Source organism: Scophthalmus maximus, chromosome 8 (assembly GCF_022379125.1).
Source record: "Scophthalmus maximus strain ysfricsl-2021 chromosome 8, ASM2237912v1, whole genome shotgun sequence".
Lineage (NCBI taxonomy): Eukaryota > Metazoa > Chordata > Actinopteri > Pleuronectiformes > Scophthalmidae > Scophthalmus > Scophthalmus maximus.
This window is the reverse complement of record NC_061522.1, coordinates 15,978,920-16,119,429: the sequence shown is the minus strand read 5'-3', so window position 1 is coordinate 16,119,429 and position 140,510 is coordinate 15,978,920. Positions and strand designations below refer to the sequence as shown.

Below are 140,510 nucleotides of genomic sequence, written 5' to 3'. Positions count from 1 at the left end.
GAATCCAGGCCCGTCCGGCCCAGCTGGTGAGCTGAGTCTGGACATGCCAGGACAAGCAACTGTCGTTTGCTTTTAACGCTGAAGAAGAAGAAAAAAAACGAAAAAAAACACACGCATATACACGGGCGCAGATGCACATTGACAAGTGAGGTTTGTAAAAGTAGCTAATATGAATGTAAATTGCCATTTACTGTGTGTTTAGAGGAGTATATGTGTCCCTTTACTGATGTCTGAAGTCAGGTGGACTGGCACATCTAGGGTCCCCCTTTGAAGGTTCACACACACACACACACACACACACACACACACACACACACACACACACACACACACACACACACACACACACACACACACACACACACACACACACACACACACACACACACACACACACACACACACACACCAGCTGTTTCTCTCCTCCACTGCTCTTTGATGTCAATACTCTTTCCATCCTACCTGTTGTAGTTGCATCTCTCAGTCTCAAATACAGTCTGTGAATCATTCCTTACTGTATCTCTATACGCTATCATCTCTTTTCATATCATGTCATCACAATGATCTATAATGATTGGTGAACAATAAAGTTCTTTAAAAGATAAATGAAATGCGTTTTTGTGGTGTAATGTCTTAAAACTATAAACTTAGTTAGATATGCGATTTGTGTGAATCACACACACACACACACACACACACACACACACACACACACACACACACACACACACACACACACACACACACTCTTGTCTCTTGCTATCAGCAAGAGACAAGAAAGGGCAAGCTGGTTGGCATGCTAGGTTTAGTAGAAGCAAACAACCAGGAATAGTAATAGAAAAGTGAGGAAAGTTAAGTGGAATATTTGGAAGAATCTTCCAACCATGCTGCAAATGTCACAGACTCAATCAATGCAAAGAAGAAATTGGAAAAATTAAATTTTCTTCCAGAGTTTAGGGGTCACGGCGTGATCAATGTATCAGTAACACAATATAACAATACCAATACTGGTAAATTGATTGATTCTTTATGATTTCCACTCTGTTTGTGAGTGGAATTAAAAAATATAAAGACTCATTCAAAAGTGCAGCATGGGAAAAAGGTGACCGTCTCAGAGGATCAGAAAGATCCGTTTTTAAACCCGACATTTTCCCATGTTGTAATCTTCTTCTCACCATCTTCCCTTCATCTTGAGCCCATTAAGACCTTCTAGTGTTACCTGGCCTGTCTGTGGCCCAGCGGAGCCCCAGCGCCCCCAGAGCCCCAGCCTTTGTCCAGGTCCAGGCAGCAGTTGAATAGGATGCCCATGTGAGGGGCCTCTCAGCCTAGATACACCTGATACCTGGCCCATACCCCCACAGCGGCACCCACCCACCACTCCTCACTCCAAAGTCCCCACTGGACCCCCAAAGCCCCCAACTCCTCCTCCTCTTGTCTGCCTGCCAGCTGGCTCCTTTTTTTTCTTTTTTTTTTAACTCACTGACATACAACAAGCATGAAGGATGTTATTGTTGACAGTATTGGCAGCTTTGTACCCCCCCTCCGCCCCCCCCACCCTGACCACCCCACCCAAAGTGTGTGTATGTTATGTGCCCATTTTCAGTACTGGCCTCTGTCTGTGAGGGCTCTGCTCTGTTGTCTGAGCCTCATATCTGTGTGAACTCTGCGTTCACCTTTGAAGTTCTCTCCTGTGCGTCCCTGCACCCCCTTGCGCCCCTCCCCATCTCTACTCCGCTGCTTTGATTCCCTTTCTTGTTACGGAGAGTTGGCTGATCCACAGATAATACCACTCAGTCTCTTCTCGGCTGCATATTGAAAACAAAAAAACAGCGAACATGGCTCAGGTGCAGAGCAAATATAGAAGTACTTAATCTTGTTTAATCTGTTCTTTGTTCCATTTGTTAATTTGTACATTTGGATGCATTGTAGTGTATGGCTAACGGGTGGGACACAAACGGATGGACGGTTTAAAATAACTGCTTAACTTTGTTTGCCCTGGTTCATTGGAGTGCTTTCTCCACAAACTGTCTATTGCTTTCACTTTTACTGCATGTCACCAATGTGCTGAAATGGCACAGTTGCTTTGAAGGCACACAGGTGGATTATAGCAAGTCACACATTTGCATGCTGATGATAGCTTCTGGGCTGGCTTCGGGACAATACACTGAAATCCTTTCATTGCCCTTTTACTGCCTTCACAAACAGTAATAACCTTCACAGAGTTTCTGTCTTGTGTCAGTGTCTCCAGCATGTTAACTTGAAAGGAATGCTCTGATTTCTGGTGCAGTGGAAGATAATGATTTAAAGTGAAATAATTGCAGCATGACCTTGTACAGCAATATCATAGACCATGGGATTATTTGATTTTAAATCACTGTATTAACTGTATTTTTATATTTGACAAAACAATCTTATCATAGAGTACCTGTTCTGGAGGATTTGATCATATCATTATCTTTTTTAGCAGATGCAGTTTGCCCAGTTGTCATGGATTTGTAGGTGTTTTGAGGACTCCTCATCCATGTTGGTTTAAAAGTTATAGTTGCATCATGCATTTCTTGCATCAAAAAAATGCCACAAATGTTAGTCCTCCTGCATGGTGTGCTTCATTTTAGGCACAAATTAGAGAGAGTGGGCGAAAAAAAATACTTTTTCTCCAGCTATTTAAGGAACCAGTGAGGTCCAGAGCTTTATGGGCTATGGTTTAATATGTGTAACTAATATTACATTTTGTTTAGGCTTTGCTCTTGAGGCTATAGCTGGATTGATCCCTTATGTGACCCTGCAGCATTGAATTTTATACCATTGGAGTGAAGACATTTTGTCTGGTCCTCACTTTCTGATATACCTTCAACGGGCTGATCGATGGCTAAGACTTCAGGATCATTGTGGTTATTATAGGTTAGGGGCAGGGTTTGGGTTGTGATGGTTGAGGTTAGGGTGATGAGCTAGATAACGCATTATGTCAACGAGTGTCCTTGCAAAGAAAGAAGTACAAGTATGTGCGTGTGTGTAACAGTGTGAATGTGTTCCTACAGGAAATGATAAATGGCTTATTTCGATCTCTCAGCTGTTGAGTCCTCTGCCCGTTTATACAAGCCAATGACAAGGGCTTTGTCAGCAGAAACAAATGATCTATCAACACACACAATTTTTCAACCTGGTCAGAGGTGAGCATGATGGATTGGACCTGAGGTGTGTCCTGTCTGGATTATTGATAGGCCAGTATTGGAGTGGCAGCATGAAATATTAATAGAGCGGAGCTAAACGCCAATCTGACCAAGAATGAGAAGAACAAAGAGAAGGGCAAAGAGAGAGAGCTATGTTTGCAATGCCAAAATCCAATGACAGCAGCCACACTGAGGCACTACAATATGAAGAAGTGATGAGTAGCATTCAAAAAGCATAGCATTCAAAAGCATGCGTCTGAGAATTTCAAATATGTTTGATATCAGTATCATTTTTTTTCTTATCTCAATGGAAATTCCCTCCATCCTTGATACATTTCACAAATACACACTCGCGCTCAAATCTTTCTGTCAGTCTCTCGAACCCACATCCTTTTGTGGTTCTTTTCCTCTCCTCCGCTTTGATATCTGAGAACCGCTGACTTATGTGGACAGACAAAGCACACCTTTGTCTTTGCCACACCGCCTGTGTGATTGTCATCATTTTTTTTGCGTGTATAGCGTCAATGTGTATTTGACTGTACTCAGGTCCTTTCTACAATAATGATAGCAACACACACACACACACAAAAACAATACCTTGCCAAGAATGTATCCCCAGTATCACACTTAAAATGGCAAAGAGGGTTTTAACATCCCTCTGCTCTGTGTGTGTGCGTGTGTGTGTGTGTGTGTGTGTGTGTGTGTGTGTGTGTGTGTATGTGTGTGTGTGTGTGTGTGTGTGTGTGTGTGTGTGTGTGTGTGTGTGTGTGTTGACGCAGCACTGCAGCACAATCTATACTAATGATTTCCCATAGACACCTCAAGTTGATCTGGGAAACAGGGAGGACTCGGAGGGAGAGAAGTCAAAAGAGAAGAATGAAGAGGAAGATGGAAGGAAGAGAAAACCTAAAGGGAGGAAGGAGGAGGCAGCACAGAGGAATGTAAGATGGAGGGATAATGTGAATCCAAATTACAGTGTACTAATTATTAGGCTACAGTTTGGACCAATTTTCACACAGCTACTTATAATCAGTAAATAATTACTTTAGTAATGATTAATACATTACTTATTAATACGGACTAATTAGTTATAGGTTATATAGTATGTGTGTATGTGTGTGTGGGCGTGTGTGTGGGTGTGTGGGTGTGTGGGTGTGTGTGTGTGTGTGTGTGTGTGTGTGAAGCCTTGAACCTGCACGGTGGAATTTCCTCCAATCGCCTGACATTGTTCAGAATAATACAGAGTCAGAGACGACAGGGCAGGACAGTAACACTCACACCCTACAGTGTGTCTCTGAGGAACCATAAGCACTTCCAGGTCAAAAGGCCAGCAGGATGATCTCATGGGCAATGAGAGGAACGCTCACACACACACTGCATACACTCAACTTCAACAGGTCATTATGCCAGATAATGTCTTGAAACTACACATTTCTTAAATGTTACCATCGAATTAATCAGAACTGCCACTCAACAATACCTCTGGTAAAGGCTCACAGTGGCCTGGTCCTCTGAAGGACATTCTGACCTTTACAGTAATGATAATAAAATTGCAGCTAGAGAGCATGAGAACAAATTATGTTCATCCTCTCCGGTTTCTCACGCCCAAGAGGAGGAAGTCACTAATAGTGATGCAGGAATAGGAAACTACAATAAGAATAGAGGTAGAGAAACTGCCAGGGGCAGCGGTGAGAAGATATCATTTTCTATCCATTTTTTTAGTGATTTCGATGTTGCCCTGTGAGGTTTTTCTTATAGTTTTATGATCAACAACCTGCTAACAAAGTCTGATGTATAAACTATAGCATTCTCTTGCCAGGAAAATAAATGGGTCAATAGAAAATTACAAGCACGTACCTTTCAGCAAATATTGCTACTAAACAAATACAATATATGTTGATTCTTCTTCAACCAGTTTTTAAGCTATCAGATATTCTTTATTATATTAACATTCATAGTTCTCTGTGAAAACCACAAAACAGGGGATCAAAAAGACCACAGCACTCTGGCTTCTTAAAGCTTCTTGAATGTAATTGTGACCACTAGGGGTCAGACAAACAAATACAGTAAACAGGATGGTATTCATCCATCCATTTGATTTGTGCCCAGAGCCTTGTAGTGAGATGAATGTGCTGAAAACTGCACTACCATGCCACAACTATCACGATAACACTGTTTGGTAATGTTCAACACATCATTTTTTTAAGCCCTCTTTTCCTTGTCGTCCTTGTTTCAAAAAGCTCATCTTTAGAGATAGTAATGTGTTTTATGTGTCTACATTAGTGTGGAGAGAGACAGAAAGAGAGAGAGTTTTTCAGTGCAAGGTGTGAGGAGGAAGGTCAAAGGGTCCATGTTGGAGGAAACCATGAAACCTGTGACCTACACTTGGTGGTGGTGAGGCTCAGGCCGAGGGACACACGACTCTGAGAACTCACAGTTACATGACCCTCTTTAGTACAGCGTGCGTGTGTGTGTGTGTGTGCGTGTGTGTGTGTGTGTGTGTGTGTGTGTGTGTGTGTGTGTGTGTGTGTGTGCACATATGTTATCGAGAGGAAGTGATTATAACTCGGTCAGGGGGAAACCGCCACTTCAGTTGCCATTGTTCATCCCTTCCTGGTTGTTACAGAGGAAGAAGAGACTCCATCACTGTCGTCACACTTTTTTTCTGCCTAGCTTTTTCTCTCACAATCTTTCTTCTATTACACGTGTGAGATCTGACTTTTTATCATCTTTTCCTCTTTTTTGACATCATCCAGCTGCCACGATTTACATCTAAAAAAAATAAATCAACCTGGACTGCACTTAGAAGAATAGTAATTCCCCTTTCGGGCAATTATGAGATACACTGTGAATTTACAAGATCCCTGCAATTTAGGATTACATCTGATTTCATCACAACTACCTCCAAACACAGTTACACACAGTTACAAACACACATGCGCGCACACACACACACACACACGCACAATTGTAGGTGTCAGTTATGTTATGCTGCCATCTACTGTCTAAGGCAAGCAATTAAAGAGAAAGCAGTCCGTATCCATAATTATTTACACTATGGAATTTCATAGTGCAAATGTAAGTAAAATGAAAAATACATGAAACGTGATTTTAAAGGGGTCTGGGGTTGTTAGAATCTAGATCATTTTGTTCACAGACAGGAAACCTTGCTCATGAACCCCGGGCCTTCGACAAATGGAACCGGCCGTTGTGGAACCTGCGGAGGTTCCGGGTTACCTGATTGAGATTTGCACACGTGCGTGTGAAGGAACCAATGGGACTGTGACATCAATCAGGGGTCATTGGATTCACCCGAGGCGACTCCGCTACTTAAAGCATGCGTGGGAGAAAGTTTCACCAACTTTTCGTCGGTGCGAGTCAAGCTGTTCGGACGCGTGCACCGTGCGTAAAAGTCCACCATGCCTACCAAGAACGTCACCGACGAGCGCATCACGAAATTCAAAAACAAGGGGAAGGATCCGGCAGTAAGTTGGGTGTTTATTTCGTTTTTTAAAGATCATGAGTGGTTACTATACTGCCACATTGCGCCTCGTGTACTTGCAGAAACTTCGCGAGAAACGGATCTCGGAGTGCGTGGAACTGCGCAAAGCTCACAAGAATGAGAGCTTCCTGAAGAGACGCAACCTCACGCTGTCGTCTCTCCCGGACGAGGAGGCTCTTTCTCCCGACTACATCTCCAACGACAGGGTGGGAAAGCCTTTAACAACTCAACAACAAACCCTTTAACAACTCAATGCAAACTAGGGTCGCCTCCTGATTGGTTACCTGTGTTGTAGGTCTCACTTGTATCCTTTGAGGAAATAGTTAAGGACGTGACTTGCGACTGCAGGGAATCCCAAACCCGAGGCTGTCAGGTAGCCAGGTGAGCTTTTTCAAGTCTGTTCTTTATCTAATAAAAATGTTTCCATTTGAACCTAATGAAATTTCAATGTTGCTTCGATGCTCCACTGACTGTAACCCAAGAACCAGTTGAAAATATCTCCAATATTCCATCTGTTGAAAGCAAAGCAAAGCAGAGCGGGGGGGGGCTAGAGTGACATGTACAGTTTTAAAGTAAATTCACTGAACCCATTTCACAGGAAGCTGCTTTCTCAAGAGCGTAACCCTCCTCTGAAGGAGATCATAGACGCTGGTCTGCTGACCCACTTTGTGTCCTTCCTGTCTATGGACGACGAGCCGACTCTGCAGTTTGAAGCGGCTTGGGCTCTGACAAACATCGCCTCTGGAACATCTTGGCATACACAACAGGTGTCGACTCTACGGAGACTTTTGTGTGATGGAACCGTTCTGTTTCACAGTAACGTTTGGTCGTCACGGTGCTCGATTGGCTTATGAAGTTTATTCTTTCAGAATAAATTGAGGTGAATTTCTGTTCTCAGGTGGTGGAACATGGTGCTGTACCAGCCTTCATCTCTCTGCTGGCCTCACCGCTGTTGCACATCAGTGAACAGGCTGTGTGGGCTCTTGGAAACATTGCAGGTAAAATGCCAAGTTAACTAAATGTTTTATGTTTCCATTGTATCCAGATAAGACATTTCATTAAAACTGAGATCTACTACAAAAATCGGTTATTTTGCTTACCCCATATAATCAAGCTATGAAGTGACGAAGTCTGTGCTAAAACGTAATGTTTCCATATGTAACTGACAGGCGACGGTGCAGCTTATCGAGACATCCTGATTGAATGCAATGTCGTTCCAGCGCTGCTGGCCCGCATTTCCCCGGACACACCAGTAAGTCTCAATTTTACAAGACCAGGTCCAGGCCTTCACTGATGTGCAGGAATCTACATGGACAAGTTTACTCAATCTCAAGCATTCCCAGGTGGCCAACACAACATGGCTCCATTTTGTCTGGACACTTACAAATGTCCAGACGGATGCAGGTGTTATCCAAGTTGTGAATAGTGTAGCGCTAATGTGGACTCTAAAATCACTTTGTCTCCAGATCCCAGATTTTATAATCTCAAGCTCCTCAGCCCCAGCTGGTGCTGACTTGTGACCCCACTTTAGTCCATTTCATCATATTTCACTTGGCTCCCTCTGAGGCCACTAAAGAGTGAAACCTTTCCACATGCAGTACTTCCTTACACCTTAACAAGTGAAAGGTCTCTACGTGGCACATGTGTAATCTTTCCGCTGTGTAGTCCCGTTGCTGACTATTTATCACTCCAGGTTGGCTACCTACGTAACCTAACGTGGACGTTGTCCAACCTCTGCCGAAACAAGAACCCATTTCCACCCCTGTCTGCAGTCCTGCAGGTAAGTGAGTGACCCCAGCTTGGTCCAGACACTTTCTCACTCCAGGAAGGTCCCCACAATACCAATAAGACGTCTAATTTGCCCCAATTGTCATTCAGGTGCTTCCCTCTCTGATCCAGTTACTCCATCTCAGTGATAAGGACATCTTGTCTGACGCATGCTGGGCAATCTCCTACCTCTCAGATGGCGACAATGACCGCATTGATGTCGTAGTAAAAACTGGCATTGTCTCCCGGCTGGTGGGGCTCATGAGCCACGAGGAGCTCAGTGTCATGGTAGTGTTTTTGACTCATTCAAACTTCCCAATTATTCTCACTGTCCCGTAAAAACTACTAAATGAGGTTATCCTTGTCACTGACCTGTTTGCATTACGTCCAGACCCCGGCTCTTCGCTCCATCGGCAACATAGTGAGCGGCTCCGACGTGCATACCCAGACGGCAATAGATGCTGGAGTTCTGACCATCCTTCCTCAACTGATGAGGCACTCAAAGGCCAGTGTGCAGAAAGAGGCAGCGTGGGCATTGTCCAACATCGCTGCAGGGCCCTGTAAGCAAATCCAACAGCTCATCACCTGCGGACTTCTCCCTCCTCTGGTAGAGCAGCTCAGAAATGTGAGTAGCTCATAAACAATGCTTGTTGTTGTTGTTTGAACTGACTAGTATAAATGTTATTTGACATGTCACGTTGTTTGACATGCTCCAGGTGTTGTACAGGCTGTTCATTGACATGTTCACTATTAGTAGTAACGAATGCTTATCCTACTACGACAACTCAAAATACTTTAACTGTACATTGACCTACATTTTGAAACTGAAATTGCCACGTGTACTCGATGGCTTTTATAGTAGAAATATTAAAAAGCCATTGTACCTTTCTGTGAGAAATTAAAAAATACTTGTTTGACAACATGCGGCACTTCAGAAATTTAATTCCCTTCAGCAACTTTCAAAATGACTATCGAACAACTTACTTAAAATATCTGAAATGGATTTAATGTTGGTAGAGATTTGAGTGACAGTAGATGAATGACTGCCTGGAGACAAACATGGAATCGACAACTTGTCACTTGAGGGCTGGAACCTGATGACCTTGTGGAGTCTTTAAGTCTGATTCTTTCTATTCTACGTGGTAACTTCACAAATTGCAACACATGTATCTCACATCAACTTTTCAAAAGCCAAGAATAACCAGTTTCAGTTTTGAGATTCAATTTGTAATCCTTAAATTTACTGTAATTGAGAATCCTCAACATTTGGAGATTTCTGGTTTTCACCACACCGTAACGAATGTTAAGTTTGCAGAACAACGGCTTTTATCAATTTTTTCACAGGGAGACTTCAAAACTCAAAGGGAGGCAGTGTGGGCAGTGACAAACTTCACCAGCGGGGGCACTGTGGAGCAGGTGGTCAATCTTGTGCAGAGTGGCGCCCTGGAGGCAATAATCAACCTGTTGCAGGTCAAAGACGCTAAAGTAATTCTGGTCATACTGGATGCCATCAATAACATGTTCATGGTAAGGAGGTATGGTTATCTGTCTAAAACTTGCAACAATTTGCTCCCAAGGACAATCGAATGACTTCCGTCTGACTTTACAGGCGGCAGAGAAGCTCGGTGAGATGGAAAAACTCAGCCTGTTGGTTGAAGAGCTGGGAGGGCTGGACCGCATAGAGTTGCTGCAGAACCATGACAATGAGATGGTGTACCAGGCTGCACACAACCTCATAGAAAAGTACTTTGGTGACGTAAGTCGGCATATTGTATTTTTAACACTAGACATCTTACATTTGGTAACTTGAAGCATGAGCTGACTTTAGTTTTACCTTTAAAATATCTGGTTTATTGTGGTATCTGAAAATGGGTTAATCTCAGTAATGCTTAAAGTAATGTTTGTATTTACAATTTTTGAAATGTGACTTTCTGGTTCTTACAGGATGAGATTGGGGGCATCAAGGTTGACACTACTGATGATGCGTTTGTATTTCAGTGCTCTGATGTTCAGAAAACCTTTGAATTTTAATGTGATATGCTATTGTATGTGTTTTAATTTATGTTCAAAATAAAATATATTGCATTAAAGTCTGTATCTTGAGTCTCAAACTGGACAAATCAGCAGTATTGGGTACAAGACAAAGTGCCATATTCAGAGAGACCGGTATTATATTCTAAATCAGTTCATATTAAGTTGAACTATTTGGGGATCTGATTTTCGGATTATAAAATATCTGGATTTCACTTCACTTGGACTCTGTCCAACAGCTGTAGCCATTCGTCTTGTCTCTAGTTTAGCTATAAATGTCTAAACCATGAAGGTCTGTGGCCAATGTTGACTTTTTGGGGCTGTTAAAGACAAACAATGCAATATTTTATAGAAATTGCAATCCACATTGAAAGTGTATCAAACATGAATTTGGTTTATGAAAAATGTAATTCTTAAGTAGAACAAAAACATGGACTCTGGCAATTCCACGGCAATGCTGTATTGTCCCTGTGATTCAGAGCTACTTCCTCACTCACTGTAGTGCTGCAATTGGCGGTTGGACACTCCATTGTGAGAAAATAAAGCCGTATGAAATCTCTTTATCCTACACTTTTTGGCCATGAGTCAGAATTCCACAATATACAGAGCGGCATACACATTTTAAATAGTTTTAACTGAGTTAATAACTCAACTATTTACAAATGGACAATATATTTGGTGTTTAGAAACTCTCCTCGTCACTGGGCAGGTAGTACTCGGTTTCAGCTGCCTGCTTTGCCTTCAAACAGGATGGTGTGGCATAGAATTAGACATGGTATTGTCATAGTTGTCAGTTTATTGGTAACGCCTGGCTGAAATATAGGCTAATACAATATATATATTTTTTAAACTGCCTTCATTATAATTGTAAAGCTTTTTTTAAAAACTGTCTTAGGTGCTGATTCCACTTACTGTTATAGAGGATGTAGAATGTGGAGCTGATCTGCATTTTAGCTGTAAATGGATTGGACAAAATTATGGAAACAAGTCCGTATAATGCAATAACAGTTAAACAGCAGTTGAAGTACACCCTAAAATGACAGTTGAATCTACACCAATAAAACATTGCATTAGTTTTAGCTTGGTTCAACCTATAAACTGGCAAGTGAGAGGATTCTAAAGTGACTTATGGATTAGCCAAGAGCGAAACAAGATTTCCAGCACCAGTGAACAGTCTACTGTTGAACTGGTTGACATTAGACTTAGCTGTGTAGTTGAAAAAAGCTGGATGTCTACCGCCATGACGTGATGACGGTAAAACGAACAAATTATTTGGATTTCTTCTGCTATGACGTAAGATAAATTATGGGACAGCTGAACAAGAAGTTAAAGGGACTTCCCAAAACAATGGAATTGACATGTATTTCACCAGAGTGGTGACTCAAGTGTGACAAAATCTTCCGTTTTCTTCATGTTGGGCATTGAAGTTAGGCCTTAATTCCTGTTTGTGGTTGGCTTTGGTTTTTGCTAATCCTAGAATGTTTGTACTGTGCACAACATTTGAAACTTAACTAATATAAAATGCCAAAAGGATCTAAAGGAGCAACACGAGTGAAAGTCATTCTTTTAGTTTGAATAAATTGTGATAAACCTGGGAACTGTTGCCTGACCTGTGGAAAGGAGGTAGAATGAGAGACATTTTCTCACTTGTTTCAAGCCATATGGTTGTTTGTTTTTTATCCATCATCTGATTTCTGCCACAACTTCATCTGTTAATGAAACTTTTTACAGTTATCGTCACCATTACACACTGTCAGCAGTTACCATACTTTTCAGCAGATCTCAGCTTGGGCAACTGAAAGCTGACTCATCCTGCACTGATCGATCCTGAAATAGACCTTATATTTCCCCAGATATTTTTTTGAAATTTTGGGGTACTGACCCTTCAACCTTGCAACTTTCATCTTTTGGAGCTGATGAAATCAAGTGAAAAAAATACATTGCTGGTTGCCAAAAATAAAAGCAAAAAATTCTGGGGAAACCCAGAAACCCTAGGTTACTACATGAGTGGAGGTTGTGATTGACAGGGTGGAAGGTTCGACGCCCTGATGCTACCCCTCTCTCATACACACCCACATCAGCTCTGATATAAGAGAAGACAACTGGGATCAGACCAAACACCTCACTGGCTTTGACCATCACAACACCTGCTGCTGCACCATTATCTGGTAAGATCATATGCAATGGTCAGTTCTTACGATCTTATTTCTAAGCTGAAATGTTAAATTGTTTTAAACATGTTTGTGGAAAAATACAAAAATAAGCTGTATATTACTGTTGACTTGAGGAAGACTGACTTGTTCTTTTCTTTCCAGGCGTTACCAGTAATGTTGAAGGATGACGTGTTGTTCATTGTCCTCTGCTGCATCTGTATAAAGATAAAGCTCCTGGATGCAAAGATTGTAAGATACACACTATTCACTGATGCTTCCCCGGCTCATAAAAACTTGTGTATTTTGACGACTGGTAAATATAATTGAAGTGACTCGACTGATGACTCCCTCCATCCTGGTTGAAATACATAAAACAGCTGCACGATTAACATTTACTGTGCAGATTTAAGTTACGAATTCTTACATAAAAAAAAACACTTGAGCATATGTGCCAGCTTTGTTCTTGCTGAATGCATTAGACAATTAGACTGCACCTAAAGTACTTAATGTTTTTTCTCCTACAGTTGCTTGTTAAGACATCATCCGAGGCCACAAAGGACCCATCTTTGGCCCCTGAAGGTCCTGTAAAGGTTCACAATATCTCCATCCATGCTGTCCAAAATTCCCCACTGAATTCCTCAAGCGCCTCAGTGCAGGTCTCTTCGGGCCTGTCCAGCCTCTTCAGAATCCCCCTGAGCTTGTCCCAGGACTCTGTTGATGACATGTATTACGGTTGCTCCCAGAAGATGCTCATCCAGGTGAAACTTCGCTACCTACCAAGGCGCACCGGGGAAGGTCTGCACACCACGTACACAAAGCTTTGTGCCCTTAAAGCCATGAAGACCAAGGACATCTACGACCCTCTGTCCTGGAATCACTTCAGGGCTCTGTGTGCCTACACAGCCGGGTCCTACGACGACTTGAATCGAGCAGTCCGCAGGGGGAAGGCTTCCTACAAGACCTCATTTGAATTCCACGCTCTCCACTTCTTGCTGTCAGACTCCATCCGGCTCCTGAAACTCAACCAAAGGAGCTGCTACACTACCTACCGCAGGAGCAAGCTGCTCTTCAGCGGGGAAGCTGGACAAACCATCCGCTTTGGCTCCTTTTCCTCCAGCTCCCTCAACAAAGATCTGCGTCAGTTTGGACGAAGGACCTGCTTTCAGATAGTCACGTGTTTCGGCGCCTACCTCAAATCATATTCAGAGTTTGACTCTGACGAGGATGAAGTACTGATTCCTCCGTATGAGATGTTCAATATTGTCTCTGTGGACACGTCGGGAGAGAACGATTTACACTGTGATGTTTTCTACAAGCTTGAGACGGCGGGGGTTTACAGCAGCCTCAACTGTCAGGCTGTGGACCTTTAAAAAGTACAAGGTCTTCCATTTTAACACTATAGTTTTGATGCGTCAGTGTGATTACTGTGACCATGAGCCACAGTGATTCATTTTGATGATAAAGATAATCAAGCTCAAACTGTTATATTTAATTTCACGGTGAAAAATATTGTGGTAAAAGAAATACAGAAATTCTGCAAAAGTCATCATTTTGGCTTATTTTCTCTTTTGCTGTTTTTTAAAACAAGTTGTGAATTTTACAGGAAGAAGCAAATATGATATATATATGTATATATACATATACATACATATATACATATGATATACATAAATATGATATATATGTATATATACATATACATACATATACATATATATATATATATATATATATATATATATATATGGTTTTTAATTGCAGAAACAATCAACCAAAAGAAAAAAAGCCCCTTCTTAGCTTTGACTGAAAGAGTTTGAAAATAAAAACATAAACAGGGTACTTGAAAATGGAAATTCTCTAAAAACGCCTGAACTCACAAGAGGTCGACTCCACAAATATAAAACCGAGAAATTCAAGAGCAAATCCCTGAATTGATTTATTCAACAAAATCTGTTTGAAGATAAGAATTCAAATGCAAACCTCACCAGGATTAGGAATACATTTTTACATCAATACGTTACTATAAAAAACGGAGCACCAACGCGTTGTCTGGCTGACCACAGGTCAAAACAGCACATTTCTAACTTTAACTAGTGGTTCTAAGGCAAAACTTCATGGTTTCCCCTTTTTCAAAAACATTGGTACAAACATACCAATAAACACTAACCTGTTGTTTTTTTGCATTTCATAAATTTTAGATTTTAACTCGAATTAGCTTTCAGGTGATAACTTTTACATTATGTAAAAACAAAGATATAAACAGAAAACCGTCTGAAATAGTGTAATATCACATAACCATTTCCCAGCAACTTCAGACCAGACAAATGTCTATGAACTAGAGCCAGACCGATATGGATTTCTGGGAGCCGATGCCGATATCGATATTTGGGAGTACCATATAATTTAATTTAATTTTTAAGATGTTATCAAACCTTTATGACAAAGACATGTAATTGAGGCTTGATATTTTAGTTTAACCATAAATTTTATCATGAACAACTATGAATGGAGAATACAAATACATCCAAATACATAGAACTTATAACAAACATCTATTTTACATAAAATGGAAAACATAAATGCACATTTAAAGGCTCAAATCAGTTGGCCGATAATATCGGACGGGCTCTTAAAATATCGTCCGATACCGATATGTCTGTAAGGCTAATATCGGCCGATATTAGCGGCCAATCGATATATCGGTCGGGCTCTACTATGAATCACTACATCTTTATCCAATGATGGATGATGGCAGAATGTCTGTATTGCATGATGAGAGGCAAGATGGCACATTTTATTAATGAGCAAGGAAAATAAATAACCAAGAATAATACTGGAGGTAGAAATGGTTTGTGAGAGGCATGGTTCCCCACAGAAGCACCAAATATATTCTCAGTGTGTGTGTGTGTGTGTGTGTGTGTGTGTGTGTGTGCGTGCCTTCTACATCTTCTCGTAGGTGAGTTCATGTCCGCAGGTGGTGCAGGTTTTCTTGTAGAGGTCCTCCTCTGGATCCACCACCTCCTCCGGTCCGTACTGATGTTGGTGAACGCTGGTGTCTTTTGTCCACATGCTGCTCCTGACTGCCCTCCGCAGCTCTGACACACACACACACACACGTTAATATTCAAACAACAAACAGTGTAACCAAGTTATCATTTGGGAGTTCTGTCTCGAACAGGAAACCGACCTTTGACCTTCTTGTTGAAGCGTTTTTGTTTCTGCGTCTCTTTGTTCTCTTCCCTCGTCTCCCTGGCCTCCTCCAGAGCCTCCTCCGAACCCCACACCTCCATACATCTTTTCTCCACCTGGTGTGTACACAAACGTGTATAAATACATACAGACACATTAAGGCACAGTTGGGACAAGAAAACCTCAGAGAACAATGAGAGAATCGATTTTTGACTATTTAGTCAAACAGTCTAAAAAAAAAGAGGGGAAGAGGAAAAAAACAGTCAGACAGACAGACAGAGAGATTTAGGCACCTGTAGTTTGAGGTAGAGCTTCATATCTCCCCAGCGTGGGTTGTGAGGGTTTTTCTTCAGCGTAAACCTGAGTGGAGGCTCTCGCTTGTCCAGGTCACAGTCCTTCAGCAGGTAGTGCTGCTTGGCTTCAGTTCTGGAGATGAGCTTGTGCTTCTCCTCGTTGTCTCTGAAGAGAGAAGGATGTTAACACTCTAAGTGACTGTGTACATTCAGTCTTGTATTATACCAAAAAATACTGATTCAAGACAGTTGCAATCCTCCTTTAAAGTGAGTGTGTGTGTGTGTGTGTGTGTGTGTGTACCTGCACGTGTCACACACAGACAGGTCAAAGCTGTTGCTGAGGTATGAGTCCATAAAGGGTTTTTGACAGTCATCGCACACCAGGTAGTCCAGCTCGATCACTGGAGCTGGAAACAACAAAATACACATACACACACACACACACACACACACACACACACACACACAGTGTGAAACAGTAATGTTTCAGTCAGCACACATGAAAATATTGTGTGTATACACACACACACACACACACACACACACAATAAGGTTTCAGTCAGCACACGTAAAAATATTGTACACACACACACAAAAACACACACAGTAAGTTTTCAGTCAGCACACATAAAAATATTGTGTACACACACACACAGACACACACACACACACACACACTCTCTCTCTCTCTCTCTCTCTCTCTCTCTCTCTCTCTCTCTCTCTCTCTCTCTCTCTCTCTCTCTCTATCTCTCTCTCTCTCTCACACACTCTCACACACAAACACAAACACACACAGTAATGTTTCAGTCAGTACACATGCAAATATTGTGTGCGCGCGCACACACACACACACACACACACACACACACACACCTGGCTGGTGCACCACCTTCCTGGCCCTTTGCTCTTCCTCTCCGTCCTCCTCCTCCTCGATGAAGAAGCCGGCGCCGGAGTCGATGGTCCTGGAGACTTTGGCCGAGGTCGCCCCCTCCGCGGCGGACGAAGGGCGGCTCGCTAACCGGGCTTGCCGCAGCATCAACGCTCGCTGCCGGTTCCTCTCGATTTTAGCGCGCATAGCTGCAGAGAGCTCGGGTTTAGGACTCCGCTCCGGGTCCAGACCAGCCGCGTCCACGACCTCTGACTCCGAGGGATCCATGTTGTGTCCTCAGACAGCGATCACCGCATGGTAATGGATGAAATGACTACAGACAACCGAGTCCCATCGTTGTTACAAGTGTGGCTCCAAAACAAAGTGGCAGCGACATTGTTTCCGGTTGCTTCTCTTTCTTCTGTTTTATTTTTAAATTTTAGGCGCATTACCGCCCCCTAGGCTCATTACCGCCCCCTAGGCTCATTACCGCCCCTTACCGCCCCCTAGGCTCATTACCGCCCCCTAGGCTCATTACCGCCCCTTAGCGCCCCCTAGGCTCATTACCGCCCCCTAGGCGCATTACCACCACTGTGGCGCTACATTTGTGTTGTGGTTTACAACATAATAAGTCTGCTGCGTCTGCCACTTGTAAAGTTCATCATAGTTTTTGGTCGCTGCACTAGTCCACTCCAACCACAAAGATCGAAAGGAATTTTATTATAAGTGATAAGGTGATCAAGCCATAGCTCTAGTGTTTTGCTTGCATTCCTGAAAAGTTATAGCCTACTCTTGTGTGTTGTTTTTACTCAATGTCTCTGAATGACTATAAGTGGTTGGACACTAAGGGTGTGACTCTGAGTTCTAGTGACATCATTTTTTAGAGCTGGAGTCAAGTTCATCATACCTCCAGGTTTGTAGTTGTGCCCCCTCATGTTCTCCATATCATATTACTGTTCAGTTTGTTTTCAACTGACTCTCAACTGACTACTTAGACATGATCTGACTTCCACATCACCAAAAATGAATACATTGTCTGCAACAACTAAAACTGAAATGTTCATCTCCCACCAACATGACCTCATTTGAAGGCAGCAATCGTCTCTTTGGCTTGTTGGCTGGCAGACACTCACGGTGTAGAAGGCGAATATATTAAGTTGGCAGTGAACAGAAACGCGGAAGGAAAGAAGGAAAGGTGAGCGTGTCATTAGTTGTCCTCGAGCGTCCAGTGAGTCCCTTGTTGCATCATGTTGATCATGGCAATAGTTACATAACAATAATGCCTTAGTGGCCCAAGATCCGCAGCCATACAGCAAATGTGTGACTCGCAATCTTTCAATCAACCCTTGGCTGTGATTTGCAAACATTCTGTAATTCAATGAATTTGATCACATCATTCATTTACATGTGGCCTGTTTCTGACCATCAACTCAAAACACCAGATATAAAAATTTGACTTTGGATTTATTTGATCGTATAACACTTTATACACAGTGGAATGATAAATGGGTTTTTTTTACAGTATAATACATGATTCAAGTAGTACATAGTAGTGATTCCATGCTTGCATAACATATATGGGAAATACAAAAGCATTTGACCATTTGTCAAGGTATTCTAAACTGGTCTACTTATAGATATTTCTAAATGCATTCTCTCATACTCACATTTCTCACATTCAGAAGATGCATCGAACCAAGAAAGATTTAGAAATGTTACTGCATAAACAAACTAAATAAGATGCTGGATTCTGAGATTGTGAAATTGTGTTGAGCTTTGTAAACTATGTGCTGACTATCATTACATACAGGAGCTTATGTACGGTTTTGCATTACAGTTTACAAATCGTTTATACACAAAACACACATGTTTAATATTGTGAAATTGGGAATAGGTGGGGTCAATCTTATGGACAAACGTATATAAATATATTAATTTGGACAAAATATGTTGCAGTTTATTAAAACATGAAAATAGAAACCAGTATTACCAAAAGAAATCAAACAAAGAGTGATGTTGCTCGGACAGTATACACATAATTTATTGGGCAATTCTTCGGGACTGATATGGAGCACGTTCAATATTGCTGGGATATTAAATTGTCACCTTAATTTGACTCCAATTTATGTAGTTGGCAAAGAACGCATTGACGTAAGGAAAATGAAAAATACATTTCTAGTTATTCACTAGAGGATCACATCTACGGATGCAAGGACAAAGTATGTTAGGAGCTCTGAAAGTTATCAGATTATTCATGCTGTTTGAGATAGTTCCAGATGGTTAAATAAATGTTTTAGGACTGTTGTAGTGTGTATGTGGGCAGTCAGGCAGTTCGACTTGAAACAGGTGGTTCAAATTTGTTGTTGGGTCACTAATATGTCTTTCTTCCACCTTTTTTACAGGCAGTTTGACTTTTCTCATCAATGATCAATGTTCCCCCCAAAAGAAAACAACCTAAATGCGAACACTGCTTAAGAAAATATTAAAATGCAGTAACAGTAAGTGTCATAATCTCCTCAACAGTGCTTTTATTTTTGGAATGGATATATTGGCCTACTTGATGTTGGGTGAAACAATTAAGTCTAAGATTTCCCACTGTACATCATAAACTGAACACAGGAATGTAGTGTGAGAACATCACAATGATGGCCCCACATGGCCTTTTTTACTTTGTCAAATCAAAAAGGCCAACGGCAGTGGAAAAACATGCCAGACCAAAAATATTGCTATCGTTTTCATATATATGTGAGCGTGTGTTATACAGTACATGGCATGAGGAGTGTTACATCCAAACATCATAGTAACCCGGTGATACCTGTTGATACTGAACACTCCTTTTCATAAATATATACATTTAAACAGAAAAAGTATAATACAGCACAGAACACTAATCCTTAGTCCACCCCTTGTTGTCCCGACTGCACCCCGTCACCTAGCGGATGCAAATGTGGCGCTGACATCTCCCCCCCCCCCCCCCACTATAGGGGCATTTCCATGCACCAAAATTGTCCAGTTTTAGTCGGGATAATCAAGTAATCTCTCACTCTAAAGCGGTGCATGTAAAGGCAGACAGCAAAAAGAGGGGAAGAGGAAAAAATTACATTTGCATGCTTATTATATGAAAACTCAAACAAGATTGTTGGGATAAAGCAGAAATACTGAGCATGATAAAAAACCCTGGCCAGTTTAGTTTTGGTCCACGTAATTTCTGTTCACTCTATTGTAACTAGAACTTAATGTGTTCTATTATGCATATTCATGCATTGGAAATAAAGTAAAAATAACCACCAAATATGACCTGAAATGCAATTCACTGTATTTGAAAACATACACAAAGCAGTGACACTGGATATTTCTCTTGTGCCGTACATGTGGTGGGAGGGACACGATGACAAAATATAGGTCTGTTAAGCAGCTTTCACAAAAAAGAGTCTCTTGTAACCCCCCAAATTCACTTTAGATGCAAGGCTAATTAACAAGGCTGCTAGCATGAGTAGTGGAGGTACGTCTTACACTGCCACACGGTTTCAAAGAAAGAAAAAAGAAGAAAATATCTGATGCTCTTAGATTAAAATTTCCATCCTGAGTGGTGTCCCAATCACTTATCCGTCAGTTGCTGGATGTAGTCACATGGTTCAAGGTGAGGGGAGTCTCGCCTATTGGGCGGCATCAGTCCATAAACCAAGGACTGGCTTGTCTTCTGCCACTTCAGGAAGGCAGTGATGCACCAGTCGTGAAAGACACCTGAAACAACCCCTGTACATTTATGTGTTTGCTGCTTCATTTGTGTGTGTGCAGGAACAGCTTGACACTCCTGTGTCTGTGGATGTGTGTGCGAGTGTGTGTGTGTGTGTGTGTGTGTGTGTGTGCGTGTGCGTGTGCGTGTGGGTGTGTCTGAGTATGCAGTCTTCTACTGTGTGTATATGTGAGACAGATAGGAGGTTGTGTCGATCCCATAGTAAATTATGGTGCACATGAGCACATTCATATTTCATTTCAGCGTTCTGAGAATCAGTTGCTCTCTCTCAGATGGAGACAGGACAGGTAATGACTTTGTCCTCCAGCATGACACTGACGATGAGGAACACGAAGTAGAGCAGGAACATGAGAAAGCCCAGAAACTTGCTCATCCTCCACTTGCAAGCGGCAATGGACATGATGACGAAGAGGAGCATGAGGAAGAGGAGGACGATCGCGCAGAACAAGCCGTTGCTGCTCACCTCTACTGGCTTGAAGTCGTTGATGATGTTGTAGATGAGCCAGGGGAGCGGCAGACTGGAGGGAGGATGAAGCACAAGTGGAGAAGGGTTATCATTTATGAATGGATGTTGAACTGTCCCTAATACACAGCAGTTAAAGTCGATGTATTCCTTTGCTGGCCTCACCCCACAGTGATATCAAAGATGTTGGAGCCCACAGAGCTGGACACGGCCATGTCGCCGAGGCCTTTTCTCGCTACTATTACACTGGTGATCAGGTCCGGGATCGAGGTGCCCGCTGCTAATATGGTCAGACCCATGATCTCCTCTGTGATCCAGAATGTTTCTCCAACCTGAGGGGAGGAGCACATTCTTCATACATTGCTTCTCGTTGCAACTGCAGAGTTTGGCTTTGAAAAGTTTTGCTCAGGAATTCTTTTAAAAAATGGGCTTTATATGTTGAGGAATAACTTGGGATGGAGAGATGTATGGTATATGGTGTGATGAATCTACTTGTGACCAACACCCGTGATGAGTGCTATGGTGTTATTATGATAATGCCAGGCATAATCAAAGCTGCACAGCTTGTGGGGAAATTATATTGTCATCACAAATTGCTGATAGAAACAGGTTTATTAGCCTTTGTGTAGTTATTTTGTATTGGTATTGTTTTACTGCATTTATCATTATGTGGACTGGAAATGACCAAAAAAAAAAGGCGCTTCCTCAGTGACCTTGTGCACACACAAGCCCCTGCTTCAGGCCTGCACTGTTAAAATAGAGCACTACAGGTTGACCTGGCTGTGGATCAAGGCAGATTAGTCGGGATTAGCTGTCGTAACACGTTTAACACCTCGACTTCTGCACTTTGATACAAAGATGCTTCAGAAACAGAAGGAAATCAAACTAAACAGAACAGTAAAGACAGCTGGGTTGGTGTAAGAAGCAAAATATGACATAATTTGTCCCCAAAAATTGTGGGACAAATAAAGAAATATCTTATCTTTTTAAAAGGCAAATACATTTTCAAGTTCAACTGTCACAGGCATCTTTGGATATGTGTTGCATGTGTGTGTGTGTGTGTGTGCGTGCGTGTGTGTGTGTGTGTGTGTGTGTGTGTGTGTATGTGTGCTTTGTACCTGGTGAGCCCACCACACCATCAAGTAGGAGAAGAAAGCAATCCAACTAATGGCGCCAAGGAAAGTGACGGGGAAGAACCTTGCTGAGCTCTGGAAATAAATAAACACTCATTAAATGAACAGCTGCCTCGCCAAAAACATGATATTCCGGATTTATTGCTTATGGGATGCTAAATATTGTTCACATATAATGGAGTATTTGTGTGTGTGTGTGTGTGTGTGTTGTCACCTCTCTCCTGACATCGGGCAGTGTGAGCCACAGTGGAAAGACAATCGGCAGGATGATAAGGTAGATGAGCCTTTTCCTGGCGGTGTCGGGCCAGGCCAGGCTCAGAGGCTGGTCTTCATCCTCCTCTTCTTCACCACCCTGAGGAAGAGTTCATAAATGATACTGTGCATATCAACTCTTATACATTTTTAGTGTTGGTAAACCTATTACTGAGTTGAAGCAACCGATTCTGTATTTTTTTATTGTACAATGAACTTAGGGTGTATATATTTGTGGTGCTTTTATATTCGATTGGGCCATATAAGAATAAATAGTTCAAAAGGACCTGGAACATAAACTTGGAGCCATACCTCGTCTCCTCCTATAACACCATTCATGGGAGGCGTGACTTCCACTGCAACGTTTGAACTGTTGGGGATGTTTTTATCAGCTAGAGGAAAGAAAAAGATGGAAGCGTTTCAGTGACTCTCATGAGAACAGTATTAAATTGTAAATTAAAAATGGTTCTCTAACGACATTGAGAGAAAAGATGAAACTCATTACAATTCCTTGAAGGTTGTGCCTGGGACAGGGGTCCTATGTTGAGAAACACAAAAATGCTTGTTCATTTTCCCAGCTCGTCCTCAAAAGTGCAACATCATATCGAAGCTCCTTCATGCCTCGTGAAAACTGATCAAATGACACGTCTGCTGCCAGATCAGTCAGTCAGCAGATAAACAAATTGACAAATGTCCAATGACAGAATGCTGGATACAGATGGGAAGACGAATTTCTGTGAGCAAATAATAAGAAATAAAATAACTCTGACTCCCAAAAGACTGATCCTTTTGCAATTGTGCTCACTTTTGATTGTAAAAAAAACGTCTTATTAAAAATATCACAGATGTGTATTTATGCAATCATGACCTAGGGAGGTAAGTGATAACTTCACTCAGCTTCGACAACATCTGGAAAATAATAGTTTTTAAATAACAAGGGGCAAATCTACAAATACATACAAAAGTGTAACTTGAGATTTATTTCACAGTTGTATTAATTAATGATCTTGTTATTCTAAAAACTTCCCATTGTTCATCGATTCAAATGTGATGCACACGCTGTTGACTGATTTGTGTGCCATTAAACCACAGTTAATAAAGATTTGATAATTGATTTGTCACTTGATTTGTCAGTCGATTATTTAGTGAGACAATGGGGGTTCCGTATATCATTACTGTTACCCACCTACACCGTTGGCATTGGCAGAGTCTTCTTTACACTTCTGCTTGGCCATTTTGTGAAGGATCGATGCCTTCTCTTTGAAACGCCCTGAAACAGAGGGAGAAGACGTATTGATTACCGAATGTCTGGTCTGTGCGATGGGGACAGCAGATATTGAGACAGAGCAGTGGAACATGGTTTGATGAAGGATTATACTCACCTCGTTCTGTAGTAATTCAACGTTACAAAAATCTTCCAAAATCCACTATCAAAACGATATAAGAACTTTACATTTATCACATCTTAAATATAATACATTTTTGTGCTTATTTTGCCAGACATCTTGCATTAGTGATCGTGTTTCATTTAAGTGTGTTTGTATGTTATGTGTGTGTGTGTTTTGCTTTTTTTTCCTTACCCATACCTTCATCACTCAGGGGGTCGAGCGTGTGTATCATGAGTTGGAAGATGCTGTTTCTCATCAGCGAGTTGTGCAGAGAAGCACAGCTGCCCTCTCTCTGCAGCCTGGGCTTTGCCTGGGAAAATATCAAAAGGGTTTTTTGAAAGCGAATATGAAAATGTAGATTCATACCCATTCCACATCCTAGTATTATTACCTTTCATGAAAGTCCGCAAAAAGGGAAGGAGAAAAGAATTGACAGAGGTTGTTTGAATTCTAACCTCTACCCAGTCAGGAACTTAAATCGCTCTGTAAACTGGTTCATGCAGTACAACTACTTTTCTATAAAATGTGTGCTACACACTGGATGATAAGTTAACACACTCAAAACAAACTTACCATCAGCTTGTTCTCGTCATCTCCGGGTGCATTTACCTTCAGGGAAAAACACAGAAGAAAAAAATCAATTACTGTAAAAACAAAAACAAATTAAGGTATTTAAAGACAGTCGGTGGACAAAGTAACAGAAGAATATGTGCTATAATCAATCCCCGGCATTAGGACTGCACAAAGTGCAAATCTTTTCAATACTAGCTTTGCAGATTGTATGTTGCTGTTTGATTTCAGTTGCAGTACTACGACATAAGGATGAGAAATAAGTGAAATAATCAGTCAATGCAGCTCAAGAGGGACTCACGACATACAGCCACAAAGCAATGATTCATATTTTAGTAGATTAGCTCACTACCACACAATAAAACCAAACGTTTAAGCATCTGAGTGATTTAAAGTGGGGGGAAATAAGGTAAAATGAAAAGGATGTGAGACTGTCCGGATAAATATTAGCAACAGAAACTGCAAACCAGGAGGAGCACAGAAGGTAGAGTTGAATATAACGTGTAACAATGTCTTTTTTTTCTTTCACGTATATGGTTTTTCGACCTGATCAGTATGTTGACGGCACAAAGAGGTGAGGACAGGTACGAAAGAGGACATGAGCCTTGTTCAACCAACAATGTGACAATAAAAAGTGTAGGAAACAACTTTAACAACTGATCCAAGACAGATCCAATATTCTCTTTTTGTGAGATACACAAACACAAACACAAACACACACACACACACACACACACACACACACACACACACACACTGGCCACTGGCCGAGTCAGACAGAGACTGTGGTGTGGGTGGGTGAAAAACACGGGGGTGGTGATGTCAGCAGTGGGGAGGTTTCGGTGTGGGAATCAGGGATGTGGAAATATTCGAGACAATAGATGGGGCAGCAGAGTTTTGTGAGTAGATGCCGTGTTGTGTTACTGTAATGTAATGTACCCCTCCTACACCATATCATAGGAGAGCGAGTATCCAGCCACGGTTTCGTCGCTGACACATTTTTCTTGATTGAGTTGGAGGAGATAATCCCTTTAGCTTGATTCTGACGAGACACCTGCTGCTGTTATGGCACAGCTAAAGCCAGTGTTCTCTCTTTGTATTCATAGGGATAACACTCCTATAGCACGGGTTCTTCTTGCTGCAAGTTGATCACTCTATAGACTCATCAAACTGAGCTGAAACAATCTGCACTGAGAGCTGATTTTCTCTGGTTCTGTTTTTTTTATGCAATATCTAACATTTTAATTGAATAAAACGAACAGAAATATGTTGATAAGAAGGAAAAAGAAGCAGTGGACACTTGTTTGTGTCGCCCATGTGATTGCTGAGCAGCAGCACGGCCCCTGCTGTTATAAAAGAGGGCAGCTTGGCATTAGCTCATGTTGTCTGGGGGGAATCTGCTGCGACTCCGACTCGCATTTAGTAAGCATTTGGCATTGAGGGCATTTTCATGTCATCAGCCTTCTTCTCACTATACGTACAGAATCAAGTGGGATATATTTGGCACACGGAAATCATACTCAATTTACTTCTTTTTTCGTATGCCACGCTCATTTCCACTCCAATACATCTGTGAGTGGAGCTGTGGCCTATGCTCGGGTTTCACTGATCTCCAAAAACTCTGTCTCAGCACCCATAAACATCCTCCAACACCATTTTGTTTTTGTCCGTCATTCCGGCAGGTTGCAACAACAGATTCAAAAGTACGTAAAACTAATCTGTCACTGCTGGAGCAGCAGAAACGTAATGAGAGCTGTTACCGAATGAGATAATCCACAGTGACGTGGACTCGTACAAAACATCTGACATTGATCTAAATTCACTTGTTAAAAATGTCAATTTAAAAAAGATAGATAGATAAATAGATAGATAGATAGATAGATAGATAGATAGATAGATAGATGGATAGATAGATAGATGGATAGATAGATAGATAGATAGATAGATAGATGGATAGATAGATAGATAGATAGATAGATAGATAGAATAGTCAAAAATATTCTCTTGTACATGTGGGACATGGTTTTTATTTCAAAATCTAGAAATCTAGAATTTGTGTTAACTCCCAGAAGTCTGGCCCCTCGGTCCAGACGAAAAGCTACAGACACTGAAGTCCTGAGGTGAATTCAAACACATCCACATTTCTTTTCCTTCCTCCTTTGTTCTCTCTCTCTCTCTCTCTCTCTCTCTCTCTCTCTCTCTCTCTCTCTCTCTCTCCCTCTCCCCAGTGTCCACCTGACCGTCCGTGCTGTGGGACTTAAGTCAGGATTAATCGGCAGAGATCATCACTTTTAGACCGGCTATTTTCAAGTCTGCGTGTGAAGTCCTGGAGCAACTTTCCCAGGTCACGGGCTGTCAAACAAATGCTGCCACACTCATCTGGCATCTCATCTCCGCCCAAACACCTGTTTATCATGACTCACATTTCCTCGAGTTACAGACTTTGAGGTCAGCAGATTTGTGATAAAGATCACAGTAAAGCAAACAGCAAGTGTGAATCAACAAGTTAACCTCTGTGCTGACCCCAGAACAGAATCAAGTGTACAATTCTGAATGAAATATGCTTTTGTCACTTCAGCTGCAATATGTTGAAAGACTGCTTCAAAAAGAACTCATGAATATCATGTCAACGACAATGCCAAGACTTCTTCTGTTTAGCCAACTCTGCTGGCTTTGTGATTCATGCAGGGGAGACATTTATGATTGCAACAAGAATATACATAGAATATACAATATAGCAGAGAAGCAGAGTGACAGTGTGCTGGGCTGTGTGCTTGCTGTCGTCACTGCAGGTAAGCACTTGATAAGGGGATCAGAGTGGATTGGCATCTTTAGTGCCATCAGCAAACAAACCAGACGATTTTCTCTCTCTCTTTCTCTCCCTCCTTCGAAATATTCACTGTATGCTTCATATATAATACACGAAACCTCCTGAAACCTCCTAAATGATGCACAAAAATAAAAACCACACCATGTTATGAGCATGACAGCGGCTGACAAAGGAGCAATCAACTATTCCGCTCGGTGATCTGCTGATTCCTGCTCCCCCAAGGAGCATCTGACTATTATTAGCGACTCTAATGGGATTGGAGAGCATTAACCCTGGGGATTATTTAGCAGCTATACCGACACATGAGGGCAAAGCGGGTGGACATCAAGTGCTGGACGACCAAAAGGGAAAAGCTGTTCTTGTGCTGAGGGGAGGCGGCGCGAAGAACAGCTGATTCCCAGAAGGGCACAAGTGTCAAACAGAGCTTCTGCAACAGCTCTGACACTTATAGAGGTTGATGACCGAATAAATGTATGTAACTTGGCTCAAAGTGAAGAGACACCACACAGTTCAGATGTAAAGTTGATCTGAATAAAGTAAACAGAATGAAATCATCTTCAAATTAATCTACCTGCAGATAGAGGATGAAACTGGGACCAACTAAACTAGCTGTTACCAATCTGAAATTAGTAAACAATGGAAAAAGGGAGGCGAGACAGAGGCAAAACAATTCAATAGATTTAATCTAATATTTAATATTGATTCATTTTAAGTGATGGTGATGCAGAAGCAAAGTAACTCATACTGTAAATCTAAATCTCTACATAAAATCGAGGCATGCCCCCCCCCCCTCTTGTTTACAATTACCTAATCAGATAAAGGGAGGAGCTTTAATGCAGATGATCATACTGGAGGCTGGTGACCATGAGCTCATCCTTTGCCTAAATCATCATTCTACTGGCCTTCACTATACTCTACGTTTTATAGCCCTATAATGATATAAATGTCCATAATCTGTAATTACTATTACAGGGAAAACGCAAGCATCACGTTACTGTATATGGTGATATCTGGTGATGCTTGTCTATACTAAACTATGGGCAAACTGCTCTAAGATCAGCCTACAGTTAATATTTGTCACCTGAGCGCTGTATGAGATTACAACATCAGAGAGCAACAGATCTGTCTCCAACTGCACACACAGATAGAACATACAACAGACAGAGAGACAAACCTTAAAAAAAAAGATGTGTCTTTTGCATCGAATCAGCTGCGCTTCCAAATCCGGCATCAAGCTAATCTCTAAATTACACCTTCCCATCATCTTCTCCCGGTGGACATGAAGTGATTGGTCTAGTGATTGTGAAGTGACCCATTAGTGTGTTGTCGTCAGGTCGACATCCTGTCGGCGTGAGTCACTCTGTGCAAGACCCCATCTAAAGAATAAAGCAGTTTTACCCTCCCAGAGTGACAAATTGTGATTGTTTTTGGATTCTTGAAAGTCAAAAATGGTGTCACATAGTATGTCTCTGTCCTGGGCACAGACTCACATGTGATGTTTGTGTAATGATCTGAAATAGAGGACACAAAACACTCAACCCTGCCCACTTGATCCAATGTCATTACAAAGACGAGGTGAGCTAAAGGAGGGAGCATGCTGATGGACTGTTTTCTAACTAATTTCAATTCATTCGCTTCTTCCTTTGCTTTTAGTTTGCATCCACTGGATAGAATTCATCTCCGCTCTCTCGACAATAAACGGCATGTAGGTTTCAAGATTATTAAGGTAACATTAGAATTCATTGTGGCAAGACAACAATTTGGATCCTGAAACAAATCTACAATGGAACACAACAGCAAATGTTCTTATAACATGGAAAACAAACAATGAACTTTGAATTGACTTGATCCAAGTATGGGATTTGTAATAGTGTTAAAAGGAAAGGACTGATATTTTGCAGTGTTTTTTTGAATGTTATTTTGAATGTACGTTCTACCTAGAGTACTGTGCCAAGATCAAAGATTCAATGCAGCTGAAATGTGCTTCCCTAACCCACTATCATGAATAAATTCTACAGTGGATGAATTAATGTATAACTAAGTTTACTGAAGGTTTAATGGAATCCTATGAATTTAGATTTGGGTAGTTTGAACTGTAAACTCTCGGACATAGCTCTTAGGGAAATTTTCATTAAAATTAAAAGATATGCATGATATGTGTGGCCATATATAAACACAGGCATTGTGTTGATGTAAAAACTTTAAAAACAAATTACCACATCAACTATATTCTAAAACGACATTTCTCTGTATATTAATACAGTTGAAGTTGGACTATTTTACTACCAGCTCCTGTTCTGAGAGCCTTGCCGGACTCTGGTCGAGACTCAGTAACTAAAAGCAGTGACTGAAGATGAGGTCTGTTCCTAGACTTAGTCAGCATGGAGACGCCAGTCTGGCTCTGCGTCTGGCACTCTGTGAGCGGCACAGGTGGCAGGTTAAGACAAATCTTTATATCCTGCCTGACAGAGCTCTGTCTGTCCAGCAACCTCTGTTTTAACACCCTCTGTGCCTCAATGTAACACCCTCTCCGATTCCCAGAACATGAGCACAGCTATTCTCAGGATGAGCGACCATGACCAGTTTTCTCTGTGATCGTATTCATTGTGAAAACCAAATGCTTTTCCACATATCAATTATCAAAGAGATGCTCCGACTTCAGCCAAAGGGCTTAAAAAATAAAACAGTTACTGTCTCATCCACATCAGAGTCAAGAGTCGCACATGTTCAAATGAAGAAAGAAAAAGAAATGGAGCTTTTATATTTTGATCTTGGTCAGATATTTTCAGCTGTTATTGAACCTCTGGATGGTTGTTTATGATGAGGATGCGACCAGTGAATGTAGGCATCAGTTGGTGAACGAGAGAATTGGGGTAAATGTATAGATGGATGAATGTAAGTAACATCTGCTGTCACCCAAGGTTTGGGTGAAAGATGGCAAAAGTAGGGTTTAGCGGAAGACATTTGGATGGATGGATGGATCAATGGATGGTTGGATGGATGGATGGATGGATGGTTGGATGGGTGGATGGATGGATGGATGGATGGATGGTTGGATGGGTGGATGGATGGATGGATGGAATCAGACTCACCTTTGGTGCATTCTCCAGCTCATCCACCCGGTTGCTGCCCAGCAGGCTCTTGATGACAAGTTCTACTTTGGCATTGAACTTCATGAACGTCACATAGCAGGAGTAGCACAGCAGCAGGCTGATACTCTCCCCCAACACGATTTGATTATCCAGAAAGAAATAGATGAGCATGAGCAAGCCAATGATATAGAACGAGACGTCTCGGAACAGAGGCCACCAGGTGAGGTTCAACACCTCTTTGGAGAAGATGGCGCACATCCCGATCACAAACAGGATGTTGAACACAGCGGAGCCCACGATGGTACCGATACCCACATTACTGTGGGAGACGAAGACTCCTATGACTGAGGTGAAGAGCTCTGGGGCTGAGCCACCTGCCGCCATGAATGTGGCTCCTGCCACGTCATCAGAGATCTCCAGCTTCTCTGTGATGACGGTGAGCGCGGGGACAAAAAACTCATCGCAGACGATGGCTAAGGCTATGAACATGTACAACATGCCAAACATATGAAACACCACATAGCCCTGACGTCTCTCTTCTATGCTGAAGAGGTCCGTTGGGTAGTCCCCATGGTTCATCTCCATCTCAGATGATCGCATGGCCACCGGTGTGTCCACTGGCGCGGCTGAGAGGTTGTGGTACTGCAGAAGAGTTCTATGGGGCACTGCGGCCTCTGCTGAGCCCTCGCCACCCGATCCCAGCTCCGAGGCCACCGCTGTGGCCAGTGACAAGGCACTCCATGAGCAGACTGTGCAGACCGCCACCAGGCTGACGATGAAGCCCAGGATTCGTCCAGGCCGCATCTTTCTCTTGACGCTCTGGTAGTGTTGCCGGGTGCAGCTGCTGTGAGGGCCCAGAAGAGCAGAGCTGGAGGAAGCCATCCTGTCTCGACTTCTCGTGGGTAGCGTGAAATCCATGGTGTTTGGCGCAAATTGTCAGGCAGAGTGGAAGCGTCTGGAGTCACGCCCCAAAGATGGGTCGGTGGTGGTGGTAGCTACGAGGGCGGGGGTTTGGCAGGCCGCGGCGGTTCACCGATTTCTTTGCATGCTGCTCCCTGGTCTAAACACAATGGAAGCGTTGCAGTCCGATCCCTGGATCTAGCCCATTCAAAGGCTTCCTCATATTACTCACTAGATGACAGAAGACAAAAAGAAATGCAAGTGTTAATGCAAGTGTGCAGTAAATCTTAATCCTCTCAACTCCTCAAATCAAACCACTTACAGGCGAACACTCACCTTGTCCGCAGTATTGGAAAGAAACAGAGTACATTCACTCCGGTACTCTCTCACGTACACATCTGAGACACTTTCATTGAACTTAAATATTAAATGTTCATTTTCTGCCACATCTCAATGGGCAGTGTTTTCCTTTCATCTAACAACTGCTGCTGGTTGTCTCATAAATTAAGGTTTTATGAATTTAAACATGATGAATATGATTTGGTCAACAGTCAAATAGATTATCCAACAGTGTGTAAAACTCCCCCTTAATCTGCTACAACACTAAAATGATGCTTACATGTTTTTTATTAGTAAAAACACGGAAAGGGACAATTGTCTATAGATACAATTGTTTTCGATACGTCAAGTTTGAAGGAAGAACTTTAACTTGTAATGGAATATTTTTACATTGTAGAATAGCTGCTTTTACTCAAGGCCCTGAATAATTGTTCCATCAATGTTTGTTAATGTACATGTGTTGTTTTTTTACATGCCTCAAAGTAAAAATATCTGCAATATCCAAATGTAACTTCAGAAAAACAAAAATATTAAACCACTATTTGAATGATTAACTTTGCTGCTTTTCTAAATAATGGTTCATGATTACTGAGCTTACATCAACTGTGACGTCTACATTTGGGTCTGCTGCTGACATGTTTTCAAGAGCGGATTTTGAGTTCAAGGCTCAGATGAATTATAATATTCAGAATATTGGGTATAGATCGACTAAACTGATGATAGAACAACAATCAAAGCTACCACAATTTATGTGTACAAAAAGTAGTTACAGCAGAAATCTATCACTTTTCTTGTAATTGGAATTTCAGTAATTCCAAATTGCTAATAGGAGTTGATAGGAGCAGTATAAATAGCGACAGGTCTGTTAAAGTGCCGCGGCCTTCTCGACATTGTGCTGAGAACCTGCAGTGAGCTCAACCTCAGGTGAAGCTTGGACATTAGTGAAAGCTCATTAGGAAGCCATTTAATCCCTGAGAAGCTATACTTAGTTTAGCCCTGTGCACTGATGCCACTGCACAAAGTCAAAAAGCTGACACCAACAAAATGAACTGAAGAACAAATTAGAAGTCTTTTTCACATCAGTCATTCAGGCATGAAGCAACTATACTGGGGACCAACTGATGAATGCTGAACCTTATTCTCACAAGTCCTGAACAATGGACATGTATAAATATGCTGTCAAACACCACTGTCGGTTATTGAAAAACCTTTCATTTTAAAGTTTCACACCCCTCTGTGCAGTAACAGTTCAAGAAACACTCTGGAATTGATGAGGACATTTAAAGCAAAGATTAACTACAGCTACACACACACACACACAAATCACACAAGCATCCTTTTTGTTCTCGTACCACTCCTGGATAGTTCCCGTTCAGCAGGACGGCCTCCAGCAGGTATTCAGGTCCACAGTCTCTGAGGGAATATTCCACTAAAACCGAATCCCAAAGGAGAAAGCTCCCGAGGGCTCGGAGTTCAGTCTGAAGGTTCCCAACAGTAAATCCCCAGTGAGATTTTCCTCCCTCAGCAGAGGTGGAGCTCCAATACATCAGATCAGAAGCCAAGGTCCAAGTACTCCTCCCTCCCTTTCTATGATCCTCCCCACGCCGTCTGCCTGTCATTTCCCACATGTCTGTAATTGGCTTTGAGTGCAACACCTGCTATGGGAGACAATCCTGCACCCTTCATTTATAGCGCCACAATAATACTGACCTGACACAAGAGTGTCTGGACCCACAGCTCAGGGGCCGCTCTTCCTCATTTTAACTAAAGTTTTCAAATGATCAATGTGCCAAGTAAGCCAAACATTAATTTCTGATAAGTGAAGTGCACATGAAATTTGGATGTGACTGTTCATAAGTTTGAGTTTGTGTGTGTGTACAGTATACACACACTTGATTTCAGTTCAGGCTTTACACGTGAGAACTGTGTGAGAGCTAAGCGTCAACAGCGACCTGATGGTGAATTCAAATTACGTTACCCACACTGAACATAGCTCCACCTCGGTGTCTAGTGGTAAAGTGTGTGTGTGTGTGTGTGAGTGAGAGAGAGACAGAGAGGGAGGGAGAGAGAGAGAGAGAGAGAGAGTGAGAGAGAGAGAGGGGCGGGGCAAGTGTATGGTCACAAAAAGGAAAGATCAGAAAATAATTAAAATAGAGTAATCATTGTAATTTGAGTGATTATTCAGTAGTTTTGCTAAATTCATTCTGACTCAACACTAGAAAATGTTTTTAAAGGATGGAGATTTTGGAAGTGTGTGTATCATATTTCCGGCTGGGATCAAATCCAACCAGACCTGCCGATTGTTTCTCACCTCCTACTGTTCTCATCCAATTAAACAGGAGCATACTTAATGGAATGGGCCGCTCACTTTCCCCCACACGCAAAATGTTGCTCTTAATGGCTTAGAGTCGCTGTGTTTCCTCACCTAGCGACGACCACACCAAAGGCTGAATAGACCTTAAAGAAGCAAGAGTTTGCTTTTTACTAAACTCTTCTGCGGCTGCATGTTCAGGTGTCCTCTGGACTCTTTCAAATAAAGAGGAATTGCTGTGATAAAAGTTTGTTGTCTCTGTCTTTGGTCCAGCCTGTGAATTTCCACAATATAGAATTACATTCCAATGCCACAGGCTGAGATGACACTTGGTTTGATGCAGAGGTGTTTGACCACAGTGAGGATTCTTTATTTGGGCCACAGTTGCTAAATTAAGGTCTATGTAAAGTCCTGAAAGGGCTAAAGCTGTTACCTAACCAACTAAGTTAACCTCCTTCTGGATAGGCCGAAGTACATCGCCTGCAGAACTTGAGATACAAATAAGTCTCTTGGCATGCAGAAGAAAACCTCACCAGACCTTTGGTGCTTTACAATACTCCCACAAAAATAAATAGAAGCATGATCTGTCAGGAGGCGACTTTGAGATAGCTGGATTTACCAAACAGCTACTACAGTAATTTGCATGATCCATTAAATGTTAAAATAATTAAAAAATGAAATGTTCATCAATGTGAGAGTGGCCAAGTTATTTTCACGGACAAGCCAGACGAATGAAAAGTGAAAGACATTGATTCATGTTCCTCTGTGAAGCCGGGATCAGCGGCAGCTTAGTGGCTAAAGGTCCTGCCTGAAATAGCTGCTACGTTATACGTGATTTGGACAGAGACCCTTCGTCTATGGGCCGGAATGACCCAGGTTATCAGTGGAAACAACGTCCTCTCAGGGACAGAGACCACTCATGAAGGCCTGCCCCCTTCAGTCACTGTTGCTATGCGCTTGTCGAGCATGGCCAGACTAACATCTGCAGGGGTTTGGGACAGAAGGTGAATTAGGAACATGCAATGTATGAGCACAAAGGTCATTCTTGAATTTGGCTATCGTGGAAATCTCAACATGAAATGATATGGAATTAATATGAAACATCTACTGAGTCTGCATGTGAAAATACGTCCATCTCCATGACAACCACTCCAGCGGTTGATTGTAAAAGATGTGATAATAGTTGAAAGCAATGGAGGGGGGGGGGGGATGCGTAAATGCTCCTTTAGTTGAGAATGTTTAGTCCATTAAAATAGTTAAGGGCATAAGTGACCAAAACTCAGTTGACATACTGTAATTCCAGAAAACTGTAAATTTCAAATCCTTTTTTTTTAAATTGTTATTATTCCAAATCAAAGAATAATGAGAACTTTGTGTTGTTTAAAAGAAGCAAAGAAGCAGGTGACCAGCAGACTGACAGAAATCTGGTTCCACAGCTGGTAAATAAGTGGAGATGACCGATGATGGTGTAGTTTTGTTTTTTTCTGTGCCACTCCACTGTGGTGGCTTATTATAGGATCTTCTTTTGAAATAAAATATTTAAGTTAGCAGTATAGGGCTGCACGGTGGTGTAGTGGTTAGCACTTTCGCCTCACAGCAAGAAAGTTCTGGGCTCGAATCCCAGTTCAAACCAACCAGGTCCTTTCTGTGTGGAGTTTGCATGTTCTCCCCGTGTATGTGTGGGATCTCTCCGGGTTCTCCGGCTTCCTCCCACAGTCCAAAGACATGCAGAATGGGGTTAGGTTAATTGGAGACTCTAAATTGACTGTAGGTGTGAATGTGAGAGTGAATGGTTGTTTGTCTCTGTATGTGGCCCTGTGATAGGCTGGCGACCTGTCCAGGGTGAACCCCGCCTCTCGCCCAATGTCAGCTTGGATTGGCTCCAGCCCCATGACCCTTAAATGGATAAAGCGGTAGACGATGGATGGATGAAGTTAGCAGTATAGAATATAAAGTATGTCAAACCCACTGCAAAACCATTAAACCCTACCAGGTATGTTTTACTGTAAGTCCGGACATGGTATATATATAGATATATATCTATCTATATATATATAGATAGATATATATAAAATGTATTTATTTTTTGCTGATATTTCACTTTATGTCGATGCTTCTTTCATTTATTTTACAGCTACAGTTCTGTCACACTGTGGTGAGGATCATGATATCAGTAGCTGAGATAAGATAAGAGGACAACATGACAATCCATGCAGCTCATTAGCTCAGAGTCCCACCGTCTACTGGCAGCCCATACCACCATGAAGCAAGAGGCCTAACGCTCGTGTCAGACAGACAACTTTGCATAATCTTGGTGAAATTCTCAAATGCAGCGAGGGGGATTACTCCCAGTACAGTGGCCCCTGTATGTCTAAAAAAAATATATGAAGTCATGTCTTGAAGATCAACTCTGATAAGAAATGCAAATTAAAGTTCACAGCAACTCTGGTATTAAAACCATATTTTCCTGCATTTGATAGACACTGGAACTGGTCAGAGATGAGTGGACACCATAGATAAACTACATTTGACGCTTGTGTAAATTGCCTAGGACAGCACCACCTAGTGGTCCACACACCACATTACTTGGTAAATGGTCTGCATTTACATAACGCTAGTTTTAACGACCATTTACAGTAAAAGTCCAGTTTACACAGGACATTTATATTTAGCACTTTATCTATGGGATTCCGTGTCTTGCACAAGGACATAAACCCGGGTTCCTGTGAAGACCCACCCTTTCTCCTGAGGAGAAAAAAATATTTTTGTCTTCAATAAATCATTACAAATTTTATTTCACTTTTCAAACCTGAGCTCATGTGAAAATGTCATGCCTGAAGGTTCAAACGTCAAAATACAACAACAGCATTTGTGTATTGATTGGAAATGTCGTAAGCACAAAGGATATTTGAGTGAGACGCACACCATCGACCACACTAATGTTAGAGAAGTTTAAACAAGAAGCACAACTGTCAGTGCAGATTATATCCGGCCTGTATATGTCGCTTCATATTCACACAGATAATCTGATCCATCAAATCTAAAATGATACTTACATAATGCTGCCATGGAAATAAGGTCAAACCAGTCAAACAACAAAGCAATGTTGTAAAGACATTTTGGCAATATTGATATTTTATTTGGAGGCTTCATCGTTTCAGATCATTGTAGATTTCTCTCAGCAGATATCAACAGATGTATTGTAACATAATTCATCCTTACATTATGGGTCAGTGGGCACTGTTGGTGTCGGAGCAAAGACAGAAGAAGTCCAGTTGATGACAAAAACAAGGTTAAACGGCTGTAAAAACAAAAAACAAACACCTGATTGACTCAGTAACAGGAATTTCAACAACTAGAGACAACCTCGTACTAGTGGACGATGCTGTCAGCTCAATGAGAAGATATAACAGGAATATACTGACTTCTGGACAAATACTGTAGGTACTGTGATATCAGCTGCAGTACCTATCTACAACATGAAACTACTACTGAGCTTCTTGTAAGACGATGAGTCTATTTGGGACAATGTCTGCCAAAAAGTCTGAGCATTACGTTAAGAAAAGTACAAAAAGAAAAAGCTGAGCAGAGTTTTCAGACCACAGGAGCTCTGATAATATTCACATCATCAGACTCTAATATAATGTCCAGTTACACTGTTGCTCACTGACCATCCATTGACTTGAATGTCAGGAATCTCAGCAGCACCAAACATCACACTCCTGCATGCGTCGACTTCTGCTCCAGAGGAAACTATTTTAATTTCCTCTCAAACTAAGTGCCTTATTTCCCCCCCAAAACTCGTATCAAACCTCTCTTCCATCCTCAGCACTTGGCCCGTTTGCCGTAGCTGTCCACCAGCCCTGGCGCAACGCTCTCGTCCTCCTCCACGTCCTCCGTCACCGTCTTGCCGACCAGCTGGAAGATGTCCTCGGCTGCGACGCCCATGGGCTCGGCCACCTTTACCGTCAACATGTCCAGAGTCAGGGCGGTTCCTTTCGGGATCTTTACTTTGGCTACCACTGACTTACCCAACTGGTGAAAGAAGACGGAGAGGAGGGACATTATTACCGTTCCTTAAAGCAGAAAATAATGAAAAGTAATGGCTTGTTCTTCATCTTAGACTTTCGTGAAAGAGTAAAAAAATATGTCACTTGAGGACATTAAAAACAGTATTTCTAACTTTTTGGTGTATATTTTCTAGAAGAAGAAAGAGGATTTTTAACCTTATCATGGCATGGCTTTTCACAGGGTAACATCTGCTTCAGGCTGCTGCCCAGCGCCCTCTCCACGAGCCGGATAGATCGGACCAGCTCGGTCAGCTCAGCGGGCTCCAGTGAGGCTGCATGGTCACTTCCTTTCCACGTCTTGTCCAAGGTTACGTGTCGCTCGATGACCTTTGCACCGAGAGCCACGGCCGCCACTGAAATATTGATCCCGGACTCGTGGCCCGAATACCCAATGGGTATATCAGGAAATTCCTTCTGGTATTCCTGTTGTGAGTGAGACAAGCGACACTCTTTACAAAAAGAATAGTTCAAAGTTGTATGTGTCATGATGCCAACATCTCATCATCAGGTTATAGCTACAGTTTGTGAACATTATTAAACATGAATGGTTATGAGAATTCTGTTTTAGCCAGTAAGAGCTGACTTCTACTTTCAATGAAACCTGAATAGCTTGAAAGTTGTAGGTTGTATTTATATTCACGAAAATAGAAGCATGTTTTGACGAGATTGTAGACTTTGTCCAGTTCAGGTCTTAAAAAGAAGAAAAAATAATCCATCCATTAAGAAGTGTCAGGAAAAAAATGAATTAATTAACTTTAAACAAAATGTATGGAAATACTTTGAAAGGAATCATCTCTAATGTCCTGTATCTGAGAACATAAATTGTGAAATATGAGAATATAAAACTGAGTGGAAGATTATGCATTTGCAAAAAAAATATTTAGCCAGTAGAACATGGACTTGAATCTTTATCACTGTGGGTACAATTTGAAGCCATATATGTTAATTACAACAAAAAAACTTAACGTGCAAATGCACATTTCAGGTGGATGACTTTAAAATTACATCTGTTACTGGGAGATCGTTGCGATTATAGATAAAATAATGCTGTTATGGTCATTTTTATGAAAACCTTGTAATATCATAAACACCTCTGCAGTGATTTGACAGCCCATAAACTTTTAAACTCATAGATCTGTCACTCAAACTGGACCTAGTGGCACATATTTCATCACCCTACTATGACCTATAAACCTGAAACGCTATTCTTTTGTATTTACAGCGATCACTCGGAGGTTGACGTCCTCAGCTTCCAGAGGGTAGGCGCTGGTGCACTGCAGGATAGTGAAGTTCTGGTTGTGTTCCTTCACCGTCTTGTAGACACGGCGCATCGTCTCCATCGACTGCATCCCACTGGACACCACCATGGGACGTCCTGACACACAGAAGAGGGCGACACTGTGATAAACATCACATGTAAAGTGAGCAGCAGGCAGAATGCTATGGTGGCACTTGTTTTTTGTTTTTTTGTCCCAGCAGTTCATAAAATAACGTCAAGGCAGAGCAGACTGGCTCATTAATAAGGCACATCAGCCAGACATAATGGGAGCATATTAGAATTTAAAGTTTGCTTATGCTCAACTTCCAAGTATTTTTTTAAAATAAGAGTCAATATGTAGACATTTTCATGCATCTTTCAGATCTTTGGCAAAAAAGTAACTCTTCCATGTGATGGCTACAAGTCATATTTGTGTGTGGATCCAGAACAACTTAACATTGAGTTAGGACACACCCAAAAGAACAATATTTTACAGTTTACTTCCTGCTTACTTTCCCATAACTAATTATGATTTTAAAGAGGCCTATGACTTCTTTTTGCAGTTATTCTTGTCTGTGGATCATCCAGGGAAAATATTTTAATGCATAGGACAATATATTCCTACCACCATAGTGACCTAAACCTCCCAACACTGTTGCCCAATGACACACTGCTGGATTTGTTTACATATTGACCGCATGAGCACTTTTTTTCCCCCCACATTAAATACATCTTACGACTTAAAGTCATGCATAAATTTCCCCGCATATAATAGTTCACACGCATACCCTTCTTTGCAGTCTTCTCCAGATAGGGGAAGTTGTTGGTGTCCCCTGATCCCACTTTTAAGAAAGGCACGTCGAGCTCATGGAGAAACTCCACTGCCATCTTGAGACAGAGGACGCTGTGGTTAAAACTCTTAACTGTAACCCGACCGAAACGTCACCAAACCTCCGTTGTGTTTCTCACCTCGTCCATCCCAGAGGCAGTGAAGAAGATCCCCACCTCCTCTGCGTATTTCTGCAGTTCCCTGTACTGCTCGTGGCTGAATTCCAGATGGCGCTTGTGCTCCCCGTACGTTTTCCCCCAGGAGTGTTTGGAGGTGTAGGGGCGCTCCAGGGCCCGCTTGTTAAACTTGTGCTCTAATTCACTCTTCTGGAATTTGGCACAGTCTGCACCACAGTCCTATGAGGGCGGATAAAAAAAAAAGGGAGGTAAAGCTTGGGAATCGTGTTGAATAGTAACGGTTTCGAGAGAAAGCAACATATATATATAACGGTCGGCTGAACACGCAAACGATGAAAAAATACTAATAATTTGCTGTGGGCTGCCCAATCATAAAGATCTTTTTCAGGAAATGTCCTGGTAAATTGTTAATTAATTACACCTCCGTCAAATGAAGCACTTATTATTATATTATGAACATTTGTTAAGTTCATTATGAGCATCTAAAAAATCTACTGCTGCATAAACTACAGCCAGAAACATAAGGCGCCAGTATTCTCTATATAAAAACAACAGACACATTCACATTGGACTACACAAACAAAAACATGGGGTGCACAAGTGGCTTTAATACAAATACAGTAATGTTGTACGGTCACAAATGTGCCAGGCATGAATTTACACGCCAAACTTCATTCACAAATCTGGCAACATGGCTCAACATTATTTTACATAAAAATCCTGCAGAGCCACTTGCACACAGCTGTCATGTTAAAATCTGAACTATTGATTCAAGCTGTGAGAGGAGGGTGAGGCGAGTCGTTCATGGAAGAAGACGTCACGTCCTGCTGTGCAGACTGCTACTTTAATCATGATGATGATAATAATCATAATCATAATTTAAACCAGAGCAACGAAGAACATTCAAAGTAAATCAGTCACCTTTGCCATTTTGATCATTTTCTTGGCGATCTCAATTTCCCCCTGGTGGTTTTGTCCAATCTCGGCGATGATGAAGCACGGGTGGTTCCCTCCGATCATCCTTCCGGGACACAGCTCGAACTTTAAAGGCATTTTTGTTCTCAAACAAACGACGGGACGACGAGCGGACGGTGAAATTATCAGGAGACCGGACGGAGTGGGACAGTGATGAGTCGTGTCGTCTGAACGGACTGGGGGGGAAGAGCCGACCGGAAGAGTTAATGCGCTGCACACTTCCGCTTTGTAGTTCAAAGTAAAAGCCGGATTTTCCTTTAAAAATTAAAATTAAAAACATAAGCAGCGCCAGGGCGTTGAGGAAGAAATGTCCAGCCATTCCAGTTTGTGGGTTTAAAGAAATGCAGAATGTGTGTCTAAACTAAATAAAAACCTATATTATTATGCTTTGACCATGCAAATCTCTCCTATGCACTTTTCCCAATTTAAATCTGAGAAGACATTAAACTGTTATGAATAAAAATTAAAATAACACTCCAACAGAGAGCTTATTTAGACCCCTTTTTATTTGCAAGATTAACAGTACAGAAGCATTTATTTTTGGTAAAGGGCCACATGTGGCACCTTTGAAATGAACTGAGGTTGCAGGAGAAATCCCAACACCATTCGTCTTTAACATTCCCCACACATACAGTACCTGAAATCACGGTGAGTGCACACGCGGCTTCACCTCCCTACATTGACAGTGAGGTTATGAATTGAACAAATGATTGAGATTTAAAAGACAGACTTTATGGAAGTTAAGAGTGAGTGATACAAAATCAGTTTGGTTTCCATCTGATACTATGAATCATGAACACTGATGGTCAGAATGAGGTCACAGTGACTTTGACCTTTGACCACCAAACTCTACTTAGGTCGTGCTTGAGTCCAAGTGAGACCAAGTTCAGAAAACTGGTACGAATAGAGTGAATGGGAGAAAGACGAGGAGAAATGAGACCAACCTTATCGTGGCAGTTCTTCTCACAGGGTAACATCTGCTTGACCGGTGATCCCTTCGCCATCTCCACCAGTCGGATGGCTCGGACCAGCTCTGCCAGCCCTGAGGGCTCCAGGGAAGCCTCATGGTCATTTCCCTTCCAGGTCTTATCCAGGGTCACATGGCGTTCCACGACCTTTGCCCCCATTGCCACCGCGGCCACAGTGATGTAGATCCCCTGCTCGTGTCCAGAATATCCGATGGGAATGTCGGGGAATTCCTTCTGGTATTCCTTCAGGAAAAGAGAGAGGGCATTCACATCTACTGACTGTACATTGTGTATAAAGCTTGATATCTATCTTTTTAGGGATGTGGATTTTGCTTACCAACAATGTTGGTATTGCATTAACCGTAACAAGTTTTTATTCTTGCACTGAGTGGAATAAAGACTAGAGTGGGGCAGATATAAGATACACCCACCAACACACACACATATGCACACACACACACACACACACACACACACACACACACACACACACAAACAGTGTCATACTGTAGGTCACTTTCGGAAACATTACACAGACTTTTAAAGCCTTTGTCCCCGACGGGACAAAGGCGATTTGTCGATTTCACAAGCCGCCCCCGATTAATTACTTTTTAATGTGAACTTTGTCCCCAAAGGTAGCCTATCACACACACACACACACACACACAACATTGACATAGTTTGATTTCCCAACATACAAATATGCTCTTCCTCCTCCAAAGTTTGTTGACACTGTCTGCTAAAGGAGGGAGGGAGGCATGTTGGTTTGGACCGCAGTTTCCAGTTTAACTGTTCTCCACGGACACTCCCAAAACTGATGTGGAATAAAATAAACATGCATCATCATGCCAATGAATGAAAAATAAACGTATTATACTGCAACCAGGTACTCCTCAAGTACACAAGGCTTTTTTTCAGTACAGTAGAGTTGCACAATACTGTGGTATCACATGACATTCAGACACTGGACAGTAGTGTCTGCATCCTCACCGGCATCTTGCTACTGCAGCGTCTTTACAACAGTGACCAAACAACAATACCACCTGGAACCACTAGGGGCACAAAAAGTTGTCTGTTGCGTCTTTAATGATGCTATTATACCCTGAACTCTGATATGCTATCAGATATGCTATATGCGTATCCGTGAAATACACTTCTGTCCTATGGTAAACATGGTTTGCCTAGTTTGACTCACTGGATGTAGACTGTGGGTACATTCCTGCCATTGGGCTATATCAGGTGGCACAGTCCTTCCTCACCTGTTCCAGGCTGTTACAGTTTCCAAAATCCCCATCACCAAGGGAAACAGCAGCAAGATTTGAGCTGGCAATCTACATGCTGAAATGTTTACGTTTTGGCAAAGATTTGGAATGTGCGATCGCAAAGTCAACATTAGTATTCTTCTGTTTTTGTCATTATGGCATCTCAGCCCTTCTGCTCAAAATTAGGCCTTTTGTAATTTGTGTTAACACTTTTGTCTTTAGACATGGTTGAGTGACATGTCATAGGCCCTAGTTTTCTTTCGAGCATACTGGTGCAGCCAGACCATTGCCAGCGCTGTGGAAACACACACACACACACACACCTTGAATACCACACCTTAAATACCATGATATCAGATTTCATCACTGATGGAACCATCCAACATGTTTCAGAAAGGATGGTCCTCACCCTAATAGCATAAGGCATTAACCAAAAACATGAACCTAGCATTGACCTTACCGGTGACGGTTTCATGATTGGACACAACAGCACAGCCGATCAAGGAGTTGCCCTCAAGAGCAAGTGCCACAACACTGTGTTCCACGTTCCTCCTGACACAAGTGTCACAAGATGAAGTCTTTGAGTAGACCATCACCCAGTTGTACAATCTGGGCAGTCACTGAAAAGTGGGACAATCAGAGGCATCTCTTGAACATGGCGTGGAAAAGCCAAGTTCACGCAACCAATTGAAAGGTTTTGGATTCTGCAAAACCCATTGCACTGAACTGCCAGACAGTCGTATCTGATAAGGCAGTTTTAATATACTCGCATGGTTCTTTTTGGGTAATATCTTCATGATTGACTGCACTTATTGTAAGTCGGAATGTATATCCATTATCAATGTCTAAAACTGAACAGGGAAACATTGCCCTAAAAGGCATTTTACAAATGTGTACTGTATTATTCACACACATTATGTGAACTTTCAGTTTCGCCATTCAGAAGAGACTGGAGGTGACATAGATTGTACCAAGTCAACTCCAAAAGATCTGAATCTTTTCAACACACAAACTGGACATGATGTACAACTCAGAGTTTATATGTCTGTCCGACTGACTGGGAGGAGACGCTTGCTCTGTTCATCTTACCTTGATCACACTGAGGTTGACATCTTTGGGGTCCAGAGGGTAGGCGCTGGTGCACTGCAGCAGGGTGAAGTTCTGGTTGTGCTCCCTCACTGTCTTGTAGACTCGACGAATTGTCTCCATGGACTGCATCCCAGTGGACACCACCATGGGACGTCCTGATGTGGACAGCCACAAAGAAAGAGGGAGATATGGTTGTTTTTTTAACAGGATGCACCAGCCTGGACATATTTACAAAGAAGAACATGTTTATGCCCTGCCATGACAGCATGCATAAACCTTCATTCATGAAATACAATTTTCCTCACCATACTGTGAAAGGTAAAAAAAGACTGATTCTAAAGACACGTCACATGAATTTATCTTTAAGTTACAATACACGGCTCAGTAAACGTCAACAGGTGAGCCGAGGCCAATGTCTGCGCATTTGTCTTTTTTTGGAGTCTAATTAATATTTTTTTACAAACGTCGAACTCAACGTTCAAGTCTGTTGCACCCGTGACTGCACCCATTTACAAAGGTGTGGCGAAAAATGACAACGTTCCACCAACCAACAAGCTCAGTTTAAAGTGAGACAAGGATTAGGTGGAATGTACTGTATTGACCTTACAGCTTAGTCTTCAAATAGAAAATCCAACATTGAAGTGGCAACAACAAACCTTTGTACAACTCCTTTACATTTATATGTCTTCCTTTGCCAGCTAGTGGTTTAGATTTTGTTAGGTTTAGTTGAGGTTAGGTACATGCTCCACAGCTTCGTACCTTTTTTGGAAGTTACCGCCAGATAGGGGAAGTTGTTCGCATCACAGGAGGCAACTTTAAAGAAAGGCACATCGAGCTCATGGAGGAACTCCACAGCCATCTATCGGCATGGATGTAATTAAAGCACAAATGCACAAATGGGTTGTGTAACAGCAATTCTCATTTGATCCTGTCAGCCGTTGTAAGTTTTCTCTTTAATCATAAGTTGATTCATTCTACAGGGACAGTGCACATTGCTGTTAATGTGTGCTGTTAGAGGTTTGGGGTTTTTTTTAAAGATAATATTGAATTTACAAAGTTATTCATCATTCAAAAGCATGCCCTAGAGCGTCAGGAGGATATTCATGTGAATAGAAACATCACTCATGACACTATTTAAAACATGCAGCACACAGAGACTCATAATAAAAGATACAACGAAGGAATAAAATGAGGGATAATATTGTTAATAATAATATGGGCTAAAGTTGTACAGCATTATTAGACACTGACTGCAACATACAAAGCAGAAGCACTGACATAATAAAATGAAATAGTTAAAAAAAAAAAATATATATATATGTATTCATGCATTATCTTAATGAATGCCTTAATGTCATGAACAGCCAGTGTGCTGAAACCTACCACACCAAGTGGTCGGTCGGTTTCAGTCAGTTACTGGGGCTGTGGATTAAAAGGTTTCTTACCTCGTCCATGCCAGAGGCTGTGAAGAAGATTCCAATTTCTTCTGCATACTTCTTCAGTTCCCTGTACTGATCATGGCTAAACTCCAAGTGACGCTTGTGGTCACCATAAGTTTTGCCCCAGGAGTGCTTGCAATTGTACAGGTGTTCCAAGGCCCGCTTGCTAAATTTGTAATCCAATTCACTTTTCTGGAATTTGGCACAGTCAGCACCACAGTCCTGAGATGACACACGACAATGAGGCACAGGAGAGGACAAGATCAAAAGAATAGTAGACGCTGGATCAATTTTGACAGCAGAAAGAAATGCATTTTTTTGTATTAACCTTTTTTCTTTTAAAGACAAAGTTTCACCTCCTTTAATTACCTTTGCCATCTTGATCATTTTCTTAGCAATCTCAATGTCTCCCTGATGGTTTTGTCCAATTTCAGCAATGATGAAGCACGGGTGTGTGTTTGAGGTGGCAAGATGGCACGTGTTGAATCCGATCCATGGTTAATAACATCTGTTCTACCAGTTGTACCAGTTTTCATCGGTGGGGTAAAAGCTGACTTTATCTCGAGGCATTTCTGAGCTCCGACATTGAGATGTGGATTGCGATGCAGCTACAATCACCACTTGACCTAGTTTTAAAGCAGTGAACTGATACGTTTGGCCACAAGGATGTAGCAGAACGAGCTGCTACAACATTTAGATTTTCATCAAGCACACAAGAAGTAATATCCCCATTCACCCAGTGATCACCAATTATTCAGAATTTTTAAAATGACTCACTTTAAGATGCAGGAGGCAGTTGTTTCTGCCAGACGTCTTTGCATGTGGCTTATGCTGTGAAAGGATCTACTTTTTTTAGCAAATCAAGAATCTTCATCTAAACATTTATGTTTGACACAGAAACACAGACGTTCAAGTTAAACAATACAAATTCCAAGTATATTTTGTTGTCCAAAAGTAACCAAACTGCTAAACAGTTAAATTCACACTTCCAGGATCTGCAGGCGACACCGTGACCCCGTCAGTTGACACCACACTGGCCAGAGACACAGCAACAACAATCACATCACATTGAAGAATGACAGGACGACGACTTCCATTCAGTTTTTACTGATATTGAAATCATAAGGACAATGGAAACACATGGTCAAGCAACAGCTGGCTGATGTTTAGTTCTCTTTAAAACCACATCTGTCTAATTTCAATGGCATAAATGTTTCGGATTCTGTATATATATTGCCTTCTGTATATGTACAGGTACAGGTATATATATGTATAGGTACACACAGAGTACATACACACACTGTTGAGGTCTAAACACATACAAACAGGTCAGACAGGACTTTGTTCAGTTCCTGACAGGAGGGGGGGGGGGCTTTTTTCTTCTTTTTTTCTTTAAAGGAAATGCATAGATTGGAAAATTTTACACATGCCACACGCAGGCTCTACACACACACACACACACACTGGAGTTTTTAGTCTTCGTTTGGTCCTTGAAAAAACAGAGATAATCCTGATGATACTTTTTTGTAAGGATGGGAAAACATGAGGTGATGTGCTGGAGGGTAAAAAGGTGAATAAACCAATATAACATCAATCAACCCACAAAAGGTCAACGAAAAGATTGAATAAGAGAAAAGCATCATGGGAATGATATTGTTGAGTGGCCGTGAGAAGCGGGCTGTAGTGTAGCTGTAGGCCCAAACAAACCAACCCTTCCCTTTTAGAGTCGCCGCCCTCACTCAAGTGTTACACAAGAGCAGGAGAACTGCTCGTGTTATTCCTAACAGAAGATCTAATTGGTCTTGATCTCTGTAAACAACAAGGGAGAGGAACTACAAGGTCTCGACTAGTCTGTGGAAGAGGTTCACCCAGGTAAAAACTTTTCAGGGAGCAGAAAATGGTGAGCTGGTCCTTCAAGGTTAATCTCAACAGCCCTGCCCAGGGGAGATGGATGGGGATGGGACCACTGACTATATCTTTCCACTGAGGGGGAGGAAAGGGCTCTGTGTGGCAAACAGATATGAACAGATGAGGTGCAAGCCCCCTTGTCTTTATAGTATGTGGGACATCGGTAGTTGGGCTGGTTGGTGTGTGGTGATAAGAGGATGATATGGAATGATGGCCTGAGCAGCCCTGGGCTGCCTAGCGGACGAGCGGAGCCTGCTTCAGGGAGATGAGGACGGAGCGCATGCGGGACACATCTTTGGCCTGCTTGCTGGACTTGGGGTTGAAGTCGCAGAGCCGAGCCACCCGCTCCCACTCAGTGCCGGGGTTGGTCTCGTCCAGGTCTGAAATCATGGCTTCCTCAGCCGCCCTACATGCGACAGGGAAGAGGGGAAGGAGAGGAAAAAAGGAAAAGAGTCAGCGGGGGAAGAGGCGAGGTAAACAGATGATCGTACAGCCCTGAGAAAAAATCCTCTGCTGATCATCAACAAACACAAGCTCTCATGGCTCAACGGGGTTTAGTATAGCGTGATGGACTGATTTGCCAGATAAATTAAAGCAGAACTTTGTCTTACATCAAAATTTGAGAATTATTCATCTAATGCCATACTACTAATAATTAATACATTTTTGATATACAAATCTCTAATATATTTTGCCTTGGCTTGGTGGGACATTGTTGGTTCAGCAGAGTCTACCTCAGGACAGGACAGTCCAATCATCAAACATAAACACACACACGTCCGTCTTTATGCTCACAAAGAGATACGGGCTACAACAGCTTCATCACCTTCGACATGCCCCCGACTCGGCTCACACTTCACAGTACAGTCAGCTATATTTAACTCTCCACAACACTTAGGGGCGTACAAACAAAACACTGATGGAAAATTCAAAGAGAAAACCAAACAGAAGCTACAAGAATAATAAGAATAATATTCATAAGGTCTGATGAGCATTTTTGGTTGGTTAAAAAGGCAGTTCTGTGTAGAACTGAGGGAGGGGAGTTTGTCCACGACCCGCCCGGGAGTTGAATATTTACAATGTTCTCTTTCCTCAGCAAGACCCAAAGTATAGAGATGGCGAGCTCATCTGTATACTTGTCCTTGATTAAAAAGAAACAATAATGAGAAGTTATGATTTTTTTAACCAAGCCCAAAAGAACTGGAAGCACTACCGGGCCTTCGCCATGCATTGTGCTGCGGCTGGAAAGCAGGCTGTTTGGAGGTGTGGCAAAGAACGCGTCATTGTGGAACAGATCAATTAGTGGGTTTTTCTTTGGTGACAGTTGAGGAGTTTTTAAACCATCAATCAAACAAAACCAAAAAAATATAAGAATAACAAATACATTTACACTACATGACTTACCACAAAATTGAAATTAAAACACAAAAGTGAATTAACAAAGGACAAAACTTTTAAACTGGATCCGTGCCACTATCACAGTACATTTGGAGATGCAGGTCACAGAACATGGCTTAAACAAACGAGAGCACTTTTCACACCCAACCCACAAAACATAGTAATAATTCCACTGCCATATTTTATTTCCCGAACCCCACCCCACTTCTACGCACAAACTCCGCTACCAACTACAACAAAGGACACAAAGCAAAATGGGGGATGAGAAGCCAATGAACATTCACTGTCACAACCAACTACAAATACACAGGGGACTCGAGGGACCACGACATCGCAGAGGGGACATTATATCAAACCTATATCTAGGCAGTGGATCTAACTGTTGGGCTGGCAAACTAGGTAAATCTGAACAAGGCATACATATCTAACACACACACACAAACACACACACACAAAGAACTGCATCTACCCCATCAAAAATATATATATATGGAGGTTCTGGGGTTTTATATTTTTACTTAACTGGTCTAGGCGGTAGCAAGGATGGTTAATGTGTGTGCTTTAAGGTGCATAGGAAAAGAAAACAGGGAGAAACAGTTTCACAAGTCAGAATTTAGAAAAGAGAGAGGGGAGGGGACGAAATGAAAGACAACCAAAATGAGCTAAATGCAGATGTTGAAAGCAAACATGCGAGAGCAGCAAATGTTGTAACTTTTCTTCGTCGTTCAAAGTGTTCCACACATAGAATGGTGTGCAGCCTTTGGTTTGGTCAGAATGTGTATATATTGGCTCATGCCATATTTCTGTCAATTACATACGAAAGGACATTGTGGCCTGTGGTCTCTTTTAAAAAACTGTAAACTCTTCTAATTGTTGGGTCAATTTCAGACATATCCTTATCAATGACTGGTGAAGGAGTTCATCTACATGCAGCTTTTCTTTCTTCATGTTAATAACTCGCTCACACCCTTTATTTCAATACTTTGCCAGTTATGCCGAGCTCCCACTTCTTCAAGAGTTTACAGGCATTGTTCAGAGAATGTCCACAGATCTGTTCATTCTCCTTTCACCTTTTCTTTTTTTAAATCACAACTTTAGTGTGGGAAGCTGTAGTCACATCTTTCAAGCCCACTCGTTCATAAATAAGGTCCCAGCAGCCCTCGTCATGGACACAAACCTACAGCATATAGGAGGAAGACGGTGGTGTGATTCAGCGTCTGTCTACACCAACAATGCTGAGGCTAAAAAGCTATTTGTTCTACATTATTGGGAATATCTCACGTAAGAGCTGCATTGAGTTGTACACTGCATAAAACATAGAAAACTGAAACATCATAAGGAAATAGTCCTTTCCCTAATCAACAGACAAGCCTTATATCCAGGAGCATGCATATAGTAGTACTGAGCTTCAAATACAATGGAAATGTGATACCGATTCTCAAAAGAAGAACAGCCCATCGAACAGCTCAGTGAACGGGAAGTGAGGATTAAAAATATAAAGATTTTACCAGGACAGATGTTAAACAATTCTCACCGTACATGATGTCTTTCAGCTATAGTGGCCTTGAAACCAAAGCTAATGAACAAGAAGAAATGAAACGTGTACACCACAATGCAGACCGATGGACGTCCCCAAGTAATTTGTAAGCCAAACCAAAGGCTGCACAGCTCAGGCTATTGGCCAGCTTGCTTGGGCCAATCAGCGGATCATCCTGCTGGACAGCAGTGGCTACAGAGCAGCCAACAATCAAATAAAGCATGAACACTGTTCAGTTTGAAGCAGTTGTGTATTCATGACATGACCAGTGGTGCCTTCACCTTTAGAAAATTCAAACAAATTATTTTGTGCCACCTGCAAATTAATTCAAGACCCATTTACGGACAAAAATCACAAACACAAGGCTGGAAACCTGTGATTCTGAAGAGGGTGACTGATGCCCTGAACTATTACTGACCTTCCTGCAGCGAAGATTCTAAATATCCTCAAAGGCAAAAAACGAAGGACGCAGGTTTCTCAATATCATAGACGGCTTGAGTAAAAGCCCAACTTCACTTGGTGAAGTACATACAATTAAAAAGCTGTACTTTGAGAGCTAATATGACAAAAAATATGATCTAATAACTTTAAATAAGATAGTATTTAACTACACAGTGTATTTAAAAACTGACATATTTATGTGTAGTTTGGCACTTGACTTGGCGAGTTTCAGAGGAAGAAACCATCACCAAGATTAATCAAGTCAACTCTGCATATTGAGCCGTGAGATCTTATCTTATTTTTCAAACAGATCCACGTCCACATGAAGACACAAATGCTTCAAATAAATCTATCGGCATGCTACATTTGGATATATTTTGTTTAAAATCACAAAAACAAAAGCCGTAAAGTAGAGACAAAACACTTTCTATGAGACTTCATACTATTAATGTAAGCAAGTGATAATTGTGGGAAACTCACGAAATGTATTTGCTAAATGTTTTTGCTGAAATGAGTCAAAGGGAATTTGTATGTGAATGAATGAGGAGATGAGAAATCAACAAACGCAAAGTGATGATAGGATTATCATGGTTTCAGTGGATTGGCAGTGACAGTCACATGTAGACATTCTCTCTACTGAAATATCCTGACAGGCATCCACTCACATATGGCATGCAGACATATCTGAAGAAAATTACTGCAGTTTATATATTAAAAAAAAGCTAGATGAGAGGAGAACTGATTATAAATCCAAGTGGTTAAATATGGAAAACTAACGATGGAACCAAAACACAGCAACACAGCAACTAATGACTGGGATATGAGGTCAATGGTGGTATGTCGGGAGCTGACGATGATGGAGAAAACAGGAATCAAATAGATAAATGAATAAACAAATAAAGGAGGAGGATGTTAGTTGGAGCAACATACACATAACCAATGAGCTCAGAGAAGGGCTGCTTGTAGAAGTCTTCATCCAGCACCCTGGACAAACATCCGCCCAAACGACAGAGCAGCAAGAAGGCAGGAGAGAAGAGAGACAGCGGTAAAAGGGAGAATAGGATGGAAACACAAGCATTATAGGTTACCACACATTAATGTGCTCAGGCATATAATCAAAGGCTGAAGTCTGTGGAAGGTTCACAGTTTCAGGGAAGCTATCTGACGATTTTAAATCTTTAATTGCAGCACTGGTGATGTACACTACACCATTAGCTCTTTGCATTCTAAACTCAACTAGTTTTTACTGGAGAGTTAGTTACTGTAGTTCAAAACAGTATTCATTTCAAGTTTTCCTCTCTGAACTTATAAGCCAGTTACCTGAAACATCATGATACAGTATGGTTGAACTATAGGCTATGAATCCACGTTATGAAAATATTTGATAGTCACAGATATTATTAGTGAGGACTAATTTGCTCATCTGTGGGTCGTATCATTTAAACTGAATACTAATGTGGTTTTATTTGAATTTTCAATTGAAATGCATCAATTTGATTGTTGGAAAATTGGATGGGAAGAAATCTGTCGTCGGCCCCAACTCTGCAGGTTTTTTTTACCATAATTACACATTTGTATAAGGAGTTACACAAGTTATATTTTTTTATGAGACAAAAAACGTCAATACCATAAGATTATAGAGCAGAAATAGTTTTCCAACACACAAGGAAACACAGGCAGACATGAGTCTGAAGTCGTGGCTGCTGGTTGTTCATTATTCATAGGGCAGCAGGGCTACATTACACTGCTGCACAAACTGACACATTGGCCAATCCAACCTGTAAAAACAATGAGTTACCTGGTGGAGGACACAAATTAATCTGCCGGTTTTCGGCGCAACATTAAATGGTAGTAAATGTTAATAAGAATAGTAGAAAAACACTTGGTCTTATTCAACTTTGGTGGTTAAATAATGCTCACCCACAGCTAAATCCACGAATGCTGATATTATTTAAAGGCTGTTAATGACATTTTAAAATATTCACATATTTTCAGAGATCGTGAGCTTTTAAAAAACACCAAATCTTCCTCCTGGCTTTTAAGAAAAAATAGTAATATTAGCATTCCAACAATCTTTTGTCCTGTTTCAATCCCTCTAAGGGGTCAGTACCTGTTATTGGTTTTGGTTTTCTCCAGCTGCTCGTTCTGTCTGGCGTGCCACTCCTCCAGCTCCACCTTGGCCTTCTCTTTCCACTCGGACTCCTGAGTGCGAGAGTTGGCGTCTGTGGAGGGAGATAAGCGAGGAGAAGAACGAAGAAAAAAGTCAAGAGCAGATTTGAAGGTAAAGACAATAGGTAGGAATGACCGGGTAGGCGAATTTGTGATTTCAGTCTTTGGTTTGTTCTCAAACTGATGCTTCACAGACTGTTTGAATATCCAGCACTTGGTGCAGAGGCCACAATAATAACCTCACTTCTCCATGTTTCAGAGAGCAGTCTGTCCTGTTAGCTTTTTAAAAACTCTCCAGAGTGTGCTTACCGAGCAACTCCAGCCTGTCGCCTTGCTCCTCCCTCCACTTGCGTAGGCTTTCAGGTTCGGCCTGCAGCCGGTCGGCGCTGGAAATTGCTGCGTAAGCATCCGAGGGACCGTTGCTTTCCTGAGAAAGAGGGAAGGCGATGATAAGAAAACATTTCTAAAACAAAAGCCCCTCATCCTGAATTATTCAATAGTTCATCTTTTTCAACTATCATCTGAAACTTGAAAAAACATTTTCAAACAAGCCTGGCGGTCAGTCTCTTGTCCCGATTCCCAAATGCTTGCAGTTAATACTGTAAGCTTGTAAAGGTTTGCTTGATGATGACCAAGAGGCTTTTTTAAAAACCAAACGTGGACCACTTTTAGTTTCATCAGCTTTGCTTCTTTCACAAACAGATGGAAGCCCTGACCGTGCAAAAGGAAGCAATGTTGCAATGACAGCACAGGAAAAGGAAGTTGGAGCAAATCTAACAGCCAGATATTCAAACATCTGAGGTTAGTATTAAAATCCCACTGCCATAGTGCTAAAAGAAAAGAATGATTTTCCACACCACCACTTACACCACAATACTACACATATTCTTTTCATGTTATTCAACGAGAAAGCTGCAGAGTTGAAGCATAAAATGAGGAAAAGCACTGGAGCTATTTTCAACATCCTGTTAGCAAGGCAACTGAATATTACGATCATCAATTTGTTAAAGGATAATTCTGAATTTTTACAACACTGGTTTGTATTTCGTAGTTTTGGTCATAATCCCAATCAGATATTGTAACATTACACTTACTAAACTGCTTCACTAAGATGGAGTCTCTAGTCAGACGGGTATTACTAAACCAACCAAGAAAATCTCAAACGCAGGGTTCGTTACCCAAACTGTCTCCTGGAAACATCTGTCAACGTTTGCACACAAACTTGGTTTAACTTTGACTTACCATACTTAGTTGAAAAAATACAAACAAAAATGTTTGTTTATATTGTTGGCAGATATGGTGGATTTCCAGATTAACATTCAAAATTAGTGGGCTAGAAAATCAATCTTAACTGTGGGTTTATTTTATATAACTGATAGATATGAAATCCTCTATGGAGTCGGCAGAGACAACAGCAAACTTCCTGAGAGGTTGCTAGTACATTAGTTCTCTAATATTTACGGGTGAAAATATGGAAGATGTGTGCCCATCGTGGGCACAATGGGCTGCTGACCAAGTGCTCCCCATTCACAAACAACATACAGAGGAAGAAACAACACAGAGAATACATAAATATACTGTAAGGACAGTGTTTTACCCCATGAAGCTCTCCGTTGATGGCACCATCTAAAGAGGACACACGGAAGATTGCATTTAAAATCAAGCAGACAAATAAAACCACAAACACAACATCTACAATGACTCCACCCCAGCTAGCTGGTTGTCCCTCACTCTTGCTGAATCGTCAAAAGGACAGACGTCTGTCATAGTGTGACATGTCAGCAGTCCTGACGTCGCGCAGCTACAGCTTCGAGGAAACGAGGGAGTCGTGGCCAAAGGTCACTGAGCTCCATCGGCTTCCTCTCGAGACTGGACGGCTAGCTGGCGGAGCTACACGTAGCGCTGTCACTTCACCGATGAATGACACGACCCAGGCCCGGGCTTATCAGTCGACTTCATTCATTCTACAAACGGATGCTTCATTAATCACGTGAAACAGTATTAACCAATCACCCCGAGGTTCCCTGTGTGTATCCCTGTCCCTTTGGCAATTTTAATTAACGAACACACACGGGCTAATGTTGGCGCTAGCTCGTTTGCTAGCTCAGCTAACGCTAGCGAGCCGCGCTAAAGGACCGTCCACTCGAGTCCATTTGGGAGCCAGATTAGAAGAACGGTCGTCGTTTGAGTAACGGGCACCAGTCCCCATGGTTACAGACACATTAGCCAAGTCATTGTATCGCTGAACGGAGACGAGCTGTCCCCACTTTGACCACAGCCGTCACCCACCATTAGTCTCCCCCAGCGACGAGGGCACCTCTCCGCTGTCCAGGATGCTGAAGCCTTCGTCGTTTTCGATCCCCGCGATTTCGCTCTCCTGCTGGGCCAGGAACGCGGCAGCAGGGTCCTCGTCGGAGCCGACGCCGTTTCCAGCGGCCGGCGCGTTCAGCATGTCAAAATCATCCATGTCGTGTGTGCTTGAGGGAGGATAAATACGAGAACCGGGGAGCAGGTGTAGCGGCTGACCGAAACCGATAAGCTAAACGGGAAGAACGACGACAAAAAAAACTGTGAACAACTAAGGAAACGGGCGAACAACCAATCACAAACCAGCATGTGTGACCAACAGTGCCAAGCACCAATCACACAGCAGCTGCTTCAAAATTGGACCAATCAAATGATCGAACCCTACTGCATACGGGTCCCATGACCCGTTACGTGCTCTTGGATTTATGAGAAAAATCCGCAGTCTGCGATAAGGCAGGATCTAACTGCTTCTTGTTTAGTGTGATCATTGTCAGGCTCTAATTTCACTTATGTGTATAGACATTCTTTTTTCTGTGTACCCTGCATATATATTATGTATATCATTATGTATGTTTTTCTCCTACATACAGTGATGCAGAATACTTACGAAGAGGGTGTTGTGTTAATGTTTATTAACGTTGCCTAAAGTCCTATTCAGGAAGGCTTCAGGCGGGTTTGTCTCGCTTATTAGAATCTGCCTGTACTAGTCTTATAGGGCCTGTGGCCAAATTGGGCCTGTGGCCAATCATGGTTAATTATTAACAACTCTCACAGTTTCAAGGAGGGCAGCTGTCAAGCGAGCACTCACCTGACACAAGGCATGGAGCTGAGAGCAAACGATCACTATATCAGCTTCATCCAGCAAATAATTTCATCGCAGCACTACACAGCTTTTCAAAGTACAACTCGCCACGGCAAGAACATTTGGACAATTTGCTCTGATCAATTTTCTAGACAAAAAAACAAAACAACATGCTGTTGAACATAGTTAACTCAAATAATACTTACATAGTGTTAAATGAAGGAAACTAAAGGTGTGTCTCCTTGCTGATAGTATGGCATTTAGAAAATCTCGTAAGACTAATCAAACTTACAAATTTATGGGAATGAAGTTTTTTAAAGGATTGAGATTGATTAAAAAGTCAATTAATCTTTTGTAATACTATTTCTTTTACAATTGTTGCAATCCCAGATCAATATAAATCCCAGCAACAAAATAACAGACTCGTCTGATAATAGACTGACTTTAAAAGACAGCAGTATAGGAACTTTAGTGGAAGATCCAGATACTGTAAGTCTGTTTGAGCCCTAGTAACTTATATGGGATAAAGAGTGCAAACGCCAGTGTGGTTACAATGCATGAGCATGGTCCCAGTGCAAAAGTCATATTTTTTTGTGTAAATGGGACATAATGTTATGTGACGGGCTATTTTGCTCAGTTTAAATATTCATCCCACGTGCACTGAGAAATGTTGCAGGTACTGTAACAAAGGTAAATGTGCAATGGAAAAAAAGGATTTGTGAGAACAGCAGCTCAGTCAACTATTTTCCTCTATTGGACCCCAGAGACATATTACATAAAATCATGTTTTAACTGACACTTATTTGATCTTATTTAAAGTTTACACAAATATTCACAGGCTGCAAAGGGTTAAGTAAAAGATATGTGTTTTGAGGAGCAATGCATTGCACGTAATAACTGCATTTTTTCTGTGTAAATACAACTCAAAGACTGCATAAAATCCCCAAAGAGGGCAGACTGCAAAAACAATGTCTTGTATAGATCTGAAGCAGTATTGAAGTATTTATTTGGATGGACATGAACCAATTAAATTACATAGATATGTAACCAAACATCTTAAATTGAATGACATGTACAATACAGTTTGTAGTACTTGCTCATACAAACCACACAAACAGAGATAAAATATTACTTTGAAAGGCATGAAGAAAAGTTGCTTTAAATTCATTTAAAATCTTCATAAGGTCTGTGGTGATGTGATGTTTTGTAAAAAATTAAAATACAACTTCACCTGATTCAATTAAATGATTCACACTCACACCCTCATCAAAGTGTAGCAGCGGTAAGGCTAAAACAGTTGCTGCCTGAACATTTTATTAAAAGTAGCCAGTATAGCATTTATACTGATTTTATAATAATTATTTATTACATACTAACAATCTTTTGGCATCATTGTTTTTTGTCATCAGTACTTTAAATAATTTTCATCATAACAGAAAATGTAACTGGAAACTCACTCTTTCTCTTTCACTCAGGCATTCATAGCTACAGGAGCATGTTTCAGCGATGTATTTGGTCACATCTGAAACAAGCTTCGCCTATTTCTCAGCTGACGTATCCATGACAAACCACAAGTAGAGTGGGTAAGTCCTGTCCTGTGCAGGTCATCTTGGAATAGAGATGTCTTGGTAGTTTACTTTATAGCTGACATATTGTTTTAAAAAAAAAAAGGCCTTGGACTTCATTAAACCTTGCCTACATTAGGTACACATTACTGACAGAATTCTGGCCCCTGCAATGGACCCACTTCAAACATGAAGTATCTGTGCTACAATCTGGCAAACATCCGACCTGGCCAAGGCATGATTCTCACGGGCTTGAGAATATGTAATTTTGTGGACAACACAAGTAAAACAGCCACTAACTCATCAAGGTTATCAACAAGCAGGAAATAATAAAAGAATACAATTTTTTTTTGATTTGTCCTTAACACTGATATGATTCTTTTAACACTTTTCCACTCACTCTTCAAAATGTATCCTATATTCATATGCTTTTATCTTTATCTAAGCAATACAGGCCCTGGTTTCAGTCTTGCTGACCTCTTATTGGTAACGGTTGTAAGAAAATAACTACTACATCCTTCAATATGTTCTTCTGGTTGCATAGTCTAACACCATGCTAGCAGCTCCAAGTAAAGCAGGTTCCTCCAATTCTGATGTGACAACTTTGATGCTCTGGGCCGAGAAGAGGGCTCTCTCATTGATGACGTGCTGCACTGGGGTCTTGTAGTAAGAGGACAAGACTCCAGACAGAATCACTAGGGAGGGGTTCACTATGTGGAGGATGTTGACGATGCCCACGCCTAAAGCTGTGCAGGCTGGAAAGGGAGAGATGAAGACAGAGAAAAAATTGTTTATTAAAATAGTTTTAAGAGCAATTGTTATGACCAGTGACATGTGAATTCTTGAATACATTACACTGCACTGAACCCTACTGATACGAATGCAGTGACTCACTGTCCACGTTATGTTTGCAGTACTCGGTCACAGAAGAAAGGTTTGTTTGAACCCTCTAACAGTTCAATAACACTTTAATCTCTTCTAACTGAATCGTGTGTGTGTGTGCCTGGCTTGTGCTCTTACCCTTGTTCAGAACAGCGTCGGCTTTGGAATTCCCAAGTCTGGCTGCGTTGATGAGGTGGCCAGCAGTGACAGGCTCTGAAAGTTTCATATCCATCCCCTCCACCTTCAGCAGGTCCTCTGAGAGAGAAGCCAACACTCTAGTCAGATGTTATATCGCCTCTTGTATGTGAAATAAACTATATTTACCTAAGCAGCCTCAACCACTTTGCTTGGTTGTCATCATCCTTCTAGATTCCAACAACGTTTAGTCAAAAAAATACCTCCTCAACAAAATAATGTTAACACTGTTTATGCAGAAAAAAACAATTGGCCATGATCTACTGTGTTGTTTAAGTGTAGGGGTTTCTAGTTCAAGCAGTTCAGCACTTAGTGAGGGTCTGAACTCATACGCACAGGCCTATTTATTCTGTCTGTGATCTGTGGAAATTTGTGGTTGAACGAAACTTTAGGGTGTAAACACACCATGTGTATAAGACACACCTTTCTCAGCTCTCTGACTCTTGTGGGTGTAATCAAGCACATTCCAGGGAGATTCATATACACTGAAAACAAACACTTACCATCGTGCAGCCTCTTGGCCTCTCTCTGAAGGGCCATGCCAGACGCATAGGCCTCTATGCATCCACGGCTGCCACACGAACACTCTGGGCCTTCGAACGAAACCATGATGTGACCCAGCTCTGCAGCACAGAAGGTGCTGCCGTGGACCAGCTCACTGTGATGGATGATCCCTCCGCCAATTCCTACACAGAGAGTCCCGGTATTTACTACCTCAGAGTCAGACTGTCAGTGCAGTTAAGCACACGATGTAATGTATTCGAGGAAATTAGTACAACCAGCATCACACATTTACCAGAATGATAAAGGAATTCACAATTCCAATAGCAACTGAAAGGCACTGTAAAAAAATCATGTTATCTACAATGATAAGCAATGAAGAAGAGGACGTAGTGGGGATCTGTTCGACACGAAGCATAAATTATGTCCCAGTTATTAAATACATATATACACCAATAAACATATTCACAAAGCCATCACATCATATTTGCATTCTGTCAATGGTGTTTGCCTTTTTCTGCTCTTTATCTATTTGCACATCTTGTTCACACACACACACACACACACACTGACACCAAGTTTTAAAACTCTTCAAACTCCCGGCTTTAAACAGGTCTCTGCTCTTTCTGTCAGCCTGCTGCCAGTCGTAACAGATTAGTCCTCCCCAGCCAGCCTCCAAGCAGATGGCTTTACCTCTATTGTTTAGTCTGAGGTTAATGTTAGTCAGACACGCACGCACGCACGCACGCACGCACGCACGCACGCACGCACGCACGCACGCACACACGCACACACACACACACACACACACACACACACACACACACACACACTCACACTCACACACACTCACACTCACACAGCTCCTCTGAGTAATGTCTACAGAAGTTAATTGTTGCAGAGCACGTGTGAAAGCCGTCGCTGTCTTCTGCTCTTTGCCTCTCACTGAACAGAGTAGATGCAGATAGAGGTGGGTGTGTGTGTGTGTGTGTGTGTGTGTGTGTGTGTGTGTGTGTGTGTGTGTGTGTGTGTGTGTGTGTGTGTGTGTGTGTGCCAAATCTCTTTTATGGAAGAAGCTTTGGTTTGTCCAAAAAGTAGCTAGATTTGAAAAAAACATACCTAGATTATGAAACTTTTCCTGCCCCCTCACCTGTTCCTGTGATGATCGTCACAAAGTTCTCAACTCCTTTGCCATGGCCAAACTTCTTCTCGGCCAACGCAGCACAGTTGCCGTCGTTGTCGACCCAGACGGGGAGGTGCAGCGCGTCAGAGATGGGCGTTCTCAGGTTCACTGAGGTCCATTCTGGGATCAGCTTTGTTGAGTGCATGACCACACCTTCTTGTGGGTTTACACGTCCACCTGTGGACACTCCTAAGAAGTGGATGACACATTTTGACAGAATTATGAGACGGTAACTTTCTAAACCAACTGTTTAGCCAAGCTAAAAGCTAAGCGTTAGCATAAAACATGTTTAGTTTAAATTTTTTTTAACTTTATTGATCTCATTTCTGAGTCTTAATTAATTATAGCACAGGTAACATGCGGTGCTGTCACTAAATGTTAGCAATGACAAGGAGAAAAAAAAAAGAATGAAAATAGATAAATAAATACTGTGTGTATTTCAGTCTTGATATGATGAGTTTACATACCGACACCCAGTATTCTGCAGTTGAGGCCCACAGCGTCCCGTATGGCATCAGAACACATTTTCACTATGAGCTGCATCCTGGCCTCAAAGGTCTTTGGATTGGGCTGAGCATATTTCTTTACAATATTTCCCTGGACAGAGAGGGAGAGAATGAATGTGAAACACCAATATCGAAATGAGAAAGGAATGAGAAAATGGCTATAATGGATGGTTAATAATTGATAATTGAATCAGTATCTGTACACTGATTTAAAATTTAAAATGACTAAGTGAAACTAATATCTTCACGAGTAATTAACACCCACAGTCATGCTAAAGACATTAAAATGATAAAAAAAACTAATATACTGATTTGTCTCTCAGTAAGAGCCATCGCAGCCTACCATCATGCAGACGATCGCCACTCTGAGGTTGGTCCCTCCCAGGTCAACAGACAGAGCGCTCTGTGTCTCCAGGATGTGATCGATGTCTTGGGAGATGGAGTCTTTCACTGGGGGGAAACAGAAGGTCTTCTGGAGGGGCTTGTCCAGGTCAATGGAACGCAGAAACTTGAGAATACGTGGCACGGCGTTGCCATCGCCATAAATCTTAGAGCTAAGATTAAAGCAGAAATAAAATTTAAAGGCAAAACAAAAACATCTAGAAATGCACTCAGAGAGACACTAGACCTGAGAACATGTTTTTCATAATATCACTCACATGTTAAGTTGCTTATTATTACTGAACAAAATGTTCAAATATTTATTCATACAATCTGTAACTGAATCCAATTCAGATGTTAAAGTGTAATGTGTTTCCCATGCCTAAAACTTTGTACTGGACCTTTGATGGATTTGCAAAATTAAAAAAACAGTGCAGGTCTTGACCCCCAACCAATTTACCAACTTTTAAAAAAAACTGAAACTGCCCAAGTTATAGCTGTAATAGACAGACAGACGCCAGCAATTAAAAAATACGCCCCACCTGCTTCAGCGTAGCACAGGTGTAACCCCTACATTGTACACATTGAAAGAGGCACACCTGTGCTTCCCCATTCAGCAGAACCAGTTGAACAGTATATCCTCTCTACTCTGAACTGAGTGATTTAAGGTCATCATGAAGTCATGGAGGGCCAGGGTAAATAAAGTTAAACATAAAGTAAATGTATGTAAAGCCGTGACAGGAGTTGGATGAAAATTGAGACCAGGTTTACATTCATCTCATTATGACTCAGTCTTGATAATATCCAGAGGAAAAAAAGCTATAGATCGACTAAAAACAAAAATACGTCTAGGACAAGAAAAAAAGAGGATGTACAAGAGAAAACGCTTGAGGATAAAAAAAAAAGGACCCAGACAGAGACTTAGTGAGGCAGACAAGCAGGCCATTGGTCATACCAGGGGTATCTCTTTCCAAACTGCAGCTCCAGAGCGTGGTAGATCTTATTGTGAGTATCGGCGTCTCTGACGTGTAGAACATTTTCACCTGGCAGATGGGGGAATTTCATAAACACAGTTTTTAGGATTAACAGCATAATGCTTGCTTCAGATTGCTAATCTGTGGAAATCTATCCACCAGTATCTTTGTCCTTTAGCTGCAACAATCAGGTTCACAATAATCTTGGGTGTTGTCTTTCTCACCCGTCTCTCTGCCAGTTTGCCTCGTTCCCAGGTTAATGACAGGAGTACCGAAGGCCCCGGCCTCTCGCACTCCGCAGCTACTGTTTCCGATCATGCAGCCGGCGTGGCAGACCAGCTGGATGAACTGCTCAAAGGGAATGTGCTTCACAGCTCGAAAGTTGGGGTGCTGCTCGATGCCCTTTTTCCGCATCACACGCACCATCTCCTTACTACCTGTTAATAGGTATAGGCATACATACTTTTTAACTCAATTACAAAATGCCTTGAAGTAACCCTAATGATCCTATTTCTACTTTGGCTACATCCACATTACTATGTTTTTGATTTAAAACGCATCATTGCTGTTAGGCTTACACCTGCCGTCCACTCTACTCTGGAGTGTTCGGGCGTCTAAAACTGAGAAGTTTGGAGACACTACTGGACCCTCTCTAGTTTGAAAACCCCGGGACTGCATTGTAGTATTGACAGGCAAAAAGGGGATGTTTGGAAACGATGACGCAGTCACCCGCATTGCTTCCTGATTGGTTCTTATCAGTCACAACTTGACTTCTAGTAGTGAAGGCAAAACGCTGTAAATACATACTTTCAATACTAGCTCCACCTTGTCGTTGGTCCAAGGGGAGAAATCCTGCTCTTATTTTTCACCATAGTTGTTTATCGTTCGTAGTATTTTCTGTTACCTAGCAACCATCTGCAGAGTAGAGAAACTACTTCCTGTTAAGGCCGGCACACGCATGCTCAGTGTACTTGATAGTCATGTGATATACGCTTCATGTGTGTCAGAATGGACGGGGATTAACACGGATACAGAGCTAAAACGCTCGTCTGGACAAAGATTGTTTCAGTTTTGAAACAAAGACATTGTATTATAGATGTAGCCTTTGACAAAACACTCACATAAAGAAGAAGAAAAAAAAGTGTAAAAACAAGTAGGAGACTAGTAGGTGAAGCTAACCGGCATCGATGTTAGGAAAGAGGATGAGGGTTTTCTTGTTGAAGGAGAGTAGGGCATCCAGCATCAGTCCATAGATCTTAATTGAGTGCCTAATGTCTGTGGTGACCGGATGCTGCAAAGCCACAATATAGTCATTCTTCTGCACCTTGTCACCTGCAATATGAACACACCACATTTCACATACAAGCACACACAGACACACTAATGTTTCACAATGTACTTCTGTCTAATGACTGTATCCATGCATACCCAGCCAGCTCTTGATAATATCCATGTAGTCCTCTCGGTGTTGAGGCGACAGCAGCTTATCATATGACGGGCAGCCAGCCAGCAAGATGCGCGAGTGGTCCTCACACATGGCGATGAGGTACTGCTCTGCCCTGGGTGTGCAGCAGGCGTGGTAATGGGCCAGTTTGCTTATGGCGTGGCGGATTGAGTCATCAATCGTACCACTTACCTGAGAAAAGAACCACGACCATGTTGGTAAAAGTTGAAAATTGACCATATTATCACAATAGGACTTTTCTGTTCTAAAGCAGATGCTGCTCAACGGAGAAGACTCCTCACCTCTCCTCCCTCCACGTGAAGTATCCTAATGTTCATCAGCGCAGCAGCAGTTGCCAGGGCAAGTGCATCAAAACGGTCCCCGTGGATGACCAGGATGTCAGGGCGAAGCCTCTGTAGGACATCAGGGAGTTTGACCAGTGCCAGCCCAACGCTCTCCACCATGGCCGCCTCGTCCTCTCCTCTCACAATGGTGTGGAGTTTGGAGCCGATGTCGAAGTCATCCTGCTCAATCATACGAAAAGTGTTCCTGCAAGTGTGGTAGGTAGGAAAATAACAAGACAAATGAAAGGAAAAACAATCAGTTAGATCTAAACCCATCTGAACATCTGTTGGACTGTTCACAACTGCTGCACTGTAATTTATACACAACTTCATTGTTTTAGTACGACTGCAACAAGCTTTTTAAAGGTTGCTGCTGTGTCAGTAGTTCTTACCCATAGTCATCGATGAGATGTGAACCAAGCACCATGACTTCCAGATCAAACTCGTCAGGGTGGGATTTGATGCCAAACATGATGGGGGCCAGCTTGGAGTAGTCCGCCCTGTTGCATGTTGCCACACACACTCTCAGCCTCCTCTTATACTGCAGTCAAGGGAGGGGACACCAACAAAAGCATCAAGGGACCAATTAATTTGAGTTGATTGGATTTTTACAACACAGAAAAATAATTCCCATTCTCCACTAGAGTCCTGATAAAAATGACAAAAAATGATTATTCCACTACCTGAAGTCTGCAGGATTATTTAAATCTCCACACATCACTGTACTTCAGTTACAGAAAAAGTCCTATTGTGTGTATTTCTGCCTCTTAGACACTAGAGAATTCTCATTAAACTGATTTTTCATGTGAAGACGAGACACACCTGATTCTGCTCCGCCACTTTGTCTCTCTCCATCCTGTCTCTGCCCCTTTGCATTCTCCAATAGTAGAGCTCCTGGAAAACAAAGACAGAAGAGAGACTAAGATCCAGTAGAGAGATTGTAAAGCATAATGTGATCCATTATTTCACATTCAGAACCCACCCTCAGGTCATACTCACTTGGGCCTTCCAAATATTCAGACGCTGAAGCATGAAAACACAACAAAACTACGCTAAGATGTTTTGTATTTTTACAAAACACTGGACATACACAATGAACACATTTTTCCAGAGATGACAAATGTTTTACGTGGCAAGGCAAAGGTCATACGGGTCATAATAGGGTCTGGCCACATGACGGAAGAAAATTGGTAGGGAGGGAGTATAAAATAATAAATAGCAAATTGATAAATATTCCTGTAAATGTGTCAGAGTATGTAAACTAATTAATAAAATGCCAATGTCTTTCTATTTTATAAAACAAGGAAGATGATGTCACTCAATACAAATTAAGTGTTCAATGAAATTAATTTAAGAAATAGCTACAAGCCAACAATTTCTCTGTCTTCCGACTGGATAGTTGCAAAACGTGGGTTCAGCTGAAGCTTTGCGCGTTCCCACATCACACATCTCAGCCGGCAGGCTTAATCGTACACATATAGTATATTAGTAGACGCCACATTGGCCACTAGATCATATGACAACATCGCCCCCATGTTGTAGCAAGCAAGACTGACCTGGAAACACATGCAAGTTAAGATGTTTGCTTTGGGATGTTTTGATTTTTTTTTTTCAGTATTATATTCAGTATAATGAGCTTTGTTCTGACCTGGAGCATGAGAAAAATAAAGTGAGGGGGACATTGACAGAATAATATGTTTGCACAATAAAAACGTTCAGCATATCCCATGTATTCCATCTCCACAAGTATTAACCAAGGAGATAGAGTCAAAACTATGTTTAAAGGGGTAGAAAGAGATTTTAAAGCAATGCACCTTTTTTAACTGTGCATTGGCACAGTGATAGTGGCTCCATTCATTCAGAAGTGAATCCCCTTTTCACAAGTACATGCTGCCATCTGCTTTATTGCACTTGCAGAGCTACTTCACAACTTATTTTTACTGTAATCCAGTGTGGTAAATCACAGGGACCTCAAATTCCTGAGTGGATTGACTGGTTGGAATTAGAGGGGAGAAAAACTTAACTCTGAGGTTTGATTTCCCTCCTCTGCACTTCTGGGAATAAGCGATGAACTGAGAGGTCAATGACATGAGAATGAACAAACAAGGATTTAAGAAAAATGAAAAACAGGGGTTCCACTGTGGCACAAATATTAAATTCCATAATGTTTTGCATTCCTAATAATCCTTTAGACTGGTGTGAGGAGACTGTATAGTAAAGGAAGAATCAATACCCGCTGAGTATGGAATCTTTGTCCTGCTAGAATGGAATCAAACTGAGCCGCCCACGCAGCAGTAAAAACAAAGATCAAGAGGTCAGGTACAACTCGGAAAGACAGAAAAAACAAATAAAGGGCTGTTTATCAACTGGACACTGTCGAGCTATTTACCAAAGGACATTTCAACTAACACAAACATATTTTCAAGGACAGTTTGCAATATCGTGTGGGTTCAGCTGCACAGAGCTGCCATACGGTTACAATTCCAGTATTTTAACGCCACATATTTCATTTCATCCATGATGTCATTTGTACAGAAGAGTTATAGGGTCATGGCATGAGAATAAAAAATGAGAGACAGAAGATTTATTTTTCCTTTTGCATTTCGAGAATAAAGTGGAAATGTCGAGAATATAGTCATAAAGAATTTCCTTGTTACCAAAACTGACTCTTGAAAACAATTTAACCAATTCATCAACAAAGTATTTTGTAGAGGAAGCCATGTGCCCTAACCTTGGGCGTTTGAAAGATTCTTTGACTTAAATCTAGAAATTTCAAGTTTATTCTCGACGTTTTGCCTTTGGTCTCGATATGCAAAATTGGAAAGAAAATCTCATCTGATTTAGTTCATCTTTTTATCATCTATTTCAACTGCAATATGGCCTTCACACACTTGGAGATAAACATGTGGCTTATCTCCAAGATAAAGATGACATTAAAATACATTTTTACTTTCAGACATGCAAACTACATGGGCTGTGTCTCTGCGACTTAAGACGTTACAAATGGAAATTCAATAGGGCAAAAAATTAATTCATTATCAAATAATAGTATAAAATGCTTCCCTGCAAATGCCAAATACTTTGTGACATATAAGTAACTGAACATTATATACAGCTTCAGTTCAAATAACAAACATCACCGAATCAGGTTCGGGTCAGTGAGGGTCAATTACAATATTGTGATCGGCCAGTGGTTACGGTCCCAGCTTCGGAATGCCATTGTTTTCTTTTAAAGAACGACATCAATACATTTGACACTTTTTTGTCAATTTCAGCGAATATTTCCACACGGTCCGCTAAGTCTCAGTTCTGTGCGCGGATTGTCGGCGCAGCCCCAGCTCTCTAGATTGAAAACAACTAAAATGGTGCCGCGCAGTATGTACACATCACTCCCCGACACCTTAAGAGACGTGCTAGCTTCGACTCATGTGGTTTTGGCCTAGTGGTAAGCTTCTGACTCCAATACCCGAGGATGCGGGTTCCAGCCCTGATCAGCGGAGTTAAATTTTTTTTTTTTTACAACAAGCAATCTTTCTCCAAAATCGCGTTAAGGAGCGACATTATCTTTCTATTTATGGATGAGGTTGACATTGACCAGCAGACAGAAAAAAACTCAACAAATGCAGAATGTAACCGGCGCAGCTAGCAAGCTATCACTGGTACACCGCGTGTGGCACACCATTCTGAATTCATTTACTTTAAGTTCATGGAGCAGATGCTTGTGGGTTGTTTTTTTTTAACCGAAGCTGAAATTTAATTTAAAGTCTACTCCCACCAGACTCTCATTGATGCATCTTCGAGGAAATGTAGTTCCTTTTTTTTTGGTAGTGGTCACACAATTTTGTGTTCATCATCTATGTGGAATGTTAATGTTTTTGATAAATCTTCCTCATCATCCCCTTCGTTTTGCTATTCAGACAAATTCAGAAAGGAGTTAGGGGAAGGGGCCAGGACCGTATTTGGACAGCCTCTTTTTAAACACGAGTTCAAATGAACATAGGCCTTAGACCAGACCTTAGAGAGATGTAGCATCACAGTGTGGATGTCCATCATATCTGTGTGACGTTATCAAAAATACATTACGACCGATTCTTTACTCCTGTGCCTTTCTTTAACGTCCATGTGTCAGGTCACACGCACACATACACCGAACCCTCTTGGACTTAATCCTGTGTTCTACACTGAATCTCATTCACCTCACCGTGGCTTCTACTCAAGCATCACAAGACAGCATCAGCAGCCGGCATAATAGTATGGGGGTAGGTACGCATGCAGAGAGCAAAGGCAGGGACACACAGCAATAGAGGCAGAGATACTGAACATACAGAGTAAAAGAGAGGAAACAGCAATGAGAAAGAAAAAGAAGGATAAGAAAATAAAGACAGATAATATGACAATGTGAGGGAAGAGGGGGAAAAAAGACCATCTGACTCACATGAGGGTCTGTAGACAAAAAACCCTGATGCGTTTCCATCCCACACTTCAGTGGATCCCCTTAGCTCCTTTTCCAATCCTTTTTTTTGTATTCTCTCTTTAGCCTAGCCGCATTAGTCAACAAAGGGAGGACATGTATGACCATCAAGCGGAACAGAAAGGAGGGAGGAAGAGAGAGAGAGGCTGGGTGACACGGACATTTAGCCAGGAGGGGGGAGGAGCTGTGCGAGATCGGGGATGGGCTGTTTAGCTAAAAGCCTGTGGTTGGCTGAGCAGACGGGAGAAAGAGCATGTGGCATCCTGCCAAACATGCAGCAGAGGAGTCTCGGCAGTAGCTTCACAATCCTATACAGCCCTCACATATCAATGACTACTTCTATCAAACAAGAAAACAATATGCTTCACATTAAATCTGCTGAGATTCAGAAAATAATTAGGAAAGATTCCCTGTAGTGATCCTTGGCTGAAAAGCTCTTTCCTCTGCCCCACCAGAAATTCAGTGTTAGATGAGAACCACAACGCTTTTTTTCATATCTATGTGAGGGAATACATCAATGGATTTAGTTACAGAAGAAAACAATAAATATTCATATTGATTAACTAGAATTAGAGAACTGTGAGGAATAAGAAAAATACCACAGTTTAGGTTGTGATGGCAACGCGAGAGCAACGTGGCACACATTGTCAAAGTGAAGGTTTGCTTTGTACCCAGATCTGTTGAAACTCACTCGGCACACACACATCCTTTGTAGCACAACATCCGTGTCTCCATTGAGTGTTTCAGATGTCACAGAAAGTACCTGCAGTCTGCATGCTTTCACTTCATCACTCAGACTCCCTGGTGAAAATCTTTTTAATTTCCTTCCTTGATCACATAGTTGTGATCAGGTCAAATTTTTTTTCTCAAATCCATAAAAAACGAACCTCATGCAGCCTATCCTGAATCGACCAGGTCCGAGTCACATGAACGTTCATTAAATCCCTTTTCACTAGTGTTCTCTGTTTATTTAATAAGTCCAGGGACCTTCAGGCTTCGATTTACTTCATTCATTTACAGAGTTCAAGCAAAAAATTCAACCATAAAGGCCTTAAAAGCATGAGGACTGTTTTCATGTCTGGAGGGTGATGTCTGAGTGCTGCCCTGAAGGCAGGACGTTGTGAGTCAAAGAAAGAAGAAACGCTGAAGTAATTAGCATGCAGCTTTCTCAGGAGTGCCCCTGTCTGGGTTGTTTGTTGTTTTAATGTGTTCGATTGTTGTACATGCATTTACCTGTAAATTCGTAAATTCCTTTGATAGTCTCTAATTCTATGAATAGTTGATCAACAGAAAATTGTCACAATTTTAATAACCCTTACCCTACATTTACCGACAGTAAATTGAATATATTTAGGTCTGATTGGTCTGAAAAGCGTAGCAATGGACTTTGGGAAACAAAAAATGAAAGTATAACCCTAGTCCTATTAATCCTAACTATTAATGGACAGTGGAGATTGCTTAGTCGACTGGATATGATTGGATATGAAAGAGATTGTTAGCAGCTATCCTGTAAGGTTGACATGAGGGCCTGACAATGTGGGTAAACAAAATGTGGCACAAACTAACCACAGTGTGTTGACACAGTTGTGACATCCTGGTTCACAACAGACACAGATAATACCACATAAAACTAAACAAACCTCTGATCTCGCAGCTTTGGATCAATGAGTAAACGGGCAAACAAAGCAACCGCCCCTGACGTGTGCGCTCCATCCACCTCTTCACAGAATTACCTCAAAATTAGATCAAACGTAATCCATGGCATATAACAACGCTATAACCAGGAAAGGATTTTGGAATCTGAATAAGAATTGGCTGCTCCATACAAATATTTGACCATTGGTTTTCTCTTCTTTTCAAACAGAGCAATGCTTTATGGAAACTGTAGTGGAATGAATTCACCCCAGAAAGCAGCATGAAGGTGAGGAGCACTCAGTCTGCAGCTCCCTCTGGAGACCAAAAATGTCCTCAGAAGTAGCTGCCACCATTGACAGACCGGTATCTGAGGACTGTGGGTCATGTGAGGTGCAAGTACAAAGCTCTCAACATGTGATTAGACTTTTTCTTTATTTTCAGCAGGCTACCACTACCACTGACTATTCTAATGCTGCCTTTAAGAGCATCTCTTAAAAAGCTGTCTGATGAGCTGCTCTCAGACGTGCACTGAAGTCTGTACATTGTCCTGAACTTTTCCAGGGGGGCGGTATGTGAGAACGCAAACGTCAACAGATGTTGCTTTCTTTCCGCACATTCTCTGGAATTTTTCCTGCCAGCCCTCCGGCCAAAAGGACAGAAAATATGTCCGCGCGAGCCCACGTGAGAATGCAGCGGGGAACTCTCCGGGAAGACAACTCACTCAGACCAGGAAGGAGAATCACATCGGCCCAGTTCTCAAAATCTTTTCAATGGCTCTCTTGTGTGCTACTTCAATATGCATAGTCTGCACCTCTCAGACAGTCTGGGACAGGTCTGTGACTGTCCAGAGTCCTACAATGAACACAGAGCAGCAGCAGCAGCACACTGTTGTAATGCAGCACATATCTGGGACTCACGGAATCTCAGGGAAAACCCGGCGATGTTCTGCAGCTCTCTGTGCTTTTTGACACATTCGTTTTGCATTGTATTTTGCATGTTCTGCAAATCAAATCCAAGACTACTGCTTCATAATATGATCTTTGACCTAGGCCTGTCACGATAACTACTTTTTTGTTGCACAATATATATATTGTCCCAGAAATTATTACGATAGACAATATTACCGTCATTTTAAGACCATTTTTGATACTGAACCATGTGAGCTTGCAGTAGAGGTCTAATGGTCCGTGCACGTCCTAAACGATTTGTGCTGCTGCTGAGAAGAAATGTTATACAAAGTTTTAGTTGATTGCCGTTGAGGCCTCAAACAAGCAATTTGAAGACACTGTGCCTTTAGAAATATACATTTCATGGACCAAAAACAGTAATTGATTACGACGAGAACTGATGTCATGTCAACAAACAAGCGTGTAGATAGACATAGTGGCTATTATTGAGGTCAATTAAAATGATTGAGTTCATATTCATGTAAAGTACTTATCGTGACAGGCCTACGCTTACCTTGGAGTTAAGTGCCAACCACTTCTTTTCCTCACACTTCACTCTTATCTGTGATAAGAGGCCTCGGGTTGAGATAACACTCATCAGCATCATAAAGAAGAGAGAGAGAGAGAGAGAGACGCCTCAAGGTGTTACAGCTGAGGCGGCGGATGAAGATGTGTCCCATCACTATTGGTGACATCGGATGACCTTCACGACGGAAGCAGACATTTTGCACATCTCTCTTGTTTGACGGCGATGAACCACCCGGGAGTTCTCCCCTGCACCATCACGTCGCCTAGCAACCGGCCCCGCGCTGGATTACACTGGATTACCTGACGGGCGAGGCGGATGTGCACGCGCACTGCACAGTAACTGTGTGATTTGCACTTGTGTGGAGTAAACACATCGGTGGGAGGTGATGCTAAGGGCGGGGTTCTTTTCCAGATGCCGGGTGAACCAGTGATGACAACACCACATTCACACACAAAAAAAAGTTTAGCAACCGGAGAGTGAGCTAGCTGCAACTCAATACGTCCAATGTTCCTCCTCGGTCGCTCGCTGCGACACAAGCGCGACCTTTACTGCAGGGGGACACGTTTCGATTCCGGTTTGCTCTGAGCGATGTACAGCACGGTTGCTCTTTTCTCTTCTTCTGTCTTAACTTTGGTACCTTTTCCGTACGGCAAGCGGGTGGCCCTCGAGGCGCACACGCGAAGGGCTGCCCGGAGTTCAACGAAGCTCTGGCTTTAGCAAAGGAAGCAGCTCATCCCCGCTATGAGCGGACAAGGGAGCGGGAGGACGAGCCGCCGCTAACACCGTTAAATCAACAGACACGCCGCGTTTCACCGCGGAGACTTTGGGGACACGTTGCAGCGGAGGGAAGTTAGCCGGGGCTAGCCGGTGAATCCCACCTAAAAGTCAAGTAAGCGCAAGTTCTCAGTGTCTCCCTCTCTCTCTCTCTCTGGAGTTATGATTCTCTATCATTTTACATGGAATCACACTCACCTTGGATTATCCGGAGAGGCTGTGCTCTACGCTTGAAAGCATCGGTGGCCACACGCACTTCTTTCTCTTCTTTCTTCGGGGGTTAACGAGTCAACACTGTGGGCATCCGAGCCCTCTCCCACTGGGCAGAGCGGCGTCAATCACTAGGGGGACCGCGAGGGCAACACCGGATGTGCATGCTTTGACCCTTCAAAATAAAACCAACACGTTGCCTAGCAAACAACAACAATTATGAGACAGCATATTTTCATTTCTTATATTTGTAAAGTTGTGTGGTTATAGTATCTGCATTGTGCGCCGGATACTTTGCTGCTGTAAAATCTACCTAAAACTTTATTTTCAATAGCATTTATCTAAACAAGTTTACAAAGGGATTTACAACATACATTGCTCAATATATATATATATATATATATATATATATATATATATATATATATATATATATATATATATATATATATATATATATATATATTCTTACATAACATCACAGGCTAAATAGGCTATGGATGAGAAAACTGGATAAGCAAATCTTAGCACCTTTCAAGAGCAGTGAAGTAATAAAGTGCTTCTCAAAACAAAGATACATACACACAAGGTATAGTTAAAAACAGAGACAGTTCAAAGGCACTCTCTCATGAGCTTTAAACCTAACAGCAAAAAAGTGTTTGTAAATCATGCTCTTAATTTTTGGACTAATAGCCGGAAGCAGCATTGCTTTATCTTGGCAAACGTTATGGTCAACTACGTGAGGAAACCTGGCAACAACGCAGAATGTGCCGAATACAACGGAAATGCGCATAATAATGTAGTTAATGTCAAAGAGGAAACAAATGACACATCAGTCTTTTTATACATTTGCGCAGGACATCTAAATATTTATGTAATGTTAACCAATATTGACAGATTTTAATTGAGACTAAAATATTACTTTATGCAAAACTTCATGTTCTCAATTTTTTTAGGTGACATAAATTATAAGATGTGTTTTTACAAGGTACATTATCCAGTAGTGGATACCCCATTCCACTGGGTAGCGCTGCAGGTGGTCTACTTCAGTGTAGGACCAATCAAGTAGTGCAGTGAGAGCTCTGATTGACACGAAGGTCGAGTAAAATATGTTGGTGGTGTTGTTTTTAATCAAAAGATGTGCTTTATAGTTCGTAAATACATGTATTGGAATATGAACCATGTAAATTGGATGCATTGTGTCTGAAAACAGCAGATTTTTACTGATGTGACCTTGAAGAATAGATATTAAAACACCCACTCGGGTATGACCTCCACTGAGAAAAATGGTGTTTCACGGCAGCATCAGTGTAGAGCAGTGTAACCACGCAGCAGTGCAGGAAGTGGCAGCGTTTCATCTCAACTGCAGCCCCCTATGATGCCTGCTGCTATTTTATAACTGTGCTGCATTGCAGGGCTATTTCCCCCCACAACCAGGGCTGAGGTTGCATAAGAACTGACGGCGTCATGGTGGTTTGGAGGAGTCCTGAGAGGCAGCTGGGTGGAGGAGGGTTAGGGACTATGGAGGAGGAGATCTGCCTGAAGAAAAGAAGAAAAAAATAAGTTAAGAGTGAATGGAAAAGTTTTTAAAAGGGTCTACGACCAAAAAAGAGAGTGAAAAGGAGAAAGAAAGACGGAAAGAGAGAGGAGCAGATAGCACAGTGTTGACAAATCGATTTGTGTGTGTGTGTGGGTGGAAGTTGAACATTGATGGGGTAAGGGGAGGAGGTGAGTCACAGTGAAGGAGAGAGACAGAGAGAGAGAGAAAGAGAGAGAGAGAGAGAGTGTGTGTGTGTGTGTGTGTGTGTGTGAGAGAGAGAGAGAGAGAGAAAGAGAGAGACGCAGTAGGACGTGCACAGAGACTGAAATGCACTCTTTATCTCCCCCTCTGCTCTCCTCCTTCCACTCAATCCTGAGATATCACACTACTATTTATTACTCTGTGTGTGTGTGTGTGTGTGTGTGTGTGTGTGTGTGTGTGTGTGTGTGTGTGTGTGTGGATTGGAGGGGCTCTCTCGGCCGGGGCAGTGCAGTGGGGTGTGTGCCATATCTTTTGACAGTGACATTGCACTGCGGGACGACCGGCTGCTGTGTCTGCTCAGATGCTCGACACTCCGCATCCTTTTAGCCACCATGACACACCTGTTATTATTCAGTCTTATTTTTGTATGCAACAAGCTATATTTTAAGTATGAGCTATGGTGAGAATTATTTAGTTCTATCTATTAACTCAATGAACCCTAACCCATGGTACTGCACATTACTGTTAGGGTTGAAACCCAGACTGCTGATGCCAGACCCAGGGGGAGATTTACAAGTTTTGACGTAATGTCTGGGAAAGGGGTTGAGGCGCTGAGTAGGCAGGTGGGGATCGGCAGAGGTGTCGAGCCCGAGTTGCAGGCTTGGTCCGGCAGGCTGAGGGTTTCTGAGGCAGAGAGAGAACAATAGCTGGAGAGCGTCAGGCAACATTTATCATTGCAGGCGAAACATTCTGGCGCTGAATAGTCAAAGAGTCACAGGCTTTTAAGCAGACGATGAGCTGATCAGGAACAGGCCCAGTCTGGTCCCTGGAGAGGAAACCACACCCACTGCCACACACACACACACGCACACACGCACACACGCACGCGCACACACGCACGCACACACACGCACGCACACACACACACACCTACACACACACACACACGCGCACACACACACACCATCAGGGAGGAGACACTCCAAAACACAGATCAGTAAAAAAAGAGTCACAGCGGAGCCATGACACAGTACATCCTTACTGTATCTGTTTATATTAATTCTCAGATGTTTTATTTCAATTCCATAAAGATTTTGGCATGTGACATGTTACTGTAATTTACTGTGTAAATTGACTGCTCTTATCAAATCAATATTGATAAAAATAAAACCCCCTATCTCACTCGTTGCCCCGTTCTTGATTGTGTTGTGTTGTACTCAGCTTCGTAGCTTATTCCTAAATCCTTATTCCCACACAAATGTGAAACTGCTAAATCCCCCCCTGTTGAGGTGCTCTGTGAAACTGTGCCACGTAGTGTACGAGAATGAAGCATGGCCCTCCCGTCCACTGGCATGCACAGGAGTCAGTTTCACAGCAAACTGTGGGGGCACAGAAGAGGAACTGATCCATTTTGATGCGCTAAAAGAGAAACGCTGCACCGAGTGGGCTCCACGCCACCACACTCAGGGCGTCTGGTTTTTTTCTTCCTGGTGGTTAATCATTAATTTGGCAAATGGACCAAATCCAACCAGACTTTGGAAAATATAAAACACCTAAAAACAGTCAAACATTGATGACAATTTCTAAAAACACCTTGAATACACGATTCATCTATGATGGAAAAAAATATATGAATCAACTGGAAGATTCCATGTCAATGTTGGAGAATTTTTTTTTTTTTTATCAAAAAAACGTTAAAATGTGTGAATGTGGGCATTTGACTGTTTCATATACTGCATCAAATTACAAAGATTTTACAAAACAATTGAACATTGAGAAAAGAAATTAAAATAAAAGAGGGAGGAAAAATGTGTGACACACACTCACTGAGCTCCGGATCAAGAATCCACAACGTGCATGTGACTGTCACGTGATTTGACCAGAAGCAGAACGAGATGCTGCCACTCAGGTCGTACTTCATTTCTGCGTGTTCACTGAGGGACGATTGAGTGAACGAGTTCATTTCCTCTCAGTGTGATAAAACTCTGAACTCTGAAAATATCAGCTTATCGAGGGATTGTTGCTCAATGAACTTGAAACTACTACATCACTACACTACTACAATGATAAAAACACAATATCAATATCAATATTATCCCAAGTAGGTAGCTGCAAGGCACCTCTTACACACATCTCTCTTACATCCAAGTAGGCACACACTCACACACACACACACACACACACACGCACACGCACACGCGCACACAAGCACACACACACACACACACTCACACCTAAATGTTGCAGCAGGCCAAAGAATTCCCCAGTGGTGTGCTTAGTTTAGTTTAGTTTAGTTTTTACCAGCCAGGTTCAGCTTATTACCACAGTTGTGAGAGATAACGGACAGGATTTCCCCCTGTCTGAAGCTGAGCAACTAAAGCAGCAAAAAAAACACAGGAGATAAAGAAAATCCTATCCAGACACACAGATTATCAATTGTTACTGCTCTGCACCGCTTTATCTCACCTGCTTTTAATGTACTGTCCCATCTCTCTTTCTTTGGCCGCCACTTGGTCGCCACTTTTTTCTCTCGCCACACAATCCGGCTGCATCCCTGATAAGGAGATAATGAAAGGGGGGAGACTCACTGAAAACAACTGCCAATAGGAAGCTGGCACAGTCCTTTTCACAGCCTCTCTTTTTCAAAGGAGGATTGGCCACTTTGTTTCTGCCTCAGCTGCTCATTCACGTTGGCGAACACGAGGAGGTGCAGTCACGTCGCGCTGGCTGACTTTCAGCGATGCTACATTTCCAGATGATGATGGGACAGTGTGGGGCTGGATCTTGACAAACACCAATATACGACACCAGACTATACATTGTCTGCCGTTCTCCCATTACATCAGCAACATGTTCTCTGACACTATCGGGTATTTTGAGAGGTGAATAGCAGCTTTACATGGAAACCCTGACACACATCGCAGGGCTGTGCTTCCTTTACCAAAATGAATCCAGAAACTTGATATGAGGGGGTGTTCAAGTTCAAGAACGCCTGTACTGTACATAAGAACAGAGTATCTTGTGTTCATGTCAGCTGCGGACGCTTCTGCAGCAGTTTGGTGTTTGAGTGGCAGTGACGCCAGCCAGATACGAGTTCCTGGGGAACAAAAACACCAGAATATTTCCAATTTTTGGAGGAATGTTTTGGCATGGAGCTGGTCACATTTGAGTGATATAAAGCACAACGTTTATTGCAAACAAAAGTCTCACGGTGATTTTCAACTTTCTAATTCTACTGTTTCACTTCTCCAATGTGACTGTCACACATGTCATCTCTATTATTAAGACAACACGTTTGTTTCGATCGAGTCCTCATTCAGTGGAATTTAAAACGTGATCTTCAATGGTTGGTACACTCACACACTCAAACATACATGATAATGCATGATTTACAACTCTCAGTTTGACTGTCTCTCAGGGATTTCCCACCAAGGCACAAAGCTCCAGAAACTCAGATGTACTTCTCCATATTGTCCACGGAGGGGCAGCAGCCTAGCCAGGCTGCATGTTTCTCTGCCATCATCATGACTGCAATGCAAGCCAAGGTCTCTTTCAAGGACGCACATCATATCTGCAAAGTCACATGTACTGTAAAGCGGGGCGAGGCTGAACGGGCGATCTCCCCTCACAGCAAAACAAGGGTAATTCAGAGGCTTTTAGTCTAGACATTCACTGGGAAGCTCTGCACACCGACGCAATAGTTCACACTCAGCCTGCCAATATTTGAGGGTGAAACTTATAAGAGCAAAAAGATGAGAGCACCGACACGTATAACCAAAGGGTGTTTTACTGTCTTTGTTATCTTTGCCATGAACACGATTTTATTTATTTATCTACCAGACCCATGGAAATATTCTCATTGTGTTTTTTGTGTTATCAAATCTATGTGCCATTCTGAAAAATGCTCAGTCTTGTGGGGGGAGAACGTGTGTTGTACTCACAGAATGGGCAGAGCCCTCATAACTCTCCCCCAGCCGTACCTTTTTATAGCCATCAAATATGCATGGCCCTTCTGAGTGTACATACTGTATAATGTATTCACGGATCTCCACTGCACTGGAAAGCTCGCCCCATCAGCAGATTGTGTGTGTGTGTGGAGGACAAGACATGAAACATAATCAATAAACACTGATTCATGGTCTTCTGGAAGAAGGGAGTAATTTTACAGAGTTTCAAAGGAGACACGCAGAGAGAGGCTGTGGGTGGTGTGTTTTGAATCTGTCAGCAATGTAGTGTAAGTGGTGTTACAAATTCTGTTAAAACAGTAAAATATATAAGATATACATTCAGATATATTCTGAATAATAAATTGATATACCTGAGAAATCAACATTGTGAGCAAATAAAAGTGATGAGCGACATCAGCAGTCGTTGGTCGTTGGTCACCGTCAGTGAGTTTTCCCATGAACCCCGTCGCTTCCTGTTTCCAGCATGCGTCTTGTGTAATGAAGTGACTTCTCCATCAGACCTTTCAACCACCATCTTCGGACCATCTGCCTTCCTCACTTAATATGGGTACAAGATGTAAGATCACAAATTGAACATACTTCATAAGCCTGCAAGTAAAAATCCTTCATTGAAAATCTCACCTCCTTTAACTTGAATTAGAGTACAGATGTATATTCACCAAAATATGCTCAAAGCATTAACAGTAGTTCATGCTAAAAATGTTTCTTGTGAGTAGATTGTGACATAGCTCCAGGTCACAATTAAAATTGATTTCAGAAATGAACCCTGCTGGGTGTCCCCTCGCACTCATTTGCTCAAATTGGCCCTTTTTTTCTCTTTGTAACACAGACACCATGCGGACGTTTTAAAAAGTGAGTGAGTTTAGATTCCCAAAGCATCGGCATTATCTCTCACTCCCACACACATGGACACACCCTTGCTCACTGCACATTAACCGCTCGTGCTGTGAGACTGCTCTAATAGCGCAATCTCTGTCACTGGTGGGATGGGTGGAGTGTGTGTCTGAAAAACTATGAGAGTGAGACACACACACGCGCGTGTGTCTGTGAATACTATAGCGAATGGTACTTTGCAGCTCTTTGTCTGAGAAAAGATATTTAACCTGCTATTATTATGACTCCGAGGAACATGGATGCTAATGTGGATAGTTTACGTTGCCAAGTTGGACAAAAGAGGGTTTGCTAATTGAAGGAACACTGCTTTCAGCCAAACATTTTCTATTGCTATTAATTAGGATGACTTTGCAGAACAGCCAACAAACACACACACACACACACACACACACACACACACACACACACACACACACACAAACACAAACACACACACACACACACACACACACACACACACACACACACACACACACACACACACAAAGCGCTCATAGGAGCACACAACCTCAAAGACATTCATATATGCATAGATGCACACACAAGGTGAACGCTCTAAAAGCAGGAGTGGGGGTGGAGGGGTGGGCGGGTGTACCTCACATCTCATGCATCACTCTCCATGCTGGCTCCGTCTTCGTCGTCTGCTCAACTCTGCAGTCGGTCCAGCTTTTCTTCTCTGACTTTCAGTTCAAACAATACCCTGTTGGACACATGAAAAGATTAGATTGACGCCGGGGAGGTAAAAGTCCATTTCTTTTTATTCTGCTGCCAAATTCCACAGAATTAGGAGAAAAACCACATCTTCCCTTGGTCAAGGCAGTTTTACTGTAAACAAAGCCTGTTAAAACAATCATATACTGAAGGTGTTTGAGCAGAATATTCTTTTTGTGCAATAGAATTACGGACGACCTTCGTCTTTTCACCCTCCTCTGTGTGAATGATTGCGGTGCAGTGTGTTTGACAGAGAGAGATAGTCACTTTCGAGCAGACACAACCTGTCAGAGCTGTCCTGAAACCGTCTCCTGTGCAGTTTGTCTCCTCAGGCCAACATTACATTTTCTTCCTCATCTAATTCTCTGTGTGTCTTTTGTTTCTCTGTTGGTGTGTGGCTGGGGGCGGGGGGGGGGTTGCTTTGTGCTAATAATTTAATGTAGGCATACACAGCAGCCTGTGAGATCCCTTTTAGACTCACTGCTCTTTGACCACGCTGCCATTTTAAATTTGGGACACAGCCTCAGATGTTGTCATTTGAGCTGCTTGATGAGCAAACCATTGATTGTTGGGTACTCATCTATTTTTCTCTCTGTCTCTGCATTTTAAGGCGTCCAGTTATAATCGCACCACACTCTCCGTGCAACAGGGGAATGAGTACACACAGTATGGTGCCCGCTACACTGTTTATAATGATCAAGATCATAAAATGTGTTGGGTTCTTTTAACATTCCTTCTTCAGATAGACAGTTAGTCATGGAAGTTTATTCTGTTTATGGTCACAGCAGCTTTCCCCTGCCCCAGGGGCGTCGCCAGGGCCGGGCAGTCCCAGCTGCATTGTTACAGGGTTTTTTTTATTCTTAATCTGCACCGATATATCTAACCCTCTGCTCCTGCTGTCCACTGCAATACCTTTCATGCTCACATTTGGCCGTGTGGTGGGTGTGAATCCGGCTCTCACCGGCCGGTCACGTTCCCCTCTTCACTGCATTGCTCCGTGACAGTTCTACTGCACTAGCTTTCTAGGGCACGGTGCGCTCCACTCTGGATGCTTTCCAAGTGTTTTTGTAGGGGAGAGTAGGGGGCCCAGCCTCCTGCAGTATTTCATTCCTATTTCAGACAGGTACGGGGGCGGCAGGAGGATTTGCGCCGCTCACACACACACACACACACACACACACACACACACACACACACACACCCTGCAGTTGAAAGATGTGGACAAAGCAGCCACGAGGGCACAGTGAGCACCCAACTTGCGAGGTCCAGCCCCATTCATGCGTTTGCCACGACAGACGGCACAGTAGCTACTGTCCCCGTGCACCTGCTGCACTGTGGCCGTGCTGTGACTTGGTCCCGACTCCGCAGCCCTCCTTTCCCTTTTTTGTCCCACTTAGCAAGGGGCGAGTGAGGAAATGATCCAGTTGAGCATGGGAAGTAACCCTACATTTTTTTTTACACTTGTTTGTGTCATTCGTTTATCTTTTACACACAAGCGAGCACCCTCTCCTCACACTGGAGCGCGTCCAGTTGTCCCACCGAGCTGCTTCCTTCACCGCTCCTTCGCTGTGCTGTTAGACCTCAGGGAGCGAGTGATCCCTTGACACCACAATATGGCGAGCTCTGACGTCACAATCGAGTAGAGACCTTGCAAATCCAATAATGGTGATGCACATGATTGATTAAAGGGTCGCTCTATGTGCTGCTGGGTAGTTTAAGGAAATGTTTGGACCCTGGAAAGGCAATAATGTAATTTTCTAATTTTCTAATTTTCTAGGTTGATATTTTCTTTTAAAATAAAGATTTTGTATTACTCTGCCTATGGACAGTGGTCAGCAGGGGATTGATAACAATTGACATTTTCCACCCAAAATACTCGGAATTCAATTCAATTCAATTTTATTTGTATAGCGCCATATCACAACATACATTGTCTCAATGCGAGTAAACAAAAATCCACATGCATTAGATAATGCTATGGACAAACATTATCCTCAGTACATACAAAAGAAATGACATCATTTGTACATATTTTTAATGCGGACCATATGGTTCAATCCATTTCACAGGCTGCAGGAGCTAACGAAAACAAAAAAATCTAATATAGTAAAAATTGCTGATGATGAAGTGCAGCTGTCCGGATACGAACATGTCCTCCATTATTGCAACATGTTCTTGGTTTAAATGCATCTAAATGAGAATAAATGGTGGAGAATCTTTTAAAAAAATTTTTTAGCCAGTTGTCCCCTGTGGCTGTAGTAGCCTAATAAACCACACTAATGAATGTGCAGATTTTCTTGCTTTTTGACACTAAGGAGATCATTGATTAAAGTGTTAAAGATGAGATGCTGCAAAACTACGTCGTGAAATTGGCAATATTTTTTTTCCCGTTGTAAATTGTATAAGATTTACTATTTGCCTTTTGGGTGCTGCAATAAGGGTTCTCAATATGGGTTGGGTCCCTGGCCAACATTAATAATATAGCACCATTACTAACACACCACATTTCATTTCTTTTTTTGAATTTAAGAATAACAATTGATAATCTGTATCTGTATCAAAATACACTTTTTACACAATTTTTTACCCTTTAATAACTCAGGGGTAATGTAAATGTCCCCATGGACCTGCATGGTGGCACTACCTGTGGTTGTTGTGAAATGGTATACATGGTCTAAATCCCTGATGCAGTCAGTCAACAAGCCATTCAGCCTTTCAAGTCAGTCAGTCTGCTAACTGCAAGAAGCCGTGGAGCTGCGATGCCTTTACGCATTGCAGCAGTACACACCTCCCTCTGTGTGGGACTTCAGAGGTCCTCTACGGGTTGATGGACACACACACACACACACACACACACCCCCCACACCCAACACACACACACACCCATCCACATCCAACACACACCCACCCACCCACCCACCCACCCACACACACACACACATACGTACACACACACACACACACACATGCAATCCCCCCCCCCCCCCCCCCGCCTCCTCCTTTCCCTCTTCCAGTGTCTCTGGGGACCTCAGAGCAGCAGGAATGATGGACAGCACACTAATACCCTAAGATAACGACTCCTCCCCTCTGACTTCACAGAATAGCCTGACAGAGGCCACTGTGCCCTTCAGATGGAGGAATATGACCCGCCACGGTATGGGGGAAATTTTGAGGAAAATGCAGCCTTTAAAGCACGAGAGCAAAGACGGAGGGTTATGCTGTGAAATCATTGATATCGCAATCTGCACTTTAAAATATGAATACTGTGCCTCTGCATTTGAGACACTAAAACCGTCACCGGGACATCACATACTGTTCACCTCACAATGCACTGATTCACAGGGGAGTTCCAGTTTGACTAACACAGAGAGGTCACTAATACTTCTAGAACACAACATCGCACCACACACGTTTACAAATGATTCACAAAATTGGTCTAGTTTTTCAGAGAAGTTGCTCACACTGGTGTGCAGGTCATTATAGCTACGTTAATAACACACGGGCGGGGATGAGTCCTTTGTGCTATTTTGGGACAGTAACTATGTAGAGACTTGCTTGAGTCTGCAAGGGGATAGGGTGAGAGAGCAGGGATGTCATAAAGGTTTATCAAGGAAAGCGCCTCCTATTACAGATGTGAAGTGTCAGCAAGAATTCCTAGTGTCCTACAGTTGACCCACTACAATAAAAAAAAAAATCCATTTGATATAGTGCAGCATCCCTAGTCTTCACACCCACAAAAAAAAAACATAAACCAAGCAGCTTCTGAACTGATGTCTGACCCTCATGGTTTAAAAGTGTCTCAGCCGTTCTGAAGAAAACTGGACACAAAAATTGTAGAATTTATTGTGATGATATTTTACCCCTCTGCGCTTTGTTTCAGGAACTGTCACATTTTTTTGTATCTTCAGAAACAAAGAAGCACAAATCAGTGACAGCCCTGCCTGCAGTGTCCCATGTGTTCATCCAGTCAGTGATGGGCTGGGTTCGTCTGCAGGAGAGAGCCTGGATAACCTACTGTCAAAATAATGTCTGAAAAAACAAACGATCTTCGCAGAAAACAAGGCAAATATATTTGGAGACATGAGATAAGACCTCAGCATCAAGAACTGGGAATTGAGTCTCTGCTCTGGATGTGTGCACAATACAAAGGTTATGCAGTGATGACAGCTGTCATAGAACAAGATAAGAAACATTTGCTGCTGTTACGTTATTTTTTTAATTCTTTCCAACTAAAGCCACACGTTACTACAAACAACTGCCTGCACATTTTATCACAGCGAATGGGATACAGAGTCATTGCACATCCTACTCTACGATTCAGTAGTTGATACTTTATGAATCAGACGTGGTACAGGGGCCAAGAGGTGGGACAGCTGGCTATGTGTCAGCAAAAGAGGCCGTCTGTTATGTACAGAGGTGTGATAATAAATCTCACAAATAAATCACACATTCTACGACCACCTTATCAACTATTTACGGGAAAATAAGATTAAAAAAAGACAAATGTTGATTGAAATATCATTGACATTATAAACCGCCAATCGGTAATTTATGTTACCCTACTCATGGCAGGTACTGTAACTAAAAAGCACACAGAAGATTTCAAAGGGCCATTTGCTGAGAATCTACTCATGCAGACGCCTAACTCGCTGCCTCGGTTGGCCACATCCTGCCTCGAGAAATGGCACAGCAGCAATGAGTTGCTGTCGTGGACATAATTCACATTTCATTTGACAGCAGCCATGACAAAAGACCCAAGGTCAGCGTTCAATACTGTGCCTTATTCCAGTATCAACTCCTCTTTGTCAAGGGGCAACGGCTTCAGCAGATCAAATGCAGGAAAGTCTCTGTAAAGGCCACACAGTACATTAATTTTGCTGCCCTTGGATGCAGTAAGACTAGTAAGGAGTGCAGTGATTTGGCTATAATACTTGCATGATCACTAACTGGACGTAACGGTCCATTGCATGTGGTGTCAATATTTTATCGAAAATGCTCATATCTATTATTTGAGTTAGTAAAGGTGTGGCAGATGCAGCCCACTGCTGCCAATCACACTAGCAGGTTGGCTTCAGGGTTGCTGATGTTGATGGGTCGGTCAAATCGCCACTTTTGTTCAGTATTCGGGATACCTTCCAAAAAACTCCCATCAGCCCCAGCTGTACTTTCTGTTTAGGGCTAATAAGGGAATATAAGCATGCTACCACAATAAAAAAAAGGTGATAAACAGCACTGAGGATCCACTCATGTCAGCCAATGTGGGGCCAGGTATTATTGTGTTAGCCTTGTTGCAGCTCAGAGTTCGTAGCTCCAAAATGGGATGTTTTCAACCGAGTAAAAACATTTTTCAATGTGTTGTTTATGTATGAGAATATACATTAACTTAACATCAAAACAGCTTGAAGAGAGCATGAAAACCGGCAGTACAGCAGTGTTTTCACGTGACAGGAGTGCTATGTTAATTTGCCCTTTTTTGAATGGCATGCAGTCTCCATGGAGCTCAGCCTCACATATTTTGGTACAAAATGCTAATGAAGTTATCAAATGTGTTTCATACCACACCACCAGCGCTTTCAGTGTATTCACAGGGTTGTTCATTCCAGGGGCTCCGGCATAGATTGGTAAGTTTATTTTGTTTTGGCACATATCCATGGTGACTCATTACTTGGGTGGAAGCCATGCTGACATCCAGAGAATTAAAGAAATTACAGCCGTTTGAAATCCTGTTGTGAGAGTGACAAAAAAGAAAAATCCGCAAAGAATAAAGTCAACATATCAAAACACACGGAAAAGACAGAGCAGTGGAGGGTGCCTGATCACCACCTGGCTGTTTGCACATTGGGCTATTAAAAGAGTCCACAGAAGGCCACAGTAAAATGTTGTTTAAACCACAATAGTTTAATGGAAAACTTGGTACACTCTTTGGTCTGCATGGGATAAATATGAGACAACATAGGTGTGAAATATTTGGTTAGAGGAGATTTTTTGTTGTTGTTGTTGTACAGTGGATATGGGTCAAGAGCAAACGTGGCCAAGTCTGACCTTAAAACCAAGAGACTATAAATCACATATGAAATAAAATAAACAAACCTGTGTAACAGTGGTGATGGTGGACAGTTAGGGGACAACAGCACAGTGGGTGCGCGCACACACACACAAGCATGTGTGCTGCTGTTGTTTTCGAAGCCTTTCCAGGCTATAAACGAGGTGATGGATGCCTGTGCCGGAGTGTGTTGACTGGACACAGCCACACGGCCTCCTAGGTCTTGATTAATTAATGGGAGATGGGAGCAGTTTAAGCTCCCCTCGGCCCTCTGTTTGCTCTCTCTCGGCCTGTCTCCCTCGCCGTGCGTGCAAAGTGCAGCAATGTTACAAAAGCAAGGACTTCACAAGCCTTTGCTGGGGAAGAAAAGGCTTCTTTTAGAGCTGGAGGTTGAGTGTATCATCAGAAACAAGGTTATAGTTAAAGTAATAAATATCTTATTCTTTGTCTTTTATCGTTACAGTCTATCTGCTGGTGCTGTTTGTGCCGGATGTATAAGCAGGTAATTGTAAGCAAACCGTAGCTCGGTATAAGTAACAAATACATGTCTGTATGCTAATAGTATTTGAGGAGGTTTTTTTTGCTGTGAGGTTGATTTTTTGATATTTCTGCCCCCTAGTGGTCAAAAGGCAGTTAACCCAGCTTTAACAAATGTATTTCAAATGTAGTTTTTGTTGTTTTTTCATCAGTTGAGATTCTATTTGCTCAGCAAATGAATTTCTGAAAGCAGAGAGCAAAAAAATGATGTCTACAACCAAGCAACGGAAATCAAATGGATAATTCAGGCTTTACGTCCTTTGAACTTTGAGACATTTTTTTTTTACAATCCCCGTGATCATTTGATCATGCATGTTGCTAGGCCTAGCAGATTTCTAGCAGTGCCATCATAACTATATAGATCCCGACAATACATTTGCATCATGTTATGCTTTTTTATATTGTGCATTTTTGGCCTCTATTTACCACATTTGTCTGCCAGTTGGAGTGATTGTCAAATCACAAGTAGAAATAGTAAAAAAGAAAGGTGACGCATCCACTCAGAGGAAAGAATGAGCAAAATCTAGTACTGACCTCTCTGGGGAGCTGCAGCGTTGGCAGAATCCTTTTCATCCTGCCAGGAAAAATATTTTCAAGGAAAATCTTGAGGCAGCTGACAGGACACCACAGTAGATCCCTGCAGCTGAATATACATATATGATATCTTAAAGACCCAATTTTACTTGCCAGAAGCCTAAAGCCTCTTATTATTATAACTGCTTGAGAGTCTCGTCATTGTCACCTTGGATTTTAGAAAAGGGGGCTGTGATAGAATAGAGGCGACGGTTTGTCAATGAGCTATTTTTTAAATTAATGCCATTTCGTGACTAACACAATTATCCATTTCATTGCTCTTGTCTATGGATACAACAAAAACAACAGCCCCAATCAAGTAGTGAGACGGTAGATGCAAAACACAGAGGTTCGTAATAAACACTGAACAGCGAAAAAACAACATGCCAGCTACTCTCTGGGGTGATTTTTCTAACCGGCTGTTAAAACGGCTATGATAAATAATTTATATACACTATAGACCAACTGACTAGATGCAATGTTAGAGGTCCACGTAGTGACAAACCCGTAGATGACCTGACTCTGAAGTTGCTCTGGGCTCTACAGAGCACATTTAGTGTCTTTCAGCTCATTGTTTTGATGGTACAGCTGACACAGCTTCACGGTTTCACTTCACTCTCGCTGCTCTCGGCAACACGGTTTCCACAATGTAGCGGGCAGATGTTCTCCTCGGACAGCTCCGATAGACCAACTGTATGCCACCTGCTCAGCACCAAACAGCAGACAGGCGTTAGCCGGTAAACACGGTGGCGCATTTAGACGTTATTAAAGCAGACGTCGGTATATGGCAAACCGAAGCTAAAAGGGGAAGTAAATGTGAACCATATGGTTGTAAGGTGGCTAGGAACGTTCCCTCCAAATGAATACTAATATGTTTCACTGCATCTGCCGGATGTGTGCGCAGGCAACTCTTCGCCAACACGTACACTGCACAGCTTTATATATATCAGCTTGTTCTGCTGCCCGCCAGTCACACAATTATCTAATTATGATGCTCTACATCTGCACCGTACATATAATTTTTAGCAGAGAAAACAAATGTTTCTCTCTCAGGAGAGAGTGAATGACAATTTAAACATTATGGGCTTTGGATTGACCAACTAAGAACCCCGGGAATTCTGAGCTTTATGGACATGATGGCACATGTCATGAAAATGCTGATTTGATGTTTTTTTTCTTTTTTCTTGAAGTCTTTCATTACAAACATTGCGCTTGTGAAGGCATTTCATTCACGGCAGCCTACTTTTGTTTTCACCATTTCAAAAATCTTTTCTGTGCATTTATTGGAAACTGAAGAGCAGCCTGCACTCGGGCGCTCTTACATTCATGCACTCCCTCCCTCCTCCTCTCTCCCTCTGCAGGCTCTCCTCTCCTCCTGCAGGAACACTGCCTCTTCCTCCGCCGCTGCAGCCCGACTCTGACACAGACCGGCATGTGTGCAAACTGAGAGAGCCACAGAGAGAGAGACGCACGATACCCTCCGTTTCGGTCCAGACGCACAACTTGTGTTCTGTGTTCCATCCCCGCTGAGGACGGAAATCAAAGGCGGTTGTGACACTGCGACGAGGCTTCTTTTGCCTTTTCTTCCCGCGGCGGGATAAAGACTTGGAGGAAGGATCGAAAACAAGGTAAACGATGTGCGAACAAACCTAACACAGGGATGTTGGCGTGCGAGCTTTTTTTTTTTTTTTGCGCACGGGACAAGGATGCAGACGCAGACGCAGAGGTTCGTGCACTTGGTGCAAAGATGCTGATGCGTCCCTCGTGTGCGCACAACGTAGGCTGCCGACCGCGCGAGTCCGGGGCACCGTGCGTGCATGGAGGCTGCGTCGGACGCACATTTTCACCGTGCACATTGAGCACGAGTCCGCACCGGACACGGGCTGCGCCACGGTGTTCTGCAGCGCGCGGACGCGGCGAGGGGGTTCACGTGAGGCGAGAGTGATGCTGCATGCTGCTGCGGAGGAGGATGCCGAGGGGGGGAGAAGGGGAACCAGGAAATGGTTTTCATTGACGCTCGGCTGGTCCCGATTTCGACTTCGGCCGAATGAAAATATCCCGCGGATGAATCAGAACAAAACAAACAAAAAAAAAACAAAAAAAAAAAAAACGAGCGCAGCAAGTTTTCAAGATAATCTTCTAATTGTGTTCTTTTCTCCCGCGACCTTGTCCGTTCAGCAATGACAGAGGGATGCTCTGTCGAAATGCAGCCAAACTATACGTGGACTAGTAGCATAAATACTATTGATTAAATATATGTAGTCACTATAAACTCTGCTTTGAGATCTGCAACATCCATAGACATATCATAGAAATATGCCATCCTAATATATATATATATATATATATATATATATATATAAATCCTATATATATATATATATATATATATATATATATATATATATATATATATATATATATAGTTACTATAAATTCACTGTTGAGCAGTCCCGAGTCACAATATAAATATCATAGAAATGTTACAATGCAATCCTAATATATATAAATAATATAAATATCATAGAAATATTACAATATATATATAGTTACTATAAATTCACTGTTGAGCAGTCCCGAGTCACAATATAAATATCATAGAAATGTTACAATGCAATCCTAATATATATAAATAATATAAATATCATAGAAATATGATATATATATATATATAGTTACTATAAATTCACTGTTGAGCAGTCCCGAGTCACGATATAAATAACGTAGTGTTAACAGATGCCATAATGCCCAATATATCCACACATGAGCGCCATAGATATGCTGTAGGACGCTGTAGGAAGCAGGGCATCTTTAACGCTCTCTCACATTGTGTTGAGGTCGTGTACTCCGTGTACTGACACAAAGCACGTCTCCATTTGCTCATCTTTGACCCTGTCTTTGTTGGGGCGCCTGTTCATTATCATCATTATTTTGTCATTGAGGAGTAATTTCCATGACGATATATCACAGCCAATCAGGCAATGTCAGCATAAACCCACAAGAGATGGAGTACGGTTGTAAATCGAGGGGCGCAGGTGCCTCGGCTAAACTTGGGGTGGTAGGGGAGGGTAAAGCCATCTTAACTCAGTTTCGTTGGCTCCTTGATTCCTTGGACTAAAGCTGATCACATTTTAAGGGCGTCTAAGATATGATTTAATAGTACTCAGGTATATGAAGATATTAATCAGTGTGAAAAAGGGGTTTTTTGTTTTGGGGGTCCTTTGCCATCTCAGAGGTGGTTTTTTTTGTCATCATCCTTCCCCACCCCATCAAACTCTTGTATATGAATGTTTTAACAGTGGCGTTCACACAGTTACAGCTTGTGTATTCTGTCCCCTGGCTGCAGGTCTGTCCCTGATAACGTGACCACTGAGGGAAGAGAACACAGAACTGCTTCATCATGAATTTTGTAATGAAAGCTGCGATGGGAGGTGAGTAGTCTGCCGGGGCTGGAGGTTGATTTAACGTCACTGCAGTGTAAAGGATTTAAAGGGATGTTCAGCACCAGTGGCAGCAGTGCTGTTCTATAGTTCTGTCACTGTGGGCACTGACACTGGGAAGCGATAATCCATGCTGCACCACACAACTAACTTCAAACATTAGCAACGCATTTCCCTCTTTCTTTATCTCTGCATCCATCTTTTAAAAGCCTCTCAGGGCAGGTCATGACTTATTGAAACACATCCTCTTTGACAGTGGATTTGAAGATGAGGATTATAGAAATCTGCTCACCGTTTGTCACTCGACATTTCTGCTCTCGTAGAAAAGGAGTCTTTGTGACCTGCGATTACCTAAACAAGGTTAGGGCTGCTGCAGATGAAATGGCACACTGGCAGCAGCACCAGTCGTACAGTAGGTCTGCTCATAATGTGCCCGTCAAGTAAATACCTCATATCTCCAGAATGTCACCTTCTCAGGATCTATGTATATTTTAGTTTAGAGGCACAAGGATGGCTGAGGTTATGACGTTATGGGATTTTTTTTGTATGACATTATTAATCAAACAGAGTATTAATTTTCAAGCCAACTGTTGGCAATGTTTCAAGCAAAAGAGATAGGGATGGGCTTTTTTTGCCAAGAACTATGACTGACATTTTTTTTCATGAGACTTTTGTCCTTTAAAGCCTTCAGGTACTATCCTTTAGAATATTATCTCAGCTATTATTTGCCCCCCCATTAGTCCTCATTATAGCCCTGTAATTCAGCCTCCTTGTCAGCTATAGCTTAAAGCGGGAAGGCGGAGAAGTGGCAGCAGTTATACTGTAGCAGCTGCACACACATACTGGTCAGTCAGGAGTCAGGACCGTGATGCTGCGCTGCTCCAGTCCAGGTCTCAGTGGCTATGAGGTGGTCACACCTGGGACGTGGAGTTGAAGCAGAGCCCTGGCTCCTTATTGGGATGCAGAGGATGCAAGCGCGGCCTGGTTCTGCACAGCTGCCGTGCCTCGGGTCTGCGTCGTGAATTCTTAAATAAACTGCATTGCATTGACGCCGCCTTCACTGTCTTACCACACTCAGCCTATGTGTGTGGGTGTGTCTGTACGCTGCCCCTGCTGGACAGATATTTTATAGATACTATGGGAGTGTGTGTTTGTGTGTGTGTGTGTGTGTGTGTGTGTGTGTGTGTGTGTGTGCGTGTGTGCGTGCGTGCGTGTGTGTTGCATTGTCAGGCAAGATAAATAATGCAGGCTGCACACAGGCCGACTTTAGAGTATAGATTTTTGAGTGTGAGAAAAAGGTGAGAGTGAGAAAAGACACAAGGAAGAGAAGATTTGATCATTACAGGGCTATGTGTGTCTAATAATTGATACTTGTGTCTTTTAGGGTGATCATCTTGCTGCCAATGCATTGCTCCTTTGTTTCTGGTCCAATTTTACTCACAGGGACATAGTGACCTCTTTCCACAGAAACCTTTGCAAAAATGCTGACAGTGCACGTTGATCACTAAAGCTCCCTGTGGGGGAAAAAAAAATCAGATAATGACACAAACCAATTAGGTAATCAATCAGTTCACCTATCGCTCTGGATGCAAGAGCCTGTGAGTCAATATATCGATGCTAGTGAAATATTCTTTAATCAATTAAGCTGCATTACTGGGAATCCCTTATGGGTCATTGGTCAATAAGTCCCTGGTTTCAATTCCAGCTGGGGACAGTTTCACATCCTGCATGTTTCCAGGTCAGGCTCATTGTCAACTATAAAATAAAGGTTTGCATCCCGGTTCGAACCACCCGGGGCATTTCTGTGTGGTATTGCATGTTCTGCTAATCGACCATAGGTGTGAATGTGTTTGTCTCTGCCCCCCACCCTCCACCCCCCCACAACCTTTCATGAATAAAGTGGCGAATGGCTAACCCACTATTTCAGCCAAGGGGGGAAGTATGTCAAAAAAGTATCAAAAGTAATCAATGAAAATGATTGTAATGAAACTGGGCATACACAGCTTTTCCTCTTGCTCCACAATGAGGTTGATGTTTATGGTTTTAGGTAAAATGTCAGAATAGATTGTAATAACCCTAACTAGCACAGGTCAAATGTAGAAGCACAATAAATACCTTCTTGAGAGATTGATAACAGAATAAATCAAGGTGAATATTTTCAATCTGACTCTATGAAGATCTTATTTAGTTTCCTTGCTTATTACCATCCTGTGATTGTTTTGTTCCTTGTTTGATGAGTGTGTGGTTGGGGGTCTCTGTGAAAGAGAGGATGCTGCCATCATTATTGTGGTACATTACGAAAATAATCATTTAATTTAACTTTGAATTCTGTCAAAGTGTTTAGATTAAGATTTCTTGGATAAGTATTTTAGGTTTTATAGGGAAAAATAAATTCATTTTCAAATGCACCGTCATGATCTGTAGTAGAAGCCATGAGATTATAGGAGAGTCAAACGTTACATAAAGAAGATTTCCTACAAAGAAGTTTGTAACTGTCCCATTTACTCCAATGAATCATCTTTTAAGCCAACTGTGAAGTGGTGTTCGCTGCGTAGTTAAAGTTGTAAATGAACAATACTGCACAAAATATTTGAGTGCAACTTTAGTGTTACTAATGATACAATACTTATGGACATAAAACATGTTTTCTAAGGTGAAAGGAGCTCATTCTCACACACTTAGCTGCAGGAATTATATTGCAGTATATGTTTTGTTGTGTTGAAACTGCTGTGAAACCTTGAGAATAAATTGAAAATACATTCCGACACGCAAACCTTTCAAATATAACGGCAGAGGTTACAAGCAACCAAACAACCCACTGTATATTTCCAGACCGAGGGCAGTTATACTGTATATGTGAACTTGAGTGCCAGTGGTGAGTAAAGCTTTCTCACTTAGAGCACTGCTTGATTCATTGTGCTGCGCTGCTCCACCTCAGGGAAATTGAAGCTGAGTCAAAGCAAAACTGGCACCAATTAGAGAATAAAGAAGTAAAGTAGTGGAACAACAGTGAGCTCACTTTCTTCTCCTTTTACTACTAATTTTTCGTTCAGCTTTTTTCCTGCTGTTAAACAAGCCGCTGTGTTGAGACAATGGTTCCTGTCCTGAAGGCCGGACCTAGATCTCTACACTCATCCACTTTCCCAGCACACTTTGTATTTAGAGAGGGATTCTCCTGAGAACCCGGAGTGGGAAAAGAGGAGATAAGTAGATGTTTATCTGATGCTGTCTAAAGTGCAAGCACTGAGAGAGTCAGCCAAGGATAGGCTTCTTCCTCGCTTTGCCTCAAGACTTGGGATTTAACTGAGATCTAGCAAAGAACTTCCAGAAGGAAATGGATTAGATAGATGACACGTTTTATCCCGGCAGCCGAGCAGTGTCTCAAGTGTTGAGGAGAGGATCGTGATATTATTTTAGCTCTGTGGACAAAATTAGAAGGAGATTTTGCTGCCACAGTCTTAAAAAGTAGACTTGAGGGTGATTAAAAAGGTCTTAACCTTAGGATCTTTATTTTGGATATTCTTTGTTCACAGACATGATAATGTCCAGTCAGCATTCGCATTTTATTTCAGTCACATTCCATACAAATCATCATGAACCGACTTTATGTTTTGCATGAGGGTGAAAGTGCCTCTTTGTCTGCACTGATGTTGATTCATCCATTGTAATGTGGATTATGCAAAAATGATCAGATCAGGCTAAAGGCCAACCTGTCAGCTTCCCACGACAGGCATTTATTAGCCCATATATTCACCGTCTTTTCAACAACTACAACAACCTAATAGAGTGAGCAGGGCTAGAGAGTTAAGACACTTTAATCAAAAACACTCAAACATTGCTCGACGCGGCTTATGTGATGCCTGAAAGCTTAATGGAATTATTCTGGTTTAAAAGGACACTGCTGTATCTCTCACAAATGACTCACAAAGTAGGGGCCAGGATCATAGCTCAATATAACTCAAGGCTTTGTCTCCCAGGATTCTTTTTTCTTCTTTTTTTTTTTTTTTTTTTTTTACATCTGAACAAAGACGATCTCAGTGTTCTATTAAGATTTTGTGAAACCAGACCGAGTTTGTTTTGGATTGGCTCAGTGTAGTTAAAAGAGGTACTGGAGGGGTTTTTGTCGTCCGTGCATTGGTAAGGGAATCATTTGACAATGAGGCTTAGCTGATTGTGTGAGTCACTGCTCCATTTGCAGGATTCAATAGCAGTGTTTACATGGGCTCTATTGATAGAGATAATTCAGGTACTGGGCTCGTGAGCCATAGTCCTGAATCCTGCCTCTGCGATCTTCCGACATTGCAGAGTGTATGGACGCCTTGAAATATTAAGTTTAATTTGGATTGTCGCACTCTGTGTCAGCTTATGAGACAAAAAGTGTGTCTCAAAGAAAAGTATTTACAATTTCTCTGCTGGCAGCACTGATTCTTAATTGGTCTAATTCTAATTCATGTTGTAGTGTTTTCTAATATCATTGGATGACAAGAGTGAAATTTCGAGGCAAGCTGTTTCCTAGCAATGCAGTTGATATACAGTAGTCCAGGGGTCTCTATGTACAGTGTGTGTGTGTGTGTGTGTGTGTGTGTGTGTGTGTGTGTGTGTGTGTGTGTGTGTGTGTGTGTGTTTGTGTTTGTGGAGACTGTGGCTGATGATTAAAGTTACAAATTAATAGTGTAAATGTTACCATTAATGCAAAGTCACACAGATATATAGATATTTTGCATACATAATGTGCACACACACATGCTTGTGGACATTTATGCACACGACAACTGTTAAACCACACAAAAACTCATTCATGCAATCGCCAAAATGGATCTAACACTTGCTGTATTTGCACTTTATCTCTAGTGCTCCATCTCTTTGTTTTTCTCTCACGCAAGCATGCACACACACACACATGCACACACACGCACACACACACACACACACATACACACACACACACACACACACAGATATTTGGATATCTTACTTTCTCTCTGAATTTCCTTCTCATCATTTACTGTCTCGTTCATTTAGACCCAAGTGGCTCATTAATGTGACTGATAAATTGCTCTGTTAATGTTCTTTTTATTATATCTAATTCACTTTTCACCTTTGGTGCTGGTGTGTGATTTTAACGTCATTGATGTGTTCTGCACTGTAATTCTCAGAGAGCACCTGTGTAACTTCCTGTAGGCCGCCATCCTTGTCTGTTCATCAGTGGGATGAACCTGTTTTTAAAAAGGATACACTGACATTTTGGAGAAATACTCTTTCTTGCTTTCTTCCTTTCTTGCTGAAATTGAGATGGAAAGATCAATTCCACTCCCATGTCTGAATGACGTTATAGCCAGCTGACTGTTAGGTTAGCTGAGCATAAAGACTGAATGAGGGGAAAGAGCCAGCCTTGCTCTGCCCAGTGGTCTACGTCACCATAAGTCAGTGCACATCCAAGGAATAGTCCCCCCATTCGACCCCAGCATGTCATTTTAATACTAATACTAAAAGTTTTTCAGATTTTGTATTGAGTTATTGTATTTGAGATGTTTCGAGGAGCTGATGGGAGGATTTGTTAACTTAAACAGAACTAGGTTTGCTGCTTCCAGCTTTATATTCATAGACAGACATGGAATTGAAAGTGGTATGAATTTTGACTGTCAGCAACTGCTTGTCCCTCAGTTCTGACAAAGATTTAGAGAGTTATACACAGTTATTTATATATTTGATCTGAAAAAACAACAGCAAAAAACAGCATATGATATATTAATAAATTAAAAACCTCCTTTCCCTTTTTCATAGACTGCAGTTTCCTGTTGTTTTTACTTCTTTTTCCACACGCATTGCTCCTGCACTCATCCCTTTCCATGTCATCCTTTCTTCTCCTCCATCTCTCCTCGTGTCTTTTATCTCTCCGCATTTTGCTGCACTTCACTTTTATTATGCTGATGAGTCAATACCGGGGGGCAGCTGCAGACTGAAGGAGTACTCTGTCTTTCTTCCTTGGATGCGTTCTCTCCTCAGATGCCCCTCTCAACCCTTCCCTCCTCCTCCTCCTCATCCCCCCATCTTCACTCTCCAATCTTCCATTTTCTCCTTTCTTGATCTCTCTGTCCTTTACACCTCATTTATTCCCCACCGTCTTTTCCCCTTCCTCTCCCTTTGTCGCTTTCTTCTCACCTCTCCCTTCTTTTTTTCTTTCTTGTCACAAGTCTGTCCCTCTCCCTCTGGTCCCACTGAAACTGCTGGGTAATCCCACTAACTGGAACAGCTCAGCTAATTGGACTCAATCGTTTCTGACAGATTCTCTCCCTCTTCTCATGCTCGCCTTGTTTTCCTAAATATGTCTTGGGTTTTTTTCAGAATACTGGCTCCCTCTCTCCCTTCTTTCTTCTTTTCTTTTTTCTCCCCCGCACTACTTATCGGCTCCAGTGTTTGCCCAAATCCCTCACACCACTGGCTTTTCTCTTCAATGCTTTTTTTATGTTGATGCTTGGTGACGGCTCTCCCTCTTTTCCCGTTCCCTTATTTGCAACACTCAGCATGTCTATGTGTTGAGGCATTATCTTATGGGATGTATAACTCCTATAGGTACAGTAAGAGGGGGTTGCATAAGACATATTCAAAGGCTTGTGCTTATGGGGTATCACGGATAAAACTCATATTCTACTCAAATTCATACTAAATTCTCTCGCACATCTTTTCAATTTTCCTTACACTGAGTGTACAGGATCTGCTTTTCTTTGTTTCTCAGTGTAAGAGGCGCATTGTGAAAACCGTACTTATTGCCCGATTTATTGTTCGATTCCACCATCAAGTGTGTGGGTTTGGGGGATTTTTTTTAACCTCATCAAGTGGCAACCCACCGTGACATCACCCATTATTTTCTGAAGCCTGGAGTTTAGCTTTTTGGCCAGAGCCATCTTAACAGACGTAACCATATTTGGAGGAGCACAGGGTGGGCCTGACCGAGAGCCCATCCACTGCACGTCCACCTACACCTGCAACCGTACACCCTTTGGACAGTTTGGCTGTCAATCACAAAGTAGCCACGCCCCAATGCTTACTGTGCTTAAGCGTCTATCTTACACTAAATGGACCATTATTTACAAAAGAACACCATGATACATCGAAGAGGACTTGAAACTAGGTATTGACACCATAAACTCCTCTGTAAAATGTTTACTTACGTTGTAGATTAAGTGCAAAGTAGTAGTACAGTCATTTTGTTATAGACTTCCAGAGAATACAGGCTTCAGGCACCTGCATATAGGAAAAAAAAAAAGAAATTAAGTGACTTTCTCATCAGAATTATATTCCTTGAATTGTTTTAATGAAAATGGCTTTACTGAAAACATCAACATTTAAACATCATATATATATAAAACAGTTCACAGATTTTTTTAAACTTATCCCAGTCCCTGGACATTATTACTATTCACATATGAGCAAAAATTGCAATTGGACACTCCCTCTCTGTTGTTCAAGCAACAGCTGCCATTGTGTCTCTTGTCTCACTCTCACCCTTTTTCTCAGGAGGACCTCCTGATGTGGGCAAGATGCTGGGTGGAGAGGAAAAGGAGGAGGACCCCGATGCAGCGAAGAAAGAGGAGGAGCGACAGGAGGCGCTGAGGCAGCAGGAGGAGGAGAGGAAGGCCAAATATTCCAAGATGGAGGCAGAGAGGGAAAGTATGAGGCAAGGCATCAGGGACAAGGTAATACGACAGACGATGGGCTGTCCAACTCTTCTATTGACAGGCTGAAACACAGAGTCATTGACAGAGCAACAGTGAATACTTTTAAGATCAATTATGTAGCAACAGATATATGAAAACTAAAATATAAGGAAAGAACAAACGTGCAAAAATAATCTGTCATCACATAGAATCAGTTCTTATTATTACTAATATTTTGAAAATCTGGTCACTTCCAGGCTTGATGATTTTGGACGCGGTTCTGTCTTTTGATGTTCATGCAGCTTCTAAATGCTTCACATCCTGGCTGCATGACAGCAAAACTCTTTTTATGACAGACCTGTGTTTGAAATCACACTATTTTCGGTTTGCTTTTGTGTTATTTTTATCTTCTCCTGAGATTATAAAGAGAATATAGATCAGTGCAGGATCAGGAAGGAGCCGTACACAACTGAGCAGTAAGAAGAAATACAGCAGAAAATGAAAAAAATCATGGTTAATAAAGATTCATTTGATATTTGAGACAATAGGGGGGTTGGTGAAGACATGAAAACTGCCAGCCTCCATGATTGTTTTCCTTTCCAGTGCTATATTGTGAACTGGGTGCAACGTTTCCATATGATATGCATGTATTATGAAGAGGCTCATTCATTATACAGTACGTGTTTATACAGTGCGTTTCTGTCGAAAACAATATTCAGCACTGACTTTTGAATTGTGAGTCAGTATTACTATTATGCTTATCCTATTGTTTTCTTTGAGTTCCGCTGCAGTTGATCGCTTCATATTCAGACAGCGTTTCTTTCAGGCTGTGGGGTAAATGTGAGGCTAATGGCGGCAGTGCAACCACTGAGACAGCGTGAAAGACATCTATAGGTCGGGCAGGTCCAAGGGGAACACTGTGCATCGACGGCACGACTCCTCCCCTGGCTCCTCATGTCCTCTACTTTCCTAAAGTTATCCCAGAGGAGGACAAAGAAGAAGGAGGAACAACTCCCAAAGCGCTCGTTACTGAAAGGGTTTACGTCAGCTTCTACCCCGATTGGATCCCATTATGTCAGATACTGTGAGAACTGTCAATATTATAGCTGGAGTGTGTGACTTTCCACTTCAAACCACGGTATAACAGCAAACACAGCAAACATAATCACATGTGTATATTCATCATGTTATTTTTGGGAAATTGATTCTGAAATTCTTCCTGTGGCAATGGGGAGCAATAATTGCCTAATTTATCTCAATGTAGTTTTGATGGGAAAAAAATATATATCCAAAGCTGTGTATATATATTCCTCACATGAATTTGTGGCATACAAATTGTGTTTTTGTGAAAAGCAACACCTCCAAGACATCTGCTCTCTTCCTGACTAGCAGTTGTTTTTATCCAAGAGAAAGAAATGGAAGGAAAAAGCAAGACTTTGAAAAAGCAGGTTAGCAGCTGCTCAAACCGTGAAACCTGGAAAAGGCTCCTGTGGATTGGTGTAGTTCATTTTTCAATAGGATGGGTGATGGATGAGTAGGAGTGCATGTGCATTATGATGTTATGGCAGATTTTTTTTTATAATTACGAGTTTCCTACCTAAAAATAGCCCCCGCAGCACCATCTGAGTCATCATTTGGACTGGGAAACCTTGGTTAAGAATCATTTCAGACGGGCTTTAATGTTTAGAGAAATGTTGTTCTCCGTTTTAAAGCTGCTCTGTTCCAATGATTGTGTTTGGGGAAGAAGTGCTTTCTGGGCCCCTGAGTGTCATGACGATGCTAAAGTACCCGGCAGAAATCACCTCGCAGCCCAGAACAATTCCTGGGCCTCGAATCAAACGGGGCACCAATCGGGAACAATTAAAAGATTATATACCGCTGATAACGCAAGCATCTACGGGCAGCAGGCAACATCAGTTTTGTCCACTTAAAGAAGCAACAGACCACGTTTAGGCACGGACGGTTGACTGTGTTGTTTTTCTACCGCCATGCCATCATGGTCCTCAGACAGTTTGAACGTCATTATGACGAGTTTAAGCCCCAAAAAAGGTCTATTTATTTCCTGCGAGTGGCTAACATTTAACCAATGACACTGTTTCAAATAACATTCCTGTGGTTCCCATCAATTTATGGCGGTTTTTATCCATATATGGATTTTACTGGCATCGTTCCCTTCTCTAACATCCCGTTTTTTGTTTTTTTTTGCTCATTCTGCGCTCGAACCACCAGTACGGCTTGAAAAAGCGCGAGGAGGCCGAGGCCGAGGCGGCAGCCGCCGCGGAGGAGACCGCGGCGGGCAGCTTGACCCGACCCAAGAAGGCCGTGCCGGCCGGCTGCGGCGACGAGGAAGAGGAGGAGAGCATCATGGACACGATGATGAAATACCTGCCAGGCCCGCTGCAAGACATGCTGAAGAAGTAGCTTAGCTGGCTAGCTAGCTAATGCTAACATTGTCTCGCTTAGTTCATAGGCTACATTCACAAGGTTGGCTTTATAATCAGGGTTGTTTTTCCATCCAGGGCATGAAAACAAAGGAAAAGAAAAAGTAGTTAAGATATGGCGTGGTCTCTTTGGGAGTTCAGAAAAATAAATGTTTCATGTTGGGGAAATGATTCGGATGCGAAGCCGCGGTGTGAATCGCAGCCACTAGACTAAGCTAGGCCGACCACCAGCGGCCAGGTGAACGTGAGCTTGACCGATGTTACCGTTAGCTATGTTACACTTGAGAGGCTAGCAGCAGGCAGAGGGGATGGGAGACACAACGTCGGATGGTTTAGCCTTCTAGTCTGAGGGATTTTAAACTGGTCCTCTCTCTGAAATAGAATCACCTCGATCACTCAACTTGTACATACATAAATTAATACGTGAGAATTAGCCGCAAGGCGGGCAAACAATCTCAAAAATACCATATGAAATTATTATACTAACTGTGTGTCTGTCTCTAAAAATAAGAAAAATATGTGATAACTTGATAAGCCATATTTTAAAAAGGAAATTTAAAGACTTGTTGTGTGCTCCATACTGTTGTGTGTTCGACCATGTCTGGAATTTATGTCAAACCTTTTGCACACAGTGTCACACATTACATGTACAACCTTTTGTCCATCGACCCGACACTCCTCCGGTGCCCAGCATCAAAGTGTAATAACATTCATGTAGTGTAGTGTTTAAAACTGTTTCTATCCCCCTGGTCAAAGTGTTTCCTTCTTATGTCTTGCATGCCATTTGTCTGGTCTGTTGTGTGGTTATGTACAAACTCACACCCTTGCCCATTTGATCCTCTTCTTTGTCATGCAAAAAAAAAAAAATTATTAAGGCAATAACTCCTGAGTTTGAGTGTGTTTTCACTACCGTGTCAATATAACCGTTAATAATATCAGCGATTAAAAAAAGACATGTATGCATTCAGGAAATTTAAGTTATAGATGTGCAAGTTTCTTTTGTCGTCGTTTCTCCGTTTTGATTAAGAATGACCGTGTAGCCGTTCATACAACAGCCAAAACCTTAACCTCTCAGCCATAAACACAGAGCTTACAGTATAAACTATTGCTATCAGGATCTACTACTCGGGAGAGAATGCTGAAAGACACTGTATGAATAGGTAAAAATATGAGTTTATGATTTTTAAGATGTAATAAGCAGCATCAATAATTAAAGTGGACTGCAAATCTGGATTTTGGCTCGTGTGAATATTTCCAAAGAGATGACTTTCCCTCAATACACAGCGCTCGCGCGCACACACACACACACACACACACACACACACACAATGTGAAAACATAATTCTAGTGTTGGTTTAGAGGTGACTGTGAGCCATTGATTGGAGGGGGTCGTGGAATGCCATTAGCAATAAAGGATTATCATGTATATTTCTGCCTGAGATTCAATAAATACTTAAAACCTTGTTCACAGACATTACAAGCGTGTTATCCTCATTTCTGTGATGGTGGGTTGGCCGTCAAAATTGTCGTGGACAGGCAAGGTAAAACATAGCTGAGTAAGTCATGCAATCTGTTTAGCTGCTTCTGTTTCAGAGCTATGGTATTGTCCAGTTTGATGGAACAGAACAAACACTAATGTTAAGACATGAGCTTTTCCTATTGTACGAAGAATATGAAATACAAATGTATGCTGTTAAAAGGGCCTATTGCGAAGCACATGGTGAACAACCATTGTGAAAAAAACTAACTGACTGCACTCTTAAATTATCCAGAAAGCCCTTAGATTGCTTTTTCTTGAAACTGACATGGTTGGACAAAATAGCAGGAACAACTGCACAGTCTGTATCACTAAATAAAGAAGAAAAAGATGTGGAAAGTGAAGGCAACAGTGATGCCAGTGCTAATAGGAGCACTCGGGGCTGTCGCCCCCAAACTGGGAGCGCGATCTGTGTCCAGAAGAGTTTAGTCGTAGGAACAGCTAAGATAGTGAGATATACATTTTACAATATGTTACTTTCATGGAGAGGTAGAGACCTCGCAAAGCAGTGTGATGAAATCTAACAGCACATTATGAAACCGTACCAAACTGTTGTCTCGCCATAGACTTTCCCGCCTACATTAATACACCCCTAACATTAGAGTGATATGATATATTATTTTCCAAACACCAAGCACGGACCCTGTGTATCCCTTCATGTGTCACTTCAGGCTGATTAGTAGGTGTAACCTTTGGTGCCTCTGCATTCTATCAAATCAATAAACGAGCAGACGAAAACATGTTTTTTTCACTGGGATCAAGATTGTGGATTTTGTGAGTAGAGGGCTCTCAGGTGAAATCAGAGGAGAAGCATCATTATAAGTAAATCAAATATTAACGCAGTGCTATTCTTGGCATGGTGAGCATATGGTAGGGGGAGATGGACGGTCTAAACTACGCTGTCCTAGTGTATTTCTTCCTTTTAGCCACCGAGTGTCACTGTTGTCTTAAAATGGAAGAACATAGCTCCATGAGCTCTACACCATTCAGACAAAATAGCCGGCTAGGTGGGAATAAAGTTTAAGCACATGGACATTGTGTGAATTGTATTTTCAAGCTTTATTTGTCTCCTAATCGAAATTGAACCCCCCCCCCCCCCCCAAAAAAAAGGTGAACTATCTAACAGAACACGAGTCAAGCACTAAAATATCTGAGAACACTAGACAGAAGAAAAGAGTGGCAGGGGCAGGGTCCTTGCCCCCTTCAGCATTCAATGACTTATTGTCTTACAAATGTTTACACCCACAATTAACATTTGCCGAACAACACGCACAGCACTGACGATACAGTACCAAAGCAGTGATGACATTAAATGGGTTATCTAACCCATAAACATGGTGTCAGGCTTTCTTTCTTTTTTTAAATCTCAGTGTCAGTGTTCGTGTCAGTATCGTGTACAGTTGTTCATATCAAGGAAACGTGGACGCTAGGAAGAGATTTACTGTCAAGTCTGCAACTTGTAGTTTACATATTTTCCTGAAGCAGGAAGAGGCAGACCCATCTCACCTGGAGCTTCTAAAAAAAATAACAGTGTGCAGACAATTTCTGGAGATTTTGACTGGAGAGGGCAACAATTTAGTTTGAGTTTGTGGTTAGATAGTAACCAACACTCTTGTTTTATCATTGTGCTGTTGATTTTAATGTGAAAGTCAATCCCGTTAAGTGTTGCCAGATAAACAGCAGCGTTTGTCATCACCAACAAATAGCTGGGCGTGGAGTTCGTAACAACGACATCAATGTGTATTTGATGATCAGAACATTTCCATTATAAACTCTTTAAGGGATCAAACCAAGAACCTGTGTAATACCATATTTCAGATGTTCAGTGGTTGATTTAAGACCCATCACAGGTGATAAACATTTTGAAACTGCAATTCATCAGTGAACATTTCCTTATTCAAATAAAGTGGATCTGTATAATCTGACAGCTGTAAAGACATTAGAGGTTTCCTGTGTTTTTAAATCTGTGGTTTTAACATCCGTTACTGAAATACTCCAAAACCTCAATTGAGGCATTAATGTGAAACCTGTAATAAACAGTACCAATCACTTCATATTAAATCACACTTTTCAGCTCCAGTAAATAAAAACACAAACACAAACAGTCAACAAACCAGACCTGGTTGAAAGTGAAGCAGAAGTCTATTCAAATGTGTGTGGGCTGTTTGGGTTCTTATTGCAGTTACATAGTTGACTGTGGACAATTAATTCTAAATCACAAGATGCTGAATATGTTATAGTGGGTTCATAGAAAATTTGATTTCAGTAAAAGACACTTGATTTGGCAGTTGTAATTCCCAGCCAACAGGATTTCAGGGTAGAGACTGCTGAACCGGATAATGGAACAGTGTAAAGTTTCACTATCCAGCCTTTGATTTGATCCAAACATTTGAATAGATGCCAACACTTTCCCAGGTCTGTCACAAATAAATATAATCTATATATATAACGACAAATCTCACAGTAGCCGGGTTTATGAATCTGTCTGTTACTGAAGTATCTGTATAGCTTAGTATTTGAGGACAGATAGTCCCTGAAATACTGTTTAGACCGAGCAGGAAAAAAGGCTGTCACATCACACTTTCACCACAGGTTCAAAATGTGACATTATAGTTTTCTTCAAAGGTTTTTTTTTTAATTTTGTCTGTCAAATGGGACATTGGTGTATAATTGGTAGGAAATAGCTTGTACGTCGACGTTGAAGTAACATCAGAAACTGTTGGGAACGACAGTAATGACATCATTAGAATTATTAAATCAACTCAATAGGAAAAGGGATTTGCTAAAAGTGGCCTGTCGCCTTTCAAATTGGCCCCCATTAAAAAAACAGACCTTAAATCCTTTTAATATGGAGTCTAGACACTTCATGAGATACTTAAGGATTCAAGATGAGACCGAGTTTGTACAAAGATCTGTGGATATGGTTGTCCAAGCCCAGAATCCGATTCAAAATACAAATTTCAGACCACAAAAAAAATGTACCTATTTTTAGCATGCACTGAAAGCTCAGAAGGACACTGAGGATAAGTCCCATTGGATCCTCTAATGTCTACTTAAAAAGTCAGGTAAGCGGAGAGAGTTCAGAGATTTTCCTCCAAACCCTGAACTGAACCTGATGTGGTGGTCATGGTCTTCTGAGGGTGTGAGGCTGAAGAGGGCTCACGAGTCGAGGCACCGGAAAGAGGATGGGGGTCAAGGAGGAACGGAGAATTGAAGGTAACCCTGGTTATTACACATTCGTCCGACACTTCGGGAAGATGGGTCCTCCCTCAAGCCTTCTCTTTCTTACTACAGATGGAGAGGAGGGGTGGAGGGACACAGGGAAAACAGAAAGAGCAAAAGATCAAGAGAGAATAGAGGTGAAATGATGAGAGGAAGAAGGAAGGGAGGCAAGAAGATACAGAAAAAAAATTCAAACAACAGAAACCAATAGTAGTTTGTTATCATCACAATATTTAGCTAAAGCAGAGCAAAGTTGGCCTATCCTAATTATGTCACACACAAAAAGAGAGGCAGTTGGAAGCAGATGACAAGATTTCCGAATGTAGAACTACAAGTTGCTGCGAAAGAAATTAGCTTTAGCAAGAGCTGTCGTTCAAGAACAAGAGATATAGGTAGGATGCTGGATTTATCCACTGTGGCGTTTGCCTGGTTGAGCCATTCAATAATCCATCATCTATGGTTTGGAGCCTGGTGGCGCCTGCCTGTTTTTCCTGTTTGCACAGTTGATAATCCAGCTTTGGATGAGAGCCGTGTTTAGTAGAGAGGAGCGGAGCACTAAGGCCGAACAGAAAAAGACGAATTTCTCCAGACAAGGAAAAATACCACATCAGGAGAACAGAAAGATCCAGACAGCAAAAAGGCCAAGGAGAAAGATACTGTTGGTGCGGTATTGTGGCCAACATTTTTCATCGATCTCTAACAAACTCCCAGAAACAGATAAGGCAAGCAAAAAGGGACAGTTTTGTCCAGCATATAGCATATATCTTGTTTAACTGTTTCTGGATATTGTGGGGATCCAAATTTTTTTCCAGTTTATATCCTTTTTCGGACAAAAAGTTCTTACACCCTCTTGGAAAATGTTAAAAACTGTTGGCAACAAAATGATTATATTCTGACAGCTAAAACCAGGGGACACTGTGGCCATGGTACAGAGACGACCAGAAGAGGAAAAGAAGGAAAGTGATGATAGGTGCTGTGCAGAAGCAACAGAGACAGTTCTGGCGTTCTGGAATACAACCAGGAGATGTTGGCAGAGGAAAGGCAAGGCAGAGCGGTCAAACGGTGCCGTTCGTGTTTCACAAGGTTTTTGTTTTCTTGCATTTCAATACTTAGTCTTGGACTTGAACTTTTTCCCGAAGGCCATCTCCAGCTCAGGTACAGACAGAGTGAGGGTGAAGGAGCCGTCCGACTCTGACCTGACGACCCGGGCTTAAAGACGACGCCGACGAGGGAGGGAAAATCATGACACATTATGACACATGCACATCTTGAAATGGTTTGTGACACAATACAACCGGACCATTCCCAGTTAAATCGTAATCCCTAAATAAGCTCTGGTTGAGGGGTCAGACACTCGAAATGGTATCAACTCACATAATTGCCTAATCTTTAACCTCAACTGGTTCTCATAGGAGGTTCATGCTCACGCACACGCACATATCCTCGCGAACTAACCAAGAATAATTTCCTCCGCAAGATTCATTTTTTCCTCTCTCCCATGCAAACAGTCTTTTCTTAGCGCTGATGTCATAACTCAGGAAGGCACTGTTTTGATTGGCTGGTGCTTTTCCAGCTAATGATATCACTCTGATACTTCTATTAAGAGTCTGATTGAAGTAGCACTCAAGGAGATCAAGCGAAGATCGGGCATGAGCGCTGATGTAACTGGTACTGCCAAATACGATACTACTGGAAGACTGTGTACGAGTTACGTAACTGCCTAAGGCATGGTGCGGTGAATCAGTCATTAAATACAGTATGTACTTGAAATCTTATCAGTTTGAGTCCGGCCCAAGGATTATTAGTCTGTTTCCAAGGGGTGTGTGTGTGTGTGTGTGTGTGTGTGTGTGTGTGTGTGTGTGTGTGTGACCCACCCAGGTCGTTGTTGTTCATCATGGCGTTGGAGCCTCGGAGGCGAGGGCCCTGCTGGGTGAAGTGGTAGCCAAACCTCAGCAGCGTGGTGTTTTTCTCCAGCATGCTGGCTATCTCCATCTCCACCTTGTTGCCTAGCGGCTGGCTCTGGAGTTTGGAGAGAGAGTGTGGATTGAGAAGTAGGCACATTTCGCTAGAGAGATGGAGGGGACGACAAACGGAACACTAGCGCCGCTACAGATAACAGAGGATGAAGCGGCAGGGGGGCAACATGCTTTTTTCAATTGCGGGCTCATATCACTTCAACCGATCGAGCGATGGAGCCAAATGACGCTGATGAGAGGAACAAGGAAGATAAAGTATCTGTCAATCCTTCAACAAGTTGAACTAATGGAGAAGCAGTGAGTCATAGATGTATGACAAAGCAGTATGACACATCACGATGATATCTAGCTACATTAGACTGAAGTGGTAAAGATGGTCTGTGTACACGACCTGACACACATTTACACACGCATGGTTTTGTTCATGGTAAGTGTGTATGAGTCAATGTGCTCTTTGCAAGTGGGTTGTGTGTGTGTGTGTGTGTGTGTGTGTGTGTGTGTGTGTGTGTGTGTGCGTGTATTTGTCTGTTGGTACCTGATTGTCTATCTTGAGCTCATGTAGCGTGGTGTTGTACTGCAGTGACTTGATGAGGGCCAGGATTCCAGTCCCTGTGATGAAGTTGGACTCAACATTGAGGCTCTTCAGCGTGGTGTTCACCTTCAACATCTCTGCCAGGGCCTGACGAATCACACAGCACTTTAGAAACCTTCACTCGCTCATTGCTTTGCAGCCATTTGCTCTGTAATCCGGCTAATGGGTTCGCCAAAATGAGGGATAATGAACATCAAGGGTCTCTATGGGACTCATCAACATGCATATGTTTTAGTAGATAGTAATGAAGTGCTAGTGGGATTATATGCAACACGAGTTATTAGTAAGATCTAAACCTCATTTATTTTATTATCATTATCACAATAACTGACAACAAACACAAGGAGGCTTAAAGAGGCAGTAAGTGATTTTAATCCACAAATCTGTTTTCTCGGCACAGTCCGGGCTCTGTAAATTAAAAGCAGTTTGTGCAGTTTTTAACCATCACGCCCCCACACCTTAAGAGATGTGCTAGCAAGTGAGGCTACGACTCAGGAGTTTTGACCTAGAGGTTAGCACGTCGGCCTCCCATACCCGGTCAGTGCAGTCAAATCAGAAGCAACAACAAAGAGAGAGAGAAGCTTTCTCCAAAATCGCTAACTGCCCCTTTAAGAAAGAAAATGTTTGAAAGCAAGAGAAAAGATTTGAAATAAGTTTAAAGATATTTGAATCTTTTTACAAAAAGACAGAATTTGTGTTATAACAGTATAACACATGCAGAGAGTGTTTCTCTAGAAAATCAAACGGATTAAAATCACAAAACAAAAGAGGAGTTTAACGTCCTGCTGATCTGGAGCAATAAATATGCGACAGCTGTGACTTACAAACGCTACGGGGTCATTGCTTCTTGTCCCTACGATACTGAACCTCTCCACCACAGTGTTCTTCATCAGAGCCTCAGCGTACGCCTTCAGAACTGGGATGGGGATGTTCTGTCAACAGAAAAAAACATACCAGAAAAATATTAGTAAATGCTTCATATTTTATCTGTCATTTATCCTTAAGCACTAGATGTATTTTTCACACATCATGTCCCATAATGTTTCATCATATCAATACAAAATCTAATTTTGTACTGTTTCAATATATATATTTTATGCAAAAAATTCACATTGCAAAATAACCGTTAAAATAATTATAGTATATTGACATTAATAAAGTGTACTATTTACTTGAAATATGAGTACCGTATATTTCTTAAAAAGTAGTGTTATTTGATTTTGTCGGCAAAATTTAAATGTAAAAACAGAATTTTGTGTACTTAAGTTAGTTTGTTTCTCCTTTTTGATACGTGTCATTGAACGTGATTTGTACTTTTGTACAATGAAGATTAGCTTGAAAAAAACTATAGGGGACAAACAATGATAACTAATAGGAGAACTATTAGATATGTTTACATTTATAATATGTTTATCAATTGTTTCATACGGAATATAAAACTTTCCGTTCAAGTTAGAACCCAAAGTAACACAAACTGGTGATAATGAATATGGAAACAATGCATCATATCCTCTCTTGTTATCCTCCACATAATATTCCCACGGACTCACACGCGCACACTTACCCTGATGTTGTTCAGGTTGACTTCAACCAGGTCGGGGTCGTTCCTCTTTATTCTCAGCAGAGTGTCCTCTACGTCAGTGGAGTTGGGCTCCTCATCAGGGACTGGCTTATACTGGGTGCACTGGATCACACCTCGGATTTGGACACAACAGAATTACACTGCACACTCTTGCACAGCATTTGCACACTCATTTAACATGCATGTAGTCTCCCCCCCCCCCCCTTTGTACATGAACTATATCTATAACTGATGTACAGTTTTTTTGAGAGATGTTTATATTTGGAAGTCAGATACTCCATTTAGAGCTTGAGGAGGATATATAGGATGAGCCACTAGCCAAGATAAACAGTGGCTCATTTAAGCGAGTGCATGTATGTGTGTGTCTGTGTGATGGGGGCATAATAGTAAACGCATAGTCAATTGTTTACAGTGTGTAGTGTAAAAATTATACACAGTAGAATCCTCAATGTTATTGCTGTGGGAGCTATAGGACCATGTATGAGGTCTATATGCACTCAGTTGTATCTGCTAATTGACTTAGTTTTTTTTATCGTGTGTAACTGTGTGCATGGATGAAGAGTGACAAAAAAATAGGTCGAGCCCATTATCTCTGGTAAAATAAACCGACATTCTGCATCGATGAGATCATTTCACTTGATCCGGATCCAAGTCGAGTCCAACTTGAACATTTTTCTGGAGTGAGGGGATATTTTCTTCGCGCTAGCCGAGTGATCTGCAGTGTTTCAAGCTGCTTTTACTTGGCTCTTGAAAATCCCAGCAGCAGATGAAGCTGTGTGTGAATCGAGTGAAGACAGCCCGTGCAGCTGGCAGATTTCTTCCCAGTAGCGTATAGTAAGTGAGAGAGAGTGTGTGTGTGTGTGTGTGTGTGTGTGTGTGTGTTTTATGTACTGTTGAGGCCTTGCTTGTTGACTATGGTGCTGCTGGCCAGGGCTTCGTAGTACTGCTGGTTACTCATCAGGGTGTGCATACCCAGGATGGCTGGAAGACAGAATAAGGATCGAGTGAACAGAGGGAATGAATAGAGGGTCACGAAAGAAAGACATGAAGGGAGAGACAGAGACGCAGAAAAAGAGTCGAAAGATTTCGTGATTGCCTAGTAACATCCATGCAGTGGACCGCCATGCTTTACAGACAGCACAAAGAACCTGAAGCGTCGCAAGCAAGTCAAGCCGGACACTCTTGGTTTAAACGATCGAGCAGTCATAACTGTAGAGGATGTCAAGGTATTAGCCGGGGAGGTTCCCCACGTCCAGGACCTGTCCCAGCAGCAGTGGGTCTGAAATATGCTTTTTCCCTGAGGACACAATATATAAGATGTGATTTAGAGAACTATCACTTCATCTGCTCAGACAGACAGATCGGGAGCCACGAGAACAGACTGTGTGTGCACAGACACTCAAACTGTCAGAGCTGCCAAGCTGCTCGTAGTGGGGAGAGGGATGGAGGGTGGGCATGCTACCCTCAACAAGCCCAGAGACTGGTCTTGCTCCTAAAAAACTTCTGATTTTCAATTTGACTTCCTTTTATTAGAGAGTCACTAACAGGAAAGTAACTTTCTGCCGTGCCAATGTAGGGGACTTCGTTAGCGGGCATATAAAAAGGAAGGGATTTGTCGTGACGACTGTTTATAATGAATGTTGCCTGTAATAGACACATCATGGCAATGGACTGGACATTTATACATGCTGCTAAATATTTGCCACTTAATGAACTTTGCCATGCATTACACAGACTCTATGCTACTCCTGTGTAATGCATGTGAGGTCAAGCTGTCAACGTGAACATGACAGAGGACTGGAATCGCTCCATGCAAACGCTCTGTGATACCCCGGATGGTGGTCAGCTAGTAAACAGGGAAATCCGGCAGGGATGGAGGAGGTGGAGAAGATGGAGGGACTGATGGAGAGGCGTAGGGGAAGGGTGGAGGGGAGGTGGAGGGAGTGCTAGAGGAGATGGGCAAGAGTTAGAGTGAGGAAATGGTGATTAACACGGTTTGGTTCAAAAGGGGAGAGGGTGTGTCGACACCGATTAGTGGGTGTGATCAATCATCAGATTTGGCTGCATTTCAGCAAACTCAACACTACAAATCAGGATTATTCAAAGTGTCAGTCAGAAGTTTTGTGCTCTTTTTGTTCTTTAAAAAAATTAAAAAATCCAAGGGACAGAAAAACAGATGAAACAAGAAACAACACATTTTTTTTTTTCTCCTTTTGAATAGAAATGGATTGTTCTAGGTAAATTTGTTTATTCTGACTTTTTAAAAAAAATACTGTGTAAATATTGTGAAAATTGGGCAGAATTGAAACCTACCTGAGATATGCGTGAGGGCGTGTGTGTGTGTGTGTGTGTGTGTGTGTGTGTGTGTGTGTGTTACCTGCAATATCACACAGTTCGGCATCAGAAGCACTCGCCAGGGCCTCTTCTAGCTCTGGCTCTAGAGTCACGCTCTCCATGATGGGGTCCACGATCTTTTTAGGCACCCAGGCTTTACCTACAACATGATCAGACGGATTTGATACACACAATAAAATACATTACAAGTAGTTAAGTACTAAAATGAACAGGATCCCTAACACCTACATTCTCTCTCTCTTTCTGTCTCTGTGTTTCTGTAAAGAAGTAAACTGGAGAGGGTTTTGTCTGTTCTTCAGGATCGGCAGGAGGGCAGCGGCAAAAAGAAATCCTGGAGTTGCTGCAAATGCTCATTTGATTCAGCTGCTAAGTGTGCCACAAGAAGAATTGAAACTTGAAAACCTTGCTCAAAGGCACCTAAGTGCAGTGGCTCTTTTGTTCACAGACGTCCTCGTCTAGGGAACAAGGTCTTACCCCTCTTCTCCCCGGTGAAGGGCACCGGGTCTTCTTTGTCAGGATGCTCCTTGGCCTGTTTCTCCAGATGGGCCAGGAGGTTATCTCGCTGAAACATTCCTGTCGGGGCTTTCTTAGTCTGGTCCTTCTGTCGCATCCCGGCTGGCAACAGAGCGTTCTAGACCAGGACAGGAATGGATATAATGTGAAGGACGTTCCCAGACCGTGTCTCACTTCTTTCTCTCGATCATAGTAGTTAAAGCAACTTTAGTGCAGATCAGTGAAGAATAAATTAGTCCAGGATTTCTTCATTGCAACATAATAAAACTGAATGAACAATAATCTTGATAATTATGTCATCAGTGGCAGTATTAACATTTTGAACTTTAGTCCAACATTGTTTGTGGTGATTTCACTGACTTTTAATGGTTGGAACAAATCTTAGACCCATTTAATTCTCAAGGGTTAACAGTTATGTAATTGAATACCGATACTGTACATAAAAAATGACATCATGTGAAGTGGTGGAATGCGTTCTCTCTATGTTTTGCCAGCTGTGTATGAAAAAAAGGAATAAATAAGTAAAGTAATTACCCAATATATCAAATAGAACAATAAATGCGGAGTGCATTAGTAATTAGTATGTTCAAAATAAACCTAATGACAGCAGAATAGCAATTAATAACTGTTTAAAAAAACCTAAAACATTTAAACCCAGGTTTGTCGACGTTTGTTAACATTTCTATTGAAATATGCCCAACATTATCATAGTAATATTTGCATTCAAATATTTTGAGACGACAGCAATGCAACAGAGTATTACAGTGGTAGATATACGTGAGATGGATATAGAGATGATTCTACAGTATCTCTTTTCTGGTTAATGTTACTCCCACATCAGTTTCTGTCTCTACTCCAGGCCAACCCGGGACCAGGACATTTCCCAGAGCTTTGGTGCATTCAGAGTTATTTTCAATCCAAAGCAACATTTAAAACCGACCTCTTGAAAGTGCCACTTATAGCTTCATATCTTATCTGTACATTTTGCACTCAGAGACCTCTCTCTCTCTCTCTCTCTCCTCATGACTCCATGTGTCTTCTACTCTCTTTGCCTCTCACTCCAATTCATCTGCCTTCAGCCTCTCCCCTTCAACCAGACGCTTGCAAGAAAAATCTATTTGTTTTGAAATTAAGACTCTAGAAATAAAAATGAATACATCAAAAACGGTCACTCCCTCTGTTCACATGACTTACAGTAGTATTTATAGAAAAGTCAAGGGTATATCAACACCATCACTGTGCTTTTTGTCACAGTTACAGTATATCAGCTGTAGATAACAGGCCTCTTACACTCCCTCCCAGCACATGGCTCGTCATCGTCTTTTCCTCCTCTACTTCTAACTGTATCTCCCTTTTTAGATGTACCTCATTTGGTCCATTTCTCTCTTCTACTCTCACAAGCCAACGAAGTCATCTTTAGGCAAGGCAAGTTTATTTATACAGCACCATTCAGAAACAAGACAAAGCACTTACGGCTGCAAATGCTTTACAGAAACAGGACATTAGAGATGTCATCCAAGATATTCACACGTCAGATTTCAAGTGAAATCCACAAGGAAGTTGTAATAACATACTGTATGCAAAAAAACCACACTATGTCCTCGGGGGGATTGGAAATAAAGTCTCTCCTACAATCACAGTACAGCTGGCAGACATTTTGTTTTTGTTTGCCAAACAAGATGATGCTTTTTCAATGGCTTACAGGAAGGGATGTGTGAAGGCCTGCTGGGAAAGAGAGGGGGAACTTTACTGTTGGGTAACAGGTTACCCTCATAAATACGCACAAACAAGGTAAATACATGAACTATCTCTCACTGTTTATTCTGTTCCTGTCATGGAGTCCCTGTGGTCATCCCCTGCTGGCATCTCTCTCTCTCTCTCACACACACTCACACACACACACACACACACACACACACACACACACACACACACACACACACACACACAGTCCTGCAGATGATACCCTTCCAGTCATCCGCTTGGCATCGAGGGGGAATCCAGTCTCTTTATGAGCAGTTCAGACATTTATCAGAAAGCTACTTCTGTCACCACCTCCAGCCGTGACGCACGACTGCGGGGGCACGAAGCTGGTTTTAGGCGTATCAAATGGTGCAGTCAATACGTCGTGAAAATCAACAGAAAATAAACCCACTTAGAACTGGTGCACTGGACCTCCTGCCACACAATGACTAAGAGCATGATACCCAACCTGGCCTCACATAACAGACTGCTTTCATTACAAACAGATTCATGCTGTTCATGACAGAGGGAAACGTGGATAAATGTGACAAAATCAGTCACATTGAAGTGTGGTGCGTTTTAGAATTCATCTCTGTTGGCTCAGTTTCCCTTAGCCTCAATAACTTAATAACCAAAGTTGTCTCCTATACTGTACTTCCTCACAAATACCGTGTATTTGATCAACGATTATGTTTTCTAGATTATGCATTAATTATTCATTAATCAACAACAACAAAAAGCTAACTGCCATTTTGCTGGTCCAAGTCTGAAACTGAGTTTTGTCTGACCAACAGTTTACAATCCAAAAGGATTCCGTTTACAATTATGTAGAAAGACAAAAACCAAACTAACAAAGCTTAATATTCAACAAGTTGGAGCCATCCATATAAGTGTTTTGGCTCAATTCATCACTCAAACAATGAATAGATTGTCAAAGTATCGGAGAACAGCTGCAGCTAAAGTAACACAGTTAAACCATTATTTACCTTACAGCCATTTACTCACGAGCACGTTCAAGGGCATTCAAATATTTTGCACTTAACGGTTTGACTGGCAAGAAGCTGGCATGACCAGCCAACACCAATTCAAATGAAAACACGAGGACACGTGGCTGTAGTGACACTGCAGTGTATTACATCAGGAAGCTCTTTTAAGCCGGTACGACCCCATAACTCTGCACCCGACAACACCACAGTGACAGGAACGGCTTCTCATGGACTTTGTGTTATAAACTTACATCGGGATCCAGCTCCTCTAATTCATCCTCTAACCGCTGCAGCTCTTCCTCTGAGAGTTTCGTCAGCAGCTCGTCCTCGTCTATGTCCCTGTACTTCTCCATCTCCTTCCTCAGCACCGACATGGTGGACAGCACACCTGGAAAACAGGAAGTAACAGGAAGTGCACACACAAGGATTGAATAAGTGAAGGAGTTCACATATATTTCATATTTCTTAAGAAAAATACCGTGAGTTCTATTTAAAAGAAATGTTTTTCTTTTGTTTGTATTTGTTCATGACTACTAAAATACCACACGTTATTTTTTATAAGGAGCTGGTTTTGTTTTGTATGATGCTAAGAAGACACCCGTGAAGATGGGTAAAGTATAGCCCCATCATTGTTTAAAGTAAAAAAACAACAACATCATTCTTTAATGTTAGTTATAATGAATTAAAAAAATTAAAAAATCAAGGAATTTTCCCTGGCATTTATTTTTTTGCTGTTTTGTAAACATATGTGAATTTTGTGAAATGTTACAGCCCTAATATATATATATATATATTTAGTCAAATTTCATCTGATATCTGGCAATGAGATCTTTTATTTAAAGCTCTTGAATTTGTACAAATTGCCTTCGGTGATATAATAAGCAATCAAACCAAGTTTTTACATCTATCATTTCCATCTCTTGGCACGTGTTCTCATTGCAAGGCTCAGATTTCTGAGCTGTGTCTGATATTTGAGATTCAGTGCTTCCAGCACTTTGAGATTGCTTTTAGCAATGAAGAGTGCTCTATAAATGAAATTTATTATTATTATTATTACACTGTACAAATTACACCAAGGGATTTGAACGGCATGCCAACAGTTCCCTTACCTCAATAACCCCTCTACGCCAATAAAAAAGAAGACAAAATGTAGATCAGGAGTCTGGAAGACCGTGGGCTTTGAGAAAAAAATTAAACCTGTGGATGGAGATAGCTAATAAGAAAACAGTAATATGCTTAATGGTGGAATAACAGTGATTTAAGAGTGAGAGAAATGCAAAACTGTTATAAGCAGTCGCCTGGCAGAGAAGAAGAAAAGGCAGGTATATATACCAATCAGGCATCACTCGGTGCTGCCTCTTCCTGTAAAAACTCGACTACTTACTCCAATGACCCCAAGCTCAGGGGTAAAATAACAGCAAAGGCAGCCAAGTGCCTGACGTGCTCCTGGGAAAGAGAGAGAGACCTGGAGGAGGCAGAAGCAGAGGGAAGAGAGATTAATGGATCGCACAATAAGAGGACAATAGATACAGCAAGTCCTCTAACCCCTTTAGAGCCATAGTGAATTAACTTGGTTTTGTATGTCAAGCTATAATTTAAGAGGAAAGATACATTGATTCTGTGAGTTGGTTTGCATTTTCAAAACACCTTGAGGAAAAACAAGAAGGTCACCGTTTGCTGTAGGTCGGATATGTAGCCTCAGTTTAGAGAAGAATACTCGTTTATAGGCCACGATGGAAAATCAGTAATGTGATGAAGACTTACAGTGAGGAGCTTACATGCGGCTGCTCTAACTTGCCTGGTTGGTTGTCACGTCTGGTGTTGTGAAAATGTTTTCATCAAAAAGAAACGGGTTTAAAACATTTTAAAATCACTGAAGGTAGTCATAAGGGACCTAAGAGCACATGAGCCGTGTTGCGCAAATCAGCTCAACTTTGACTCAGCTAAATTGCGATTTAAATTCTTACAGAAACTACATGGACAACGTCCACAACCCGCAGACAATCCTTTTAACCTGCACAAGTTTGCACCTGTTCAACTTGACATTTTTTGTTAATCCACCACTTCCTTTCCCAGTTTTATATATCCTGTTGCTGACCTGCCGGATCTGCCATGAAGCAGTGTCAGAATGCAGCTCTGCTTTTCTTCCCAAAGCACTCAACAGACGAACCCGGATAAACCAGATATCTTGTGTTTTTTTTTCCTATTTTCTGTCCCAGCTGGAGAGACTCTGGATCCGTGTTTCCTCTCCCCTCTTAATGGCAGGACACCCTTTTGGCTGTGGCACCAGATGACCGATGATGGGTTAGCCGCAGCGGAACATGTGTGGTTCACATAACCAAATAGTTGGCCTATATGCTGCCTCCAAGTTCCTTACAACTCTGGGTCAGGGTTTGAAATGAGTTGTGAGTTGCTGCTGACAGCTGCCCACATGACAGGACTAATAATAACTTCGCCGAGCCGCCGTGTGAGGAGGAGATTTAACTCAAATTAGGCAGAAAAAGGTGGAGACAAAAACCAACCAACGAGCGAGAAATCCAGCAGTCAAGCAGCACAAATGCGAGTGCAAACTTCTCTTTTTTGATCTTAAGTATGTCAGCAAGTGTGTTTTGGCTGACCCTCCGAAAAGGCAGGGTCAAGCGTGCCGTTCTTTTGTTCTGCTTTCTCTAAGCTCCTGACAAGACAAGTTTCCAAAACCAAAGATGAAGAACTGGGCTCAACTCCAAATAACGCTGCAAGTCTGCTGGAAGACGCCGACCTGCCCTGATGATATCAAACAGACCCGCGCCTGTTTCTACGACGTTTACAAGCTCCTGCTTCATTGGAGGACATTAACTAGGCAGAGAGGGGGAACGACTAGAGATGACCCGAACATGAATGTTCCCTGTACAGTCATAAACACTTGACTTGCCCCTTAAACCAGGCCTGTCCAGTCCCCGAGCCTCGACTAACAAGGCTGAGGCCGGACTCTGTGACATTATAGTCAGAAGTGCGTAAAACCTTGAAAGACGAGTCCCGTGGCGACTGCTCTCACAACAGCACCCGCAACACGATTAGAAATGAGATTTCACAATTCATATCAGCACTAAATCACAAGACAATTTCAAGAAAATCTATTGGTTGGATTTTAAACATAAACCTCAATGAAGCTGGGACATTTTTCTGCCACGAAATGCACACAAGAGCCTCAAGTGCTCCCCCCCCCCCCTCAAAAAAAATCTAACAGCCAGTAAATCTGCACATAAACACAGTGAGAGCACAGCAGATTACTTCCTGCTAAATGTCTCCAGACAGCTTACACTGACGGGACAAAAATTACATGCAAGTGGTTCGCGAACATTTCACATAAAATTTCTTCAGTTTGGCAAGTCCAAGATATATCGCCGCAATCACTAAGCCGCTGTCAAACACATTTAACAGAGGAGTTTAAACTAGCTGGTCTGACCCCGACAGATTTGTATACTTTAACTACTGTATGTCTTTTATAGATTCTGACACAAAATAAAACAGAATTAATGCTGCAACCTCCAGATCCCTATAGGGATTCTGTCCAGATGCTAATTGAAGGCGGGGCATGGGTCAGATGAGCTTTCTCTCCTCGACGTTTGAATTCTGCCCGTCTGAAAAAAAGTTGCTTTGCAGAATTGCAGTTGTTAGAATTGCACATGTTTCCAAAATGGCACTGTAGAAAACAGCTGAGTGGCAACTGTCCTGCTCTCCTATCAGCCACGTGTCATAGTGCAAGTGGCAGAGACGAGCTGCAGGGTTTAGTGTGTGTGTGTGTGTGTGTGTGTGTGTGTGTGTGTGTGTGTGTGTGTGTGTGTGTGTGTGTGTGTGTGTGTGTGTGTGTGGCATTTATTTCTGAGTGGTAGGGTTAGGGGCTAATGTCAAAGAGTGCCCTCATAACTACAGAGAGACGTGTGTGTGTGTGTGTGTGTGTGTGTGTGTGTGTGTGTGTGTGTGTGTGTGTGTGTGTGTGTGTGTGTGTGTGTGTGTGTGTGTGTGTGTCCTTCTCTGACAGTAATAAGGTTGACTATTCACTCGGTGACTTAAGTTTGGAGTTGAAACAAGCATAGAGCATAACTAAAGGTCTAAAAAGTAAAAGTCGTAATCTAATAGTCCTTCTCATCATAGTCATAGTCAATAAGGCGAAGGCAGATGGCTGTCTACCCCAAGTCCTAGTTTTTTCTGTTTTTTTACGCTTCACTGTTACCAGTGAATGGAACATTTTAATATTTTAAGGTTCTGGCCTCACTCTGTAAAGCGCCCTGAGGTGATGCAAGTTGTGATTTGGGGCTACACAAAACAGAAATGTATTTATTCATATTAATTAATTCCACATTTTAACGTTAATGAAAACTGAAATTAAACTCTTTCATTTTGATGAGGAAACTAAACCCCATCCTTGGACGGGCCGCCCCGTGTGTCTAGTCTCCACTTTGGGGACCAGCGTGGAGTCGTATATCACGGTCTGTATAACCAGGGGCCCGGCAGCCGCCCACTTGCTGCCTCAAAGCCGAGGTCCGGCCATTTGTGCATTCTGCAGAGGTCAAAACCTCCTAATGTTTTACCACACGTCTCTTCGCTAATCGGAGGGTTGTTTCAGGTTAGACGCTCACATGAAACGTTACTCAGCACAGAGGTCATGGATTCATTTATGGATGCATGTCTGCAAAGATGGTGAAACACTGTGCAACAGCTCCAGTAAAGAGATGACCAAAGATGGTTTGACACAATCAGAACAACAGAGCATGCTGGACTATACACTAAGGAAAACTGAGGGGAAAACCAAAACAAACCAACCAACAAAGCCTGCACGGCTCCATTTATTCAACTGAGACGTATGAAGGTAGCAGAAGAGCTGACAACCAACACGACAGAAGACAACTGCTGCCTCTCACAGCACTTGTCCACTGAAGTCCTCCTCATGCAAGATGGTGATACTTGAGTCTGTCCTGATTTTGTGAAGCCATGAACTACCCAGGTGACCCATTTCATCGTCTACCACCATGGCGTGTCCGGGCCCGCGGGCCAAAATAACTACTGTGTTGGTTCGGTGTGAAATTGAACTCCAACTTCCGAGAGACTATAACCGGTGGAAAGCGAAACAATGCACATTATAGGAATTTAGGGTTATTATGAATTAGGATCGTTAGCTTCAAATTTGTCACATAAGAAAAGTCCAACAACTTTTATCCAGTCACCCCCAAAGAACCACACGTGAAAACAGTTGCAGAAAACTTGTGCAGGGTTTTGGTGTTAGAACTTAGTAGTATTGTTAATGAAAGAGGAACAGCCAATAAAACATTTTCAACAGTAAAGAAGGCACCCACTAAAATTTAAACAACTTTTTAAAAAAAATCTAATCAAATAAATACGTCTCTTTACTGTCAATGACTTCATGGAAACATTTTTTTCACTTTAAAACTTTTGTCCTGTCACTATTCGAACTTCGGCGTGTGACCGTCACTCATTTGACTGCGCTCTGTGGGGTTTTTTGCATTTATTTCCGTACCTCCTCCAGCGCTATTTATAGCCGGACGGTCCCGCTGGGTGACAGCAACGAATACTTTGACCAGATATGGTTTCCTCCAGAGCCGCCTGCAGTCGCACCAAGAGGTCCGCTCCGCCGCGAGCGCGCGAACCCGGGAAACCCTCCGACAAGTCCGCTAGACGACGGCGCCCATGGCCCGCAGGTAATCCTGGCTGCGGAGGATTTCGGCGTGTTCACGACGCGTCCTCCCCTCGTCCCTGCTCGTCTCTCGGCGGGTTAGCGGAGGCTGAATCCCATCTCCCGCAAAGGGCAAAGTAAGCTTGTCTTGCGGGGAGAGATCCTCCTCCTCCTCGTCGTCCCCCTCCTCCCACACGGCTGCCCTGTCACTCCGGTGATGTCACGGAGTGCAACTGGGCCCATTGTCGGACACGCAGCCGTTCGCTGACACCGTGGTGCATTTACGTGCACTTGAACATTGTTAGTTTAATCCGGACGATGTCACATGCTCGTCCTTGCAGTTCAGATATAAAAATGTCCAAATTCTCCATGACAATTCGCAAATATTTCTAAAATTCATTATGGGGTATTGCATGTAAATTGGGGGGAGGGTGGGGAGTATTTTAGCAAATTTGAATTGTGGGAAACTTTCCAAACACACTGTTAGGTACAGATACATTTTTGGTAGAGAAAATGTCCACTGCATCTGGTACATTATCTCATATTACATTATAAATTGGGGGAATTAGTTGGAATTAATTGTACAGTTGTAGCGGAACCTGATTTTATCCACTTAATGTAAAATGAGACAAATTAGGCCCGTGGTTCCCAACATCGAGATCAAGCCCCTTTAGAGGCTCACAAGATAAGTCTGGGGGATATGAAGCTGATTAATGAGTTATGAGAAGAAATCCCTGAGTTCTGCTGAACGATGTTGTGTTAAACTTTTAGACTGAAACAAGGGGCCCTACTCAGACACTGACTTTTTTTGAAAAGGGTCACAGGTCTAAAAGGCCAGGAGTCTCTGTTTTTCGTTGTTGTTGTTTTTTAAACAATGCATCATATAGTGTATATGTTTTAAGTAAAATCTTGATAAAATCAACCAATATCTCCAAATGCCGAATATAGCAGAAGAGGAAATTAACACACATGCACTTTTCTGCACACAACTGTTTTAAGCTTTCAGTCCAAGTACATCCTCCTTTGTCTCTGCGTTTTAATAGAAATAATTGGTGTGAACAAGTTTTCACGTTGAAAAAACACTACAAAATACAATAAAGTATTTTTTTCAGCCAGGAAACACAAGATGATGTTAAACAAGGCGTTCCAATCAGTGCACATCTCTACCACTAACAGAATGGTAGAGATGTGCACTTCTTATGTGAAGTCATTGAAGTTGGATCAATAAAGCACAAAGTTATTATGCACACAAAATCAAGTGCAAAATGAGCCACACCATTGCAGGCACCGGGAACAGCAAACGCAAACAAAATAAACTGAGTTATAGAGTCACAACAAAACATGCAACACACCGGTGGCTTCACTTTAAGGAACAAGATGTTGAAGAAGGTTTGTGTAGATGTTTGCCATCTTTTTCTTGGTAAATGTCAATACCAACAATATCGCTGAGACAAACGCATAAGACTGTCAGTCCTTAAATTCTGGAAAATTAGTTTTTCAACAAAACAATATCCTCAGTCTTGGCTACAGTGCCAAAGTTAAGAGTGTTTCTTGAAAGTCATTGCTTGAGAGAACGGTCCAGAAAATTGTGAAACACTGCTTCTCATGTTCTGAGGATTTCCACAGTTTGATTTAAGAAAATAAAAAGAACCATCACACAGTGGCTTGTTCAAAAAATAAACATATACTTTTACAGTCCGAGTCTACTTGCTGATTAGTTTCCACCGTGTTTGAGTAGACTCTCTAGGCAGCTGACGACATTTCACTGTCCATGTCGGCCAAGATGGTGTGAATCCAAAGGTCCTTGTCCTCCGTTGCAGTGTCCACAAGATAAACTGTCAACCGGCGCCCCCACAGCTCATCATTAACCTCCGACACCTCCTGCACACTCTCCACCTGGGCGACCAGCGCTCGCTTCTCCACGTGGTTTCGGAATAAAATGGAGGCCTCCTCTGTCCACTGGTGCTGTGTCATACCTGGGAAACGAACAGAAGGGGAAAGGGTTTCTTTAAAGCCCCAGTGTGTAATTTTCTGGCGGCATCTGGTTGTAAAGTTGCAAACTGCAACCAACTGAGCAACCGACAGGGACACTTTATGGAGGCGCACCGCTGACTACATTTCCGGTAGCGCTGAAAATTCAACACGAATGCGACCTATTCTGGACCGTTTTGGTCAACCGTATTCAACACGACTTAGCCAACATGGCGACTCACACGGAAGTCGGGTCCACCTCATGTTACTAAATCTAACTCATTCAATGTTGACGAAAAAACATCGGTTCTTTGTTGCATATACATATATGAACACATAATTATGGACAATATATTCAATTTCTAAGAATAAGTTCTTCTAAATATTACAAAATGTAGCATTGAGAAATTACTAGCTAAGTTGTAAGAGAGGGGTAGAAAATGCTTTTGGACAAACCAGACTTTAAATTTGAGAGCTGAAGTAATCAAGTAATTAAGTTGGATTTTAACCAAATTTTAAAATATCAATTCATGGCATTATCCCTCTTTATAAATCAAATTACTTTAAATGCCTAAAATCATCAGCAGAGCCACACAAAGACGATGGTTACGTTCACACTCACCTGCCAGCTGTGCAGTGACGGCCTGGAAGGGCAGCTGTCTGAACTCCTCTATCAGGGGTTGGATGAGATTTCTGTGGACCTGCTCACGTTTGCCGTGGTCAAGCTCATACACAGACACCAGCCCATTGGACAGAATTCCCCTCACCTGAACGCGGTGCCAGCTGAGTATAGACAGGCATTAGATGAGCCATTGATCAGACATGGCAACAAGTTTTTGCATTTTTCTCAAGTTTTATCACAACGGCACAAAATAGACAGGTGACCTCCTATTTATACCTATGACCAAAGGGGAGTTTTGAGCGAGACGTGTGAAATGTTGCCAAACTCTCAGCAAAGACCCAGAATAACAATTTGAGCCTCTTGCACTTTAGGTGGACATTTGGTGGACTGTTGCAGTTCCCCCCGAAATGATAACATTTTAGCCACTGTCGCGGCTGCTGGCTGAGGCGATCTACTGGTCTGATTCCGAGAGTTTTACAAGTACCATTCCTTTACACACCCACATTTATAAACAAAGGGCCCAAGATGAAAAATACCAAAATTTTCCAGAGAAAAACAGCAATGCTCAGGCAATTTAAACAACAGCAGAGCTATCAGTATAAATGCAGCATCATAAGTATTAATACTATTCAAGAAACATCCATTTCCTTATGTGGTAATGTCTATAATAAAATGCTACGATATTAAATTAGATTATTGACTGGACAAGGAGCCAAAAAAGAATTGTGATTCAACTTTGAGATCAACTATTATTGACTTGTTATGGTCACAATAATGGGTTTAGAGAAATGTTGCTATCGGGGATCAAGCACATTCTTTGAGCACACTTCACATTAGCCATACATGTATAATACAAACAACGAATCATGTTTGCATGAAGTGCAGACATATTGAATCACCTACTTCTTTTCAATTCTGGCAGCACAGACATCTCCTCTCTGGACATGTGTGGTGGTGTTGGTCTTACAGAGCTGGTTATAATAGAGGATCATCTCCCCCATCAAAACCATTAGCTTATGTAAGTCCTGCCACGGCTGCAGCACAAAATAACCGGGGTGGCAGGCCACTGGCACAAACACATCCATATTCTGACCAGGCTGAAAGAACAGGAGCAGAATGAGGTGAACATAACACAAGGCTTTGTTCAGTATTTGGAATTATTCAAACGTCAAATTACACGAAAAGTGAGTAGATACTGCAATATCTGTGAGGATTGACTGTCCTGAGGCTTATTTAACAAAGTGTGTTGCATAGCGTACATAAAAGTTACATGTAAGCTATGCATGAAATCTTACAGCAGAAACTACAGCCTACTGGCACAAAAAATTGTCAGTTAATGTCTACTGGAGGGAGGCTTCAGATTTGATCAACAGATAGAAAGTCACATCTACACACCTGGGGGAGCTCCAGTAGGGGAGGCAATGGAAGTGGCTGCATCCCATTGTCAGTGGTCCCGTCTAAGAGAACCATGTCTTCTTTTTCGTGACGAGGTTGGGTTGAGTCCCTCGCAACGTGGTTTGGGACTGAGCTGCTTAGAGTCTCAACAAAGGCACTGAAACCTGGGCAATCGGAAAAGTAAAAAAAAAAATGTGTCTCACTGTCACAATACTTTTATTTCACATGGAAGAACAGTTTGGAGGACAAAGAAAAGGTACAAGTCTCAGTCTAGTATTACTGTACCTTTTTCAGTCTTGCCATTACTGATGCAGATTGTGTTGTTGGTCTGTGTTGCGAGTTTCTGCCACAACTCCGACTGAGTCAGCTGATGGTTGATGCTCTTGTCCAGTTCCAGGCTCTCAGCACCAATGAAGAGGTGTGTGTAGACAAGCTGTTCCGCTTTGTGCTCGTCTAATTTCAAGATCTGAAATGGGGCAAATACAAAGTCAGATGGACCTAGAAGTCAGCACGACTGTTTCACACTCCCGTGAAGGAGCTAACCATAACCTGAGCTATTAAAGCTAAGGCCTGTAAACATTTTTGTCCATCAGGAAGTACTTTAACGAGGCCTTGTTCGTAAACTTTGTTTGCACAGTGTGCATATTTAGATTTTACCTTAAGTTAACCCTAGCTGTGTGCTTAACTTTATGTTAAATATATAACCTTCATTTTACAGTCTGCAGAGCCCATGACAGCCTCCTTCATCCACAGAACGGCCTCTGGGCTCCAGTCTCCCTCTGGAACTTTGAGGTCGGCCAGACGACATTTGATAGCCTGTGGAATTAAAAAAAATACAAGGCAAAGTTTGTTGATGTGCTTTGTTGATTGAGGCAACAACAGTTGAGCATACTTCTATATAGAAAAACAATAGACAGAAAGTTTAAATTATGGAATGCAACACTAAGTGACTTTTTTCAGAGCAACAGCGACCTCTGCAGCCACAAGTGGTAATTTATTCTGTCCAGCTCCGAGTCTTGAATGGTTAAGTGGTTTTCATCTACAGAGAACAAAGCCCATCAATCACTGAACAATGCAACTGTAGCAAAAATGTCAAACTTCATTTGGAATTCTTGTTATTTTAAAAGTTTCTATGCTAAATATCCGATATGACTGCTGGTATATACACACCCCCAATACAAGAAAACGAACTGACCTGTGGTGGGATGATTGTGAAGTCTTTGACTAAGAGAGGGGGAATCTCTCGGAGATCAGTCACCTCTAAAGTTGCCGGGATACCCATGTCAATGAACAGGATCTCCAACACTCGGTGGTTGAACATATTGGTGATCTGAAAACAACAGGAACAGCACATGAGTGGGTGGCAAATAAATAAATTTAACTGTATGATCAAACAAAGCGATATTTTAATGTCCCAAAAATTTGAATACATTTTCATGATTCTGATCTTACCTCCACTCTGGACCACTTTCCTTTGTGTCGGGCGAGACAGAACTTGCCACTGAAGGGTCTTGACACCAGGGACTCAGAGGTCCTCTGGAAGGAGCAATTACATTGACACAGTTAGAATAGAGGAAAACTGGAGTTGGACATGAAAACAAATGGAGAAACTTTGAGAAACACTATTCGTGTAAAACCCTAAACCAAAGACACTAAACACTGATAGCTAACAACAACCAGTGACATGCACACAGCAGATGGACATAACAATGGTTTAACAAACCGTTTCTTTCAAGTAGTATTTTGATGTGCATTCTGTATTACACCATGGTCTGGTGAAGTCCGTTATGTACTGCAGTAATACATTCAATACTGCATTAGGAATCAGAGGGATGGATTCACTTTTGATATAGCTAAACCGCAGGGAAGTATGTCAACTGCTTCTCATCAGCTTTCAACGGTAAAGTCCCTATTTTGACATCAGAAATTGGGATGAGGCATCCATTGCAACATGTTCTAAAGGGTTTCAGAAACGGCCTCTTCCTGCGTCAAGCACGCCACTGACGAGTCACCTAAAAACCAGACTGTAGCTACTCTGTATCCTGTAACTGTAAAACTTTAGCTGTTCTACAAGACTAAAACAAATGCTGGGGCATCTGCGTACTCTCGAGTCTAACCTGGGTGGTGAAGAAGGCCTCGGTTTTCTCCAGTAACTTGCTGAGTCTTGCTGTTCCTCTGGAGGGCAGCTGGCAGTAAATGATGCCATTTGCACATACATTTGTGACACACACGTCCTGGTAGGCAACATTTAGCTGCAGGAAACAGAAAGCGTAATATAAATTATGTCGGAGGGAGACAGATATCACAATTATGCGTCACTGAGCACTGACAAGTTACAGATTTAATTCGAAAAGAATGAAAACCTGCAGAGTTCAGCCGAACACATGATTAGCTACAGTAGGATTAAACCAAATAGATGAGAATGGTACAATAGGACCACTTTCTGGCAGTACAGGTAAAAATACAATTGGGGGAAAAAAATTTTGGAACAGCAAGGGAAATTCCTTTGTTTATGTTGGACACTGAAGACATTTGGAAGATGTAAATAGGAATATGCGAAAAGAGGATTGAACACTTCTGAATTAATTCTGCTACTGAGTTACATGTCCTAAGTTGAATTACACATTTAGATGCAAATACTATGAAATAACTGGCTTTTTGTCTGATGTTCTATTCTTTTCAAACCCAAATGTCCAAAGTGTTCAGCAAAAATAAAAGAACTGGCTTTGTAGGTCCAATAGTATTGGAGTGGAGACCTGCTTGACTAATATTTAATTGGAGAATAAAAGATTACTGCCCTATAAGAGGGCTCTCATTGGTCTCATGCAATTAACCCCACCAAACCTACAGTCAGAGGGTTGTTCATGGTGTTGTCCTGCAGGGTCTTGAGGCAGGCAGAGTTAATGTTGATGTCGTCATCCTCGGAAGTGTCGTACAACACCGCCACAGGCATATCAATCTGTTGACACGGCTCTAATGTCTCCATCAGCAGGATCTTTCCAACTGCCAACTTTTCCAGGGAGGACAGGACCAGTGGATGGGAGCTGAAGGTCTCTAAACCTGGCAAGGGAACGATAAAGAAAAAATGGGAAGAAAAGGGAGATGAAGCACAAAGATTAAGAGGTCAATGTAAATGTTTTGTCATTTATAGAATGGGTCCTGCTTTGATATATTTGAGGCTTTCAACAACAAAGTAAAACGAAAGTCGTTCCTTATCTTCCACGTACTGTACCTGCCAGTCTCACATTAGTTGCCTGGAAGGGCAGAGAGAGGAAATCCTGGTGAAGCTCCAGCAGATTGATTCCACTCGTCTCCAAAGAAAAGCCATGGTCAACATAGTAAACCTGGCAGGCAGGCAGGCAGACAGACAAAAAATCTATTTTGCTGCAGAAACACCGAACCATGCTGTAGCTACAGGACGTCTTCCTCCGACAAACTGACGAAAAAAAACATCTTGGCAACTACAATCCACTGATGAAATGAGTTACCTTGACCTTGTTGGGGGCCCTGATTTCCATGACCTGAGCTCTGACCAGCTCATCTCCATCCTCTCCTCTGACTGCCACCAGCTGACCAACAACAGGGTTAGACAGAGGATGGTGGTTGGAGTCTTGGCTGTAGAAGGAGCACATTGCATCCTCCAAGTATTGCTGGGCATTGGAGTAGTTCTCGCCTACATACCTGAACAGACAGACCAAACTGTTTTTTCATCTTTTTCACAATATGCATGGCAGGCAGAACAGTTAAGTGCTTTTACATATTATTGGCTTGTATTAGTTTTTTTCGTTGTTAGCATCGAAATGTATTTTTTCTAAATACTTTATTCTGCATATCCTAGTGGACCTGGTGGAAATTGTGTCGAAATAATAAGTTTAAAGATGCAAGAAATGTAATTAAATCTGAACTGTACCAGGGAAGATGTAGAGAGTCAGAATTTGCAGCTATGTCATTAGATAATGTATAATATGGACAAATGCTTGGTTGCTTGCATATCACAGTTGATTGTACAACATTTAGAAAATAAACTTTCCTTCTGACAAATCCATCATCATTAAGAGTAATCAAGAAACACTCATAAAAGCTCACTGGTTGAATAGATGCAGTACACATCATTGTATATATTTTGAAAAATTCCTCAAAATCTTTATATTATTCTTTGTATATCTTTCATAATTGGAAAGTGAACCACTCTTCTTCATTGTGTTCCCCATGTGAAAAATAACACTGTTTTTTAGCTTCAGTGACAATTTCAAGCATGAAGCGTGAATAATGTTTGTCCCACCTTATGGTAACAGTATTGCTGCTCTTGGCCTCAGTAACCAACACAGAGGGATAGTGCTCTGATGGAAGAACCAGACGGGGAGGAATCTCAGCGCCCACGACCTCGAGACCAGAGGGGAGGGGGTGACTTCTGCACTGCTGGCTCTCTTGGCCGTCTGTGGTTTCCGTGTCTGTTCTGCTGGAGTTATACAGGATGGCCTGACCACAGGAAAATACAAAAATGACAAGACATAATATGTATAAATAAGTTTAAGACATGAAGGTAAGATGGAGGTCCCTGAGACTGAGTTTTAACTGTGATGATAAGATTATCTTCCACTGGTACACTGCCATCGTATTCCATTACCTTACTCTTGTCGTGTGGGATGGGGTACTCCACTGTCCACATATCCATCAAAAGAGACAAGTTGTCTAGAACATTTTCCGGAAATGGCGTCTTGTATGTGTCCATGAACAGTTTCGGCAAAGCATGGGCCCACACACCTAGGCTGTACATGGACAGAAGCTCCTTTATTCTCTGACGCACCTCAGCAGACACAACCTCATCAGAAGATTTTGAGGGAGGGGCAGAATCAGGGGTAGAGGAAAAGGTGACTTTCAAAAGGGGTAAAATATCAGGGCCAGGGTGGAGGGAGGAAGTCACTGCAGCACCGTTAGCTGAAGAAGGGTGAGACCAGGTAGGGGCTAAGGGCTGCGTGTCTATGTTCTCGGTGGTTGTAGTCAATCCTCTGACTGCTAGATTGGCACGTGGGGGCAGTTGGGGAGCAAGAGCTGGGTTGTGGACAGGGCTGCGCAATGTGACTGAGGGAAACTTCTTATGTGAGGCGGCAGCAACAGGTTGTGGAGGAAAAATGAAAGTGGGCTTCGTCAAGAGGTTGGTGGGGGAGACTCTAGGTTTAGGATCAGGGGAGAGAGGGTTAAAGAGTTCTTCAGGTGTTGAGGGACGTGGGGAAATGTGGGTGGTGCTAGCACTCAAATTAGTGGGTGGTGTTGGAGGGGAGTTTTTGATGCCACTTCTAGGGACAATAGAGGGCTTTGGAGGCAGAGGAGGGTAGACCAGCCGGTCAGCGCGGTTGTTGGAGGATGGTTTCTCCACCTGAGAAGGCCAGATGACAACAGACAAAGACAGAAGATGAGAATTTGACTCCTCTTAATTGCTGCACAGGTTGTGTATTTTTTTTTTTTAATTAACAAAAATTTAGAATCATTAAACTGTTAGCAAGTTGGGATACCATTACCATTTTCTCTAGATAAGAAATTTTGGTTCAGCGCTAATGTTTAACAAAATTAAAGATAGACAATATTTACTATCAACCAACCAGTGTTGGATGTGATTCAGTGTTCGATGTATCCACTTTTCAAAATATAAAGTGAACAGGACACTCACACACTCTCAAAGTTCCTGTCCAAAGAAGACAGGGTAGGCCACCTTATGAATTTTGATGCATTATCATCTCACCTCACAAATGTATGTCCACTGTTCCAGGTCGGTCAGCACCTGAGGGTGGAGCGTCTGATTGAACATTTTACTGTAGACCTCTGATATCTTTGACATCCACAGTCCACTGCAGTACTTCTCCAGAAGCTGAGTTATTCTGCGCCGCACCAGCTCCACATCATACACACTAGACTGCATGGAGAGATTTCACAATTCATCACTTCAAGCATTCCTGCAAGTTTGATTTTTTTTTGGTTTACTATACATTTTTTTTAATAAATCCATTTTTAGGATTCTATTGAAGAAAATTTGTGAGCATCTGCCTAATTTTTAAATTGGATGGAGGTAGTGGTTGTTAGCTCTGGTGGCAATTTAGCTCCAAGGCAGTGCAGTAATTTCCATGAGACACACGGCAAAGAGATTCAGACAGTTCTTCAGTACCTTGGATTGGTTGATTCTGGAGGCTTGTTCCAGAGGCTTCTCTGTGAAAAAATAAGGAAGGAAGAAATAAATACAAAAAGATTCTGATAAAAGTAAAAAATCTGATACAAATTGATTTTTACTGATTATAAGTCTACTTCTTATTTTTCAACTTTTTTGTTTGGCAGTGTTGATTTTATACGCTGCTCTGCAAACACTTCTACTGGAACCTATTCAACATCTCAGCTGTGATGTTTTTTTGGCTGGCAAAACAATAATCTAATGGAAAAGGGTGGGGTGGGGGTTGATAACATGTATTCACTTCAGCGCACCACCCTCTTGAGGAACATTTTTTTGATCAGTCGTTATTGGCAATTCAGGATACATATCCCGAAAACAAAAATAAATTTGTTTTGAAAATAATTCAATTATTGGAACAGTCATTTCATATAAATACTCATATACATAAAATAAATGAAGATACAAACCAAAGGGGGCAAACATACCCAAAGGCTTCTGGCAGTTGACCAAGCAGTTCTCTTTCCTGTTGGCAACATAGCAGTCTTTACCTCAAACTGTCTTTTTCATAGCAACATTGTCATTTAACACAAATATCAGTGAAATTAAGCCAATATAGGTTTGTCTGATGGTGTATTACAATATATTTATAATACTGTCTGACATAATAGCCCTGTGTCCTAAAATGTCTTCACATCAGAAAGACGATATTTTCAGACTCAGCTGTGAATTTCACAGTTGCTAACAGAAAAAAAAAATCACCCATGAGCAAAATTTTTGCATCAAGTGCTGCGTCATGAATGGCGTTTGAATGGTAACCTATGAGGTTGGTCCACATGTGCATGTTCACCTGTCGGGCAGGACACGCTGTTTCACAGCTGGTTGAGGAGCCGGTTGTCTGTGTTGGACAGGTATGTTGGACCTAAACCTTTGCTCCAGTTGCCTGATGTTTTGGCAGAAGACAAGAAAAACTTTGTTTTAGAATAAGACAAATATTGAACAATAGCCAACAATGTAGGACATTTTGATCACAGACGACAACCATCACTTCAGGTTTCTGATTGGCTATTGTCAAATCCAATTTAGCCACTGCTCATCATTTGGTGATGAATGTATGATGCAGATATGTCTACCTGTAGTCTCCCGACGCACTGCAGCCTCTGTTGCCACCATGAGTCGGAAAGTGGCTTGGCCACTTATAAGCATCACCAGCTGAGGGCTGGCGGAGGGAAGACCTTGGTCTCACTGAATGTATAGAAAGAGGGATAATAAGTCAGGTTAGAGTGAAGAAGAAGGAGGTGCGACACAGAGTCATGTTGTACAAATTATGAGAAATGAGTGTTGGAGGTTTATGTCCCCATCTTTCATTCCTACTAATATAAGGGCATTAGTAGAGAGAAAACCAAGCTGTGTTTTATTTAAGTAAGTAGTTTCTCCTACTATTCAGCATGTAGGGGTTGGAAGGTTTGAATCTCATCCTGCAGTTGACGACTTGGGAGTGGCCAGATTTCTTGGAGCTTTTCTGCCTGGCGACCAGCTCGGCAATGTGGGCCGTCTCTCGACACACCGCGGCAAAGCATTTCAGCTGCAAAGCAGATTCATTGTTACACTCGTAGACACATGTATTGCAATGAACAAGTCAGAACACTGCTTACCATTTAGCAAAATTTTGTTCTACTAGAATGAAACAATTCTTCTACATTTTGTGCTGATGTGAGCTGAACGTAGGCAGCAGTATAAGGATGGAAAATATCAGTAATATCAACTCAGACTAAATAAATAAAACTACCTGGTAAGACAACAGTCTTAAACCAAGGTAATATGCCTCACCTCGCCCATACGGTACTCCAACCGGACCACAGATGGGATGCTTTGGAGAAAGTCCTCAAGTTCTGAGTAGCCCAGCTTCTTCAGCGGGATGCTCTCTCCGCACAGTGACCGGTACTCTGACTGGAGGCTGTCAATAGACACGCCGGCCTTGCTGGACTGGAGCACAGACCGCAACATTTTGCCGATGGACTCACTGTCCGACATCCTGGAAAATACGCACTGAAAACGAAACAACACAGAAATCACTGGGGTTAGAAAGGCACAAGGGCATCGAAAACAACCGAGGCACTGTGAGGCACATATGGCAAACATCTGGTGGAGTGGTGCACTGACAATAACCTGGTCTAAAACACCACAAAAACCTGAAGAGATCGTTGTGGATTTCAGGAGAACCAGGAAGACCACACCTCTTCCCCCTCTTCACATCAGAGGTGAGGAAGTGTGAACAACATTGAATTCCTGGGGACCAGCATCACAAAGGATCTGACATGGACCCTTCACACCTCCCACCAGGTTTCAAGAGATATCCTCCCCCTGTATACGTTCCTGATCTTTGTTCCTTGTCTTGTTGTTTATATTGCTGCCGGTGTCATTTACAACGACGATACAGCCTTTTATCTAATCCTAAATGTTTCCAGAGCATCGTGCTTCTGAAGACACAGAGGTAACGAGGCAACGTGAGGACCAGAGAAATGCTTCCACCCCGGAATTTGGACTTTTACAGTGTGGAGAGTTCAGCACATCAAAACGGAGGAACTGAACATCGTTTAATAAAAATGTCAGAGCGTGATAAAACAGGAGAATCCTGCAGCACCGGTGACACAGAGCACCATGTAATGTAGCACTGTGCTGATGTCGCCCCATCACGACATGACAACAGACACTACTGTACTTCATCATTTCATCGTTCATCATCATCTGTGCCTGCACAACTGTGCAATTTGTCTTTTATCATATGCAACTCATACACATGTGAATGTTTACTCACGACTTTTCTTCTTCTTCTTCTTTCACTTCGAAGCCAAACCCCCGGAACTCTTCTTTCACAAGGCAACACTTGCATTCTGTACATATTATGTTTTTCCTTGATGCTCTCTGACTCGTGCTGTAAGTGAACTTCCCCGGCTACGTCTAATCCTATCTCATCACACCAGATGATGGAAACTGTGCTCTTTCCGCCAGTAACTACAGGCGGGTTATCTGTGGGTTTCAATATTTCCCGCCTCAGACTTAAATGGGATCCTGTTCACTATTAAGCGTCATTCAACGGCTCGTGTCGCTGTCAGAAAGTTTGTAGAACAACGCGCGGAGGAGGTTGAACCACGACACGTCCCATAGCCCTTCATCAAACCCCTCGTGTGAGTTGAGTGTTTGTTTGTTCCGGGTGATACGAAGTTGACCGGGCAACCACCCGAGTCGCGCCACGGCCGCAAACCAACTGGCGTCGACCGGAACAACGTGCGCTACTAACGGCTAGCCGTTAGCGCACGAAGCTAGCAGCTCGCGAGGAAATAAAGTTATACGTTAGTTCTCATTCCGTTAATCTCGTGCAAAAGCACCGGGCATATCCGCAATTGCCTTCTGCATTAACCCGGACCGTGTTTGAGACGTGTCGAGGTGTGAACAAGTGTAAATTACCTGGAGCTGTCGCTGGCTGCTGCTCTCGTGAATCTCCTCTTCGCAGCATTAACCTGCACGTCGGTTCACGCCCAGAAGGTCAAGATGTCTCTGCCGGGTCACTCTTTGGGGGGCGGGGGTAAATAGGCAAATGTGTCATGTAATGTGTTGCATTTCTAGTTGTGTAAAGAAAACATTAACTAGGTAAAGGTGTCGCGTTTTAGGCAAGCAGGTGAGTAAATTCAGCACCTTTTTTTGTTTTTGATACGTGGTAATGGCTGCTTTTAAGTGCCATCGGATATTTCCGTGTTTAGTTCACTGCACACGATTGACAATGCACGTAAGCTAAAATGGATTTCGCATTCATGTAGATTGAGCTAGCTCCAAAAACAAAAGTTTGAATCACGTCGACTCCCCTTCAGTCAACTTTTACCATTTTGTTTTCATTTATTTATGAGATGCAGCAAAGCCCTCGAAGGTCCTGGAAAGGAGGGTTCGGCCAAAAGTCGAACCTCAGATTGAAGAGGAACAATGTGGATTCCGTCCTGGACGTGGAACAACGGACCAGCTCTTTACCCTTGCAAGGATCCTGGAGGGGTCCTGGGAGTATGCCCATCCAGTCTACATGTGTTTTGTGGATTTGGAGAAGGCGTATGACCGGGTCCCCCTGGAGATACTGTGGGAGGTGCTGAGGGAGTATGGGGTGAGGGTGTCACTTCTTGGGGCCATCCAATCCCTGTATACTCAAAGCAATAGCTGTGTCCGGGTTCTCGGCAGTAAGTCGGATTCGTTCCCGGTGGGGGTTGGTCTACGCCAGGGGTGCGCTTTGTCACCAATCCTGTTTGTGATATTAATGGACAGGATATCGAGGCGTAGTCGTGGTGGGGTGGGGTTGCAGCTCGGTGGCCTGGGGATCTCATCACTGCTTTTTGCAGATGATGTGGTCCTGATGGCACCATCGGTCTGTGATCTTCAGCACTCACTGGATCAGTTCGCAGCCGAGTGTGGAGCGGTTGGGATGAGAATCAGCACCTCAAAATCTGAGGCCATGGTTCTCAGCAGGAAACCGGTGGATTGTCTACTCTGGGTAGGGAATGAGCCCTTACCTCAAGTAAAGGAGTTTAAGTACCTCGGGGTCTTGTTTGCGAGTAGGGGACAATGGAGCGTGAGATTGGCCGGAGAATTGGAGCAGCGGGGGCGGTATTGCACTCGCTTTGCCGTACCGTTGTGACAAAAAGAGAGCTGAGCCGGAAGGCAAAGCTCTCGATCTACCGGCCAATCTTTGTTCCTACCCTCACCTATGGTCATGAAGGATGGGTCGTGACCGAAAAAACGAGATCGCGAGAGGAACTCAGAGTAGAGCCGCTGCTCCTTTGCGTAGAAAGGAGCCAGTTGAGGTGGTTCGGGCATCTGGTAAGGATGCCCCCTGGGCGCCTCCCCTGGGAGGTGTTCCAGGCACGTCCAGCTGGGAAGAGACCTCGGGGTAGACCCAGGACTAGGTTGAGAGATTATATCTCCACACAGGCCTGGGAACGCCTCGGGATCCCCCAGTCAGACCTGGTTAATGTGGCCCGGGAAAGGGAAATTTGGGGCCCCCTACTGAAGCTGCTGCCCCCGCAACCCGACCACGGATAAGCGGTTGAAGATGAGATGAGATGAGAGATGAGCGAAGCCCTCCTTGTGGTTTACTATGAAGGTGATACAATGACGTGTGGCATATAATAGGATGTTGTAAAACGATGCTGGAACCCAATGCAACTATGTTAGCACCTACACCCAATGTCACCACCAGCCATCTCTTCCCATTCAAGTGCAAAGTAGAGGCTTGCAAGAGCTTGTTTCGTCTTTGTGTGCACAGACCTTCAGTGTCTGCAGAGCTCTACAGAGCCAGCATGAAGTGCCACTAGATGTTTATTGAGAATTTTGTTTGATTTTGTTTTGTACTATTGCACCATGGGTCCGAGACAAACGGGTTTTATTCAATTCCTCTATATGTCTCGAACAATACTGCAGGAATTGACAATAAAGGTGACTTGACTTGACTTGAATATTCAGCAGCCACCTCTATAACACAGACCCAGAATGACAAGCAGGTTATGCACTTTAGCTGATTTTAATACAATAAACATTGTTACAAAAAGGAATGGGCCAGCTCCCCTTCAAGAACAGATGGCACGGGTGTTATTGTGATAATGTATAAAAGGTTCGTTTGACTGAGATCATGCTTTTTCAGCAGATGCTCTTGTTCCGACTATTATGACCACATTTCTCAAGTTTACATGACAACAATACACACATTAAACTGCTTACAATCAATCTCTGGTTCTGCTTATCACAATTTCCATGTATCAAATGACTAAATTACTAAAGATGAACACTACTATCTGAGTTGATAGACTGGTGGCCTTAAACACATTAACTAGATTATATCAATCAGATGTTAGCACTAGGCTTTTTGTCACAAATGATAAGCGGACTTGTTGAAAACTGCACAGTCCTCCCTTTACAACGAAGAGATCCTCGACTAAAGGGCACACGTACAATTTTGGATTGCGAGCCGTATTTTCCAGATCAGAATCTATGTAAATGTTTTGTTTAACAGTCCACTGCTGGTGTGGCTGGGATCTCTGGCAGTGACTGTGACGCTGCTTGGCAACTCTGCGTTTGTGAGCCCATGACCCACACCCTCACCACCATATCTGACTGGGGAGACGAGGATGTCTGTAACAACGAAGACGAGGCGAGGTGGTGCTTTCTGAGCGGGATCAGATGAGGGTTTCTCAGCAAAGTATGAAACAGCATCCAGCGCCTCCTGGCCCTACTATTCCCAGGGGTTTCTGCAAAAAAATTAAGACGTAATGTAGTAAAAACAATGAGGAATAATGATAATAGTAAATAAGACTAATAGTAAAACACATAAAAAGGTGCAGGGTGAAAAATGGATGGACCAAACAGCTACAATCACAAAGTGATTTTTAAAAGGTAATTTAAAAAGGGAGGCTAGTTTGGTTAAAAGCTTGGTGCATCTTACAGAACAGATGGAAGCAGTTGTTATTTAGTGGATTGTACATGTCAGAGCTACACGCAGGCACATGTGCGCGAACACACACACACACACACACACACACACTGACCAGATGGCATGTTGCTGAATGTGGAGTATGCAGACACTCTGTGTCTCTCCAGCTTGTCGGAGACCAGCAGCTGGCTGAAACACACCATGACTGGATTGTTGTGATAGTGGTCGGCGAAGATCATCCCAATCCAAGTGCTGTAGCCTTGAATAGGTGTAAAATACTGTTAGATCCACACACCGCATATAGATAAATTCTATTGAGGTGGATGCAAAACTGAGGAAACAATAGTTAATTGACCAACTTATTGTTGAATTATTACAACACAATAAACACTAAGAGCGATAACAGCAACAAAAGTCACTATACAAAAGAATATTGCATTTTGTATTTATTTCACTGTAGTTATCTCACTAATAAGTTGTTGTTCTTGTCTCTAGAAGCACTGTATGCTGATGCCCTGTGAAATGCTGCCATCTAATGGAGGATGTGTTAGATACAAGCACCTCAATGACTATTTCATTTTGTCTGTCACCATTTTTGGTTGAACTTAGGCTTACCTGCGTCCAAGTTTTCATATCCCCTCTGCATGATGGTTCGGTCAATGCGGGACACCAGCCATGTTCCTACAACGATGCTGCACAGCAGCCTCAAGATGCAGTTGCTGAACCCCATCACCACGTTGTAGAAAAAGAAGAAGTAGTTGAAGCAGTGGAACGCCTTCCTGAAGAGGAGAAGGGGAGGACTGTGTTACTGTACCATGCAGATAAACTGTAAATCCTAGTCATTGTTGTATTTATATTTGACTAATGGGTACTAAGGGGATCCACCTCTCTGTAAAAGTCCATCACACCATCTGCTCCAGCAATTCATTAAGCTACTTTACACTATTGTAATAGAGAGGAAATGCAACATTGTGTGACTTTACCTTCACAATAGATCTGAGTTTTAGTGCGGCATCAAACTGATGGTTTTATGGGTCTCTCTTAATATCTAAACTGAAATACACCCACCTGTTGTTGAGAGCCAGAGGTTTCTCTTTATCAGAAGGAGATATCTTGTCCTGGAGGAAGAAGATCTGGACCAGAGCTATCTGGAGAATCACCAGACTGATCACCAGACCGATGGTCAGCCTGGGAGAAACACGAGAAAGGTACATATCTATTGGTGACTGTGTCACTCTGTCAATCTAACCATCCACTCATATGCTTTCATATAACCATTAGGACAGGGAGAGCACACTTACACAATGATTCCCAGGTTAGTGAGCATGCTCAGTACGTGTCCATGCTCTATAGGAAGAACCAGCCCATAGACCAAGAGCAGGGCCAACTGGAAGTGGATAAAATGGACAATCACATAGCCTAAAAAAGGAAAAAAGAAGAATAGCATGTAATGGACACATGCATATGTTATCTTGTGTTGTGTTTTACCACCTTGCATGGTGTAAATGTGCAATTATATTAACCTCCACCAAGGAGGTTATGTTTTCAACGCCGTTTGTTAATAATTGCTATGATTCTTCAACAATATAGCATTTTATATCTTTTCCCTCCTTACATGAGTTTAGGTACCACCCCTTTTAGAGTATCACTGGTGCTGGAGTCATTTTCGTATTTCGGTCAACATTGTGTCCATGTGAGTTGTAGATGTGTTTCCAATGATGAAAAGCTCACCCCAAAGTGTAAATGCTATTTGCCATCCTGAGTATCTTGTAATGGAAGCCTGTGAACATCAATGAGAAATGTTATTGCATTTATACTGTATTTTTGCCCAAATGTATATGTGAACTTTTATTTTGTGTGTGCGTGTGTGTGTGCATGTGCGTGCGGTGTGTGTAACTTACCACGCTCACAGCAGAACTGGGGTTATGAAACTTCTCAGGAAGAAAACCCCTTTGTCCTTTCCACAGTCTCTTCAAGTGTTTCCTATAACATAAGGTGGTAACTGGTGAAATGGAATAATTGATGAAATGGATGCTGATTCAGGAAGACGGAAATCATGGATGTCTTAAGCAGAAGTATTTATTATAAGAGCTAAATATTGAGGAGACTTCTGGTTTTGCTGGACAGATCAACAGGTTCACAGTTATGCCTTCCCAAGATAGTCTGCCCATCTCCGGTCTCTCTAGTGTATTTAGTTTTGAGTAATGTCGCCATCTCCCCGCGACTATGACACCTCGAGAGAGACTTCAGATGCTCAAAGATTGTTTAGGTTTGCCATAGACAAGATGACCTTGCTTGAGAAGACTCATCTTAAGAGTTTCTCAGGAAGGATAGATGGAAATTCCTCAACAACTGGTAGAGAAATTGCTTTCAAATTCCCCCAAAAAACAGTTTTTTTTACTTTCTAATATGTATTATTTTCCCAAACATTTAACATAATAATCCAATCAATTTTTTTTACATTTCAGATCCTCTTGCGATCTCTTACCTGTAACATACCAATACATGGAGAGTGTAGGCAACAGAGTTGAGACTTGCAATGATGGTGGTAGCTAACCAAGACTCTGGGGAAAAGATT

General features: G+C 42.1%; 12 protein-coding genes across 22 annotated transcripts in view; 3 read left to right on the top strand and 9 right to left on the bottom strand.

Moving 5' to 3' along the window:
* The first annotated feature begins 6,453 nt into the window (after positions 1-6,453).
* On the top strand, positions 6,454-10,529 carry kpna7 (karyopherin alpha 7 (importin alpha 8)). Its single transcript, XM_035636535.2, has 12 exons — positions 6,454-6,655; positions 6,735-6,878; positions 6,968-7,053; positions 7,271-7,439; positions 7,571-7,670; positions 7,842-7,924; positions 8,366-8,452; positions 8,551-8,727; positions 8,831-9,064; positions 9,784-9,966; positions 10,049-10,195; positions 10,384-10,529. Exons 1-12 carry the CDS (start codon positions 6,590-6,592, stop codon positions 10,468-10,470), a joined length of 1,563 nt encoding a protein of 520 aa, XP_035492428.1. The 5' UTR covers positions 6,454-6,589; the 3' UTR covers positions 10,471-10,529.
* A 1,698-nt stretch (positions 10,530-12,227) lies between these two features.
* LOC118312162 (NAD(P)(+)--arginine ADP-ribosyltransferase 2) lies at positions 12,228-14,169 on the top strand. Its single transcript, XM_035636538.2, has 3 exons — positions 12,228-12,638; positions 12,786-12,872; positions 13,148-14,169. The coding sequence occupies exons 2-3, from the start codon at positions 12,798-12,800 to the stop codon at positions 13,991-13,993; spliced, it is 921 nt and encodes a 306-aa protein (XP_035492431.2). The 5' UTR covers positions 12,228-12,638; positions 12,786-12,797; the 3' UTR covers positions 13,994-14,169.
* A 354-nt stretch (positions 14,170-14,523) lies between these two features.
* Positions 14,524-17,399, bottom strand: xpa (xeroderma pigmentosum, complementation group A). The gene is made up of 5 exons (XM_035636539.2): positions 16,979-17,399; positions 16,407-16,512; positions 16,106-16,271; positions 15,811-15,928; positions 14,524-15,718 (listed from the first exon to the last, which is right to left on the bottom strand). The coding sequence occupies exons 1-5, from the start codon at positions 17,259-17,261 to the stop codon at positions 15,564-15,566; spliced, it is 828 nt and encodes a 275-aa protein (XP_035492432.1). The 5' UTR covers positions 17,262-17,399; the 3' UTR covers positions 14,524-15,563.
* Positions 17,400-18,420: 1,021 nt separating this feature from the next.
* Positions 18,421-33,225, bottom strand: LOC118313163 (sodium/potassium/calcium exchanger 2). 2 transcript variants are annotated; one of them, XM_035638480.2, is made up of 11 exons: positions 33,050-33,225; positions 30,459-31,589; positions 24,540-24,575; positions 24,159-24,276; positions 23,765-23,848; positions 23,084-23,116; positions 22,891-22,970; positions 22,541-22,678; positions 22,312-22,401; positions 21,359-21,525; positions 18,421-21,248 (listed from the first exon to the last, which is right to left on the bottom strand). In XM_035638480.2, the coding sequence occupies exons 2-11, from the start codon at positions 31,374-31,376 to the stop codon at positions 20,999-21,001; spliced, it is 1,914 nt and encodes a 637-aa protein (XP_035494373.1). In that variant the 5' UTR covers positions 31,377-31,589; positions 33,050-33,225; the 3' UTR covers positions 18,421-20,998. The 2 variants fall into 2 exon arrangements, with proteins under 2 accessions (XP_035494373.1, XP_035494374.1); XM_035638481.2 differs by having other exon boundaries at positions 24,165-24,276.
* A 3,900-nt stretch (positions 33,226-37,125) lies between these two features.
* Positions 37,126-41,490, bottom strand: LOC118312971 (sialic acid synthase). Its single transcript, XM_035638082.2, has 6 exons — positions 41,224-41,490; positions 40,306-40,521; positions 40,125-40,224; positions 39,299-39,453; positions 38,235-38,501; positions 37,126-38,043 (listed from the first exon to the last, which is right to left on the bottom strand). Exons 1-6 carry the CDS (start codon positions 41,353-41,355, stop codon positions 37,834-37,836), a joined length of 1,080 nt encoding a protein of 359 aa, XP_035493975.1. The 5' UTR covers positions 41,356-41,490; the 3' UTR covers positions 37,126-37,833.
* Positions 41,491-41,578: 88 nt separating this feature from the next.
* LOC118312620 (sialic acid synthase-like) lies at positions 41,579-46,980 on the bottom strand. The gene is made up of 5 exons (XM_047333864.1): positions 46,405-46,980; positions 46,042-46,257; positions 45,356-45,455; positions 44,597-44,751; positions 41,579-42,488 (listed from the first exon to the last, which is right to left on the bottom strand). Exons 1-5 carry the CDS (start codon positions 46,420-46,422, stop codon positions 42,084-42,086), a joined length of 894 nt encoding a protein of 297 aa, XP_047189820.1. The 5' UTR covers positions 46,423-46,980; the 3' UTR covers positions 41,579-42,083.
* A 146-nt stretch (positions 46,981-47,126) lies between these two features.
* Positions 47,127-56,061, bottom strand: clta (clathrin, light chain A). Of its 2 annotated transcripts, XM_035637357.2 has the most exons (7): positions 55,778-56,061; positions 55,086-55,114; positions 53,798-53,915; positions 53,430-53,541; positions 52,250-52,303; positions 49,865-49,900; positions 47,127-48,349 (listed from the first exon to the last, which is right to left on the bottom strand). In XM_035637357.2, exons 1-7 carry the CDS (start codon positions 55,953-55,955, stop codon positions 48,178-48,180), a joined length of 699 nt encoding a protein of 232 aa, XP_035493250.1. In that variant the 5' UTR covers positions 55,956-56,061; the 3' UTR covers positions 47,127-48,177. The 2 variants fall into 2 exon arrangements, with proteins under 2 accessions (XP_035493250.1, XP_035493251.1); XM_035637358.2 differs by lacking the exons at positions 49,865-49,900; positions 52,250-52,303 and having other exon boundaries at positions 55,778-56,058.
* Positions 56,062-57,586: 1,525 nt separating this feature from the next.
* On the bottom strand, positions 57,587-77,434 carry gne (glucosamine (UDP-N-acetyl)-2-epimerase/N-acetylmannosamine kinase). 3 transcript variants are annotated; one of them, XM_047333939.1, is made up of 16 exons: positions 77,346-77,434; positions 74,400-74,677; positions 73,127-73,313; positions 65,395-65,466; positions 64,965-65,113; positions 64,531-64,777; positions 64,213-64,420; positions 63,964-64,116; positions 63,009-63,221; positions 62,766-62,853; positions 61,773-61,983; positions 61,391-61,520; positions 60,891-61,112; positions 59,743-59,925; positions 59,183-59,299; positions 57,587-58,917 (listed from the first exon to the last, which is right to left on the bottom strand). In XM_047333939.1, exons 4-16 carry the CDS (start codon positions 65,446-65,448, stop codon positions 58,682-58,684), a joined length of 2,211 nt encoding a protein of 736 aa, XP_047189895.1. In that variant the 5' UTR covers positions 65,449-65,466; positions 73,127-73,313; positions 74,400-74,677; positions 77,346-77,434; the 3' UTR covers positions 57,587-58,681. The 3 variants fall into 3 exon arrangements, with proteins under 3 accessions (XP_047189895.1, XP_047189894.1, XP_035493183.1); XM_047333938.1 differs by lacking the exon at positions 77,346-77,434 and having other exon boundaries at positions 74,400-74,695; XM_035637290.2 differs by lacking the exons at positions 73,127-73,313; positions 74,400-74,677; positions 77,346-77,434 and adding an exon at positions 69,008-69,178.
* cplx2l (complexin 2, like) lies at positions 72,294-102,618 on the top strand. 2 transcript variants are annotated; one of them, XM_035637293.2, is made up of 5 exons: positions 72,294-73,043; positions 88,967-89,233; positions 90,952-91,036; positions 98,564-98,742; positions 100,933-102,618. In XM_035637293.2, the coding sequence occupies exons 3-5, from the start codon at positions 91,006-91,008 to the stop codon at positions 101,122-101,124; spliced, it is 402 nt and encodes a 133-aa protein (XP_035493186.1). In that variant the 5' UTR covers positions 72,294-73,043; positions 88,967-89,233; positions 90,952-91,005; the 3' UTR covers positions 101,125-102,618. The 2 variants fall into 2 exon arrangements, with proteins under 2 accessions (XP_035493186.1, XP_035493185.1); XM_035637292.2 differs by lacking the exon at positions 72,294-73,043 and having other exon boundaries at positions 88,812-89,233.
* A 1,103-nt stretch (positions 102,619-103,721) lies between these two features.
* On the bottom strand, positions 103,722-121,549 carry tmod1 (tropomodulin 1). Of its 4 annotated transcripts, none has more exons than XM_035637431.2 (13): positions 121,166-121,548; positions 117,035-117,115; positions 116,760-116,847; positions 115,902-116,038; positions 112,883-113,039; positions 112,431-112,547; positions 110,945-111,034; positions 110,036-110,166; positions 109,296-109,403; positions 108,415-108,558; positions 107,778-107,922; positions 107,003-107,112; positions 103,722-105,969 (listed from the first exon to the last, which is right to left on the bottom strand). In XM_035637431.2, the coding sequence occupies exons 4-12, from the start codon at positions 116,022-116,024 to the stop codon at positions 107,006-107,008; spliced, it is 1,122 nt and encodes a 373-aa protein (XP_035493324.1). In that variant the 5' UTR covers positions 116,025-116,038; positions 116,760-116,847; positions 117,035-117,115; positions 121,166-121,548; the 3' UTR covers positions 103,722-105,969; positions 107,003-107,005. The 4 variants fall into 4 exon arrangements, with proteins under 4 accessions (XP_035493324.1, XP_035493322.1, XP_035493326.1 ...); XM_035637429.2 differs by having other exon boundaries at positions 107,013-107,112; XM_035637433.2 differs by lacking the exon at positions 110,945-111,034 and having other exon boundaries at positions 107,013-107,112; positions 121,166-121,549.
* A 752-nt stretch (positions 121,550-122,301) lies between these two features.
* tdrd7a (tudor domain containing 7 a) lies at positions 122,302-135,112 on the bottom strand. Of its 2 annotated transcripts, none has more exons than XM_035637428.2 (22): positions 134,935-135,112; positions 133,297-133,515; positions 132,907-133,051; positions 132,600-132,711; positions 132,317-132,409; positions 131,955-131,992; positions 131,470-131,510; positions 131,050-131,220; positions 129,937-130,686; positions 129,592-129,788; positions 128,798-128,990; positions 128,542-128,653; positions 128,158-128,369; positions 127,427-127,561; positions 126,762-126,845; positions 126,505-126,639; positions 126,015-126,125; positions 125,595-125,775; positions 125,310-125,473; positions 124,818-125,011; positions 123,915-124,075; positions 122,302-123,297 (listed from the first exon to the last, which is right to left on the bottom strand). In XM_035637428.2, the coding sequence occupies exons 2-22, from the start codon at positions 133,498-133,500 to the stop codon at positions 123,065-123,067; spliced, it is 3,666 nt and encodes a 1,221-aa protein (XP_035493321.2). In that variant the 5' UTR covers positions 133,501-133,515; positions 134,935-135,112; the 3' UTR covers positions 122,302-123,064. The 2 variants fall into 2 exon arrangements, with proteins under 2 accessions (XP_035493321.2, XP_035493320.2); XM_035637427.2 differs by lacking the exon at positions 134,935-135,112 and adding an exon at positions 134,285-134,746.
* Positions 135,113-137,010: 1,898 nt separating this feature from the next.
* The window catches only part of stra6l (STRA6-like), a 6,885-nt gene continuing 3,385 nt past the window's right edge, over positions 137,011-140,510 (bottom strand). For both annotated transcript variants that reach the window (XM_035638198.2, XM_035638199.2), the window contains exons 11-18: positions 140,421-140,496; positions 139,834-139,915; positions 139,664-139,712; positions 139,234-139,351; positions 139,001-139,120; positions 138,548-138,711; positions 138,048-138,191; positions 137,011-137,750 (exon numbers count right to left, since the gene is read on the bottom strand). In XM_035638198.2, coding sequence (XP_035494091.1) covers positions 137,509-137,750; positions 138,048-138,191; positions 138,548-138,711; positions 139,001-139,120; positions 139,234-139,351; positions 139,664-139,712; positions 139,834-139,915; positions 140,421-140,496 — 995 coding nt within the window. In that variant the 3' untranslated portion in view covers positions 137,011-137,508. The remainder of the gene's footprint in view (positions 137,751-138,047; positions 138,192-138,547; positions 138,712-139,000; positions 139,121-139,233; positions 139,352-139,663; positions 139,713-139,833; positions 139,916-140,420; positions 140,497-140,510) is intronic.

Bases quoted from the DNA above. Each gene is read 5' to 3' on its own strand.
- kpna7 (XM_035636535.2), top strand. From the start codon at position 6,590: ATGCCTACCAAGAACGTCACCGACGAGCGCATCACGAAATTCAAAAAC. The intron at 6,879-6,967 runs GTGGGAAAGCCT...CCTGTGTTGTAG, and splicing joins ACTACATCTCCAACGACAGG to GTCTCACTTGTATCCTTTGA. The intron at 10,196-10,383 runs GTAAGTCGGCAT...TGGTTCTTACAG, and splicing joins TAGAAAAGTACTTTGGTGAC to GATGAGATTGGGGGCATCAA.
- LOC118312162 (XM_035636538.2), top strand. From the start codon at position 12,798: ATGTTGAAGGATGACGTGTTGTTCATTGTCCTCTGCTGCATCTGTATA. The intron at 12,873-13,147 runs GTAAGATACACA...TTTCTCCTACAG, and splicing joins AGCTCCTGGATGCAAAGATT to TTGCTTGTTAAGACATCATC.
- xpa (XM_035636539.2), bottom strand. From the start codon at position 17,261: ATGGATCCCTCGGAGTCAGAGGTCGTGGACGCGGCTGGTCTGGACCCG. The intron at 16,272-16,406 runs GTACACACACAC...TTCTCTCTTCAG, and splicing joins TCTGTGTGTGACACGTGCAG to AGACAACGAGGAGAAGCACA. The intron at 15,719-15,810 runs GTCGGTTTCCTG...TGTGTGTGTCAG, and splicing joins CTTCAACAAGAAGGTCAAAG to AGCTGCGGAGGGCAGTCAGG.
- LOC118313163 (XM_035638480.2), bottom strand. From the start codon at position 31,376: ATGGATTTCACGCTACCCACGAGAAGTCGAGACAGGATGGCTTCCTCC. The intron at 24,576-30,458 runs GTGAGTCTGATT...TTTTCCCTGAAG, and splicing joins AGCTGGAGAATGCACCAAAG to GTAAATGCACCCGGAGATGA. The intron at 22,971-23,083 runs GTAATGAGTTTC...TCTTTCCTCTAG, and splicing joins GGCACAACCTTCAAGGAATT to CTGATAAAAACATCCCCAAC.
- LOC118312971 (XM_035638082.2), bottom strand. From the start codon at position 41,355: ATGCCTTTAAAGTTCGAGCTGTGTCCCGGAAGGATGATCGGAGGGAAC. The intron at 40,522-41,223 runs GTGACTGATTTA...CCGCCCTCATAG, and splicing joins AAATGATCAAAATGGCAAAG to GACTGTGGTGCAGACTGTGC. The intron at 38,502-39,298 runs GTAAATACAAAA...CACTCACAACAG, and splicing joins TCAACCTCCGAGTGATCGCT to GAATACCAGAAGGAATTTCC.
- LOC118312620 (XM_047333864.1), bottom strand. The intron at 45,456-46,041 runs GTAAGAAACCTT...CCATGCCGATAG, and splicing joins CAGCCTCTGGCATGGACGAG to ATGGCTGTGGAGTTCCTCCA. The intron at 44,752-45,355 runs GTACGAAGCTGT...TGTCCACATCAG, and splicing joins GGCGGTAACTTCCAAAAAAG to GACGTCCCATGGTGGTGTCC.
- clta (XM_035637357.2), bottom strand. From the start codon at position 55,955: ATGGATGATTTTGACATGCTGAACGCGCCGGCCGCTGGAAACGGCGTC. The intron at 53,916-55,085 runs GTAAAACACTGT...CCTCTTTCTCAG, and splicing joins TCAACGGAGAGCTTCATGGG to GAAAGCAACGGTCCCTCGGA. The intron at 52,304-53,429 runs GTACTGACCCCT...ATGTTTGTCCAG, and splicing joins AAAACCAAAACCAATAACAG to GGTGCTGGATGAAGACTTCT.
- gne (XM_035637290.2), bottom strand. From the start codon at position 69,046: ATGGAAACGCATCAGGGTTTTTTGTCTACAGACCCTCAT. The intron at 62,854-63,008 runs GTGAGAAAGACA...CCCATCTGCCAG, and splicing joins GCAAACTGGCAGAGAGACGG to GTGAAAATGTTCTACACGTC. The intron at 59,926-60,890 runs GTGAGGGGGCAG...CTCTCTGTGTAG, and splicing joins GACGATCATCACAGGAACAG to GAATTGGCGGAGGGATCATC.
- cplx2l (XM_035637293.2), top strand. From the start codon at position 91,006: ATGAATTTTGTAATGAAAGCTGCGATGGGAG. The intron at 91,037-98,563 runs GTGAGTAGTCTG...CCTTTTTCTCAG, and splicing joins AATGAAAGCTGCGATGGGAG to GAGGACCTCCTGATGTGGGC. The intron at 98,743-100,932 runs GTAATACGACAG...TCGAACCACCAG, and splicing joins GGCAAGGCATCAGGGACAAG to TACGGCTTGAAAAAGCGCGA.
- tmod1 (XM_035637429.2), bottom strand. From the start codon at position 116,024: ATGTCGGTGCTGAGGAAGGAGATGGAGAAGTACAGGGACATAGACGAG. The intron at 107,923-108,414 runs GTACCAACAGAC...TCCAAACTCCAG, and splicing joins AGCTCAAGATAGACAATCAG to AGCCAGCCGCTAGGCAACAA. The intron at 107,113-107,777 runs GTGGGTCACACA...GTCGTCTTTAAG, and splicing joins GATGAACAACAACGACCTGG to CCCGGGTCGTCAGGTCAGAG.
- tdrd7a (XM_035637427.2), bottom strand. From the start codon at position 134,368: ATGTACAGAATGCAAGTGTTGCCTTGTGAAAGAAGAGTTCCGGGGGTT. The intron at 127,562-128,157 runs GTAGGTTTGGTG...TGTTTCCTGCAG, and splicing joins CCATGAACAACCCTCTGACT to CTAAATGTTGCCTACCAGGA. The intron at 126,640-126,761 runs GTAAGATCAGAA...TGTTGTTTTCAG, and splicing joins GAAAGTGGTCCAGAGTGGAG to ATCACCAATATGTTCAACCA.